This window comes from Melospiza melodia, chromosome 1, assembly GCF_035770615.1.
Source record: "Melospiza melodia melodia isolate bMelMel2 chromosome 1, bMelMel2.pri, whole genome shotgun sequence".
In the NCBI taxonomy this organism is placed as follows: Eukaryota; Metazoa; Chordata; class Aves; order Passeriformes; family Passerellidae; genus Melospiza; species Melospiza melodia.
This window is the reverse complement of record NC_086194.1, coordinates 149,580,123-149,702,018: the sequence shown is the minus strand read 5'-3', so window position 1 is coordinate 149,702,018 and position 121,896 is coordinate 149,580,123. Positions and strand designations below refer to the sequence as shown.

The following is a 121,896-nucleotide window of genomic DNA, read 5'->3' as shown; positions in this document are numbered from 1 at the left end:
GGAGCACCCAGCCGGCTGCAGTGTGCCCGTGCCCAGCTCCAGCCCTGGCTGAGCCCTCCAGACTGACTTGCACAGCTCTGACTCTGTGCCCACAGCAGTGAGCAGGACAGGAGGGCAGTGAAGGCAGCAGGCAAAGGCTTCTCTGGGGTTTTCTCCCCAGACCAAGGAGCTACGTGAGGCTTTAGGGCTCCACCATGAAGGGAGTAAAGCACACGGCACATCATCACTAGCTGCAGCAGAATGTTTATTAGTAGGAAAGAACATTTAGGGGATTTCAGTAGGTGAATTTTTTTGAACTGTTGGTATCCACCACACATTGGTTTTCATCAAGATTGTTCAAGGTCACATATTTATATAAGAAAGCAATAATTAATATTTAGGTGCAATCAGTAATTCCAGTATGAAAAAGCACCGTGTCACAAAACAATTTACAATACAAAAGTCTTCAAAATCTAACATTTAAAAACAATATATTTGTTCAACAGTAATAACAATACAGTAAAAAAATTTTTATTTCCCTTCAAACAATACTGCTTATATATTTTGGCACTCAGAAAGAAACTGTCACAAATGTGCCTTTTTAGCCACACAATGCTGTTTTGTGAGTGTCTATATAACAAGGAAAAACATGCTTTTGAAGTCAGTCATTTTGCCAGGTGCAGTTTGAACTGCTTTCTCCATTAAAAAGGAAAAAAAAAATAACCTGAAAGAAAAATAACTCCTAAGCTGCAGCATGTCTTGCCTTTTGGCCCACGACACAACCTGGAGAAGCATCTCAGACTCAGTCTATCCAGTAAGTCAACCCTGCCTGAAAGACTGGATCTGAGCCCCACTTCATTCTCCAAACCTGACAAGAAATGTAGACCTAAGCCATTCAAATGGTCCTACCTTTTAGGGACTGGCCCCAAATTCTTCTTATATTAAGCACCCCAATAAGATTCTGACCCTAAAATTGCTGCTCAGGCTCTTCTTTTCCTTCATTCCCCTCAATTTTAGTTAATTCATTTTAAAGTCACTTGCACAAATTGTCTTGCAATGTGAGCCCACTGTTGTTGTGCTGGCACAGCCAGCAGTTCCAAGGAAAACCACGTTCCTAGGAGAATGCATTGGCTGAGCCGCGGGGTGAGGGAGCCCGATGCCAGCGGGGTGCCCGGGACAGGGGACATTCCTCCCAGGTCTCCTCTGGGGCCAGGGCTGGCACACAGCGTGGGAGGGAATCACACAGCTTGAACTGAGAGAGGGAAAGACAAAACTAGACTTTTCAGGAAGAATTCATCTCCACTCCAAACTGACCCCTATTAAGAGAGGAACGCAGGTGCTACATGCCAGGTGAAACACCGGTGCCTGCGTGCAGCTATGGCAGCCCCTGGAAAGGGCTGATTCTAGTGAACATGCAGTCCTTGGTGCTATCTCTAAAAGCTGAACAATAACAAAAAAATTTAAATAGTTTTTACATCTTACATCAAAGATGCCACTACAAAAACACAATAGTATCACACATTAATTAGTACAGTCTTAAAAATGCAAACCCAATGCTGGTAAGACTCCCATACATTCTGCATATCATATGTACAGAGGAGAAGAGCTTCTCGAGAGGAGAGGACAGTCATAGAGAGATAATTTTCTGTTTTTTGAGTACGTTGCATAATACAAATACATTATCAGCAGAAGAAAACTTTATTCTAACACTAAGAGCTCAGGAAAGGTCCTAACTGGAAGTTAATAGCTGGGGGAACCGTGCACGTGCTGGGGGGCACAAAACATACACAACCCTCCGCCAAATTCTCCGTCTTCTTTGGTGGCCTGATCATCTACTTTCCTTTTATCAGGCAGGTTTGACACGTTGCTCTGTAGGTACAGACTCCCAAAGCATGGAGCAGCATAGGGCCACGTCCCCAAAAGCTGCCCCTGGTGTGCCTGGAAGCCACTCGCCTCCACGTGTCCTTCCCATGGGCTTTGCCTGGCAGAGAACCAGCTGGAGACCCAGGATACCACCAGATGAGCTTACAACAGAACCAGGGGGGGAAAATTAACACATCACAACAGCCAGAGGCAACAACACACAGGACACTTGCAATACTAGACAGCTGTAAGAAAAATATGTGGACCAAATTAATTTAATTCATAGTTGTCTCTCTCCTTTCTGAATAGTAAAAGTCTTCCTTAGGATATGTAGGTTTGCTTACAAAGCATTCATCTAGATCTAGAGAGGTATCTAATTTTGCCAAGACACAGGATATACTGAACTCCATGCTGCTGCAGTGAGTCGGCTCGTAGTAGATCATTACAAGTTCGATTTGTTGTGTCTGTTCTGTGCTGCAATGAGGCAACAGCCTGAGGGAACAGGGAAAGCTCTCCCCGTGGAATGGTCATGGACCTAAATAGGAACTGGGCACTTTGATCCATTCAGCTCTTGGTCATGTTTTATCTCAATTTATTAGTTTCTGCAGCATCAAAAATACCTGCCCAAATTTAAACAAATTGTTGTGATTTAATCCCAACCAGCAACTAAGTCCCACAAAGCCACTCATTCACTCCCTTCTAGTGGGATGTGAAAGAGAATTGGAAGGGCAAAAGTGAGAAACCCATGGGTTGAGATAAAGACAGTTTAATAGGGAACACAAAAGCCCCATGCACAAGCAAAGCAAGGCATTCATTCACCAGTTCTCAGGGGCAGCCAGGTGTTCAGCCATCCGCAGAAAAACAGGGCTCCATCACAGGTAGTGTGACTTGGGAAGACAAATGACATCACTCTGAACTTGTCACCCTCTTCCTCCTTCTTTCCCCTACCTCTTTACATGCTGAGCATGACACCATGGTCAGGGGTATCCCTGGGGTCAGCTGCCCTGGCTGTGTCCCATCCCATCTCCCTTGTGCAGCCCGAGCTCCCTTGCTGATGGGGTGGGAAGCTGGAAAGTCCTTGACACCATGTGAGCACTGCTCAGCAATAATGATAACATCCCTCTGTTATCAACACTGTTTCCAGCACAAATCCAAAACTGACCCTCATTCTAGCTACTGTGAGGAAAATTAACTATATCACAGCCAAAGCCAGCACACAAATGTGTAACTACTTTTGCATCCATCACATCACTCAGCAATATTTAAAATCAGAAGGTATTAAGTACTCCTGTCAGAGGAAGACAATATTGGTCACTTCAGGTTCAAGAGAAAAATAATGCTGAATACACAAATATTAACTACAAGACTGCTTGGAATTGAAGTGAGCAAGTGGAAGAGATAAACATATCGCAATGCAGCTCAATTTGTCTCCTTGAAGCAAGTGTGCACACAAATAGAATCCCTAAGGTAATTAAGCTCTTCATTTTTACCAGGCACCATGTGCCCAACTCACTGTAATTGCTCAGTCAGTTCTGCTCCCGGGGTCTTTGGGACTTCTGCATAAGAGCTGAAGGACCAGCAGGGCTAATCTAAGAGGATCCAAAATAATGAAATAAATCACAAACATGTCTGCCACATGAATAAGAAAATTAAACACAAAATACCAAAGAAACATTAGTTTGTATGACTAACATTGAGCATGATGTCTTTAGTAACCTTCCTTAGATCCTTATTGGATTGAAACTCTGGATGTGATTTTTCTTTTTCTTTGGATACTAATAAAAACTATTTGGTTGCCTTGGAAATGGGAATAATGACAGGAAATAAAAAGGTGCTGGTGGCAAGGAACTGCAAGTTCTCCCCCAAACTACCACACTGGACCCTTAATTAATGTTCCCTCTGAGTGCAGCCAATGAGCAGCACAAATGAAGTTTAGAATCGAAGAGGATTTTCTCAGGGGGGTTTACTGATCACTATCATCCTGCCATCCCATTTGGTGGGGAACATGAGGCCAGCCCTGAGCACTGCTGGAACCCCTGTCCCCAGGCAGGAGAAAACCAGAGGCCACACTCCCAACACTCGTTTTTGACAGATGCAGGAAGAGTTTCTGTCTGATATAACTTAGCCAAAATTGTCTCTTGGTCCACAGCACCTGGGTGCTCCTGCAGGCCTGGGGCACCTGCCCACTGCCTGGGGAAGCTTGGGGAGGAGCTGCTGCTGGAAGAAACCAGCTCTCTGTGGAGCAAACAGGGCAGGGGAGAGCAGCCCAGGCACGCTCAGTCTGCAGTGCCTCAACAAACACGTACACTACCATGAAAACCAAGCTGTTTCAGAGGTTCAGTGTGCCCTTAAAATGTTTAATACTGCCATTACTTAATGATAAGAGATAAATAGTGTGGTACTCACAGGTGGGCCAAAGATGGGAAACCAAATCAGAAGCTGCTCCATTTAAGCGCATTAAGCTTGGCTCCTCCACATGTCAAGGGCTGGTGTTTGTTATTTGCTCACACAGAGGCTGGGAATGGCAACTGGGAGGTGGCTGCAGAGACTTGGAGAGCTGGACACCCTGAGCACATGCCCTGGGAAGGTGAGAATATCTTTGGTATAAGGTCAGGGCAAGAGGGGAAGATCTGAAACATCTCAGGTGCACGGTGAGTGAATACTGTGCAGAGGGTGGGTGGGAGGCTGGTGTGTGCCTCCAGGTCAAGGGAGCTCTCAGCCTGCCTGATAATGTCAGATGGCCATGTCTGTGGCAGGACCCAGAGTCCCCAGCCTCCCCACACAGGGCTGAAGCAGCCCAGGAGGTACCATTGACTGGGCTGGAGTAGAGGAGCTTTTCTGTGCTGGCTACTGCTAAGAGGGTTTCACTGTGCAAATTCAGACCCTGGGCTACAGGCAGGGATGTCCTCACAGTTTTTCATTTCTCTAGTCTTTTCACATTGTTCACTACAACTCAAGCTCTTTGTTTTTCTTATTAGACAGCATTTTACAGGTGATAGCTTAATCCCAGCTACACATTGAAAAAACACGATCTGTGGGAAACAATGAGAAGCTCCTTGCATCTGGCCTTTCCAGCTTGTTAAGATATGGACAGTACAGCTGGAAAGCTTTCTACCTTATCCTCTGAAAATCCTCACCCTGGAAACAACTTCTTAGTATGGATAATTTGGAAACAACAGTAGCAAAAGTCAGGATGGAATAAGGGATACTGTTTAGATTCCCATAGAATGCAGACATATTTTCTGCAACGGGTAAGGAGATTGACTGTGCATCCAACTCATGGCTCTACTGCTCTGAAGGCCAGAGACACCTATTGGCTTTTGCAGTCCCTCAGCAGTGGTTCTGGTTTCTAATGTCACTGATTTCCATGCCAGTTTACAGTCCCTGCTGTCTTTTCTACGTATTTAAAACACAGATGTTCATTTCACCATCCCTAGCCTGCAAAATGACACCTGGTCTTTGAGAGTCAATGGAGATTTCCCTTCTTCTGTTTTCCACCATGACCAGGAATGAACTCCCATAGGCAATGGTTTGTCCTCAGCTGCACTTAGGGAAAACCTTATGCTCATCCTGGGAGCTGTTTGTTCAATACCTGCCAGGGTATGGTGAACAGCTCTGCTCCTTAATTTTGGAGTGTATTTTGCCAGCACCTCTGACAGAATATGCAGCAGACAGAGCTGCTCACATAGAAGGTGCCATTTCTAGTCAAGCCCTATCTCGAAACCCATCGCACCACGTGCCTGACGTATCACTGCTGTTTATCTTATCTGCCTCCTGCACAATCACTGGAAAACTCTGCATGCAGCTCTGAGCACTGCTCAGCCCTCTGGCACTTGACAAGTTTCTCTGCATTTCCAAGTGCAGGTTCTGCCTGTGATGCCAAGAAAACCAACTTTCCCCACTTTCCGACTCCTACATGACATCCCGCTTAGTGAGACACAGAGCAAAGAATGCATCCAAGTACTTCTGCAGAGGGCAGGTGAAATATTCTTCTCCACCAGTCTTGCACCAGGCACCTGACATCAGGCTGCCATGCCTGGAAACCGAGGGAGCACCGTGGGGAAGATGAAAGGAGGTGCTGGTGTACTGGGTGCTCAGGAAGACTTGTCCAGCCAACAATCAGACCAGTCTGACTGTCTCACTTGGCACTTGTAGGCTAAACTGCGAAAGGAAACTCCTGAAGGATGCTTCCTCCATCCTCACCTGCTATATTGCTATCATGTTGCATCTTACACCGGTGGTGCTGAAAAAAGGGAGAGTTTTAAAAGGAGGAGGCAGCTGAGCTCAGGGCATTGTTCTGGGGCAGGAGATTCCCTCCTCACTGCCACACGTCCCCAGGGACCTGCCAGTTGTCACCGTGTTCTCTGGTTCACATGTACTGAGACGTGTGGCCAAGGCCATCTTCTCATCTTAGCTTAGTCTGCAGATTAGGGCTCAGCACCAAGATACCACAGTTCACCAAGTTTCCATGAGTCAGCTGAGACAAGGTTCTGCCCACAGCAATGCAAGGTAATGTGACTTAACCTGACCTGCAGTGAAAGAAAATCAAGCTAAGCAGCATTATTGCACTTTTGCCACCAGCAAAGAGAGAAGCCCTGGGCTCATCCCCCAGGGGCAGTGCTCAAACCACAGCGCCTTGGGCATGTGCGACTGCTTCCTGTGCTGGTGTGCAATATTTCTGCACACAGACCTCCTCCAGCTACAAAGTTTACATACTTCTGGCTTACTGTTTTAAGCAGCAGAAAATGTGGAGGTCATGACTTATAACACAGAACAAAAAAGAATGCCTCAGGAAGAAGATAGAAATCCTACAAGCTCCTAAGAACTGCAAGGGAACAGCATAGCTCTGGGTACCTCAGGAACATCATTGAATTGTGAACTGACAGGGCTTCAAATAATGTTGAAACATAAATATTTCTTCAGTCCCTCTCAAACTCTAAGCGCTCACAAGAACATGTGTGTTGATTTTAAAAGGGTTGTGTTCCCTTTTCCCCTCCCAAAGCACCCTAAAACAAGGAGAGTATTGCAAAACTCACAAGTCATAGTCCTCACTCCTCATCTTCTGGCCCAGAGTTTGACAAGCTGGCTGGGAATGTCAGCTAAATGAGACTGGCATTTTCCATGAGTTCAGTCTACATGTGACATATGCTCATTAATCCCTTTGGACAATACATAGTGAAGAATGCCTTGTGCATATGTGAGAAAAACTAGAGAATGCATATACAAAATTGAGAAGTCATACACAATAGCATGCGCTGTCTGCCATCCTTCCTGTGTGGAGATATTGCTAATGAATCACTCAAAAGTCTGACTTACTGTGCTATTCACTTTGACTTCAAAAGCTTTATGAAGGCAATAATGATTACAAATGCAAATGACAGCAAAGCAGAAAAATTCAGTCTGAGGCACAGCACATCACTGCTGTCCTGCTGATTTGAGGTCTGCAAATGTACCTATCACAATTTCAGCTACAAATCACTCTTTAAGTAGATGCAGAGGCAGAGAAAGAAAGGGGATAGTTAATAATTTAAAATAATACCAATCATCAGTGGCAGTCAGGTAAAAGAATAACCCTAGCTCACTCTGTAAATGTTTCTACAATAGCCTTATCTGCAGCTATGTCCTCTGCAGCTGTAAGCTAATTCTTATTACTCCAAATGTTGTGAGCTGTGGGAGCATTACATCTCTGCTGGGGTCACAGCACAGGCTGTGCTTTCAGACCTGTGTTGTACAGGAGTAGCACAGGAGGCGAGCCTGGCCCCAACACCCCAAAACTACTGAGCAAAAACAAACCGAGAGATTAGGTTCTGGGCCAGAAGTGCCTTGTAAAATGAAAAACAGGTGGAATGCAGTCACTTAAAGAAAAGGCAACATTTTAAAAGCTTCAGTCACATGCAGCTGCTTTCACAGCACTAAGAAGAAGATGGAACCGTAGAAGGTATCCGAGTTCACCTCCAGTAGATGCCAGCTTCCACAGGTCTGGGCTGCTTTGGACGTGGGTGCCTGCCCTGAGCCAGGAGGTTGGAAATTCAGCAGGGATCCTGTGGTGCCACCTTGTCCTGCCCACGCAGGGGTGGTGATGGAGCAACCCCAGAGAGGCTGGGGGGGCAGCACGGTCCTTCCCATCTGGCAGAGGGTGTGCTGATCACTGCATGCCCACTGACCTTCCTTTGCAATCCCCAGAGTCTGGCCAGGCATCTTCTGCTGAAAAACAACCCTCAAGTACATGACTTTCAAAATCCACGAGGTGATGGACATGAAGAGAGGGCCAGAACATGTCCAGGTAAAGCAGAAAATTACCTTGTAGAAGGTAGGCACAGACTGTCCTTCGAAGGGGATTTGTGCACATGGTGTCTAATTAAGATTTGGGAGAAGGAGATAGAGAATATTTTCATCAGCCAGAAAAACTGGTGCAAAACTTGCCAGTGTTGCTCATAACACCTGAAAGTGCTGGGTATTAAAATCTGTTTGTGTCTGTGGCTGGGCCCCCTTTGCTTTCTTATTTTCCCACACTCAGCTTGGCTTAGCTCAATATTTTGATGAATGTAATGGGAACATATCATCAACTGGATTTTTGTGATTGTTTGAGACAAAAATGTGTGCTTGAAGATATTTATTGAGTGTCATTAGCCACTCATAAAAATTTTAGTACAATTGATTGACAATGTTATTTTCAATTTACTTTTATTTTCTCTTAAAATGCTTTGCCCTTAACACCCAGCAAAGCAAATGGTATGGGAAAATTAAGTATAGGATTGCTTCTGTCAGTTATTGTACATGCTAGCTAGTGTTCCACAGAAGATTATTTATGCTCAACTACTTATTCGTGACTTCTAATTAGTACTCAGCTAATCATCATCTGCAAAGCAGACTTCTTTTACTTGGTTTATTTTAAATTAAGGCTACTGGGGATTAGCATTTACAAGGTCACTTGACAAAATGCCAGCTTTGCCTGTCAGACAAAGGTTACTCTAACGAGCTCATGCGTTCCCAACACCGTGCCTGCCTGCATGGGTAGCTCTGCAGCAGGATCACAAAGCAGACTTCAGCTAATGACTGATTAATGCCAATTTAGTCAGCATAATGCCTCCTGTTGCTAAAGCTTTTCCAGCTTTTCTCTTGCAACAGCGCTTGTGAAGTCCCTAAGAAATCCCACATGTGTATACTAGCTTTGCATACAGCAACTTTGACCAAAGGATAAAATTTTGCAGCAGCAAATTTCAGATACTCCTGCACCTAGGCGGAAAGATAAACATTCAACATTTCTCTCAAGAGCTGTTCTTTTTTTGTTTTAATTTTTATATATATAAATATATCATAAAGCGTACCATTTCCTCATTTCAGTACAGATTTTTTTGAACTTTACTAAAATAAATGAAATATAAATGCTACAATTTTATGTTTAAAACAAGTTTTGATGACAGCCTTCCCCTAAGAGCAGGCCCAGAAACTCTGTTAGCTACATGGAGAGAGACAGAAACACCCCCAAAACTTCCTGCTATGCAAGAGCATTGAGAACAGCAGATGTGCCTTAGCTGGAGCTGCTTGCAGGTGTCTGTGAGTTCCTCACATGAATGCCCACTCTCCCTAGTAGCAACTGCTTTATTACTAACCTGAAAATTTCACATTCAACATGTATCTCACTTAAATTCATTGTCAAGACCCAGCTTTTCATATCTGTGTCTGCTTTTGCTGATCCCAAACGGCAAGAGGTATTGTCAGCTGTGGATTTGGAGATCAGGATTGCAAATTGCTGAATTTTCAGATAAAGCCATACGACTTCAACCACTGTAAACCTAGTAAAAAAAGTCAACCTTCATTTTGTCCCTTCTTCACAACCTGGAAAGTGTTCACAGCATTGAAACAACGAGGCAGAGGAGTGGATGATACACCCCACACGTGTTTTGCACTTTCATACTTCTTCCCAGTCCTGTCTTTGATCTTAATTGGTGCCTCCTGGACAGGAGAGGAGGTTCCAGGTGAATCCTACCCCACCCATCACAACCCCTTTGGTTCAGCCTTACTACACTTTCAGGTCCTGCAGGTGAATACTTAACAACTAAAGCAGCAATCTAAAATCTGTCAGTGTGTCTTGCTGCCAAGGGGTTTGTTGTTGGTTTACTCCTCCTCAACATGTTACTTTCCAAAACACATACAAACTAACAAACAAACAAAAAACAAAATGAAATTTTAAAAACAATGATAACACCACAATATCTGTTTAGAACAGTACTGCCCATGCTCTGGACAAATTGTTAAGAGCAATTCAGCATTCTTATAATTAATCCACAACAAAATAAGCTATAAGATGCCACAAATGAAGGCATAATTGGCCATACAGAGGCAACACTACCATGAATGTTGTTTGGCAAGGAAATAAAAAAAAAAAGCAGATAGTTAATTCATCCAAAGTACGGGTTCAGAACTGCCCGGCACTGCTGGGATCGCACTGCAGGAGTCGGACTATGGACGGGTCACTCTTGGCGCCGCGGATGAACTCTTCCAGAGAGAGCTTGCCTGGAAAAGAAACACGCTAACTTGGAGCACCTGGGGGCTGCAGCACACCTGGCAAGCCTCTGGGCAGGCACGATGGAAGGCAGCTGGGGAAGCCAGGGAAATCCCTGGGAGAGCAGCCCTGGCGGGTGCAGAGCTGCCTGCCCGGCCCTGCTGGCCCCGCAGGCTGTGCCCCTGGGGGCGCCTACCGTCACGGTTGGTGTCCATCTGCCGGAAGATCTTCTCGGTCCTCTTCTCCGGGGTTGACTCATCTTCTGGCATCTTCATCACGGAAGAAACCATCTTGTAGATTGCCTGTGTGATAGACAGTAGCAAAAAGCTGGTGAGAAGCACATTATCATCTTGATGCAAGGGTACAATGATCCTCTCGTGACAGAACCAGGCAGAAATGTCCTCGGAGCACCAGCAAGACCTGCTCTTTGACGCTGGAGGGTGTTGGGTGGCAACAGTAGGTGCAGCTTCCCTCTTCAGTGGCACACGTGTTTGTGGAATACTGTGTTTCTTTATTTAGTCATGGGCAAACACCATGCGGGTTTTCACTAGGGTGTGGACATCTTTCCTTATTAAAACAGCCTTTGGACAAATTTATCACCTGTACAGCATGTTGGGCAATGGCAGCTCCAGAGCCTGGAGGAACAGACATACCACCAAGGTCTTGTCCCATGCTGTGATGAATCTCTATGCTTTGGGCACACAGCTTCATCCTCACCACACCTGTCTCCCCACCCTGCCTTTGCTTCTCCCCCATCTCCATTCTCTCCCTCCCTGTCTATGCATCCTGTCTATGGGGAGAGCAGTGACTCCTTGCATTTTCAGCATCTCACAGATAACAAAGACTGGACCATCAGGGAGGTGGCCTTTTCACTGGGGGTTGATGTGCGTGCACAGCTCAAAATCCCTTCCACAATTTTCTCCACAGAGACCAGATGTTCTGGTCCTACAGAGCACCACTACCATCCACAGCTATTCTCTGCACAGACAAATGCATTAGCCACCTTTGGTACCAGCTGCCCCTGAAAGAGGGGTAAGGTTAATTTTAAAACAAGGATGAGGATCTGTCTCTGCACTGGTTATCCAGACCTTGCTGGCAAACATAAGCATGCAGCACCAGAAACACCAGGGCTTTGTGTCAGGTGTCTCTGCAGTGCCACACCTCGGAGCAGCAGCACTCAGAGGGCTGCAGGGTGGTGGCCATGTGGAGGGGCAGCACATCCCAGCCCAAGGCAGCATTGCCCTGGTCCAACTGGCCCCTTGTGCTGCCCTCACTGTAACTCACTGGCTGTCACCTGGCTGCTTTAGAGATTTGTTCTTCCTTTCCTCCTGTTTTGGGAGGGGGGTCCTTTGTGCAAGCCAAGATTTCTCATTGGGTTACCCCTCTCCCCTCTTTCCCTTCATGAAGTCAGTCTGCCTAGCAGCTCAGATCATCTGGCTCAGGATCCCCAAGGACTGGCTCCAGGAATGCAACAGCACAGATGGAGGATGCCACCAAGCAGCACAGACATTTTACACTCAGACTGGGGAGCAGCCCCTTCCTTGGCCATCCTGCTGGCTTCTCCTCTGCCAACAGCTCACCCTTGACATCTCCCAGGAGAATTAGTGTTCCAGAGTACTGGGCAGAGCCTCAGGAGAGGCGGGGATGCTGTCCACACCACCATGACATTCATACCAGGAGCACAGAAGAAAGGATGAACATGCAAGCATGTAAACACAGGGATGAGGGAACTGACGGAAGGAAGAAATGGAGAGGGTGGACAGTAAGAATTTAGACCTTGCTCATCCTCATCAGCATGCAAGGCTTGCAAGGGTCAGAGCAGAGATGAGGCTTATAAATCTGCCAGTGTTTAAGCATTTGAAGCTGTCTGGCTTTTGTCTGGGGTAGGAAGAGAGGTGGAGGGGTCACTCCCTCTCTCTGGGTGAGAGGACAGCAAAGCAGAGAATCTGCATTGAAAGTGTGGGAGGAATGCCCCAGACTGGGAGTGAGGGCATGTTTACCCTGATCAAAGTAACCATAGTAAGAATATGCAGATTTTTAGGACAAAAAAAGCACTTCAGGATGACTTCATCCTACAGGGTCCTTTTCACAGAGGCGTGTGAAGGGAATAACAGATGAGATATTCTAGGAAAGCCAGATGGGAATAACATAGTGAGCGTTCTTTTCATGCTGAAAATGGTTACTCTGGACAAATTCTTATGTCCTTACTCAGAAGTTCATTGGGAAGTTTTCCCAAAGTAAAAGCCAGCTAAAGCTGATTAAGAACCTTGAGACTTGCCCCATATTAATTCAGTGCAGCTACACAAAACTCTTTATTGTATGTTTGAAAGAGCAAGCTCTGAAGGGAATTTGGTTTCATGCAACAATTACATAGAGCTGGGCTGTGCTAACCCTGGCCTAGGACCTGGCCCTGACAGGCTGCAGGGGCTCCACTCCACATGGAGTGCAACTCTTGGCCTCCCAGAACCTGGGCTGAAAACCACCAGTGGCATTCTGCACTGGAAGCTGATGCCTGCCAGCACTCTCCTGAGTCAGGGCAGCTTCAGTAAGTGAAGTTCTGTCAGGAGAGCTCCTTACAGCTCCCCGGCACCCTGAATGCCACCAGGAATTGTGCCTCCAGAGCCCTGGGCATGTCACCTGAGCAAGCACAGGCTCCAGCTTCATCTGCTGCCCTACTGATCTCCTTTGATTTTCCAGCTCCACGTGGATGAACAGCAGTGGGTGATTTCAGGGCAGTCTCACTCCTTTGCCCATTCACACAGGTTTTGCTCCTCGTTGCTGGCTCCCACTGCTGCACTTGGGCCAGAAGCTTTGGTGAGCTGCATTTTCCTGGTACACTTGGCAAACTGGCAAAAAGCTCATTTTGGTGATGGCAGCAGCAATGACAGCACACATTTTCAGTTGATCCTTTTTACTCTTTTGAAATAAATTCTAATGGCCAGAAGTCTCATGAAGTGAATGACTTGTCTGAAAAAAATTGTTTTCCTCTCAATGTCATCGAGAATTTTGACACTGCCTTTACAGAGCCATATCAGCTTCTGCTCCTTCCCATACCAGATTTTGTTTCTTCCTGGCTTGTAAATAAGCTATCCCAGCACGTGAAACGTGTGTGCCCTGTTTTTATTAAACTGAAAGTGTTATTCTTGTCTCTGCTCAGTATTCTTAACATGCCTTTTGAGTCCATATAGTGCAAAAATGTATCCTTAGAGCGAGGTTTCCATCTCCCATTTGAACTCTTATTTTAAGAGACTAGCCAAATATGTCCTGCTTCAGCAAGGGGAACAAATCTTGTAACTGGTTTGCAGCTATTTTTGAGTGGACTGGGCTATTTAGATTATAGGTAAACATATGGGAGACATGAAAAGCTTGAGACATGAATCTGAGAGAATCTGTGACAAGGTCTGTCAAGTGGGCAGGCTATGAAGCCTCTTCCCACAGCAGTCTGCAGATGTGCTGTGCCTGGTGAGTGTAGCAGTGTCCTGTGGACCTTCTTTTTTGAGGCTCTACAACTGTCAGCACACCACTGAAGTCCTTCATCTTCCAAACTGTGCAGTTGGCTCCATGTGGATCTCTAAGCAGGGATTTTTGGAGCCTGGCCTGGGGATGCTCATGGACAGGCATGGGGAGTGCCCTGGGCTGGCTGAGGGCATGATGGGGTACAGAGCTTAAAGGAATGCAGGTGCTTTGCCATCTAGCAAGGAAACCAGGCCTGAGAAAGCTGTCATGGACCACTCGCCTTCCTCTCCTTGGCAGCTGGCCAGTCACAGGGGCTCCTGTGGGACATCCTAACCAGCAGCTCTGCTGTGCCAGAGCTGCTGCTGCCACTGCTACCTCAACCTCCTTAATGCAGTGCAGGAGTGCAGTGCCTGCAGGGCTGTCAGATTAGGCCAGAACAATGGAAAGATAATGCAAGGAAGCATCAGCACAACAGTGAAAATCACTGCAGAAAGAGGGATTTCAAAGCACAAAAAAGCAGACTGAAAAAGAAGGAAACTGCCTTGTCCCTATGCTATTTAAAATACAGTAATCCCACAGTAACAGGGACAGTATTTTTCTGTTAAACTAAGACTTTTAGACTAAAGGTGTTTCTTTCAGCATTCATTTTGATGTATTGTCTCAGGAAAAATCCCAATGAAAACATAATCCCATTCTATCAATTTCAAAATGTATGCTAGATAAGGGACTTGCAATGGGTTCCTTTGAGACATAGAGATATGTCAGAGTTCTGATTTTTACACTCAGAAAAACTGTGATGGCTGAGGGCCCCCAGGAAGCCATTTGATACAGAATCTTGTCATTCCATATGAAAAAAATTAAAATCTTTCATAAATTAAAGTGATAGTTGTTTGCTGGCTTTTTGTATCTAATCATTCTACATCAAAGGAACTTCTCAACAAAGCTAGAAAATATGCTCATCTACTTCAGTTTCAGATATCAGCTGAACATGCTTCCAGAGACTACACAACAAATCCCATCCCACTGGGAGGAACTCCTGGTGACCAGTGCAATACAGGGAGACCAATGCATTCAGGAAAAATCAAAAAAAAGAAGAGAACAGGGTGAGATCTACAGGCACACTGCCTTATTGCTCCATCACAGAAAGGGTTTGTGGTTTAAAAATTGCTGATAGTCCATGGCACAGAAATAGCCGCTTTTCAGGCTGTTCATTTCCATAATTGCTTTTCGTGTGGTCCCCAAAGTTGCGTCCCTCAAAATGAGGTGAGATTATGAGCATCACGCAGTTGAGTTTCACATTCAGTCTGAAGGGAGAGAGAGCCAAACATCCCAAGAAGGGCAGAGGGACTGCTGGAGTGCCAGGCTGGGGGCTGTGCCCAGCCCAAGTGCTGCTTGGCACTGGGTGCACACATTGACAGGATGATGCTCTACACTGACCCCAAAGCTGCAATTCTGTTTGGTGATGGCACTATGGCTGTAAAGGACAATGCTGTGATTTGGTACTGACATAAATACGAAGAGGAGGCAGAGCATTTCAGCCTCTAGACTTGCTGGCAAGCAGATCTGGCAAAAGCTTCCAGCTTTGCTGGTCCTTGTTTGGCCCACTACAGAAAATCCAGCCACTGATATTTTCATTTCATTTGACATGGACAAATTTGTGGCCAAGTTCTGCCTGTTTGTAGCTCCCTTGCCCAGGGGTTTGTGCTGCCTGTGAGCACAGTGCCTTCCTGGGCTCCTGGACAGCAGTGAGGGGTCCTGAGCCCCGGGGGTGTCTCCTCCTCCAGAGGAGTGGGCGGTCACCCAGCTCTGGTTCCTGTGTTTCCCATGTACTACGTTAGCTCTTTTGGGAATCTTTTTGTTTTTTCATGAGGAGAAATACAGCCAGAAAAACAATAATTGACAGTCTGTTTACCCTGCCTGGGGGAGAGGAAGATTTGTAAGGACCAGAGGATCTTCCAATGCAAATATTCCATGGGGTTTGTCACGGCGCAGACAGGGAGGTCCTGCTCCTCAACTCAGACATGGGAGCACAAAACAGACCAAGTGAAAGACAACAAACTCTAGATTTGCAGCTGAGCTCTGGACCTGTCTTGCTGAAGCAGTGCAAGTGCTGCTATTGGCCACTGTTTGAAGGATTTGAGAAGGGCTCTGGTAGAAAGACAGGAGCACCACCCGTCAGGCTCTCTCCCTACATGCAGCTGGCCATCACAGACTGTAATTTGTGTGCATTACTTCCCTTGGTTTTCAGTGCAAATACAAGTCTGAATAATACAGTACATTGTTAGCACTTCAAAATTTCCAGGGAAAGGAAAGGATCTTGATAACAGGCGCTTTTTTTTTTTAACAGTGCTGCATTATACAGATTCAAGCTGTGTAAATACACTGCCATATAAAAAATGTTTGAAATCTTTCAGTAGATTGATGTGCCTCAAGGGCAAAAACATGTTGGAGAAAGCAACGTGGGACTCTTACCAACACCACAAGCAAACACAACCAAAGAAGCTGTGTATGGAATCATCATCTACTCAGATAAGGTTTATCTATACTGTCAACTTAGAATGAAGACAGCTAGTATGATTCTAATAAAGCAGACCTCACTGGAATTAGGCAGACAAAACATCTTTATAGTATGTGACCTGAGCTGCTTCTTCATAATAACATGATTTCAAAGTAGATTTGCTTCTTATTGTGGAGGGAGCCTGCGTTCCTTACAAGTACACTGCTTGGTTGCTCCAGTATACCTACTTGGTTCAACTGCAATTAATCATAATTAATTGACAGGGTTAGAGAATCACATTTATTAGTAGGTTAGTTACTGTGCTCGAGCCCAACAGAGCTCCCAGGGAGGAAATATCCATGCAGCCTGTTGCTCAGGAAGAACTTGCAGTGGATATTAAGCTGTAGTTAGAATTGTCACACAATCTTTGCCAAATGAAATAGCATTTTATATCCAAGCAGTTATAGAAGACCGTAAACCAGCATTGTCAGTTTTTCATTCCGTGTAACATTGCTTCACAATCTGCTCTCAGGGAGGGAGCAGCACATACCTGCACGATTTCCAGCATCTCTGCCTTGCTGATGTAGCCATTCCCATCCAGGTCGTACATGCTGAATGCCCACTTCAGCTTTTGCTCCAGTTTTCCTCTCGACGTGACGCTCAGGGCTATGATGAATTCTCTGAAATCTATTGTTCCGTCTCCGTTGGCGTCGAAAGTGCGGAATACGTGCTCTGCAAACTTAGAAGCGTCCCCGTAAGGAAAAAAGTTTCCATATATTTTTTTAAACTCCTCCATAGATAAATGTCCACTTGGACAGTCTCTCAAGAAGCCTTTGTACCACTCCTGGATTTCATGTTCTGTAAAGTCTGTACTTTCTAGCAAATCCTGCATGACTTCAGGGCGTAGTTTGCTGTTTTGCTTTCCCATATTGGAGTTAAAGTATTACCTGCAAAGCAAAAACAAACACATATGAATTTATTATTAATTATTGATACTGATTAGCTTGGAGGCTGTAGAAGAACAGTATGCTGTATATTGAGCTTTCTGATGATAGTTCACTCTTGGGTATCAACCAAAACCTTGGACAATGTCCAGAACTACGGGTATACTCTGGAAAAATTAATAAACGTAATCTACATCTTGATTAAACTGTCTTTTGACAGTCTGGAGAACAGTAATTACACAGAATTCACTGCCATCCTATTTTGCCCTTGAAATCCTGAGGCAAGCAATGGCTGTGGCAAGGTACAGCTAACAGCAGCTGTGTGCTGCAGCACACCCTCCATCCCAGTCATCCTGAGGACCTGCCCTAATGAGACACAATTTTTGTATCTCTGGTGGAAGCCAGACTGGTACTAAGGTCTGTGTTCCCTTGGTCTTGTTCCAAAATGGGATCAAGGTGCAACTGCAGGGTATGCTGAAACCAGTAGCTCCAAAGCCGTTCTACATATATCTTTATAACCAGAAAGCAATGCAGAAACTGTTTGGCACAGATAAATTCCCATTTTATTTCAAAATTAAGATAAAATCTGAAGAGATTTTATCAACAGTGGATTCCCCCACTCAAACTATTACTGTGTTTTGTACCCAGGCAATGAAATTGAAAATTCATTTCCCTTAAATTAACCATTAAGAAGTATTATTGGATACAGTCTCTGTTAAATCACCTTAATTATATTCATTTGAGGCAAGTTGGTACATATCACATTGTGCAGCACATTTACTAATGATGGATGCCTTTGGGTTTTAAGTTTTGGAGCCTGAGTGTGTTGGCTCCAAAAGGCAACATCAGTTTTACTGGAAGCTTAACATCATGCTGATTTGTGGGAAGCCCTTCTCTACTGACAGAGACCTGCCTGAGAATTTGCCACGCAAATGACAGTCACAACTAAGATATGATGTATGGATAACTAAAGTAGAATTGCAAAATAATTTATACATGATTCACACTGTTGTCAGAATGGAGTCTCTGGCCCAGAGATGGGTTTAATAATGATGACTGGAATGGCTAATGAGCATTTAATAAAATGTCCTTTCTTAACCATTACTTTAAAAGACAAAGAATAATACAATATTGATGCATCACAGAAGCAGCTACTGAGAAATGTGCCACCATTTGAAGCTAATCTACTGTCTCTTCTGTTTGACACTGTGAAGAAACTGAGGTTCCCCTAGGCTGATGCTACTTTTTTTCTTGTGTCCTTTTCTCCCCAAGGACTTTGAATTCCCCAAGGCAGCTAGAGGATTGATTCCTTAATTTCCTGTGTTCTTGGACCAGAATGACCAAAAAGCTGTACTTCTCAAGTGGAAAACTACAGCATCCATCCTAGATCCATCTGTGCCTCCAGGATTCACTGATGGCTGTCTGGTAGCATACAGTTGTTGCCTTTTTCCCAACCTGGGAATGAAACTCAACATAATTTTAGTAAGGAGGTAATATAAGAGCGGATATTTATTTGAAGGCCTTCAGGGGCAGTTATGGAAACATGTCCACAAAAGTCTACCCCCTCTAGGGGTGAATACATTTTAGGGGTTTTAGGAAATTACCATAATTGATAAAAAGCATCAGTTAGGAGGACATGCAAGTGGTGATGCAGTTTTCCTTCAGGTGAAGCCCTTTCTTTGAAGTTTTCTCCTCAGCACTCTCAGCTTTGGTTCCCAGGAATAACCAAGACAGCATTGGGGCCTTGTGCCCCAGGGACTTGGAGTTCTGGAATTTTGTCTTTTTGCCTAGGGAAAAGCCATGGAAAAGTACTGGGAAAACTAGTCACTAATACAATAGGTGACAGAGTTACAAATATATGTGTGAAGAATACAGAGAACATATAAGAGAAAAAAGGCAAAAAACAAATGGAATCATAGTTTGGTAGCTACATGTCCTGTTTAAACACATTGCCTACATGGTTCATGGAGAACAGGCTTCCCTGTTCACAGGCAGGAGGATGGGAAGGGTGAAGAATCCTGCCCCATGGGGGTCTATCCATCTCCTGACAATTTCAGGGGCTTGGTTGACTACATTGACCAAACAATATATTTTCCTCCAAAGTGTCTCCAAAACACTTGAAAAGTGGAAGATGCCATCTCAAAGGTAATTTTTTCTACTGCCTTTTGTCTTTTCATCCTGATCAAAACATGCTGTACAGTTTTTAAGTTATCCAAGCTCTTCATGCCGTGAAAATAGCAAAAAAGTCCTTGTTTCATAGGCCCAATCCAACAGCTGCCAAGGCAGCTGAACGTTGTGTTGCCTTCCATGGGTGTTGGATGGGGCCCATAATAAACAACCTGGGAATTAGCTGAGGGAATGGATTACATTAGAGCAGCCAGAGGGCTTTATGTCAGGCAAAACAACATGATCCGGGTCTTCCAGTGGGATGGAAGAGCAACTGGAAGTGGCCAGGGTCAGTTTATAGTGGCACCAGTTTAACGCAAACCCCCCCAGTAACATCCCCAGCATAGACAGCAGCTCCTCTCCATGCCAGGGGCAGCACACTTTGCAGACCAGAGAGCAGGGAGGGAAGATTGCTGACTAAGGTGCAAGCCAGCTGTGGTGGGAATGAGCTAGAATTAGCCATATAACCCCTCCTGCTTTTTAATAATGCAAACATTTGAAAATGGAAAACTCAGCTTGCACATTTCTAGTTGCGAGTCTTCTGAAAAATGAAATTCTGGGGTAAGATGAAGGCAGGGTCCTTCAAGAGGTGGTCAATAAGACTCTATTTCACTCTAAAAATGAATGCCCTTATAGCTGCACAGTGTTGTAGGTGCAATATATTTTCACCAAATATTAAAACCCACAGAAGAGTAGAATGCAGTGCCCTGCAGAGCATCACAACCAGAAAAAACTGTGCTCCCCAGGCAGAAAGGGAGAGCTAACCATATGTGACTTGCTGTACAAGGCTGAAATCCACAGCTGTTGTGATGCCAGGTGACGCAGTCAAAACTAGTAGCATTATTCCTCAGTCCACTTGTGATGAATTTTTATCATGTTCTTTGCCTTCCAGACTGTTCCTTTTTAATAGGTGGTGTTCTAGGAACCACCACAATGGGATTTATTATGCCTATTCTATCTATCAACAACAAAACGCTTTTGCAGTCCTAGTACAGAAAATCATTGAAGACATTTGAAGATCCTTACAATTACTTCATAGATTGCTGTCTGACTCTTCAAGATAGATTAGATTGTGGACAGAGTGCAGTAAGCTAAGAGGATGTCTGCTAACAATGACAGCAATACATGCACAGAACAAAATGAAATTGAAACTGATTGACATCTTCTCACACTTTATCATTCCTGTAGATCTTTCAAATTTCTAATAACTGATTAAAAGTTCTAAATACAGCAAGTAAATAGTGAACAGTGATCACAATGGCAAAGTAAAATATTGACAATACTGAGAAATGAATGTTGTAGGAGTACAAAAAGAAAGAAAAATTCAGTGTTTAGTTAATATGTTTAATTGCATTTCTGCAATTTCTTCCTCTGATACAATGGTGTTAGATATTATATATATTAATGACTTGCTACGTAGAACATACCAAAATACCAAGGTCTTAATTCTTAAGGCAATATTTTTTGGTAAAAGAATGTGATGTGTTTATGGCTTGAAAGGCTGGTATAATTTCAGCCAACAACTACAGAATACCAGGAAGTAAAGCATCCCTGCTGTGTGGCTGCTATGGAAGGAATCCCTGCTCACTGGTTATGGGAGGAAAGGTCACAGGAGATGCTCCTGAAAGGAAATACTGCAGGTTCCTCTATTCAGGTCCATGTGAGGAGATTTTAAGGTGAAGATGACAGAGTTGTTTGACAGACAGCACAAGCCAAGAGTGACCCTGCACTGATGGCTTTCCTGCAGTGCAGCAGAGCTGGTGTGTGCAGGTTCAGCCTCCTCTGCACACAGGGAGCTCTGACTGGGCACCAGGGCAGTGAACACCTCTGCTACCACGTGTCTCTTTGTCAGCAGCTTGCTGCTGCTCACACACACTTGTTACCTCAATCTGAAACCTCAGAGTAAGGCAAACACTGCCTGCTTAAGCAACAACCTTGCAGGAGCTGGAAAGATGCAGCATGCAGCCAACCCACTGCAACGAGTGCAGTGCGATGCAAAAATGCAATGCAAACATCTAAACATATTTCCTCAAAAACAAAAAGGTTTTATTTTTCCTCTTGAAGGTTTGCTTAAGAAGACAACAAGTCTTCTTAATTTTCATTTAGGCTTAAATCTGAGGGGAAGTCCCCTGCTGGGAAAAAGTATTATGAGAAGGGGGTATTTGTGCAGGGAAGCCTTGTTTTAAAAATGGAAGTTTTAGGCTATTGGGTACTTCAGAGCTAACAGGGCACAAAGCACCTCAAAGGTCTAAAGAACCACTTTGAAAACAAGTCCTGCCTGATCTGTTTCTGGTGGGAACAGCAAGGTGAGTCACACCACAGGCTTGGCTACAGACACTTATTCTGTAAAATTGAAAGCAGAAAACTTTTCAGAAAGAAGCAATGAAAGTTCCATTTTGTGATTTTTGTCTTCAGAAACTTCTGTTTCTTGGTTTCTAACACACAGTTTGACCTGTTTCCAAGAAATAATCCACTTATGGGTGCAATGCTGTCTTTAATATATTTCTAACACATAATTTGAGAATTTTCCTGAGACAAGAAATCGTGGGACTTCAATCTCTGCCAAGCAGCTGCACAAGCTCCTGATGGCTGTTGGAATGAACTAAAGGCTGAAAAGGACAACAGCATCACCCTGAGCCAGCTCTGCTACCTGACAATGGTGAGAAAGCAATGCTCCAGCATGAGTCAGTCCGCTGTGGCAATGGCACTCTGAGGCACGAGTGTGATTCTCCACTCACCATACCTGCTGTGCTTTTTCCTCCGGTCAGATCATTACTGAAAACTTGGATGTGTGACAAGTGGACTCATATACACCATCTATCTCTTTAGTTGTCTGCACATCTGGAAATGGCAGGGATCTCGCCTTCCTTCATGTTCTACCCACCAGCAGTCTTCTCCTGTCACTGCACACCAGCCTCCACAGCACAGCAGACAGGGCTCTGGCAAGATAAATTCCTCTGCCATCCCTTTCTGGCACCCCTACCAGTTCTTTCTCTGCTGCCACTGTGCAACTCAGCTCTGTCACAGGCTCAGAGGAGGGGTGCTGCTCTGTCCTGGTTGACCAAACCTTGCAGTACAGCATCCCTGCAATAAGTGCAGGGATATCAAGGGGAGACTGAGGTGCATCTCAGAGCATGAGACATTGTCTGGGGATGCATCCCCAGAGCTTTCTGGCCAAAATTTTGCCCTATTATTAAACTTCACTGCATTAGAACGACTCTCTTCCTTCCCCTCTGCCAGGTGCTCTCATTGCTTGGTAAAGCTTCAGATAATACCAAGTACCAGTTCACCACAATGCATCAATGTCTGCAAACTCTGTTGTTGTTTGTACACATACAGTGTACACATGCTTCCAAATGCAGCACTGGTTCATCTATGTCCATGCCCTTACAGAAAGGGGGAAGTTATGTGCATTTACAAAAGTCAAGGCTTGGTGAACACAATCTGATGGAAAAGCTAAGTTTCTTTCATAAGGTCAGTTATTCCTTTGGGCTGTAATACTGCTAACTGCTGTACAAGCCACGTAATGAGACGGTTCAGAGCAAGAGCTATCCTAAATGGTACATTCCCTCCCCATCTGTGAGTGCTGCTTCCCTGTGGCTGGAACACCAGTGTGGCCATGGCCTCATCATGCAAACCCAACAGTAAATGTGGGCAAGGCACTGTCTTGTGATCTTGGGGCTCTGCAGTGAGGCTTGAGCAAGGCAGGGATGCACTCATTGATCTCTGGTGTGCTCCAGCCCAGGAGAACTCTGTGAGCAGTCCCTGAGCTCCCCATTCACAGCCTCAGAGCCACCACTCTCCACTGTCCCACTGGAAATCCCAGTGCAGGATCCCGCTGGTGGGACACTGTGCATCGTGACAGCAGCAGCAGCAGCTGTGCTGGGAAGAACAACTCCTCTGGTTTCAGTCATCTGCTGTCACGTGTAAGCACTACCTGGTCAAGAGATTTCTATTTCCATCCTACAGAAAGGAACCCCTCAGGCTCTTGGAAGCAGCCACTTTGCTTCCTTCTGGCCATTTCTAGTTTGTTTTCACACGTTCATTTGAGTAACCAGTGTGGAGATGCTTGCCAAGAAAGGCTTTTGCTTAATTTTTTTTAATGGCATCTTGGAACATATTTTTGAAAGAAAACCAAATTTATTAAAAACCACACAGGGACTTAACAAAAAAATAAATAAATACATGCAGAAAAAAAATTTGAGCCTTGCCACCCTCCATTTATCTCTTTCTATTGGCAAAGAGCAAAAACTGAATGAAATTAATGAGCAAGATTAAAAAAAAAAGTCTGACACTCTCTTACAATTTTCAGAAGAAACAGCAGTAAACAGATTTGCAGTGGAGTAAAACAAGTACAAATACATCTGGCTAAAACTATAGCTGACATCAAAGAAGAGGAATGAAGACTGATGAAGAAATTAAGAGGAAAAAAACCAAGGCAGAGGTGTGGATAGGATCATCATTCAGTATTTATGCTTTATTTATCAATAGAAGGAAGAGTGGTCATGTGCTACCCAGTTGCCCACTAGTACTTCCAAACATGTTCATCACAGTATTCACTCATCTTTTTGTATTAGGATCTTAGTTCGATTTCAGGATCCTGACATTTTCACTGCTCTAAGTTCCTGTTTTGTTCAGTGCCACCTTCCTGTTTCTTTAGCCCCTTATTGGGAATCCTTCCCTTACCAAAGGTGCCCCTAACTTCTCCTTTGACTCTATTTGTTCTTTCCTGACAGAATTTGTTCTTTCCTGACACCCCAGGAGAAACTCAAGACAAGAAATAAAAGCAAATCCTTTATAGCTCTGTGTCTGGGTTGAGGCAGGAATCCAAGCAGGAGCAGCTGCACGGAGTTCCCACGTTTCAGACTTGGAGGTGCTCATGGGTGACATCAAAAGCCCAGGCTCTTCTCCCTTCAGACTTGCTCTGGCAGAGAAATGCTACAGCTGCTGCACTTTGTCTCCTGTTTCTCTTTATCATAATTCCTTTGTGCATTTTTGCAGTGAGGGCTGGTGGGAGGGTGGCTATAGGAAGGGGATGCAGTGTCCCCTCAATAAATGCTGGGGTCTTCAGCACCACTGGGTTAACTAAACACCAAACACCAGCCTAGTGCTTGTCATGGTGCTCTCAGCAATGCTCCAGTCTTGGCTGGAGGTGTTTAGACACCAATGCACAGTGCCTCAGTCTCAAGCAGTGAAAGGGCTGATTGCACATCCCTCACTCTGCATCACCTTCAGCATCCCTGGGGCTTCCAGAAAAGGTCTCTGTTTCCAAAGCATTTCCTGAAAGGGGGAGTGTGTGGCACAAGAAGGATGACTAGGCACATGAGCATTTCCAATATTGGGAGCTGGGGAAAAGAGCATATTATGTGCATTTGTACAGCATGTCACACTGCACAGTGATTCCACTCTCATTCATGGCTGATCACTCTTTACACCTTAAAGCCCTGCATTTAGGACTCAGAGCTTGTTTCTGAAGCTGCTCCTGGCTGAAATTTGGTGTACATCTATCCACCAAAGAGGAGTGTCTGTAATGGGCTACCTCTACCCGTATTAGATTTTGATTGATGGGGCAGTCAGGTCTGTCATTATCCTTTTGGAGTCAGGTTCTTGCTGCTGCTGCATCAGCAGCCTGGCTATCACACAGGGGGATGAAGCTCTCTCACTTCATACAAAATCTCTGCTGCTTGGACAGAGCACACCCAGGGATCTGTAGGAAAATTGTCTGCTCAGCTACCATCAGGCAGTGAAGACACATGGAAAAGGGGCTGCTGGAGATACAAATAAAGCAATCCATGTTCCCAGATCCTACAGTGACCCTCCAAAGTGTAAGAGGGTGTAAATGTGGGCTCCTCTGAGCACACACTGAGGCATCCAGCACTTCAGCCTTTCTCAGTGTCCTGGCTTTGTCTGGAGTCCCTTTGGGAAGTGCTGCCATCACTCTATGAGCAGGGCAAAAAATGATGCAGTAAGTGTGGACAGTCATTCCCCAGGGCCAGCAAAGGCTTCACCCATCCAGAAAGGCTCGATAGTAACCTTTTCTTCCTTAATGAGAAATGAGCAAAAAAAAAAAAAAAAAAAAAAAAAAGAAACCACACAAAAGAGGAAGAACTCATACAGATTTGTTTACCCCTTCTCTTACACTCAGAAAAGATCTCGCTACTATTTAATTTCATTTCTTCCTAATTCTTTTAGAACTCACAGCAATAAAAATCATGCCAATAAATATTCACATGCTTTTTTGGTTCATAATCATTCATTTGTGAAGCTGAGAAACAACACTTTACCATATGGTGTATAAGAAAAAACCACAACATTGTTTTAACCCTGGGTAGAACGATCTAAGGTCTTTAAAATAACTACCCTTTGTCTTGGCAGACTTCAGATGACTCGTTTGGGAATTAGATATATATATTTATGTATTTGATTTCTTAAAACTCTAAGGAAATAGTATTTTTGTAAAAGTATGTTTGCCTTTGCCTAATTTTGTATGGCAAAGGGCAAGAGAGACTTTGCTAACAGCGCATTAGAACATCCACCCTCAGGAGGCTGCCCTTCCAGATTTTACTGCATTCAGCTGTTTCACTAAGCACAGGACATCTGCAGTATTTATAAACATGAGTGTTAAGCCGACAGCAGGGGAGTTGGCAAAATCTCTCACCTGTTCCATCTGGAGGTGACTTTATCTATCAACATTCTTTCAGAACACCATACATCAAGATCCAAATGACGGAAATTTTCTGCAGTTACTGTATTTCCTGTTAAGCAACTTGTGAGCCTAAAGTCTCTTTGGTTAACAAGAACCTTTCTGGGCCACATTTCCTAAAATGCTCAAGGTCACATTTTTCCAAGTTCCCAGTACCCACAATTCAACTTGGGCTTCTCAAACAAAACACACCTTCCCTTTGGGCACCTGTGCAATGGGTAGCTTCTCAAAAAGCATCTGTATCCAGTAAACTAGACCTGTCAGAAAGCAGCACCACTGATTTTGGTACCTGCTGGGGCCTGAGTGCTTTAGAAAAGCCACCCTTCCTACACACCTGCGTCACTCTGTCTGTCCTTATCCTGGTGCTCACATGTCCAGCCACGTCAAACCCACTGCACTCTCCTTTCTTCCACAGGGCTTCTCTCTGTGCAGGGCACTCACCAGCAGTAACATGATCTTCCCCAGTGCACCTGAGCACACCAGTCACCAAACTCAGCCAGCAGCTCCTTCATCAGGTGTCTAATCTGTCCTACATCTTGTTTGGTCCCTTTATGTAATCTTATATGCAATACCTCGGTGGAGGGTAGTGGAAACTAAAGCAGAAAGCTACTGTTGCACAAAGTAAGAGGAGAAGCTGATGTGAATTCATTGATTTTTTTTTATCTTTGTAAATAAATAGCATGTGACTCCCAAAGACTGACATTTGTGCTTACACTCCCCTTAAAAAAATTGTTACCAGATGGTCTCCTATCCCACAGCAGAGACTTGGTGTTGACAGAAAAAAATAGAAATCGTGATACTGGAAAAAATGGAGCCATTAGCTGGCAAACTAGATATTTTTTAAGATGTTCTTATGATAGGGAAAGGAATGATTGTGAACGTTCCTACCTGGACAGTAACTGTGAGTTTTTGTTCCATATTGAAGAGAGTTATTGGAACTTTTTCCAGGAAAGTAGGCAACTGGAGATTGGGAGTGGGAGGATCTGGCAGTCAGGACCAGAATTTTGCTAAGGAGATGGAAACAAGACTCACTAAGATAATGTCACAGTTTACAAGTCCATAAATATGAAGGTCCATGCCAGGGATGATTTGTCCAGCATTTAACACTCTCAAGTGTGCCTGAACAAAAGAGAGCTAATGTAAGAGACATCTAGATGACTAAAGCAATTTTGTGGGAGTTGTAGGAATTTTTAAGGCAGTCTTCAAAGGTGTTCCCAAACTGCATATATTGTGTTAATTTTCTCTTTGTGCATGTCTTACTTCTCGGAATTTTTACATCCTTGGACTTGCGAGATGATCCTGTACATTACTGGCCCTGGACAAACAGCACTGGGTGAACATTTTTTCAGCAGAGCTCATTTCCATTAGGGTAATGCAGCTTAGCTGAAATCAAAATGTTTTGTCACATTCAAGAAAACAAATTTTGTAAAAATGTCAGAATTTATGATTTCAATTTAATATTTTTCTTTTAACATGGAAAAATGTCTTAGTGTTACTTTATGTGTTTATTAATTTTGTTCTGGCATTTATATTTGATTAATTTTAGAAATACACTGGTTTGGTATTATTGAGAAAACAATCCAATACCAATGAAGTGAAATAACTTGGTATTTCCAGAGCAGTTTTAATATCCATCCCACTGGGAAATTTTGATGTTTTGTTCCAATATGCAGTGAAAATAAATACAAATGTCAGAATTTCCTTTGGAATGGGAATTTCAGATCCTAACCAGCTCTAATCAACAACAAAGCCATCTGCTTTGTATTAATGACTTAGGGCAGTATTTAATGCTGCAAGAGAGGGTGATATTCCACTGCTCAGCATTGCTCATGGAAGTCAATGACATATGGCAAGTTTCTAGCTTCTGGTTGTCTAGGGGAGTTTGAGGCTAGCCACTTCTATTTTATTCCTCATGTTCTACTGCCAAGTTCACGGATTCATCTTGCAAATCCAAGATTTTCCTGTGAATATATGAGAAAACATCCTCCCAGTGACATATGGCACAGCCTACAGCTCCTACATTCGAAAGGAACTTGTAATTCCCAAACTGCAGTGCAGCAAGCTATTTCCATTTTACAAAGGTTTTAAACTGATATTTTAAATAGAATATTTGCTCTGTGATAAATGCCCATTTTTGAAGATTAACAGTTAAATAAATATATTTTATTTCAAAAGTTAACCTCATTCAGATGAGTCTTAATATGAATTCTATTTGAGAAGATATGTTGATGTGAAGGATTTTAGCACAAATGAAAGTATTTTGTTTTAAAACAATGTCTTTGCTGTTTTTTCCTAAGACCTCTTCTCTGTCTCCACATACAACCTCTGCACTGCAGATAAGGTACAGGAAAACCATAGAATATACTATAATTGCCCTGAGCTGGTCCAGCAATGCAGTCAGCTTGCAGAGCTCAGCCATGGGCCCCCGTTCAGCTGCTCTGCTGTGCCCCCTGAAAAGTTTCCATGGGCAAGGATGTGGTCACCATTGGTGATGACAGTATCTCTTCTCTTTCCTGACAATCTGATGGTTAACCCAGCCACCTTACAGCACCTCCTCCTCCACACTCCACGTGGACAGCTGACCTGGGAGGGATGGATGGATCTGGGGGTGTACAGCAGGCATTTAATGTGGAGATTCCGCTCCGTGTGAGCACCATTTGTACACAAACCTGAAAAAAACCTCAGCTTAGGGAACTCAGGTTGGATAAAATCTATAAAGTTACTGGAAGAAGACTTTGATTTGTATTCACTTTGAAACTCAGAATGACATCCAGTCTTGACAGCCTGCTGTGAAAAACCCAGAGCTGTGTCCTACCCAACTGCTGTTTCATGCATAACACAGTGTGCTGCCTGATTTTAGAAATTACTCAACAGGAATGAATTTGGGAGTTTGAACAACATGGTAAAGGTCGGTAAGCAAACTCCCTTAAGAGGCATAGAAAAACATTTGACAAATTAAGTGCAAAAATAATTTGCCATGCTTCTCTGTCTGTCACACACATGTAAACAAATGCTTGTATAATCTTGGTGTTGTTACTATTGTTTGTTATCAGTAAACAAAACCACAGCAGTTCCCAATATTAAGTTAGGTAGTAGACACTTATATACAGTACTGGTTTAAAAAGGAACTTTTGAAATGTCGTGTCATACAGTCATTAAACAGAGTGTAGCAAAAAATTGTTTGCATGAATTCAAGAAATTTTTTTACAAGTTTCTATCATTGTACAAACTGCAACATGAAATAATGTATAAAACCCAGGACAAAATCTAGACAGAAAAATATGAATTATGAGATGGAAAACTTTTCTGCCATCACTGAAAATTTTCAGTAAATTCAACTAAGATGAACTCCTTCACAAAAGAAAGGGTTAACAGCACTTCTGCCTTCACTACTAACATTCTTTGAGGAAGTAAACAAAGTCCATCAGATAACTGTCTTCAAACAAACGAACTGTTTTTTCTCTTGTGAACAACAAACAATGTGTGTCACTCTTGTAGAAAAGAAGGAGTGCCAGTAGAAAGCTTCTTTCCAAAGTTTAACTTTAGGAAAACCAGATTCTATCCAACATGAAACAAAATGTCACTATTCACCACTTCCTAGTGACTGTAAATAAACAGAAATGCTGATCCTGTTACATTTTTAGGCCAGTGTACTTTTGCCTCTTTGCTGTTCTCAAGATGTCAGTTTCTCTGAGATTTCTTGTATGTGAGTTTTAGTGCCTTTCCCCATTTTTCATTTTCTAGGGTTTTTATTTATTGTGTTAGTATATAAAACCTTGTCCTTTCTCTCTTTTCCATCTATCTCTTACTTTCCACTACTATTTCTTAGCTCCCTAAAACAAACACAATCTTTTTTATTTTTCCTACTGTCTTTGAAAAAGTCTGTCACATAACTTCTCTTAAGTTTTTCTGCATTTCCCATGCATGTCCATTCCTACTACTAGCATTTACAAATAATGGCATTTTTGATGCCATGCACCATCAAAACAATATCCTAACAATGAAATATATAATCTCTGAAGCAGCAGGGGTTGGAAACCTTGGAAGAAGACCATCTATGGCTTAATCTCTGTCTCTCTCTGGTTAAATCATCCAAAAGAAATATGTAGCAAAGATGTATTTGGTATCTAATTAATAGAAAACTGTTACTATTTCATCTACCATGATTTGCCTTGCTGCTTTGGCCTTAATGGTAGAGTACTGGTACTGCTGTTTTTAAGAGCAGTTTCTGAACATCATCATCACCAATGTCAGCTACAAATTCAGATTCTGATGATCTGATTCCTTTGCCTGTGAAGCATTACTTTTCAGACAGGGAGAGGAGTGAAAATGTACATAAGCATGAGAGATGCTGACTCTAATGAGAATATTTTGCCTGTGGCTAATGAAAGATTTACCAGTTACCTGATGGCCAATATTTCAGATCCTTTCAGTGACAGATGCTCTTACACAATCATAATCTCACCAATGGAGCTCTGTCTCTGACATTTGTTCCAGTTTCTTTTCTTGCTCTGTATGCCCATATGACCCATTCTTACTACAGAAATAACCTCTTGCACTCTGTGTCATGCCTTATAAAAATAAAGGTCTTGTATTTTAAATGTCTCTCTCCTCTTGCTTGCTCCATACAGCTTTTAAGATGTCCTTAAATTATCTTCAACTGACAATTCTCCCTTCCACATCACTTCCACCAATAATTTCTGTCCCAACCCACTCCTCAGACATTCCATGCTTCCTCTCACTTCATGCATCAAGTATTTCCTAATTCTCTCCTCTGCTACCCATGTTATGAAAACCAGTGAAGCTCCACTGCCTAGAGACAGGATGAACACTGAAGAATCAGCCCACTGTTTGCAAAGTGCCATGTAAAATCACCGTATAAATCACTTATTCAATAAAGAAAGCACATCCTGTTCCACCAAGTAAGTCTCAGATCTTGATCTTCTAATGAATTCACTGGAAAGTCACTTAAGCCAGTGAGCAACACAGGGATCCTCCTGTGAATTACCAAAGGAATCCTCCAAAAAAGATTTAAAGATTGATAACTATGCAAATATATACCAAAAACTTCTGATTTTCTACTTGTTTTTTCTTTATTAAAAGAAGGATGCACCCTATGAGGATCACTGCTTCTAAATGAATGTGCTAGGAAAGGGAGCCACAATAAGCAACAGGATCCATTTCATTGAGAGGTGCTTTAAAATCTATCTCTCAGTTACATTAAACCCAGGATGTTTTCAAATTAGTCTCCACAGGATGATAAAACAGTGACTTATCAGCAGTTTACCACCCAGGACTTGGTAGGAGTCATTTGATCTCAATCTGAATGAAAGGTGGAGCTATCATCATATCATGGACACAGTTCAAACCCACACATTGTTCATTCATGTGTGATCAGATGGGAACTGGTTTCAGTGATCTCATACTGATTTGTGAAACCTCCTATTAGCATATATTGTCATTACTTCTTTTAAAAGGTTGGCAGTAAAGTTGGCTTTGGAGTTGGCTTTCAGGCACTCAAAACAAACAAACAAACAAAAAAAAAAACAAAAAAAAAAAAAAAAAAAGGAGAAAAGAAAAATCCCACACAACTTTGGAAGAAAATTAAAATTTTCTTGGAAGTTTCCTTGATGAAGTAGTATGAGTGGGATAGAGCAATATCCTTGATTTTGGCAGCAAACCTTTCTTCTGGAACTTCGTTAAAAAGCCATTCCACTTTAGGAGTTATCAGCAAAGAGCTGGTATTTTTGAGTGTGACTGATGGTCCTCCCTCTTCTGACAAATTTAGAAACATCAATAATTCTTAGATTAATTGCTTAGAAAATTTCCAAGAGGCAAACATTTCCTTATTTTTAGACCCTTGTTTTCTTCTGTAGTCAAAGCAGTGGAGGCCAAAGTTCGACTACATGTACTTCACTTACATGATGGGATCTCCCTGCTCTCAATTTTACATGTGCACAGAAACAAGTGTGCACCACTGCTGTGTGGGCAAGGGTGTCCCACGCTGAGCCCTCCATTCCCAGTCCCTGAATAAATCCTGGTTTATCTCACAGAGACCCGGCAGCAGTCCTCATGCCACATATCCATAGATCCTTCCAAAGGAGGTGAGGACATGGACATGCTAGGATCCCTAGCAGGGACTTCTGGCATGAGAGAGGCTGACTAATGAGAATGTTTTGCCTGTGGCTAATGAAAGATTTACCCATTACCTGATGGCCAATATTTCAGATCCTTTCAGTGACAGATGCTCTTACATAATCATAATCTCACCAATGGAGCTCTGTCTCTGACATTTGTTCCAGTTTCTTTTCTTGCTCTGTATGCCCCATATGACCCATTCTTACTACAGCAATAACCTCGTGCACTCTCTGTGTCATGCCTTATAAAAATAAAGGTCTTGTATTTTAAATGTCTCTCTCCTCCTGCTTGTCAGGAGGACAAGACTTGCTCCATGATGCTGGCCAGCCATAACAGAGTGCTGTGTGTGGCCAGCAAGGGGTAACAAACCTGTATGGGCCAGCGGCTGAGGAGGTGTGCTGGCAGTGACATGGTCTGATGGAGTCCTGGCACAGCAGTTGTGGCTACCTCAAGCACAAAGTGGAAAGCTGTAGTGAAATAATGCACATCTCACCACTTAGATTTTTTCTGTTCCTTACTTAGGGAAAAAAAAAAAAGGTCTTTCTAAACAAGTTCTGTGTACCCTCTCTACTCACTGCTTAGTTATGCACCTGGGAATCCAATAATGGGGTTGTCTTCTGGCCAAAGATCTGCATTAGTGCTCCTGAGAGGCTGCATGTGCTGCTCCTGGGCAGAGTACCAGGAGACAATCCTCACCTGCACAAGCTTGGGTGCTCTCACTAGCACAGAGCTTGGGTGTCCTCACCAACTTCTGCATGTGAAAAGGCTAAATACTGCATGAGATGGGTTAAATACTGCTGCTGAGAAGCTGTGTTTGTGAAGGAGGGTTGTAACAAATCTTTTATTTGACCCCCTAATGAGGTAAAATTAAATGGACTCTCTCAAGTGCCTTAGCAGGTCAAACAGAGCAGTAAGCCCTGAGATAAACATAGGAGAGAAACAGGTGGCCTGCAAATTTATCATTGTTAATGCACTATAAGCACGACTGAAAAGGGTAATTAGCACATTTGGAGCAGAGAGGGACACAGGTGGAGAAGGAGGTTGTCACTAACCTCTGTGGAACAGCCCCGCCTTCATTTTAAAGGAGGCAGATGGTGCATTAGAAGATCTGTATCATATCTGGTCACAAATAGATCTGGAATCCACTGGTTTTGAAGATTGTGGGGGCTTTGGTAAGGCCTGATCCCACCTGACACTTCTTGGTTCTTGGGACAATTGAACTCAGATGATGAACTGGGAAAGAAGGGGGGCTACTTGAAACCAAGTGACAGACGTCAGGAAAAAACTCATTTCCAGGTGTGACCTCATTCCAGCTCAGACAGAAATTCTTAAATGATCTCTTCATGTAGATGTCAGTCTGCAACACTCAACAGTGTATGCCAAAGGTAGGTTCTGCTTTTTCACAGCTTATAAACTCATGTAATAAAAATATATCATCTCCCTTACAAGTCTCTTTTCTGTTAAACCATCCTGATGACAGCACCTGTTTCACACTGAATGAGCACGAATGTCCATGCACCATGTGATCACTTCTCTAATTCCTGACTGATGACAATGAAATATAGCATGAATAAAAGGCAGAAGGCAGCCCTGAATGGGAACACTCATCTTGCAGACAAGCAGATTTTGCCATCATCTTAACAACTAGGAGGTGTAAGTCAGAGAATGACAGAATAAACTGAGTTGGAAGGGATCCACCAATGAAACTCCAGGCCCAGCTCAGCACCATCCCCAGGAGTCACACCATGTGCCCAAGAGCAGTGTCCAAATGCTTCTTTAACTCTGTCAGCCTTGGTGCTGTGACCACTGCCCTGGGGAGCTGTTCCAGTGCCCAACCACCCTCTGGGTGAAAACCTTTTTCTAATAATCCAGCCTAAACCTCCCCTGATTGACTTCAGGCCATTCCCTCAGGGCCTGTCACAGGGACCACAGAACAGGGATCAGTGTCTGCCCCTCCTCTTCCCTTCATGAGGAAGTTGAAGCGTCTCCTCAGTATTCTCTTCTCCATGTTGAACACAAGTGATCTCATCTGCTCCTCATACAGCTTCCCCTCAAGGCCCTTCTCTGTCTCTGTTGCCATCATTTGGGTGCCCTCTAATGCCTTTATAACTTTCTTATTTTGTGGTGCCCAAAACTGCCCCCAGCACTTGAGGTGAGGCTGCCCCAGAGCAGAGCAGGACAATCCCCTCCCTTGCCCGGCTGGTGATGCTGTGCCTGATGCCCCTCAGGACACACTTGGCCCTCCTGGCTGCCAGGGCACTCCTGAACCCTGTTCAACTTTATGTTGTTCATCTATGAACACATGCAGGGGATTTATTTCCTTCTGCCCCAAGGCAGAACTCACCTGCCTAGTCCAAACATCTTCCAAAAACTTGGGGACAAACCTCTGCACGCCTTCTGCACCAGGCAGCATGTGGGGCATACAGTGAACACAGAATGTGCTGTCCAGCTCCCCTTGCACAGTCACAAGCATGGACATCCCAGTTTTTTACACATTTCACCTAGAAGCTAGTTTTACTCTTTGTTAAAAAATTACCAGATCTTTTAAGCATAGCTTTGAAGTGGGCCCAAAGCAAACAAGAGTGCTCAGGGAAGATTAGACAGCTCAGGTTTATCATTAAAATATTCTTTCTTCAGAATATGTGTGAGATGTTCAAAGAAAGGAAAGGAGCCTCTGTATGTGAACTTTGAAAGCAGTTACAAACAAAAAAGCATTCTTCTGTTGATTTTTATTCCTGCAGGAGTCTATCTCAGCAGATTATCACTTCTGCATCTATTGAATGGCCATTTGAGACATCAACTTTTTCATCTGGGACCTCTGAATCTTTTATATATTCTGATCCCTTTCATTTACAAAGCTAGCTGATAGCAGAAGCATATTTAACTAAAATTTGACCAAAAATGTCTAGAATAGCATATTCACAGAAGAAACTACAGGTCCTTGATGAGATGATCTAGAAACACAGAGACAGCACTGAAAGGGGCATTGTAATGACTAAGGAACATGGATGTGTCTTCTTCATTCTGAGAAAGACACATAGGACTGTTCAAAATGGAAAACTCTCCAGATACTTTTTGAGATAGTGATAGGACTCGAGCAAATGGGCAAAGTTCCACTTTTAAGGACAGTAATGCATGTAAGCCCCTTGTACACTCAAGTTATCTGCAGGGAGAGTTGTGGTATGATGCTGAAAAGATTCCACTGATCTGCAGGACCATTTCTGCTTGAGGATAAAAGACTCTGGGGTGTGCAGTTGTTGAATTGTAAGTAAATTCCCCCTGGCTGAAGCCATCTTCCTTATTCACAAGAGAGCTGTATTGTTGCCATCAGACAGCCTGAGCTGCCTAGGACAGGTACAAAGAAGTTGCACAGGTGTCCCTTGCATGGGGCAGTTGGGAATGGGAAAGCTTGGTGCTTAGGGGGTGCAGCATGGCAACACCTGACCTCCAATCCAGTTACAAGAAAGCAGTCTCCACTGATAAATGGCAAAGAAGAGCTGACTGACAGACTTTGGGAGGGGCCAGGGCTGGCTGATGCAACTCCAGGAGTATAAAAGACTGAGCATCCATTTTGAACACGAACTGGCCACGTGGTATGCATGAGGGGCAGTTCCCAGCACTGCATGCTGGGAAAAAAAAGATTTTTTGTTGTATTCTTGTTAAGGTTTCATAAACCTTTTTAAATTTTCAAAGTGAGCAGTTGCCTCTCACAGACCCCACTCTTGGATTTCTGCAACCAATTTCCAAGGGGTGTCAAAAAAATGAAGCATATTAGAAAGCATATTGGAAACTGCACTAATATATATATGTTCCTATTAGAAGAAAGAGATGCATACTAGAAGAGTTGAGAGAGAAAGCACAGATCACCCAAATTTCAACTTTTCCAACTACTTGAATTTGAAAATTCACCTTTATCTTTTAATGTAATATATGCATATGTACATATATGAACTATATATGTAACACATGTGAATATGTACAGCATTAACTAGAGAGACACACTTGAAAGAGGAGAAGACAAGACACCGCCTGGTTAGGTTACCATGCAGGCTAGTACAACCCAGAGTGGGGAGCAGGGTGCAGAGGTGGATGCCACACGGAATTGTGAGTGCCCTGAAGACAGAGCCAAATGGGTCCTTCAGAGCTGGAGGATGGGACAGATCTGAGGTCAGCTGTCCCAGCTGCTCAGCACAGAAGCCCCTGCACCTCCACATGACCTTGGCACCACAGCTCTGCTGAGCTGCTGCAGTGGGGGATGTGATCACTCATGCATGGAGCATGAAGCAGATGTTGTAAGCAAGGCACTTACTTCTCTTCCACACTGCAAACTAAAAACATGCCTTAAGTAAGGGATTGCCTAAAAATGTGCTGTCCTCCTTGTGGATGCTCTCCTGTCTCCTTTCCTGCTCAAGGGTGATTATGCCTCTGTGTAGGCACAAGGCTGTTTCTGTCCTGCACTGGCTCAGCCACACTAGGGAGCTGGATTACTTAGGGTAAGTCTGCAGCATTACGTTACTATTCTAGAAGGAATGAGTTCCTAAAGCCCAAAGATCAACCTTCTATTGCTGAACTCTCTGCAACCATGGAAATGACACTGACAAGTCTGAGAAACAAGTGAACGTGAAAAAGTGTCAGGAACTGAGAGTTTTGGGTAGTGCATGGTGTACTGTAAGCACAACATGAGAGGGGTCATATTTAATTACAGACTCTGCACAGGCAAGAGCAGCTTTTACAGCAACACAAGAGATTGCAACTTAGCAAAATAACTGCATAACCAAAAATAAAGGCAAAAACATGACAGCCAAGCTTCACGTGGTCAGAGGAGAAGGGACTGTTGGGCAGTGGCTGAGAGGCACGTCCATTGTTGGCCAGCTCTCCCCTGCTGCCCAGCAGCAGCTGTGTGTGGGCATTCTGGGAGCATCCCATGGCAGCAGGGATGCTGAGAAGCTGCTGGACACTGAATGCATTTCCTACCATGGGATTTTCTGCAGCCATTGACCCTGAACTAAACTCCCTCTTTTGGCATCTCTGCTTCTATGTGGGATTCCAGTCCCATTCTGGGTCTCCCTCCATAGTGTGAGCTCTGCTTTTGAGGGGGAGATAGCACTGTCTTTTTCTCCAGTTTGCAAAATCTTTAAATCAGTGTTCAACAGCATAATTGTTGATGAAATTATGATCCTCTAATAGCTTCAAGTTACTAGCAGTACTAGTTAGAGCAAACTCCACCACCAAGAGGGGCTATGCAAAAACAGCTGAACAATGAGATCTCATAACACATTAGGAAGCTGATACATAGGAGCTCTGATTCAAGAAAACTTAGGAGGGTGTTTAACAGCATTGGTCTAGAACACCTATCTGTAGAAGGGAACAGGAGAGCAGCCTGAAAATGGAGATATGAACTCACATCTTTCATTTCTTTAGTGCATTCACCTTCCCAACACTTCAGTACATCAAGGAAGTCAGCTTTGGTGAAGAGTTCAGGCACAGAGCAACAAAACACAGAGCCAAATAAGTTTAGACACTGAAGGTAAGAGTGGGATTAGAAGTAGGGTTGCTCTATCCCAACATGCTCAAGCCAAACACCCCAAAGTCCCTGCTCAGCAGCCCTGGAAGGGGGCTGACATCAGAGGCCGCCTTTTTGTGACATTTCTCAGTATAAACCAAGTTACATACCAGTCTCAGCGTGATTCAGGACCTACCTCATACTTGATCTTTCTTATAATCAAGTTGTTCTTTTGGCCTGAGAAGAATCTAGTGGGGAGGGGTGTGCACAGGAAGATGACAAAGCTTTCATCACATACTGGAGTCACCAACATCACAGACAAAATGCTAAACTTAGACAACCCTGAGTACAGGAAGCTTTAATGAACAAATCTTCTGTTCTGTGACACAAGTGGTAATGTTGTCTAAGTAAAGAGGAACATACATGAACAATCCATGACACATCCAGGGGACCACGTTCCCTGCAGTCCTGTTGGCTGAGCAATCTCTTGAGCAATTATTGTCTCTATCCACAAACCAGGAATGCCACAATGTGGTGGAGAAGAACTCTTGTGTTTTGATAAATCCCAGAGGATTGCACACACAGTGGGGATAGTGACAGTCACAATACCTGGGCAGTGGGGACTGTGAAGGACTCTGCTGGTGATGTACAAATACATGGCTCTGGCTTAACATTGCTTCTTCGGGTAGAAACCAGAGCGTTCAAAGGACATTCTCAATCCTTTGGGGTTGTCAGTGACCAGGACAACAACAGGTGTACTTTCTACAGCATGGTTCTCACTTACCTCTGATTACTGCTAATAACAATCTAATACCCAGTCCTTAAGATGTCAGGAAACTGCTTTCCTCACCTCTACTTAAAAGTTGTAGACAAAGTGCATATTGGCATATATTAATTAACTTCTGCTATTTTTCTCTAGGAAAATGATAAACAATAAAAAAGGACTTATTTTTTTTACTGAGGACTTCTAAAATGTCAGCTATACCTAATGAATGGAATAAGAAGAATGTAATTAAACATCTGCTCTTTCACTCCTAGTAATGACTTCAAAACAGTCAGAAAATTCTGAAGGTTGTGGCCATGGTAACAGACACCAGCTTAGGAAAAAGGAAATATCTGCAGTTATAATTGAACATTGAGATTGCTCATCTCCTTCTCTGAGCTGGAAGTTTACAATCAAAGCTTTGATGTGTGTGCTGGTTCCTCTAATACAATTTCATCCTATGCCATGTGGCACATTTATTGTGAGAAAATACCAAGTATAAAAATATGTATATGTAGTTCCAATGCTCCATTCACTCTTGTTTGAAGGAAGAAAAACTGTTCTTTTTTTGGCAAGTGGCTGGAGCAACTGCTGGTAAATACTTTTGTGGAAAATGACAATGCAGCATGATGGAAATGGGCCAGACTTCCCTAACACGCAGCTGTCTCCCTCCCTCACATCAGCAAAGTAATCTCTGCTTACATCAGAGTGATGTCCAGCAGCATTTCAGGAACATCCTGCAGAACTGAGCCTAGAGACCTCCTTGGCCTGGCTGAGAGAGAACTGACAGAACTGATTAGATCCCTCAAAAACCTGACCTTGTCACACCCTACTACCTGCCCTACTGCCTCTGGTGCCTCCCAAACTCTGTCCTGTCTGTGGCCACAGCCCATCCCACCCTGCACCCCACCAGGCACTGCAGCTCCTCAGACACAGGCAAGTGGAGGAGAACAAGGCCATTAGCCAAAGAAAGTCCAATAAAATAAGGATGGCAGCAGAGACAGAGAAGACAAGCTGAGACAGAGGTGGAGGTGGGTAACATGGCTGCGCTGTGCACAGAGATGAAGAGCAGCTCCTGGAGCTCTGCACGATGACTGGAACTGCTTGCAGCAAGAGCCAGCAGTGGAGGAAAGGGTTTCCAGAGTGTTTTGCACACCTGTGTGACAACTGCTTCAAATGGGAACTTGGGAGCAATGTGCACATTGGTCAAAGAATCCAAGCAAAAAGCATTTGTCCATTTTAGTGTATAATATCAACCTTGGTTCATAAAAAAACTGCAAACACTTCTCTTTGAAATGCAGATGGTAAAATATGATATGAAAATAAGCAGGCAAAGGAAGGCCTGGGGAGCTGGTGCTGCTGAGACCTACTGAAACCACCAACTTGTATTTTCTGAAGGCTTCCTGTAAGCCTTGTCTGAGGTTCACATCTAGAACTGGGGTGAACCTCAGCTGCTGGCTGGAGGCCAGCTGTGAGGCTGGTGCAAGTAAATAGGTTGTCACAGTCTTCTGTGCCGGCAATAATTATGGGCAGGGTATGAGTACCTGAAAATGTTACATTTTTTTGGTGTGACTTTCCTTTTGAACTGCACTTTAAGAACTCAAACAGCACAAAAAGTACCAATTTATTTGGATTTTGTTAATATAGAAGCCAAGAATATTTTTTTCCAGGAGTTTCCAAGTGAACACTGTCTCCTTATTGCAGATGATTTTAGCACACTGTTTGGAGCATCAAACATTTTGGTCTTCAAAAAGGAAGACATACCAGCACAAGTATTCCTTTATGCCCTGATAAACAGCTTAAAATTATATTAAACTAGCACATATCAAGCACATTGCTGGAGCTGCAATGTAAGTGCTGCCTTTTCAAACGTGAAGACAACCAATTTCTCAGACAAGCCTGGTGGAACTTGATAACTCTAGCATGGCCAAGAGAAATAAAGCTACTGCCACCAGCATTACATGGGCTTCATGCCTGTGGTTTCTAACAATACCATCCTAGCAGCCTGGCCAGAAGAAAATTTAATTCAGTCAAGTTCCAAGAGACTCTGGTCTCACTAGCAGCGCAAGGCAGCTCAATCGTGAATGGAAATCAATGACCTGTTAAGATATGGGGGCTGGACTAGATGACCTTTAAGGGTCCTTCCCAACCTCAACTATTCACTGATTCTGACTTGTGATGCCTTGAGGGGCACCTGTCTACCTCTGCACAGCTGCTCCATGCACACGCAGCCACCTCACTCCCTGGGGCTTGACCACGCTGTGGCAGAGCCATTCCCATCTCTGGGGCTGCAGAGATGGGAGAGTTCAGCAGCCGCACTGCTGAGCTGTAAGCTGCCATCCAGCCTAAGATGCTCAGCTCTTGGGCTTTCCTCACTGGTGCAATGCCTGTCCCTCAGCTGCTGCCACAGGAGGCCTGTGGGTACTGAGCAATCCCCTGACACCATCAGACCTTGGGCAATGCCCAGTGCATTCAGCCCTCCCTGAGCCCAAAGAACGAACAAAGGCCCGAGATGTCTACCCAGCATCACTGTGCCACAGGCTGGAATCAGCATCTCATGTGCCACCAGTACTCAGAAGCCACTCCTGTTCCCAGATCAAAGGTGCAGTGGGCTGGCAGTGCTTGTGGCTCTCTGAAACTCCTTGGCAGAGCAGGGTGGTCAGGAGCTGCTGCACAGGAGGGGAGGAAGCAGACAAAGGGCCAGAGAGCATGCCCTGTTTTACTTGGAGGGCTTCTCAGAGCCTGCTCCACATGACCTTTCACGTGAGCTGCAGAGTGACAGCAGATGCTGGTAGCCAGAGGGAGGGAGATTTAGTGCTGCTCCATTTCCTTCCCTGGAAAATTTGGTTTTGTAGGAGGAGGTCAGAGACACAGAGCAGTAACCTGAGGGAGGGTGTTCTTGCCTGCTCTCCTGAAGGACTGGAAATTGAATGGAGTGGAGTGTGCCATGAAGCCTCACTTCACTGGAGCTTTTATCTTTTAAAATTAGGTTAGGAAATTTATTGCTACAGTAGCTTAATCCCACAGTGCATTATCTGTACATATGATGGACTGGAACATGAACTAATTCTGTCAATAAAGTGACTGCCTTCATCTTGATCATCAGATACAAGGAATTCAGCCTTCCTTTTGAGATGCTAAGCAGCTGCAGACTGGCAGACTCCCCTGCCTATGCTTCTGGTTTGGATGCTTCCCACATTCAAGCCTGTCAGCAAGAGATGATGCCGTGGGAAGGGAGAAAAGGGGGGAGGAATTTGGTTCCAGGGACCTGGCTGCACACTGTGACTCTGCACTGGCCCGTGGGGTGGCACAGGGGTGCAGCCCCCAGGGACTTCTGTGAGCGATACCATGAGCTCTGCACATGCTGGGGACCCAGCTGTCCAGCTGTGCTCTACTTCAGTCTGTGCCCTGTACTGAGAGGAGAGGCAGACACCAGCCTGTCTGTGTTCCCTCTGAAGGCTCAGAGCAGCAGGGAGCTTCCCTGGCAGAGGGGATTCACCGCTGGGCACCCACAGCCCCAGTCCTGCCTGAACAGAGCAAGGGAGCTGGGCTGGCTCAGAGAGTGTGTGCAGGGACACACTGAGGGCTCTGAATCTAGAATCAACCTTTTACAAGATACATCCTCCAACAACAGCTCAGGAGGGGATTGTTTTAATGTCAAACTCTCCACATTACTTACCTACAGAAAACTCCAGATTCAGAAATCTAAATTTCACTGTCTCTATACAAGCTAGAGAAATTCAGTCAATACCATCTCTAAATGGAATCTAGAGAGTGAGTGAGCAAATTCCAAGTTTATGGTTGGCAGAAACAGAAATATGGGAGTCTAGTTTCACAGAATTGCTTGAGCAGACCACGGTCTCAGTTTGCTCAACATGGAGTGTCAGATTGAGTTATATAATTCCTTCTTGATGCAAAGTTCTTTGATTTTAACACGAACAGCTGGAAAATGAAACCTCATGACAAAACAGACTTTTCTACCTGATTGCTCAGCTGACAAATCCTCAAATCAATTATTCTTTGAGCAGTCTCCAGGATAACTGGTCCACCAAACAAGTAAGATGTAGTCTGGAATGTTACAGGAGCATCTGGGCTTTGGCTTTACAACATCTCAGATGTAGGCACGAGGCAAAGGCTTTTCAGCCAGCCCACAATATGCAAAGGTGAAAGCTTATTGCTCAGATCAGAGAATGCTCTAATGTTCAAATAAAATAGTTAAATTATAAGCAGGGAACAAACTTAACTGGACTGACTTGCTATTTCTGCAGGGCCTTTCTTCTTCTTTTTCCTCTTCTTTTTAAAGGAACTAGTTCTCATTCAGTTCATTCAGTTCTCATTTATATAATATGTTCAGAAGTAGCTGATAACATTGAGAGAGATACAAAACCTGAACTACTCATGGGAAGGAGGACAAGGACTAATTTCCTGTCATCAAAAGGGCAGCTAAATATTCTGTAATTTCTCCTCTCTTGGTCTATTGAGCCCAAAAGAGAAGTAGCTGTGTTATTTGATTTGTGAGATGCCACCACCAACTCCTCCAGAAGTCTCTAAGCCCTTTGGCACAAAGAAGAAGACAGTCAGATGTCTGTCAGACTTCACAGGGAGATGTGTGGGGAGAAGTCTCACAGGTTACATCTCTTAATTGAAGAACAAGCAGGAATGTTTTACAACTACAAGATATTTATAATCTCACACATTTTGAATGTAAAGGGTACAAATATAATTTCTGCTCTTCCTCTGCAGGCCAAGATATGAGGGACACTTGCCAGAACACAAAAGAATTTTTACCCCATTCCAAGCTCCCATTAAAAAAAAAGTGTACTAAGTCTGAAAAATAAGTGTAGTCATTTGAATCACGAATTTGGCTTTGTAACCCACTGGGAGACTGAAGCAGAGCAAAACACATCTGCTAACACCCCAACTTGAGCACCACAGTTGGCAAGTGCTGCTGAAGAGAGATCTCAGACTGAAGCTGTAGAAATGTTAGAGGTTAAAACTGAAGTTTCTTGGCAGGACTGACCTTATATGGAAGCTCTGTAGGAAGTCTGCCTGTGCTGGCTTTCCAACCAGTCCATACATTCATTTCTAACAGATACATGGATGTATACAGAAAGGCTGATTCGAATCCACTTGGGTAAAATCAAAGCAAATTACTCCTCTGGGGATGTGCTGGACAGAGTAAGGCAGATGTTTCCTCTTTCAGGATCATGAATTGAAATCAGAAGAGAAACCTCAGGTGGAAGGTGGTTGCAGTAGGGTTCTTCCAAGCTGAATCTTGGGATGGTTGTACATTTTAATTAATAGCCAGGATGCATAATCTCAAAGCAGCGATGACACCAAGGTGACAGGCACCATTAGGTGCACACCAGGCCGCCCCACAAGAAGAATGGGACAATCTTAGCACTGGAATAGTGCAAAGGGATGAAATTCCTTATTGCAAAATGCAGCATGTGAGGGACAAGTGACAACAACTGATGTTCTTAACTAGAAATGATGGAGCAGGAGGAAGAGCTGAAGGACTTATATAGTCACAAGATAACAGGAAAGCACCAATATGATGTGTCCTGCAGGACACAAGTGATGCTTTCTAATGAGCCTGCTGAGACCAAGCTGTTGAGTTCAGGGAGGGTGAAATACCAATGCTCTTAATGAGTAGGTTTTGGAAATATGAGGGCTCACCTGGATTACTGTAGCACATGGCCAGGAAAACACGCTGAGGAAAAGGGATTTTGGCCTGCAGTGGCTGCAGAGCAGGGCTATTAAGCCAAATAAGGGAATGGAAAGCCTGTGCTCTCAGAGGAGACCAGAGGCACTTGGATGTTTAGCCTTGCTAAAGAAAGGCCAAGAGGGGATATGGTTGAAGTCTATAAATACATCAGAGGGGGTAAACACCAGGGAAGGAGAAAAGCTGTTTAAACTGAAGGACAATGCTGGCAAAAGAACAAATGGGTATAAACTAGCCATAATAAATTTTGGCTGGGAATGAGAAGCAAATCTCAAACCACTAGAGCAGCAAAGTCTGTGGAACAGCCTTCTGCAAAGATCACAAGACAAAGAGCCAAAGTCATGGGAAAATGCAATTTTAAAACTCCACAAATAGGGTCTATATGACATGGATACCTGCAGTGGACTGGGGGAAGTCAGTCTGTCCTGACTTCTGGAAGGAAAACAGCATCCAAAAAACCAAGCATGCTTCTTCCAGCAGGCAGTTTTTGTGGCACAGAAGATCACCACGAGGAGAGCCAAAGGCAGTGATGTTAAGTAAACAAGTTTGTGATATCTTTATCTTCCTCTGCACTATGCAATCACCCCCCACCACTCGTCAGCGATGGGGAGTGGCAGGAATGTGAGGGGAGGTTTGGGCAAGCAGAGGAACAAGTGCCAGGATGCAACAGACAGGTCAGGAAAGCTGGCCAGCTCCGTCACTTCAGGCATCAGACAGCACTGAGAGCAGCAATACATTATCGCAAAAAATTTAAATGAAATTAAGATTTACAAGTAACCTCAATAAAAGTCACAGCTGGTTGGGCTTAACCTCGGAGTCAAGAGGATTAGCAGGCTGTAGTCCAAATCATGAAATAGTAAGTTTTATATTTTCTTCGAAAGTGAATTACAGACGTGCCTGGTTTCTATTCAGTATTGAGTAATTCAAGCTTTCTACAAAATTTCACCTCTTTATTGTCATCCTTTTGTCTCCTCTAAGGAACACAATAATTTATTAATACTATTCTTTTCTTCTGAAGAGTTCTGATGACTTCACTGAAATTACTGGGTGACAGCTGCACTACAGTGTTGACTGAACAGAGGCACAGGAAGAGGAGAGAAAGGATTTTTTCATCTGTATGACTTTTATATCAGTTGGTCATGTGCTCCTGGGCTAGCTGGGGTCAGTTTTCCAGATTCCTGGGTTGGCAGAGACTCACAGGAGGATGGCACAGAACAGACTCTCATCAGGCATTTCTTGACCCTAGCTGGGCTCAGAGGCACCTAAACCTCCTGGCAGCCATCCTTCTGCCTCAGGGCATGCCCAGCACTGTCTCAGTTGTGACACTGGGAAGGCACCATGTTGCCTCATGCTCCCTCCCAAGCCACACCATGACAGATTTGGAGGAATTCCTCTGCTTATCAGACCTTCACTCAGTTTTCAAACGTCCACCTAACAGGAAGAACACAGGCAGCAGGGAGCTCTTGTTCTAGGACACCACCTTGGACTGACCTCTTCCTTCGTCTCCTCTGAAAATTGTTTGCTTGGGGTTTGAAATAGTACTAAAGTACAAAACAGTGAATGGCACCAGGCACCTCCCCCTGCACAACAAAAACCAGCCATGCATGTGTCTGCAAGCACAGAGGGCCACCAGAGTTCTCTGCCATCCACTGATCTTCCAGAGGGCAGCGCCCAGTGCAGTGAAACTGGCTGGAGATGAGATGGGGAGATCAGCAGCTCATCATCTGAACCCTCTGCCTGCATTATGGCTGTGTCATGAATTTCCCCAGGGCAAGAAAAAATAGCTGAGAACAGATACCACAAAGCCTAACAAACCCACCTGATGTCATTGTCTCTTGGGGGCTCTGTAATGCAGTTCACTGCTGTTCCCAGGAGAACTACCAAACCTAATTACTGGTCATGACTGCATTTGATGAAGAAGGTGCATGTTGCTGATAGTTGCCTAGTGGGAACATAGAGTAGATCTTTCTTTTGTCCATTTATAATTAAAGCAATCTTCTTTGTATATTAGATTCAGTAGTTTATAATGAAATGCAATAAAGATTCCTTGAGGAAATCTCTTACTTTTCTTAATATGTTTATCCAGTTTAATGGAGTTTCTAATTGATTGGAGGAGGAGCAGTTTCAGAAATAGTGTGCTTAAACAGACATGACAAACCATGCAATCAATAATCTGGGGTTTTTCAAGGCTAATGCCTGAATAACAAGCATGCCCCACAACGGTGCCACTTTCATTCATGCCAGACACCTGAGAAGCAGCAATCATAAACCTCTGCAACGCCTGGGAAAAAAACCTGTCATTCTATCATCTGTGCAGACAAATTGAGCACTCTGTGAAATCTTTATCAAAATTACCCACCAGCAGAATTAGGTAACCAACTCCAAAGAGCAAGGAACAGGGAGTTATGTCCAGTTGAGCAGCGGCAATTTGGACAACACTTGATTCTTCAGTGGCAAGGTTGGAGAAAAACACAAAATATGGTAAGGAACAAGAAAAGCAAACACTGATGAAACACATGAATGGTTGAATAGACTTTTATTATCAGATGAAATAACAGTGCCTTAAAATAGGATCCCATTTGAGTTAAAAAATGAACAAAGTCACGGAACTGCAGATTAGAGCCAGGTGCTTAGTGGAACTAGAAATTTAAGAACATTTTTGCTTTTATCTGATGATTCTTGGAAGAAACACTTGTGTTCATATTTCTGAAAGAAATATTTCCTGTTGTTGAGCTTTCCTTTGAAAGACATATTTCTATTTTACTGCTGAGAGCAGTTGCAGAGCTATAAATGCACAGCAGGCCACGCAAGACAGATCTTTAATCATACCTCTCCTTCTGTGAGTTCACTGGGAGCCAATTGCTCAAGCCTAATAAGGATTAAAACATATTCAATGACTCTGAAAAACTGTCTTAATGCTAATCTTCCCAAATCCCCTGTATTATTTGGAGCAATACAAGCACAGCAACTCCTGTTTGCAAGTGAAAAGGGAAAACTTCACACTTTCACACAGTCACACCCAAGTCCTGCTTTACTAAACCCCACTGCTCAAAAGTTTTCAGCCAGTATCCTCATGCTTTGCAGGACTTTGATGTAAATCTGCAGATAATATCAGAGTTCCATATGATGGCTTCTATGTAGCACTAAGTGATCTGCGACCAGACATGAAATTCAGGGAAAGTGGAAGACACTCCATGTCTAACAGAGGAAGTAATTAATATAATCAAACCTACCTGAAAAGCTGCAGGCAAAGAGATAGGCAAATGTTCCCCTGGCTCTCTCAAACTCTTCTGATATTATATTCCAAGGTCAAAAACATAAAGGTTGAATTCAACAAAACAGAAGTACTGGGAGAAAACTGCATTCAGAAGTGTCCCTTGCTTTTGACCTCTTTCAGCCCTGAAGTTTTATGAGGACAACACCTGGACATCACTTTTTTCTTTGCAGAGAGAAGTGTGAAATTCCCGACAGTGCTGTGTGGCAAAGGCAGTGCTGTACGTGGGGCTGGGCAGTCCCTAGGGAGCTGGAGAGTGCATTGTGCAGTGCACAGTGCTCACTTCAGGCAAAAGAGGATTTGGGAAACAGATTTTAGGCATGAGACAGCATTAGAAAAGTGGAACTTGTTGGTCTCTTGCTGAGAAGGCTAATACAGATAATAACAATTTACTTATTCTGGAGGAATGGTAGAACAGTAGTGGATATTGACCTATGCATTTTTCATATCTTAAAAATAAATGGATTGTAAACTAGAAAATAATTAAAACTGAGCCTCACAGGGGAAAGAGTATATACTGAGAAACAACATGAAATCAGCATCAAACCCACACTCTGTAAAGAGTCAGGTCAGCAGCGTACACGATAATGTTCCTCTGTACAAACAGAGGAGTAAAGAGCCTGGTGCTCTGTGGACCAAAGACTTTTCTTTATTCTTTCTTCCAGCCATGTTCCTCATTCCCTCCACTTTGGTCCTATTAGAACCCCACTGATGTTTTTGACAGACTGGAGTTGCCAGCCTTTTTGTCATGCTCCAATGGGCTGATTTCCTGGCTGGGGCAAGAGCCTGCAGCTCGTGAGATCTACCTAGACCTGGGCTTCAGAACAAACACTTTTCTATTTTTAAGGCTCTTTTTCTCCCCCCCCAAGGATTCTCACCCAGTTATGCACGATGACATTGACCACATCACCTGTGACTATGGAGCAAAGGCATGTGGGTGCGTTCCCCACCTTGGGGCCAGCTGGCACAGAAGTTCCCTTGTCTGTGCTATTGAACTCTGCACCCTCCTGAAAAGTGACTCTGTGCCATTTGCCCCCTGGAACAGGCCAGTGGGCAGGCTGGGAACACAGGAACTGACTGGGAGCTGGACTGGGATAGGGACTGCTCTGCAGAGAGAGATTTTGGCTTCTGAGCTCTGGTGCTGGCGTTGCCCCCTATTTCATTTATTATGGACACAGCCAGTGGCCATAGTACAGACACAATATCTCAGGAAGCTGGATAGCCTGACATCTACCTGAATGTTAGTGTCAAAACAAGAAATATCAAGGCTTGGGGAAGTAAATGCTTACCTAGGGTGGGATATTAGGAGGGGATTATGAACTAGACCCAAAGTTCAAATCATTTGGGACATGCTCTGCAAGCGGCCTTGGGCTCAGTGATGAATTTGCTGGGGCTCTGAAGGGGTCTCAGGGTATGTGCACACCAAGGAGCTGGACTGGATGCCAAGGAGGGCCAAATGTCCCCATGGAGCTCAGCCCTTCTACCTCCAAATGCCAGCCTTGGTTGGCTTGACCCTTGCAGCCCAAATGCCAGTCTGTGGGCTCAGCCCCCACCTGCACTAAGCCCACCTGTTGCTGGGTTATTGCAGACTCCAGACCACAGGGAGGGCTGTGGTATGGCCAGTTCATCTCCTCAGCACCCCACACTTGGACAGCTGCACCTGTTCAGAGGCATCTGACTCTGGCCACCTCTGGGTGTGACGCCTTCAGCAGGGCTCAGGGGAGAGGCCCATGCTGCCTGTTCTGGTCAGTTCTGCGAGCATGCAGCAGTGAAGCAGCTCCTCCTCATCCTCCCACGAGGGCCACAGGAGAGCTGGCTGATCTCCAGGGAAGGCAGTGAGAATGGGATGCTCCTCTCTCTGCTCCTGCTCAGGGCTTGGGCAGCCAGCCAGCCACAGTGAAGGTGAACTGCTGAGATGTGGTGACAGGAACTCACTGCCACGAGCATTTAATTTTTAATTCCTCTCAGGGCTTCTTTGCTCCCATCCCTCCCTGCAGCCCTAGGGGAAGGCTGCTGGCACCTGTTTCTGGAGCTCACCTTGTTTGTGCTTGGCTGCATGCCTGACTGTGAGGGGTAAGGGGGCCCTGGTGGTGCTGTCAGGGAGCCCCTGCAGAGCAGCTGCTTTCCTGGGCCAGCAGTCAAGGGTGGGACACACAAGGTGCTTTGAGGGCTGGAATTGCCTCCCAGGTCAGTGGGACCTGCCTGCATCACTAGTCCTTGGGGTTATTTTTCCAAAAGCATCCTTTCCTTCTTCAAAGGAGCATCCACCAGCAAGAGATGCTTCTTTTCAAGCTGGGCTATAAAAACAGTGGACAGCATGAGCACGCTGCCCAATACTTGCCCCTGAGAAGCAAGGACTGTCAGGGTGGAATTACTGGGCTTGCCAGGGAGGAACTAAAATTGCCTGAATACTGAAATATGCCTCACTGCAGACACAGGGGCATGCAGCTGTCCCACTCGGCCTGAAGATCCCCTCTTCTCCCCACTCAAGTAATTCTTCTGTTTAAAAATGTTATTTTGGGAAAGAAATGAATAATGGGAATAGCACTGTAAAAGCATGGGGAATTCAGCAAACAAAAGAAAAGCTGCTATTTTTGAGAATGTCTCAAATTAGCAATTGTGGCCTGTTTTAACTCCTTCTCTCCCAGCTGCCTCCCCAACACCCCGTTTGGGGTGCCATCTGCCAGCCTGGTGGGAGTGGCATGCAGGAAGGGTGTGCCTTACTACAGGCTCTTGGAGCAACACCACAGCCTACTAATAACTGGCACATGGTGAACTAATAGTGAAATACTCTTCAATTTCTAATCAGATTCCTTGAATTGAGGCAGGGGTTTCTACAAAAGTCCCAGTGTCTAACAAAAAGAATGAAAATCAGGCAAGCAGTCACCCTGCTAGTGATTCTGCCACCTTCTGCCATCTCTGAAAGAATTGTATTTTTCTAATTGAAGCATCACAAACATGATGTGTCCATGGTGAGTGGAGGGGTCTGACTCTGCACAGCAGCAGAGAACCCTGCCCCAGGCTCTCAGCAAAAACACCATCACTGCAAGACAAGAAACTGAATCTGCCAAGGCTGCAGATCCAGTTAAGCACTGTAAACTCATCTTTAACAAATTCACCAAGACCCCCATGGAGCAGATGTGGAGCATGTTATACTGCTGTTTCATCAGCTCTCACTTTTTCTTGCCACTGGCGTGGCCAAATCAGCCAGGTCTCCTTGCAGCCCTGGTCAGGGCTGGCACAGCTCTCCTGCCTGCAGCACCCTGTGCCAAGGGAAGGCACAGGTGACATCTGGACCTCTACTGCAGATGGCCCTGCAGTTCCTCCTGACAGAAGCAGCCCTTCTGGGCTAAAACCTAGCAGAAGAGAGGCAAAATAGGAAACAAATGTGGGGGAACCACTGCCCTGATGATACTGGAGGAAGAACTACCAAAGTCTGAGCTCATGTTTTCAGTTCCTAAAGCAATATTATTCTGCCCAAGTGCTGCTGTGCATGTTGGCCATGACTCCCATGCATGCCATGGAGGTAGCAGTGGGGACAGGGGTGCTCTCTCACAGGAAATCTCATTTCTGAATTGTCAGAAAGAATTCTCTTTGTTTCATAAAGATGACTACAAACACTGCTCCCTGGATTTTCCTTTCCAAGAGCAGTATGAGAAAATAAATATCTATTTTTTGTTCAGAAAGAGTTCCTCTTTGTATTCCCTCTGACCTTCCCAAGTCCCAACACTTCTGCCTTTCACTGAGTTCTACTTTTCAGCTTCTACCTTAGTGGTGACAAAGGGGACTTCCTTAGCAGGATTCACTCAGCTCCTTCATCAGGCCCTGTCAGGAGAGGCAAAGCAAAACACAAGTGGTCTTTCTGCAGAAGTTCCCACTACCCAGTAACTCAGAGACCGGAGAGTCCCCACAGACATCAGAGCTCTAAGTGGTTTAATATCATGTGCCATCAAACATTACATGCCTTGCAGTTCACATTGGGGATTTTGATTAAGGAAACCCTTGAATGTGGCAAGGAAGAACTGTGAATTCTGATAATGTCCTCAATTTTTAGCAGTAAAGTAATTGAAAGTGAAGGGTGAAGTGAAGTAGTTGAACGTGAAAGCTGTGTACTGTGTCAAACCAGCAATAATATTCAAGTGAGAGGAGAACGTGGTTAGACTGAAAGATGAATCCTTGGCCAGCCATAATTTTGCACACTTCTCAACCACATCAGCCTGTGAAATAAAAACACAGGCCACCCTTCTGGTGGGACTGTTTCAACAGGGTCAGAACGACTTTATATGAAAAGCCTCATACATGATAAACAGTGATGAATAGGATGCTTGACAGACAGGTCCAGAGGACAACAGACAGTGCTTCTGTTGGGATATAATTGCTCTAATTGGACCTGGGCTTGTGAAGATGGTAAAGCTAAAAAGGACTCTGCAATCTTGCTGCCATTCTGCACAAAAGAATACTGTTGAGATAGGAAGCACACAGCAGTTGTGGAAATAATCAACAGCTTTGTGCTCACGTCCCCCTGGCATCTTGGATTTGCGAGCACAACGTGAGCAGAATATTTCTTTAGAAGTTCTCGGGCTGAATTGCTTAATGAAATCTCTTTAAGTGTTATTCAGCTGAAGTTAGACACTTCATATGTGGATCCACTGTGGTTTTGCAGTCCTGAGGAGACGCAGAAAGATTGTGTGAGGCATGATCAGGAAACCTTGCTGCTCGAGGAGTGAGGGAATTTGCTAAGGAAAGAAGCCAACTTTGACCTCCTTCAGCTTTAATTTGTCTTCTCTTGGGTGATAGCCTGTAAACCACCACCTGATCTGCTTGTCTAATAAAACCTCTCTACAAGTAATGTTGGATGTCTCCAAAATCTGATCTCTTCTATTTTTAATAGTAGAACAAGCGTGAAATTATTGCTCTCAAGTAGCAGGCACTGCACAGGGGGTGAGTGTGCAGTGTTCCTCCAGCCCTACTTTGAACCCAGTGCCCAGAAGAGAGAGCAGCCCTGTTAGCCACAGCTACCTCACATGGCAGCTAAACAACATCACTGCAGCACTGCTAACACAGGCAGAGTATTTCACTCTCCTGACTCCTTCAGACAGCTCCATTTCATGGAGCAAAAAGTCTTGTGTGGCCTCTTCTGCAGATGCCAGAGCTCCCTGCATGGGCAGATGCAGCAGTGCAAGAACATCAGCCTGCCCTGGACACATCCTGCCAGCACACACTCAGTCAGGGCTCTCCTTCCCCCTCATCCCATCCCTCCTGGTCCACTATGCCCCTGTGGCTGGACAGCCTGGTCCTGGCCTGCTCCCAAAGCCCATTCTCTTGACAATGAAACTCAGCACACAGCTAAGAGGCTTTGTGGCACACGTGGCAGGTATAAACCTGTCTCAAAGCCTTTCAGCTCCCATGTGCAGACACAGTCAGTTGAAATGCTGCCTCCTGCTCCTTTGCAGTTCCTAAGTAAATGTACAAAAATGCAGCTGTGATGTTCAGGGACTGCTCATGTCCCACCTGTAAACCAGCACTTGCACTTCAAGCAAGGCCACTTGTCCCTAAAGAGCCAACCTGGCTTACTGCACCCTCTTTTACAGAAATGGCCATCTGCAGTGACACCCTGGAGCTCCTGTCCTATGCTCATATTGCAAATACCAGACACAGGGGGCAGGATGTGCATCACCCAAAATGTGAGTGATGGGACAGACACCTTCCCCAGCACCCGGGCAAAGTGACAGGGCTGGGTGCAGGAAGGTGGCCCTGGGCAGCCATGGGAAATGGTCTTAATCCTCAGCTTCTGTCTCCTCCACTGCCATCCCTGCTTTGTGCACCACAGGCATGGTTTCACATAAGGACCTGACCAATGTCCCAACAAGGTGGTGAGAAAAAAATTGGCCATGGAGATGTTCTCCTAAAAAGTGCATGTCTCAAACAAAAGCACATGGGATTTGTCAAATGAAGCCCAGATAAAAAACACAAGACATGTTTGTTTCCAGGCAGTATGTCTAAGATAAGCCATAGATTATCACAAGAATAAAAAACACAAGGATTGACATCAGTGGGCTTTATACAGCTAAAACTTTGCACAACCCTGTGAACACATACTGCAAAAAAGAGTGAACTACAAAAGAAGATAAACAGAGCTAAACCAAGACCCACCCTCAGCTGTCTCCTGTGAAAGGAGGCGTGGCTGGGAATTTCAGGTGCTGGGCAAATTGAAACCAGCATTTCAGACTAAACTACAAGCTTCTTGGTTTTTCTGCATGTAAATCAGATCCTTACATTGTCTCAGTGTCATTTTGTGGCTGAAAGCAATTCAGCAGCTATCAGCACAGCCAGTCTGAAATTCAGCAGAACAGGATCTGAGCCCTTCAGCTCGTAATGATTAGATGATTCTGTGGAAATGAATCTTATGAAAAAATGAAGTTAAGCAGAGAACTGACAGTATGTGAAGACCACAGAAGGGAGAGGAACTTTACAACTCAGCCTTCACATTTTCCACCTATAGGATTTCAACATTTTCTAAAGTTGTAGTAAGGGCAGCTTCTTCACAGTGCTCCCTCTGGGAAATATCACATTCAGCAATTCCTGAATTACAGTTTCTAATTATATTTTCATACTGTAATGCTGTCTGAAATGCAAATTTGATGACAGAATAATTCAATCCATATAAAATAATTACAAAATTACTGTTTCTCAACCCTCAACTCATACTCCCTGCTATTTAAGAAGATAAATTTAACAGCTGAAAAAGTACAGCCAAAACATAGTCTATTTTTTAAACTGTTATCTGACTATAGCTGGCTGTACAGATTTTGGCTCACCATAGAAGATTACTTCTAAAATATGACTACCAAAAACATTCCAGAGTTAGGATTTTTGTTGCTTTAGCTTGGAACCAACAGCCAGGTCAGCTTTTATTTTGCATTCAGAGTACCCTACGTATGGCATCTGTATTTAATTGGAAAAACAACTGCTGGTTAAAATGCCAAATCTCTACTGCAGATCAGCTATCATTTAAACCAGTTGTTCCTAATGTTGATGCAGACATTAAATTAGCACAATGTAATGATTTTTAGCAGAGTGGGAACCAACTTCTGCAATAAGTAATTTAAGATCCTGAAACTCCATACTGAAGCATCAGTTCCCACTGACAACTGCCACCCTCTACAGAGGATTTTATTCCCCCCCATGAATATTGCCTCAGCAGTAGCTAGGACCTTTACAAAGACAGCAGAAATCGCATTCTGTTTGAAAAAATTCAAGGAGTAATGCCCTGCACTGCAAGGGGCTTTTAGGTTTTATTATGATTCTGGCCTAAATTTAGATTGTCATTGCCCATCAACTCACCCAGATCAAGGTAGAGCACACTGAGTGCGTTATTATTATGAGGCTAGAGGCATCAACAGCTCACATCTGGTTTTGATTTCCCTGCTGTATGCAGTTGTGTGAGAAGTGACTTGAGGAGATCTCAGATGTGACTTTAGCCAAGCTCTTTCCTAAGGTGCAGTGCTCCAGTTCCTTGGGAATTGCTGCTCTGCTCTCCCTTTGCCATGGACAAGGAGTCTGGAGGAAGAGATCGTCCCTCCCTCGAGGGTGTGCAAAGGGGGTGACATTTGCAAATGACACGAAGGCTGATGGGAAGTTGGAGGGTCAGTCTAGACTCCCTAAAAGGAGGTGGAGTGCTGCCAAGCCCACGTGCATCTCACATTTTTTCTCTTTAAGTCAGGGGATTTCAAGCCCAGGGAAGCTGGCAGTGTCAGCTGTGGCGTCGGGCAGAAGGGGAAGGATGCAGCCCCCTTCCCCTCTCGGTGGTGGGAAGGAGCCTACAGGCTGTTTGCTCTTTTCTCCTGCTGGGTGCAAGCATGGCAGCTCAGAGAGGGAGAGATGCTTAGCATGATCTTCCCTGGCAGCTTCACACACTGCCAAGGTAACCCCGAGAGCTTGTCCAAAGGGTTTGCTACAGAGCTGACCAGTGACAACAAGAGCATGACATCATCAAGCAGAGACACATAGCCCCAGGATGACTCTCACACACCATTCCCTTCTCTCCTGAGCAGGGATCTGTGTCACCTCCAGCTGCAGACTCCGGCACTGCCTGTGAGCTGCCTGCCCGCAGCTCATTCCCATCTTGGGGGCAAAATGGGTAGAGCCTGGTGATGGGATGCCAAAACCCCCCAAAGACTCATCAAGAGGGGACAGAGCTGTCACTCTGCCAGGCAGGACGCATCCAACCTCAGTGGCACTTACCTGCTTCCCCTATGACATTGCCTCTCAGACCTCTTGCAACAGCACGTACAGGACCCTCCTGCTAAAATGTGAAGCAGTTTACCATCCTTCACTCTAAGGTCAAGTTAGAGCTTTTCAACACTACCTCAGTATCACTAAAGAAAAGTATCCCTATTCCATATTTTTAAGACATTTCTAATGAATAGCTCTTGAGCAAAAGTTGCATCAATTATTTTTCTCCTTACAGGTGGTTTCAAGGCATCAAATGCTACAGAACACTGTATTCAAGCCTAAATGAATGAACATGAGCCTCAGCCCACACTGAGCCTCATCACTCAAGTTCAGTCTGGGAGGTGACAGCAGCTACACATGGAGTCAAATCCTGCAGATGTGAGGGTGAATGACTTCTCTTGAATGGCAGGTGCCACTCAGCTCAAATCTGTCCCCACACTCCACACCTTGGTCCCTCTGCAGACTTATCCCAGCAGTATAAGCTGATAAACAAGCAGACCTCAGAGGGTGGTGGGCTCTATAAACCACCTCCCTGTCCTCCCCTGCTAGCCCATCTCTGCCCTCTGGGAGCTCACATGCAGAGGGAGGAGGATGAATGCCCCGGGCTGGCACACAGCCCCCCACAGCAGCTCAGCCCTGGGCTGGCACACAGCTCCCCACAGCAGCTCAGCCTTGGGCTGGCACACAGCTCCCCACAGCAGCTCAGCCCCAGGCTGGCACACAGCCCCCCACAGCAGCTCAGCCCTGGGCTGGCACACATCTCCCCACAGCAGCTCAGCCCAGGCTGGCACACAGCTCCCCACAGCAGCTCAGCCCAGGCTGGCACACAGCTCCCTACAGCAGCTCAGCCTTGGGCTGGAACACAGCTCCCTACAGCAGCTCAGCCTTGGGCTGGAACACAGCTCCCTACAGCAGCTCAGCCCAGGCTGGCACACATCTCCCCACAGCAGCTCAGCCCAGGCTGGCACACAGCTCCCCACAGCAGCTCAGCCCAGGCTGGCACACAGCCCCCCACAGCAGCTCAGCCCCAGGCTGGCACACAGCTCCCCACAGCAGCTCAGCCCCAGGCTGGCACACAGCTCCCTACAGCAGCTCAGCCCAGGCAGGTCACCGGGCAGGGACACCCAGAGCCCGCTCACTGCCCGAGGCAAGGCTGCACATAGGGTGCCAGGCTCCTGCAAACCTGGGTAAAACTCACCTGTGAGGAGCCAGGAGAGATTCCCCATGCACGGTGCAGTGGCATCAGGTGAAGAATTTAATAAAGACCATTTGAAATATTTCAGCCCCCCCAACAATAATGTCTTAGGGCATCAGTAGAATTGGAAAGGACTGATGAGATAACACCAAATGAAATGGTTTAGACATTTCAGATGTTTCAGCATTTATACTTGTTCTCTGCTAAGAATGCCAAATGCAGTGAAATCCAGAGCACTAAGCCATAACTTCCTTAGAGAAGTGCCTTCAGTTTTAATATCTGTCTTGCCTCTCTTTCTGAAACAATTACTTATGCTGCATTTGATAACATGAGAATAATTGTTATAGATTTTTTTTAAATCTTTTACTGCTCTGTGTTTTAAATTGTCTGGTAGCTCCACACTGTTTTAGACCAGCAGCTGCTTTAGAGAATCATTACCATTATCGATAAACCCTTTGAACTTTGGGAGGAAGGGAATAGGAGTGTATAATTAGAGAAGATAAGAAAGATCTAACATACTTTTCCAGGAAACAACGCACATGATGCTTCAGCTGTAATCTGTTCTTAAAACAAATCTATATGTTCCCACACAAACAAACTCAGCCTGTGGCACTAAACTTCAGGAGCTCTGGGATATCCTTCCCCACAACAGCCACCTCGGAGTAAGTGCAATACAGAAACAGACACAAACTCCCTCTTGTTTGTACAAAAAGACCCAAATAGCATTTCGTTTTTCAGTCACTGTGGTGATTGAAAAATCATGCTGCTCATGCTGCAGTTCTTTTTTTAGCTATTCTAACTGATCTCAATGCACAACAGAAAAAAAAAAAAAAAAAAAAAAAAAAGAGAGAGAGAGAGAATAAACAAGCCCTGTGTGTGTGTGCTTGTGAGAAAATGGGTAAAAGCCTGTGTTGCAGCAACGCCGCTCTCTCGGCGTATTTCAGGCAATTTTTCAGGAAGGTTTTGATTCTCTCCTCTGTAAGACCATGCAGGCAGGAGTGCCCCGGGAGAGGGCAGAGAGCCCGGGCAGCGCGCAGGGACCCCGCGCGAACAAAGATGATTTCAATGCTGAACTCTGAGAGTTGGATTTTAAGCTGTTCCTGGCTGCAGTGACTGCTGGCTTCCCCCTCACTGGACACACTGGTACAAACCCGCCTGAACCGGGCAGAATTAAAAAACAACAAATTCCAGGAGAGGTATAAGAAACATAGCGCCTAAACACCATTTCTTTTAACTCCCGAATGCATTAGTCTAGGATTACTCACGTTCATTTATATTCCTAAAGTGTCAAACGAGAGCGATAGCATTTTATTCTCCTTTCGTGGATCATTAATCTATATTTAACTCCGTTTTGCCGTCTACACACAGAATTAGTAACTGGAAGCCGCTTTGCATTTATCTGATAGCGCTGGATTTGTTCATCAAGGCAAACTTCCAGCCAAAACAAACAAGTAAAAAAAAAAAATATCAGTCACTGATACAAGCTTCTTTCTATTCTAATTTTTTTTTTAAGGAAAATAACCCAAACCTGATGAGAACACAAAGCAAACGGTTACCTCACGCTGCAGAAATGCAAGTTTTCAGCAGTCCATGCTCCGGCAGCCCCCGGGATTCAGCAGCGGCAGCGGCGGCGGCGGCGGCGGTGGCGGTGGCGGCTGCAGCATCCAGCGGGCTCGGTCTCTCCCGGTCTGCCGGCGCGGCCGGGGCCGCAGGCTCGGCCCCCCTGACGTCAGGCGCCCGTCACACGGCCCGGCCCGGCCCGGCCCGGCCCGGCCCGGGGAGCCGCCGTTGTCCTGGCAACGCCAGCCCTGCTCCGCAATGATTTCCACGGGTCATCCGTCACGCTGCGCGCACGCCGCGGCAGCGCGGGCGCCCGGACAAGGCAAACACCGCGGGCTCGCTGGGGCTGCCCGCGCCGGCTGCTCCCTTAGCCCTGTCCCTGTGGGAAACGCGCTCCTCCTCTTCCTCCCGCACCCCCGGCCTCCCGCAGGAAAACACACATTATACACCTGGTATGGTGGGGCACAAAAGCTGCGCTGCCAGCGAGCCGGGGCACCTCAGTGACACGCTGGCTAGCTAAAATTAGGGTCTTTCTAAGTGACACACAGCTGAAGTTTTATTCATAGCCACAGTGACACATGCTTGGTCACCCACACTGTGCCCAGATTCGGGCGAGGCAGCAGCGGTCCTGCTGGAGCGGTGAGGGCAGCAGCCGTGCGGGGCTGGCCCCAGAGCTGCCTGGCCTCAGTAGCTGGTCCCTCTGCTAGCCTGCATGTGATGCTTCTCCAGCTGCTCCCAAAAAACATCATGGGAAAGGGACAAAGCAGTGCATGCCTCCATCTGATTCTGACTCACCTGTGCAGCCTTCTCCTGCAGGAAGAGACACAACACCAGTGTCTCAAATTTCCTTGTAATTCTAGCTAAAATCCACTCCTTCCTCCTAATTTCCTTTTTTCCTCTCTCTCTCTCTCCTCCTTACCAGAGCCCCATCACACAGGCACATGCCAGGAGTAGGACACAGAAGATGCTGGAGAAGGAAAAGACTTTCACCTGTGGGAAGCAGGGAGGAAAGACAAAGTGTCAGCAACAAGAAAATGCTTCTGAGCTCATCAGGTCTGCATGAGTGGATAGTGAGGTGGAAAGAAAACTGATCAGCAGATCTCAGAAGGTTGTGGTCAGTGACACAAGGTCCAGTTGGAGGCCTGTAGCTCATGGTGTTCCCCAAGGCTCAATACTGTGTCCAGTATCATCTAACTGATCCATCAATAACTGGGACAAGGGGCAGGTGCCTCCTCAGCAAGTTCACTGATGGCACAAAGCTGGGAGGAGCAGCCAATACCCCAGAGGGCTGTGCAGCCCTTCAGAAGGACCTGGGCAGGCTGGAGAGATGGGCAGAGAACCATCTGAAACTCTAACAGAGGTGAATGCAGATCCTGCACCTGGTGAGGAACCCCAGGGACCACCAGTCCAGGATGGGGGCTGATCTGCTGGGAAGCAGCTCTGCAGGGAAGGTCCTGGCGGACAACAAAATGTCCATGAGCCAGCAGGGTGACCAAGAAGGCCAAAGGCATCCTGGGGTGATAGGAAGAGTGTGGTCAGCAGGTCCAGTGAGGTGATCCTGCCCCTCTACTCAGCCCAGGTGAAACACATGTGGAGTTTTGGGTTCCTCAGTGCAAGAGAGACAAGGAACTCCTGGAATAGGTCCAACGAAGGGACACAAAGATGATTAGGGGACTGGAACATCTCAGTTTTGAGGAAAGGCTGTGGAATCTGGGCCTGTATAGCCTGGAGAAGGGACCTTATCAATGTCTATCAGTATCTGAAGGGAGGGCACCAAAAGGATGCAGCCAGGCTCCTCCTGGTGTTGCCAGGTGATAGGACAAGAGGCAATGGCAGAAACTGGTGCATGGAAAGTTTCACCTGAACATGAGGAAAAGCTTCTTTACTCTGAGAGTGACAGAGCACCGCAACAGGCTGCCCAGAAAGATTGTGGAGTCTCCTTCTCTGCAGCTATTCAAAAGCTTTTTGGATACAATCCTGAGTAGTGTGCTCTGGAGAACCCTGCTTGAGCAGGGAAGTTGAACTAGATGACCTCCAGTGGTCCCTTCTAATCATTTTGTGAGCCTGGGATCAACAACAGCCAACACTGGTTTACACAGCATTTAGTGAGTAGGGCACCTCCAGCACAACTCACCAACAACCTCTCCAGCACCAGCACTGCCCTGGAGCTTTCCTGGGCACCTGGTATCAGGGGGCAAAGCCCTCTGAGATCCTGAGCTGCCCCCTGGGCCTCGGGGCAAAGCAGTGAAGAGAGCTCAAAGAGTTATTACAATAGAATAAGGCAGCCCCCACTGTCTAAAACTCATGCCATAAAAAGAAGATATTCACAATTAGCTAGGAAACCTGTGACTGTTTAACAAAACAAGAATAATGTGATGAATTTTAAAAACCCACTGATTACTACATGTGTTGCACATAATCCCACATATTAATCCAATATAGAAGGCTGACACTTCATGTCAACACCCACCAATAAAATTGTATCATAACTTACAGATGTATTCTTTCACTTAATGGCAATGTTTGTACAATACTACATAAAATTTGGGTTTGCAGTTTAAAAAGATATATCTCAACACTGTGTAGTGCATTTCTTTCTCTTGGTCTGACAAAAATGCATGCACTTGAGAGATTTTAATGGTTCTTAATTCTTCTAAAAGCGTTTTCAGAAAAGGGGACAATACAGCACATGCATTTTGATGGTCACAATACATTAAAAAAACGCATTTTGCTGGTTCCCTAAAGAGCTGGCAGAGACAACCGGGCAGGATTATAGAATCAGAATGGTTCTGGTTCAAAGGGACCTTAAAGATCACCTACTTTCAATCCCTCTGCCAAGGGCAGGGACACCTTTCACTAGAGCAGGTTGCCCAAAGCCCCATCCAGCCTGACCTTGAACACTTCCAGGAATGGGACACCCACCGCTTCTTCTTCACAGGGCAACCTGTTTCAGTGTCTCACCACCTTCACAGAGAATAATTTCTTCCTAATATCAAATCTCAGCCAGCACTCCTTCAGTTTAAAGCCTCTACCCCTAGTCCTGTCACTACATGCCCTTGTAAAAAGTCCCTCTCCACCTTTCTTGTAAACCCCTTTGTGTGCTGGATGGCTGTTCTACAGTCCCCCAGATCCTTCTCTTCTCCAGGCTGAAGAATCCCAACTCTCACAGTCCCTCAAGGACCTGCACCTGCTCTGCTCCTCCACAACTGCAGACAAGCGTGCATGCAGAGCACCTTCATCTTCCAGTATAAAAATAGCCCTTTCACTCACCTTTACAGGATATTTCTGCTGCAGTACAAGAGCTTGGAGGAGTTTTTAAACCATGCATAGTGTTTATAAGGGGGTACTAATTATATGTTGAGAGGGTTATAATTTTCAGCCAGCTGAAAGATACTAAGTGAAAAAAAGAAAAGACCAATGCTCTGAAGAGCATATGATAATGGCAGTGTAGGTTTGGATGTTTCCAGTTCCCAAGGCTTGGCTGAGGTTTTCCTGCATCTCCCCAGTGGTGTGGCTCCTCCACAGGGATAGTTTCTGAATTGCTGACCGAATCCCTACTTTTCAGTGTAATTGTCAAAGCTTTCCAGGAGTAGGGTCAAGGGAGTCTTATGCCATGCATAGAGATGCAGAAATGAAAGCAACAGCATCTGTCCCTCAGAGAGCTGAAATATCCTGCAAGAAGTGGCAGAAAAACCTATATTCCCTTAATTAACTTAACTTTTCCATTACAAAGCCCCCAACATAAAACCAGCTTCCTCTACAATTTCAATCAACCAAATAAGCTCAAAGCAATGAGACATGGACGCTGACGGGAAAAATACAAACCAGATATTTTATACAGGGGAGAACTTGTGAGTGATGGCTGATGAAGAACTCAACATGAGCTGATGAAGAACTCAACATGAGTCTAGAAAGCTTAGAGCAGTTTAGTTTAGTTTACTTTAGTATAGTTTACTTTAGTTTAGTTAAGTTCAGAAAGCTTAGGGTATTTTGAATTTTTTTTTTTAGTTTAGTTTAGTTTAGCAAGTTTGGTTGTAGCTGGCTGCCCAGAAAGCCAACTGAATCCTGGGCTGCATCAAAAGGAGCAAATGTGAAGAGAAATAAGGGGATTGGACAATCACCAACTTGAAGTGTAACAAGGGAAAGTTTAAGATTTTTCACCTGAGGTGGGGCAACCCAGGATGTAGAGACAGACTGGGGAATGAGAGGCTGGAAAACAGCCCCACAGAAAGGGACCTGGGAGTCCTGGTTGATGGAAGGTTGAATATGAGCAAGCACTGGATGGTCTTTGGGGTTCCTTCCTACCCTTAACATTCTACAATTTAACATCTGAAGCCTGCTGAGGAACAAATGCATTGCATCCATCTGGGACTCCTCCTGCGGCAAGAACAGGATGCCTCCTGGGGAGAGGTTTCTGTCGTGCGTTTGGGAGCACCTCCATCCTCCCACCCCTCAAGTCTGGGGCCCATGGAGGGCAGAACAAGGGAGCAGGGGCTGGCTCCTCCATCCTTAGATGATGGACAGTCTGCCAGAACTCCACTGGCTGCAGCAAGGTGTGTTCTGTGTATCATAACACACACATTGGTATCTCAAACACCTACACCCAGAACACACATGTATCAGGACTTGTGTAGTAGCTTACACACAAATGCAGTACTACAGGTTAGGGCACCATCCAGCTTTCCCCCTGCACTTCTTTTGTCTCTGCAGAGCTAACAATAGATAACATTTGTTTGCCCATTAAGTGGAAGACATGCAGGGAGCAGAAACTCTATATGGGTTGCTCTTTGAACCCAAAAGACTGGATCTTCCCTGGCATCAGTCCCTGCTCTCAGGAAGGAGCCACATCCATGCAAGCAGCTGAGAATCTACTCTTGGCTTTCCTCTTATCAAAACAGAAAGTGTTTCATCCTGGAATCTTCCCTCAAACATCCACTACATTTTATTGTTTTTAAAAATAAAAGGAAGGAAAAAGGCAAGTAGGCATGATTTTGATGTAATAAATATAAAGAACAAACCACATGTGTTTTGCTGGCCTCTGCAGCTTGCTGTTTGAAAGAGTGGCTAATGTTTCCATTGGCATTGGTTACATAGATAAAAAAGAGACAGAAACAGGGCTCAGCAAACTTGTCATGTTGACTTTTGCTCTTGCAGAAAAACAACATGGAAAAAAACCCACAGGAAAAGGACATTTTAGTTTTGATACAACTGTCATGGCACTACTAGCACAGGGGGTTTTGAAACAAAAACAAGAAGAGAAAGTGGTTCAGCCCACTCTGTTCACTGATGGTGGCTCAGTGAAAGAGTTATTGTTTGAGTCAAATCAGGTGGAAGATGGTTTCCCAGGAATGCAACACTGTAAGAAGATCCTACACTCTCCATAGATCTGTCATGACTCTTTACTGCCACTGATTCCTGTTCCCAGGGAGGTGAAAGATTCTTCTTTCCAGAGCAGTAATTTTTGTTTCCTGTACTGCAGCAGTGGCTTTGGGGCGGCCCCAGGATCCTTCCTAATGGTGAGGAGAGCCCCCAGACTGAAGGGAGACTCTGTGAGGGTGTAAGCATCAGCAGTGAGGAGCTGGTCCCAGCCAAGGCCTCTGATGGCTGCTGCTGAGGGGTGGGAAAAGCTCCTGCAGTGTGATTTGCCTTTTTGTGACATATTCTGTAGAAAGGATCACTTGGTCTGCAACAACTTTTCTGGCATTTGAGCCTAAATGGTGCCATCATCTATCCTTAGGCAGTATTGCACTGATTGTTTCTACTGCTGAGATATGCAACAGCTTCTTTTTAAAGTTTTGCTTGTACCTGCTTCCTTGTGGGAACTGATAACTTTTGGGGCTTGTGTATCCCTCCTGCATCTCCTCCCCCGTGCCAGTGTCTCTACATCCTCTCCTTTCTTGACTTATTCTCCTGCATTTCCCCTGCAATGCCCTCACCTCCACTCTAGGAAACTCCCTCAGTTTCACTGTAGATGGGAAAAGCATCTTGAACCATGACAAGCTCACTTTTGGCCACCTTGCACATCTTCCAGGACAACTCCAGCAGCTAAAAGGAACCAGGACCCATTTCCTGGCCCAGAGATCAGATGTCATAACACCACTGGAGCCTGCAGTGACAAACCTCTCCCCAAGAGGGTGGCCTCATCCCTTTCCTCCTGTAGTGAACGACCTCAAGCCTCTGCTCTTCCCTAATCCACAGCCAGGAGAGTGAGAGGAGTTGAGGTTGGTTACCCCAACAGTCATTTAGCCTCTGGGCAGTAGCAGGTGTGCCAGAGTGGAATCACCCTTGTAGGAATCCCATCTCACTGGCACAGAAACACCAGGAGACCTGCTGAAAAACTTAAGAGACTAAATAAAAAATGAAATATTCTTAGCTGGAAAAAAAAATCCCATCATCTAGCAATCACAGTCAGTGCCTCCTAAGGGACCAGCCAGAAGACTGATTTTGCTGCTGAATGTGGATGCTTTCCATTAATTGATGCACTTGGGTTGTGTGTCCTTATCCAGGGGCCAAACTGAAAGAAAACAAGGAAAAGTAATTTGATTAATCAAGAATTGATTACTTGGCAACATGCAGGGAAAAAATGCACTTTGGATCAAAGAAAGCATTTAGGGCATTTCAAAACAAGCCGAGGATATTTGGAAACAAAGGTCTTCATCTGCACTGGCCCCTCAGCAAAGACCTGTGTGGGCAGGAGGGGCCGCCATTGCTTGTCCTGGTGGTGGTCACCCTCCCTCACCCTTGAGGCCTGTTTGGCTGGGACAGACCACCCCTCTCCTCTCGGTCTCTGGTATTTGTATGGTCTAACCTAGCCTGGATCATTTGGGCTGAATTTGCTGATTGTTTGCAATTCCTGAAAGCAGCACTGTCTGGAGAACAATTGATTTACCAATTTTTCATCCAGACTGAAATAATATTTCAGGTAGCAAATTACGCCCTGAGCCCTCTTGCTAGGAGCTCTGTGGTCTCAGAAAACATTTTCTAATTGTCTGGCTCTTCTGCATCTCCTCCTTACTGTGTCACAGTCACATCTGAGCTGCAGAGAAATTAAGATCCTGACCCCAAGTCATCCAAGCACATGGATAACCTTACACTGGCTGGGATGTTACACATGTGCTTAAGCATTTGCTGGCTGAGAGCCCAAGTGCCTGACAGCATCATGGAAACCAATGGTGCACAGAGATAGCGGGGCAGAAAAACAAAGAAACAAGATAGAAATACCCTTTTCCTCCCAAAGAAATCTTTCACCAATAGGGAGAATGGGAGAGAAATCACTAACAGGAATTCAGTCATCTGTATTTTAGTCCTACATATATTGAAGGAACCTTTCAGTTTTTAAAAAATGCTTTGCAGTGTTAATCACATCTGGCAAATTTCAAATGTTTTTGGTTTTTTCTTTTCCTGTGCTTTCACTCCCTCTCTTTCTTCCCCTTTCACTGAGTTGCTGCTGTCCATTTCTGTGTAGTTAATCTTATCTGAGTAGCTGCTACTATTTAATTTGTAAGAGCAAATCACCAGCCACCAGCCTGCAGTTCTACGTGGAAATACTCTGTCACACTTCTGTTAAATATACCAGTTTGTGAACAGCCCAGTTTATAAACCAGTGAGTTTCAGGACACCTTTGACATCATGTTTCACTGCCCACCCTCAGGAATGAGAGCAGGATGTTATCCTTCCTTCATGGAGACACAGCAGTACCAGCACTTCCCGTGGCTCTGAAGCCTTCAAGGTCATACCAGCCCTTGGCACTGGAAACCTGTTTTCCTCTCCAGAGGATGGTGGTGTTTTGCAGCCCACTCCCAGGATGGTGCCTGTGTGCATCCTTGAAAGAAGACTCCTGCCCACACATCTTCCCCAGAATAACCTGGGGCACATGGGGCCTTTGGGCTGTGCTGGTCACTGCCAGCCTCCTCCTCACCCAGCTCCAGATTGCCACCCAGACGCTATCTAGCCAGAGGAGAATCTCCCCTGGGCTGAATTGGGACACAATAAACAGCTCATTCTGCTTCTGTTTTCTGCCAGTCCCAACCTGGACATTTCTGATTTCCCAGCACCTCCCCAGCAGCTAATCTCTACTCACTGCTAGATGGGTAAAGTCTAAATTGCCAGCTTTGCTTGGCTTTTTATCAGTGGGCAGGCAGGGGCCAGAATGGAACAAAAGGTTGGGTCAGAATGGAACAGAAGGTCAGTTCAGCTTGCTCTGGAGTTCTGCTCTTCAGAATGCAGCTCGCTGTCCTTGTACATGTTGTTATACAGCGTCTCTGGCAGGCGCTTCCTCGACTTCTTCCTCCACAGATAACGTGGAAAGGTTTCCTAGTGTCACTAGCTGCTGAGGAGATAGGAATGAAAGCATTTTTGGCATCTGTTTTCTGGCTTACACTAAGTGTTTTTGCCCTTTCCTTGATCACATACACTCTTCCCCTTTCTCCCCTTGATATCCAAAAGGTAAGTGGTGATAAATCTGTCATACATTTCCTAAACACAGCGGTAGGAGCCAGAGGAGCTGTCATGCTGGGACACAGACCATCCCTACTGCCTCAGCACCTACTTTGTCCAAGCTGAGAGGAAGGATCTGGCCATGCCTGATCAGCTGCTCTAACAGCAGTGGCCAACTCCATCCCTGTGACATCCCATTTCTCACATTTGCCTTTTCCAGCACCTGCTGCTGGTGCCTGCCCATGGCCCTGCTGTGAGCAGGATGGATGTGTGTGCCCAACTCACCAGCTGGGCACATACCTGCAGTACAAGCTCACAGCAATTACCCAAAGGCATGAATGTAGGCTCTGCAGCCTGTCAGGGCAGCAAGAGGAAGGCACAGAGCAGCAGGAGTGATTACTGCATGGCCAGGCATCTGTGGCAGCACCAAAACCAAAAGCTGTCAGTCTCTGGGCAGACAATAGCAGAATACCCTCTCTCTAATCATCATCCACTCCTTCCTCACAGGTGATGACAAACATGGAGTCTGCTAGGCCTCTGGACACTAGGCCAAATGTTTGAGACCTTTCCAGTCTCCAGTTGGTGTTTTGTGTCTCTCCTGAAACCAGACCTGATGCTATGGCGTTCTGTCTCCACATAAAAGCAATGTTGTGTGTAGGGCAGCTCCATGGCTGGACCCACAGATGAACAGGCAGATGTGCTCTGGGCCCAACAGTGCTTCATGTGACCTGGAATGTAAAGGCAGATTCCCACAAGGCAACTCAATCAGTCTTTCCATTGACTTAGTTGCCTCCATGGGCATGCATGCACACATGGTTTTTTGCCGGCAGGTGTGAGGTCACTGTGCCCTGGTTTCAACTGGCTGGAAACCACATGAGTGTGGTTTACACGGAAAAAATCCACCAAAACTGAGCAAAGAAGGCAGCCACACTTGGATAATATTTGCTTGCTGCAGAGCACAAGTAAGACGGAGCTGACAGCTGCCTGCCAGAAACATGTAGAAATACCGCAAGAATAAAATAAAACCACCTAGGAACAGCCAAATTCTGTAAGATCCAGTTACTAATACTGCTGCATTTATGGCTCCTATCTGTCTTTAACAGGACTAAGAACTATGTTGTCCTTTGAGTGAAAGGCCTCATTGCATGCAGTACCTTCCTGCTCCTGGTGGAGATGACCCTGTGCAGGCACAACAGATGGCCCTGGACTCCTCCTCAGAGAGTGACAACCGTGGCTGCTTTCCCACATTATCTCTGAGTGGGACAGTCGCCCAGTTGTGTTAAATCCCAGCAACTAAACTCATCAAAACAAAACAAACCAGAGCAAGAGTGAGGCTGTCACTGACACGAGAGGGACGTAACTCCAGTCAGCCAGATGACAAGCCACGGCTGGACACTGCTGAGCCAGGCCTCGCCTTCATCCCCTCATCACTGTTGTCAAGAGCAGCATTTTCCAGCTCCTATACCCTGGTTTTTTCTTCAGGAGGTAAATGCCACCCCAGTTTGAGGATGGCTTCTAGGCTACAAATGCATTAACTTTTTAAGAAGGTGCAAAGACAAGACAAATACAGGTAGGTGCAAGAATCTCTGTTCCTGACTCACTGAGTCTGAGCACTGCTGCCACCCAGTCCTGCTCAGCCTCCTCTCCCAGGTGGTCACAGACCCTCCCAGGGGTTCAGTGGCACCTGTTTGCCCCTTCACAGTCCTTTCCTTCCCTGCCCTGGTCCCTGGAGACTCATCATGGGGCTGGAGAGCAGAGCCCTGTGCTCTCCAGGGCTGCGCAAGGTGTTACAGCTGCATGTTTTATCTGCTTCAGGAAGATTCAAACAGGAGAGTGACATTTTATTAATGCTGAATTTGATGAAATGTTACCCAAAACTGGTGAAAAATACATTTTTGAAATGTTTGAAACGTATTGAATAAGGACTGTTCCAAAACAATGTTAATTTTGCAAATGAAACTCACCCAAGTACTTAAGTGCCTCAAGCCAGCCCAGCAAGACAAGAACAAAGACAGAGAGGAGTTACTGTGTAGAGAAAGGGTGACATCAAAGTTAAAGATGATCTGGGTATAGTCCCAAAACAAATTTAATCCTTCATCTCAATCAGTGGTACAACAGGACAATGAACAGAGGGGCAAAGATAGGGTAGCTCATCAGACTCAGAGTATGGGGATATTACCAGTGGAATAACTTTTGAAGACTTCTATTCTGTTTGAATCAAAAGACCAAATGATCTGTATCTGAGAATCAAAGAATAATGAAAGAGCTGGCAAATTAAACAGTAAGTCTGGCAGCAAGTGTTTCTAACAAATATTTCTAGTTCAGGCTGTCTGTAATCAAAGGACTGCTTACAAATATGAGTTCCTTTATCTGGTCTATGTAGCATAAAAAGCATAAAGTCAGATTTTAAGAGGGGAACAAAGAAGAAGACAATACAAGCACATATCTTTATGAAACAGGTGCATTCAGCTTACGCAATATCTGCTTTTGATAAAAGGATTTTACTGGCCAAAGGAAATGTTTTTTACCTAGACTCTGCTAAACCACCCAACATGGTACAGTATGGGTAAGCATTAGAGGAAACAGATTATGCAAGCTGCAAGAACTGTGAGGTTCTGGAGGAGAAACTGGCCAGTGGACAACAACTTGCTGAAACCTGGAGCAGGCTGGCAGGTGGGTGATGGCAGAGCTCCTCAAGGGTGGAGCCTGGGAGTGCTCTAATTTATAATGGCTTAAAAAAGCAACGTTTTGCTGGTGAAATATGGTGGTGAAGATGTTGCCTACATGCAAGGTGATCACAGTGCCAGAAGATGGGCAGACAAACTCAAACTAGGAAGGGGCAGAGATGCTTGAGGAATGGCAAGCTGCCTGGCTGGAGGAAACAAAGCTAGTTCTGAGCTCTGTTCCCTTCAGCTCTGGTCAGACTGGATGAGCTAAAAAACATTTTGCAAGAAGGTATGGCGGCTATGGAGCAGTGGCCATCACTGTTTCCAAGCACATCCTGCTTGTCCCACAGACACTTCCCTGAGGACACAAGGGAGGCAATGACAGATTTCCCCTTTTACCCTACTGCTGGGCTGGTTAGACTTGACTCAAAACTTTCCTTTTCAAGATTTGTGTTTGGCAAAGAGCAGTGGCTCCTTCAAACTACAGTCCACAATAAAAGGGAGACACAGTTGAAGCATTTTATTTCTTTTAACTGTCTGCATATTTGTCTGCATCTCTTTTGAATTGTTTTACCAAAAGGTACGTCTGTTCTGAAAAAAAGGCACGAGTCATTCCTAAAAGGCAAAAAAAAAAGAGCAAGTTCCACTGTGCTGGGAGTTAGTCACCGTTTTGAACTGTTGTCATGCAACTTTTCATAACTAGGCAATGCAAAAACAAAAACAATATAAAATAAGCCTGGATTTATCTCTTGGAAATCCTCTGTTGGAAAATGAATTGGATGAAGGAGATTTTCACATTGCTAAAGGGTAATTTTCAGAGGATTTTAAGGTCTTTGGTGGGTTAGCAACAATGAAAATAAAGCAGTTAAACTGTGGGTACACAGTAAATGGCATTTACACAACAGAGGAAGTGCCACCATGACACTGAGAGGACAGGACCAGATCAAGGTAGCTGACCAAAAGAAAGGGAGCAGGCCAAAATGAAGGGGAAAAGTTATTGCCTTGTCTTATCATGAGCATTGCCTTTCCTTTTTGAAACAGCAAGCATAATAAGCCAGTAGAAATACATCTAAAATTAAAATAATGCCAGGAAAGGCAACAGTGGAAGCTCCTAGGATAGGCAGGAACTGATTCCTACTACTGGTCAAAACAAATGTATTTTGCTGTGAAAGGGGGCAAAGGCAATACCTAATTTCCTCTAGAGTTGTGTTTATGACTCCTGTACTCCCTACCACAGTGACCCCAGACCTGCTCCATGTCCCCTATGATTCTTCACTAAAAGGCCCCCAAGCCTCCTTCACATCTGCAGACAGCTCCAAAACCCTTCCAGTTCTTCTGTTTTGTTTCTGAACTGCCTCTGTGAGTGCCCAGCTCACCCCCAGGGTCCACAGGCCAGCCATGCTCTGCCTCAGCCTCCTGCTGCTCCACATTGGTGGGGTTGGACGTGGACATGGATAATGGTAGCATCATGTGCTGCATGGCTGAACTGATTCAACTGCATAAAGAAGGCCTGAAATGTCTCTGGATATCATTGGGTGCAATATTGTTAATTTTGATTTATTTTAATAAGCTATTAGTTTTCACAAAATAAGAGGAACTTGTATTTTCAGGGCAGATTTCCCCAGAAGAGACTTCAGGCAGTCTGGCTGGATTTGGGCAGTGGTTTCAAAAGCTGTTTGGGGGCACAGTGAGACAAGAGATGAAGACATCTGGAAGAGATGGTTCAGAGCACAGACCCTGATTTCAGTAAATGAATTACATCAGAGGTTAGTTGTAAAGTCTCAGTGATATTTATGAGACACTTCTTTACATGAACAAGCCTGAAACATTTGGAAACTATTTGTTTTTTTCAGACACATACTGCTTAGTTCATCCTATTAGAGACAGATTTTGGACCCAGAAGCGTGGAAATGTATCCAGAGTGAGACTGTTGCAAATGTTTCAGGCCAACTCCACTGTGCTGATACACTTGACAAGATCAGGGGGCTGGGAGTTGTTTTCAGCAGGTGTGTGACCAGCACTGCAGACACCACAGGCATCCTGGACAGGCAGGTCTGGCATCCCCCTCCAGTGGCCTTGAGCCTACTGAAAGTTTACCTACACTGCAAAGCATTGGATACCTATATATCTATATCTATATCTATATCTATATCTATATCTATATCTATATCTATATCTATATCTATATCTATATCTATATCTATATCTATATCTATATCATCTATATCTATACATATTTCTTTCTATTTTTTCTATTTTTAATCCTCCCACCGTACCTTTTGAAACCCAGCCTTGCTATTGTTTTGAGTGCTAATCAGAAGTGGGCCTGCATCCTTTCCAACAAGAAGCAAGCCCTGAGCAATAGATCCCAGGAAGAAAAGGTGCCAGCCGCTGTCACAGGAGCAGGAGGGCAGGAAGGATGACAAATAACCCACACCCCTGCAGCCTGTGCAGCAAAGGGGCTGTGGGACACGAGTGCCCAGCACCAACAGCATTGCATCAGTGATGGGAAATGAGTGGGGCCCCCTACCCAGACCTCTGACCAGGCCATTCCTTCACCCAGAAGCCAGTACTCCAGTACAAAGAATGGCCTACAGCACCCTGGGGAGGTCCCATGTCCTGGATCAGCCTCTGTGAGAAGGGGTCCTGCACAGCCTTTAGTTGCCTTGCAGTACAGAGTTTCCTCTTTAAATATGAAGTGTCAAGATTTAGGTTAAGTTCTAGGAATATTTTATAAATTGATGTCAGATTAATACCTGTCAGGAGCAACTGCCAATACCAGCTGACTGTGAGGATGAGGATGGAGGGCTGGGCTGTGGCTGTAACTGGGAGGTGGGATGCCCAGGGTGAGTAGCCAGGAGAAGCAGGAGGAGGAAAAAGCAGGGTAGGAGGGTGATCCGAGTTTGCTAATGAAAGTCCTGCTCCAGCAGGGATCATGGTGTCAGAGAGAGTGCTGGTTGAGGGTGATTTTCAAAAGCTGGTTCAAGATGTGGAGGCACTTTTCTTCTCACTCAGCCTGTGTTGGCACACAACAGCACTTCTGGTGCACTCAGGCACTGACACCATGATTTGAGAGCCTGGTTTCACATATTTGCAGCCCTTCAGGAGACACATCCCGCTCCTTGTGCCTGTTCACACTTCTTCTGGTGCTGCCAGTGCAGCTCAGAGGAGCTGTCCCCAGCAGCCTCCCGTAATCTGCTGTCTGAGCACTTAATCGCTGACTTACAGCAGAGCTTGGGATGGGAATGGCAGGGGCCTTTACAAAGGTTTTCCAGCCTCTGCCAGCTGCCCTGCAAGATGCCTGGCCTCATGTCTGATTATTTTATACCATTTAGAAGGCTGGGAACAGCCCCTACTTGAGCAATGAGGACCAAACCTCTTAATTACGATAAAGAGAGAAGCTGGGGAACTGGATGGCAATGGGGAACACAGTGCCAGGGCTCCCCCCAGAGCTCCCCCTCCCCCTTATCCATGGAGCTGGGAACACAACCAGCCTCACACCTCACAACAATATGAGTAAAAACAGCTTTAAAATCTTGCAAGTGTCAGAACTATTGCACAGCAATGCCTAAGCCAGCAGTCCCTGCAGCCAGCGTCAGTCTTTCCAGTGATATTAAAAGTTGTTGGACAAGGGCCTAAGTGACTAACAAGTACAATATTTGAAATAGAGGCGTGGGGCATATTTGCAGCAATATGAAAAGAACCCCTATTCAATCTCTATTCAGTAATTAACTTTAAAATATGTCTATTGTCACTGAGTGTTTTGCAAATATGCTGAGTAGAAAAGCAAAACTGTCCCATTTATGAGCCAGAAAATTTTATCTGAATGCAGGTGAGGCATGCAGAGGAAAGGAAAGAAGTATTTCTGCAAATACATTTGAATAAAAAAAAGTCAAATTTCGTGAACATAGGAGAGGCTGTACAAAGTCAGAGAATATGTAATGAGAAATCCTATTAAAAATCCTGAATTTGACATTCCTTCAGTCTAGAACCACCATAACTTAATTTTTTTTTTGAGATCTTCAAGTGTCAGAGCTCCCCAATAATAGTCTGAAATTAGTTTTAATTATATGAGTATATAACCTTATAACTATATACAATATGTTTAAACACAGCTAAGTGAGGTGCCTCAGCCCCTGGTATAGTCACAGAGGAGAGAAAGGTGCCTGCAGGGAGTGGTTTGTCCCTTTCCAGTGAAGTTAAAAGTATTTTGACATATTTGGTGTACATGTATGCCACAAGACACACAGAAACCAGTGTGAGGTCACCAGGGCCTCCAGAGTGAGCCCCTGTCCCCTGGAATGAGCACAGCCACAGCCACAGCCACTGCTGGGGAGCCACTTCAGGGGGCTGGGGCTGCAGGGGACACAGTGGCTGTGACAAAGGAGATGTCAGGATTCCCAAGATGCAGGGTCTCCCAGGAGACAGAGATGTCCTCCCCAATGGCAGGGCAGTGGCTGGACCAGCAGAAGCTGAGGTCTCCTGTTGTTGCTGCAGAGGCTGTGGGGGCTCCAGGCTTGGCAGAGGGACGCCTGCTCTAGCAGGATGCCACAGCACCACGTGAAGGAGCAGCAGACTGCATGTGTTTGCACTGGACTTCATGCTCTGTAAGGAAACGGCAGTTTTTCTAATCAATGTGTTTCCATAAAACATCACAGAACATGGCTGTGTGTTCACTGAGTCCTTATGATTGAACAGGCACCACATCTGTATTTGAGAGAATGCCTGCTTTGTTTCTGCACTGGCTACAGTTTGAAAGCCTCTGGAGACAATTTTTAGGGCTCTGACTTACACTGTGGGCACTCCTGCAGTATCAGGTTACCAGCAGTGTCTCACAGGCAGCAGAGACCTATGAGCCCTCCCAAGAAAATGAGATTACAGTAACACTGTGAAGCTGCACGAGGACATCAGGAACAGGATCTATAGCTCTCATCTATGAACTGTCATATAGTTTTCAAATCCTAAACTTGTTCTTTTGTATTTCCTAGAAGCTGGCATCCCTGTTCTTCTTCTGAGCAGACAAGGACAGGAGGGAGATGAATACAAATTTCTTCCTGTTTTTTTTTTAATAAGCTCAGTGGCAAAATTAAACAAAGAATTTTAATGTGCTGGTCAACCAACAGTCAGATCTCTGCAAATAGCCAATTCTAAGGATTTCTATGACCTTGGAGTATTTGAAGATCAACTGGGCATAAAATGCATAAATTATCTATATAGTTTAGTCAATATATATTTTATTCATTTCCTCGGATTGGTGCTGAGGGTTCATAATCCCCACACACCAGTTTTCCCAGGCCTTTGAGCTGCTCCTGTACCAGCAGAGCTCTGAGAGAGCCAGGCAAAGTGGAGCAGGCCCAGAGGAGAAGAAGGGTTTGTGTGACAGCTCCTGAGCCAGGAGGTCTCATAGCTGTGTGCCCTCAGACAGTGATGGACCAAACTGGGAGACAGAATTCCAGGACCTCCACTTTTCTGCACTCAGCCTCTGCCCACCTCGATGAAGTGGCTGTGAGGACAAGAACAGGACTGAAGATGTCCATGGAGATGAGCCCAAGTTCTCTGAGCACCAGATGCCCAGTGGGACCCACAGGGGTCTGTGAGACAATGCACATTCCCCTGGCACAATTGGCACTGCAAAGGCAAAATCTCAGGTGCTGGGGTACCTCCAGCATCTTCCAGACTGGGGCAGCCCAAGAGCAGTCTGGAGAACCTAAACTGTGGATTCAGGTGCCCACTTCCCAGCTAGGGACTACTTCAAATGTCTGATTATTTTCACGGGTTTGGACCTTGGTTTTAATAAAAGAAAATCTTCCCTAGAGAGAGTGTAAGGAAGATAAAGCTAGTGAGGCAGGGACTGAGGCTGCCTGCTCTATGCTCCAAGGATCTCCCTGTTCCCAGAGAGAATCCACCAGTCCTCAGTTTGTCACTCCTGCATGTCCCTAGAGCACACAAACCCAAACCTTGGCCTCACACTGTAGGTATTTCCATATCCAGAAAGTCATCTTTCTTCCTCCACCCGGGTTCATTCTGGTCTCTTGCAAGAACTCCACAATTACTCCTCACCTCTTGCCTTCTCATGAGTCTCCTGGTTGCAGGCATCCAACAGATGTGAAAAGTACTAAAGAAAGGTGTCTCTGGAAGAGCTAGAGCAGTGCTGTCATCCTGAAGGACCGACCAGAGTGTTTATATTTGTTCTTCAGTCTTACTCTGCTTGGAAACACAATTCTTCTGACCAGAGCTATTCCTGTGGCAGCTGAAGAACAGGATGTCACTCGTAGGAGTCACCTCCTAGGAGGTAAGGGATGTCATCTGCCACCATCATGTGAGAAGCTGTGGGCTCAGTACTGATCTGAGGTCTGTGACACTGTCCTGTGTGAGTGGCACAAGAGAGTTCCCCCATCACGGATCTGAGGTCTGTGACACTGTCCTGTCTGGCCTGTCTGGCACAAGAGAGTTCTCCCATCAGATTTTCATAGTTTCGTTAATCAGCTGTGTTACAGAGGAAAAGGCTCACATGGGATCAATACTTTGCTATCCCCCGTGGTGTTAAAGGCATGTGCACACAATTTGTAGGACAGATGCACATCCAGCTGAATGACTATTTGAGTGCATGTAACACATACACAGCTCTTGTGTATCTGATTATATAAAAACACAAAAGTAGGCAAGAGGTCACAAGTTTTTAATTGTCACATCTCAGCACCCACCTGTAAGAGCCATAAAAATGTCATGGATTTTCTTCCAGAGGAGTCGCAGTGTATTCATCTGTGGTGCTGCAAACCTCACAAAGCCCCTCCTCAGCACCACTTCAGGGCTTGCTCTGAAGAGTCTGCAATGCCCTCAAGTGACCAGGCTGGATTTCCCACCATCAGAGCTCCAGTGAACCTGGTAAGGGCTGCTGTAAAAAGGCAGGAATGGTGCCAGAGAGGGACCATGGAGCAAAGCCCACACATTGGACAAGAGGCCAAGAACCCAAAACTTCTAAAGAAAGAGAGGCAAAGCAGCTGCCAGCAAAGCAGTGACAGGAGCTTGCTGCAGAAAGAAATTAGAGAAAAGGAGTGAGCTCATCCACAAGTGAAGGGTGAGTGAATGTTATTCCCTGTCTCCTGGAAACTTCAGCTGTGGTTTTTGGTAAGAGAGACAATGTAAGTGAGAGCTTGGTTAGTGTGTAGCACATCCTCATTCTGCCTTTTTAGCTGGCACAGAGGGGGTAACCTCACGTACAAGGTATTCAGTGGCTTCCTTCCCTCTGAAGAAATAGTTAAGCTCCACCTACCTAACTTCACGGGCTGGACAGGAAAGATCTGATTTGTCAGCTTTTCCACCACCTCAGCACAGACCAGTGGAAAAACTGCAGCTGGGCTTGTGCAGACACGGCCCAGGGGGATGTGAAGCTCCTGCTGAGCCCAGGTCCCTCTGCAAGGAGGAAGAGGCAGAAAGGCCTTTTGCACTGGTGTAATTCAGATGCCTTGCATGTGAAGAATGTCACATCTGTCCTCCTGTGATGCACTGAGAGGTGGAGGTGGCCACACTCTGAAGTATTTTGAAGCATGAATATGCTTTGTCAAAGCTGACTCAGTGAGGAGCCCAAGTGCTGGTGAGTGGAAAGTGGGCTGAGAGCAAAAGGAGCCTTTAATTGCTGGCCATGACCAGTGGCTTGTCCAAAGTGGGGGCTGAGTGGAAGGGGGGAGGAGGAATGCCAAGTCCCAGCAAAGCAAATATCAACATATGTGCTCTCCATGTAAAAACAGAAATGTAAACAGAACCCTATCGAAAGTAAACACCTGTAAAATAAACACAGAAAGGCAACATATCAAGCAAAAATGAGCATCAAAGTATAGAAGAATGTCTCAGCAGGCAACCACCAGCCCAATGCTACCAGAAATGCTCATCTTCCTCCTTTCTGCATCTCCTCCTATAAATAAAGCTGCTCTGGAGAACACACATTGAGTGGAGGGGCACAGTGTCCTTTCTCAGCCCTGTGGGCACCTGCCCCATCCTGGTGGGAGGGCTGCTGGCCAGGGATGCAGCTGCTGCTGGGTCAGGCTGCCACTGCAGAGCTGCAGTGCCTGGCAGGCAGCAGCAGGCACGGGGAGGAATGCTGCTCCAGCAGGGAACAAAGCTCTCACAATGGAAGGGACAAGTTGGACAGATGTGAATAGTCCCTCACAACCTACACAAAAATTGAGAAAACCAGAAGCTCTCTTCCCTGGATGTCTGCCCTACTGTCCTGGTTGCCCTGCCATGCTCCTTGGGGCACACTGGCATGGCCATCACCCTGAGTGAATGGGAAAGTTCTTGTCCTCTCCAGGATGATCAGGATCTGAAGAAAGGCTATGCAGGGGCATGCTGGGCCTGGGCAGCAGCCCAGCTCCCACTCCCTCTCCATGCTCTGCAGAGGCAGACAAACAGGGGTTTATTATATTTTGTCCTCCAGCACAATATCAGCCCTTTTCTGTAGGCTTTGTCACAGCAATGATCCAAACCAGACCCCTTCTTGCTGCTCGAAATTTTTTCCAGCATGTACTTCATGCTGCACTGGAGATGGACCCTGCCCTCTCCAATGAGAGACAGTGATGTGCAGCCCTCTGCCCTGCCTCTTACAGCACTGTGTGCCAATCCTAATTCAGAGATGTGGCTCAGTCTCTGCATTGTCCTCCATCCCTCCTCCTCCATGCCCCCTGCTCTTCAGAGGTACATCACGGGCTGAGAAGCTGTCTCCCTGGCCCCTGAGTGTTTTGGGTTTGCATGGCAATGCTTTGGTAGTGGAGCTGCTGTGGGGCTGGCTTCTGTGAGAAGCTGCTGGAAGCTTCACCTGTGTCTGACAGAGCCAGTGCCAGATGGCTTCAAGATGGACCCACCCCTGGCCAAGGCTGAGCCCGTCAGTGACAGTGGTAGTGCCTTTGGGATAATGTATCTAAGAAAGGGAAAAGTGGTGGTGCAACAGTAGCCAGAAGAAAGGAGTGAGAATATGTGAGCAAAAAACGGATCCTTGCAGGAGGTTGTGACCCATGGGAAGGCCTTGCTGGAGCAGGTGGATCCTTGCAGGAGGTTGTGACCCTTGGGAAGGCCCTGCTGGAGCAGGTGGATCCTTGCAGGAGGTTGTGACCCTTGGGAAGGCCCTGCTGGAGCAGGTGGATCCTTGCAGGAGGTTGTGTCCCATGGGAAGGCCCTGCTGGAGCAGGTGGATGCTTGCAGGAGGTTGTGACCCATGGGAAGACCCTGCTGGAGCAGGTGTCTGTCAGACCTATGGAGCCATGGAGATTGGAGCCCACACTGAGGCAGGTTTGCTGGCAGGACTTGTCACCCATGGGAGACCCACACTGGAGCAGCCTGTGTCTGCAGGATGCACCCCATGGAAGGGACCCACACTGGAGCAGTTTGTGAAGGACCGTGGGAAGGACCGTGGGAAGGACTCACACTGGAGAACTGGGAGCTGTTTCCCATGAGAGGGACCCCACACTGGAGCAAGGGAAGGAATGACAGAGACAACCTGAGGGGAAGGAATGACAGAGACAGCCTATGATGAACTGGCCACAGACTCCATGCCATGTGATGCTGTTTCAAAATTTCGGGCTTTTTATTTTCTCATTACCCTACTCTGATTTTGAGTGCCAATAAAATATTTTTCTCAAATAGATTTTGTTTTGCCTATGACAATATTTGCTGAGTGACATCTCCCTGTCCTTATCTCAACCCATGAGCCTTTTCTTATATTTTCTCTCCCTTATCCAGTTAAGGAAGGGAGTAACTGAGCAGCTTGGGTTGGCACCTGCTCCAGCCAGGGTCCACTGACCACACTGACCCACAAGCTAGCATCCAAAACTTGTGCCTGAAGGATACCACATTTGCTACAATGGTGGGACTGGTGTCCTCATTTTTGCATTTCAACTCAAATATCAGCTGGTGATTGTATGATCCAGACCCATTTATCTGCCATCCTAGGGATCCTCACAGCACCTACAAAGATAGGAATACCAAGTAATTGAGTCTGCAAGTTTAATTTACTGAGCTGCCATTAACACTAATTATTTTTCCACCATTTCCCTCCATGGTGACATCTGTTAGGGATATAATTTCAGCAGTGGAGCTGAGCCCAGCCCAGCACTGGCAACACAATGTACACATCCCTTTGTTTTCCCTTTCTTAGCAGTCACCTTGTATTTTACATTTACCAGGTCTGCTGAGTTCTTTGGAACAAAGCAGTCCTGTCCTGCACATGTCTGAGCAATGCCTTCCTTGCCCAGGAGAGCCTGGTCACCAGAGGGGATATCTCTGCTTGCAGCTATATCCCAAATATGATAAGCAATTCAGCTCTTGCTTCTTGTACATTGGGGTTCTCTAATGAAAGGGCAGAAACTTTGTGATGAAATCAGCTGAACCGGAAGAGCAGGAGTGTCTGGGTTTTCATTTTTCCACAAAATCAGCTGAGAATGAAGCACTGTAACTATTTGTATTTTTGGGCAAACCTGAGGCTGAAGAAGAGACTGTTTTCCATTATAGTTTCTATTGTAAATCTTACATCTCAGGCATAGTCTGTGTGAATACTTGTGAGATTAGCCACAGACATCAGGACTAGGGACTACAGCTGCAGTAGCTTTTAGGAAGCTGAGCTCTTCATGTCTTGTATCTGCTGAGTATCTAATGGACTGACCTCTTTAAAAAGCAGCTTTTACAGGAGATGCTATTAAAAAGGAAGAATTTATTTAATCATCACAAAAATACATATTAAATCACAGTATTTCCTAACCCCTAAAGTATTTCTGGTTTATGCTGAGGCACTTGCACTGTAAATCACTACGCAAGAAGTTTTCTTTTCATGGCAACCTCTTCAATTCCATACTCATTTGGCACATGAACCACAAGGGCCTGCCAACTTGCTGCTTCTTTCCATATCTCCTGGCTATTTAACAACAGTAACTCAAGTTAATGAGGTTGTACATTGGCTTTTTCCCTTAAAAAGTAGCACACAGCCCTTTCAGATAGGGCCGTCTTTGCTATGCACATTCTTCAAAGTCCAAATGCAGAATGAATGAGTTTGTATTGACAGCTTTGAAACCTCTGAAATATGCTTGTCTTTTGGTGGTTTGCCTTCCTCTCTGCACTAGAAAAGAAGAAAACTTCTGTTCTTAACAAAAACTGAATTAATATCAACCAAGAAACACAAAAGAAAATTGTCACACTTTAGTAAGTAGTCTGTATTATAACAAAATATCACATTAATATTCAATAAAAGATAGTCTTTAAAATCCCCTCATTTGTTTAACTATTTGAGGTATAGATTACTTACTTGAAATCATTGCCAAAACTGGTGCCATATTAAGGTAATTTATATGCAGGGAGTGCCCCCCATGACTCTGATGTAGATGAAGTTCATATAATGTTATTTGCAAATTAGTATGTTCTTGAAGCTTAAGATTAGTTTGTTAAATAAAACATTGCGATCAAATTCCCTTCAATGGCTCATCTCTTTTCAGTCTACACAAACCAAAGCTTTGTATACCTGGAAATAAATATTAACCATGCTTGCTGCTCCAGCCAGATGGAGTTATTGGCATTAACACGGTTGAATAAACTTAGCATAATTAAAATCAACATTTTGCCAAATCTACACTGCTTACTGCAGGTGCACTTCTTGATTTATTATGTAAAATTATTGAATTTAATTAAAAACAGAGAAGTGCTATACAGAAGTAACAACAGCATTCCTTCGATAAAGTAAGAGGGATTTTCTCTTTCTGAGGCAAAAGCCATATGCCATGGTCCTATCCCAGCCAGGGACTTGTTTGCTTTCTCAGTGCCTTGCTCTTCTGGAGCTGTGCTCACCAGCATTATCCTGTGTGGCTCACAGACCCTCCTGGGGCACTGGCAGCATTTGCATCCTGGGACAAGGCTTGGGCTGCCACTCAGACTCAGCAGCATTGCAGGGACTGCAGTTAAAACCAGGATGCAGCACAGATTTGGAAATCCTCCCGTATCCTCCTTGCTTTTAAAGTGCAGCCAAAATTCCCTGAAGGGGGAGGTTTTGTCTGGGGCTGCTACCAAAGGCCTTTCCTGTGCAGAAGGTTGGCAGGCCAATGCACAGCTCATGTGCAATGGCATCACGAAGTGTTGTCGATCACTGCCTGCCAACAGAGACAAAGAGAAATACTGCAAAAACAATATGAAGCAAAGTGAAAGGCATGGCCAGTACCATACTCTAGTAAAAAAAGAAAAATCTCAAACACGTTCATCAAAAGACATTCACCTGGGTAATTCAGTGCCCAGGGATCGTGGAGCCAGAGACATGCAGGATTCAGGTAGGGCCAGGCACTGATATAAACACTTAAATAAAGGGATATTTTCTCATTCTCCAATCAACTGAGATTCAAAAATGCAGTGTTCCTCATCCTCTGTCACATACCAAGTTTTTCAGTAAAGAAAATTTGATTTAGGGGCCAGCCTCAATACTATCATTCCTTACAGAAATCTTTCTCCTGAAGCATCTGGAAGTTGTCACTGTGTGAGTTAAAAATACTGAGAATCTGAGCCCAGCAAGCAATGCCTATCTCCTAGCAGTGCTCATGCTCTACATACATATGAACTGCACATTATCTATAAATAATGGACAAAGAAAAAGGCACTGGAAGGAAGCTAATTTCAACATCTTTTTCATTTGTGGGTTTCTGCTGCAAAGAGTTTCTGCTTTTCATTTCCTTGGGGTTTTTGAACAGTAATATCATATCATATGTCATCTGTTTACTGAGATGGGAACAGAGTGTAAATATTGAGAAATCTAATAAACAATTCTGTAAATTCAGAGCTCAGCAAATAGGCTGAACACAGCCCAGCAGCTTCCCGTTGCTCCTTAGGAAAGGCTGATACTCACCCATGGAAATTACCTTATTCAGACTCAGGCTTAATCTGGCCACGCAGCTTAATCAAGGAGGAGAGGGAAGAAACAACTTTTGTGTCTGAATTTATGGGTTGAATACTCAGTGAGGAATAACAGTGAGATGTAACAAGAGCAGGCAGCTGCAGAAGGGACTGAAAGTGTTTGAATTCTTGTGGTGCCCTTTGGCCTCATGTTTGGGCTCTTTGAGTGTGTGTGTGACTGTAATGGGATAAAAACGTCAGTGTGAGCTTCTGGATAAAACTGCTTGAGCTTCTTTCTTGCTCACTACATCCAAAAATCTGCAGGGGCAGTAGGCACAGTTTGGGGTTTGGCTCTGCCAGGTGATTTGCAGCCCAGCAAGAGGAGTTTGACTTTTACCACCATGGCAGCACTGGTGTGAACTTGATGTCCACACTGAGCATTTAACCAGAAAAACTGCTGTGCCACAGCAAGTCTGCTGACACTTCCCAAGCAGAAGAGATCCATTCTATTTTGTCAGGGCATGCCCTGTGTTCACAGCACGTTTTGAGGAGACAGTTTCGCATGGCCCCTGTTTTGACATTGTTCTTCACTTTTCTGTTTCTGTTCAACACCCCAAAGCAGCACCTTTTTTCACTGATTCATCAACCCCAGACTACCTCAACTTTTTGTCATGTTCATCCCCCTCCACCTCTCCCACAGCCCACACTGGACCTGCAGGATCACGTGTGCCTCTGCTCTCCAGCTCCCTGGTTTCCTGCTCTGAAACTGCTGCTGGCCAGTGTCTCACTTGTTTCCACATTACAGGGTTTGGTTTGCAAAACAGCTAGGTCCCTTCCTTGCTGTTTGCAAGTTTTTCTTCAAAGCCAAAGATTTTCTGGGTTGTCCAGTGTCTTCCAGGCTTGGCAGTGAGGAATGGAGTGTGGGAACTGTGCTCTCCAATTTGTATATGGATTGATGCCTTGCAGCCCTGTATGGCTGATCTCTAGGACAAGCACTCCAGCAGGGAAGCTTAGTTTTACTGATGGCCTAACTCTGCCTTCCCTTGTAAACAAGGAAAGTATTGCTAAGATTTCCTTCATCCCAAGTACTTCCATTGGGCTAATGGGCTTAAACTGAAAAAGGATAGGTTTACATGGGATATTAGTACAAAATTCTTCACTATGAGAGTGGTGAGGTGCTGGAACAGGTTGCCCAGAGAAGCTGTGCATACTCCAGTCCTGAAAGTGTTCAAAGCTCTTTGGATGAAGCTTTGACCAGCCAAGTCTAGTGGAAGATGTTCCTGCCCATGGAAGCAGGTTGGAATTAGATGGTTTCTCCCTTTCAATCCGAACCACTCTATGATTCTACCTTTGATATACCTGTCTGGGAAAACAGGGAAGTTTGTCACTCTCACCAGTTGTGGAAGCCTACAGTTGGAGCATCTCTGTCTGTGACACATGGGAAAACCAGGAGAGGCAGGCAGAGTTCCACACCTGAGTGCCCATTGTTGTTTACTGGGAAGCATCCAGAAGAAAAATACACATGTTTCCCTTGTTCTTCCTTGACAGGTAAAGGCTTAGTGGCATGCCTGGATAAAAGCACAAAAAAGCCATATGGAAATGTGGCTTTACATCAAGGCCATTTAATTACACTTTCCAAAGGAAGAAAATATTTCCTCTTTTTGGGATTTACTGGTGGGTAACCTAATGAAGAATAGTGTGTGTGTCATGGGGCAGAAAGGAGAAGCATTTCATGAACCAGAATTTGGGACAAGTGAAAGAGGCCATTTCTAGATAAGAACCTTGAGTCAGTGGGCAGAAAGTGGGTCTTCTTTGTCCCTAATTAATTTGTCTTTGCTTTTGTCTCTACCCTGCTCATCTGACAGACAGTGACTGCCAGGTGCAGGTACTCCAGAGCATACCATGGCCTGCAGAGAGCATGAGCTCCATCTTGAAGTCCTTCACTGTAGCATTGTGATGTTTTTATTATGGTTGCTGCAAGCTTCTGTTTTGCATAAACAGCCTTAAAACTGTGAGCACCAAATGTACCAGCAGCAGGCTCGGGGCTGAGCATCCCCATGGTGGGGGAATCCATAAATAGAATTTCATGGGCTAAACAAGATGGTCTGTAGGGCAGAGAGCAACATGCAGGGTCAGAAAAAATTACCCAAAAGGCTCAGAATTTTTTAGTTTTATCAGAAAAGCTGAAATTCATGCAAGCAAGATGCCATCATTGTTCTGACACTATTCTATTGAGCTGGCACTTTAATGATAGAGCTGGCAGTGCATTGTATGTTCTTGAATGATGACAAATGCACCATGGAAATTAAAAGTGAAAAGCAAAATAATAGCTTAAAAAACATCCTGCTTTTAGAGTTTTGGTAGCAGAAATCATGAACTACACTGCTTATTCAAACCTGAAGTCAGTTGCAGGCTAAAAGAATTAATCAACATGCAAAGTAGTGTAATTCTGTCCTAATTCTAGAAGAAAGTATCAAACACACATTTAAATGTCATTCTCCAGCCATTAATTATACCCACTTAGGAAAGCTCTCACAAGGAGCTGTACAGGGAGGTGTCACTGCCCACTGGCTGGGATGCTGTGGCCGATGGAGCTGCAGGAAGGTCCAGCCCAAGCACTGAGCTGCTGTTTGGGGACACAGCAGCTGTTTGGCAGCCTGTCTGTGTCAGCAGACATCCTGGGATGTGTGAACAACTACAAAGGAATGAGAATTAAATGATGAAGAAGATGAAGGCTCCAGCCTCTTCTGTGGCCCGTCCCTGCAGTGCTGGTGGTGGCACCTGCTCCCTGACAGCAGCTCACGGTTGAGTGCAAGACAAACTGCAGCTTGGATTCAGCTGGGGACCTGAATCTCTTTTTGTTTGCAAAACCCAGTGGTTGTAGCAATGTCTGGGAATACCCTAAGCTGGGCTGGTTTTCTCCAGGATTTGCAGATTCACAGGGTGCTGCTGCTGTCTTGCATGCAGTATGTGGAAAGAAATGGGTGGGAGAAGCAGATCCAGCTGCAGCCAGCTCCAGAGGGCTGCCCACAACTGCAGTATTCCCTGCCCTCCAACCTTTCTGAAGAGTCCTTGGAAAGAGACTGAATTGTTGGCTGGTGTTTCAGAGGACCAAGAGCCTGTCATGGAGCCAGTGGTGATGGCAGGGAGTCTATAAACACCTCTCTCTCCTTATTTTAAAGTAACTTACCCTGAGAAAACAAGATTGCCCAGAGCCACTTCCATTTTCTCCTGACTGATTTGCTATGTTTTAGGAGTGAAATGCTCTCCGTTCTTGAGACTGAGCTTTTCAATACTACCAAAAATCTTTGTAGATTTTGTACCAAGTCAAGTTAGCTTACTGAGCAGTGCTGGGTGTGAATGCATTTGGAGAAGAATGGAAAGAATCAGATTGTGCCTTGACTGGCTATTTCAGCAGAGTAAAGGGTTAAGGAACATGTGTCCACACTGTTGGAAGGCACTGAATTTGCCAGTGGGTGGGAGATATAATTACTGGGGTTTGCTCTGGAATAGTAAACTCCATCCCTAATGCATATATATAAAACTCCATCCCATATAAGCAATTTTTCTGCTTCCTACTTAGTCAGAATAGATGTTTTTAAATACATCACAGTTAGAGCTTTTATAGATTCTCAAAATTACATTACACTTTTTACTCAGCTGAATTAGAGCCTTGTGTTACACAAAAGAGATCTGAGCCATATTGATTACAAAAAGTAGAAAAGGTTTTATCAAAGACATGAAGGGGGGTTTTTGTTGGGTTGCTTCACTCTGGCAAAGAGGGATTGAAATTATTCCATTTCTACAGCTCTACAGCACTTACCCATCTCAGCAGGTGTGTCTGTACACCCCAGTCAGTATTTGAGAGGTTATTTGGCAGTTTAGCACAGATACAAACGCTACAGCTCAGATCTCTGAGGGGATATGAATTGTCACTGTGCTGAAATCTGGCTTCCCTTTCAGAGTTTATAAGGAGCTGCAGGGTTCATCCTTCTCTTCCACTGGAAGCCATCCAGGCTTCTCTTGGTGGGTGGGTGGTTTTGTGATCCTCCTCAGAGGTCAGGTGGAGATGGTCAGGGTGATCCATGGCTCCACATGGAAAGTCCTGATTGCATCTTTCTGTCTCAGGCAGTGGAGCCTCCCACAAGGAAGGAAGGAAGTGTCGGAAGGAAGGAAGGAAGTGTCGGAAGGAAGTGTCGGAAGGAAGTGTCGGAAGGAAGTGTCGGAAGGAAGTGTCGGAAGGAAGTGTCGGAAGGAAGTGTCGGAAGGAAGTGTCGGAAGGAAGTGTCGGAAGGAAGTGTCGGAAGGAAGGAAGGAAGGAAGGAAGGAAGGAAGGAAGGAAGGAAGGAAGGAAGGAAGGAAGGAAGGAAGGAAGGAAGGAAGGAAGGAAGGAAGGAAGGAAGGAAGGAAGGAAGGAAGGAAGGAAGGAAGGAAGGAAGGAAGGAAGGAAGGAAGGAAGGAAGGAAGGAAGGAAGGAAGGAAGGAAGGAAGGAAGGAAGGAAGGAAGGAAGGAAGGAAGGAAGGGAAGGAAGGAAGGGAAGGAAGGAAGGAAGGGAAGGAAGGGAAGGAAGGGAAGGAAGGGAAGGTTGGTTCTCTGTGAGGACTGTTGGAGATATTTTCCTAGGGTAAATTTCTGCTGCCCATGGACCACACACCAGCTTTAAGCTATCCCCCTAAGCCTGAGCCTTCAGGACCAGGCATAATAAGGATTGGTCTGTCAGTTGGAGATAGGGGTAGAAAAGGCTCAGAGAGAGAGCAGCCACAAAGCTCGAGAGAAGGCTTAAGTTAATGAAGATGTTGCTATTTAAAGTCGGCAGTGAAGACAATCCCTGGCAGAGGATTTATTTGAACCAGGTCAAGCTAAGATTGGGGTGAGGCAGACCAGGTACTCTCCAGCTGATGGGAATCCTCAGCATGTGCAGGGGTCACCTCTCCTTAGCAGCAGCCACCAGCAGGCTGGTGTCCACCTACCACCACCTTCACCTTCATGCTTGATCACACACCTTGCACTGAACAGCTCCTGCAACTGGGCACTCATAGTGTTAAAATAAAGCCATTGTCCTCTGGCCTTGCATTACGAGGAAAATGCCTCTGCTGCCTTGAAGCTCTCCAGCAGAGGTGTCAGGCACCTGCACTGTGTTAGACAGGATGTCTATCTTGCCCTCCATCCAGGGCTGGCAGTGCTGCCCAGGTTGCAAAATCACAACCAGCCATAACACCTAGAATAGCATAGCAAAGCATAGAATAAAATAACCCAATAATGACATTAAAAAAATATTATTAAAATGACAGAGCTCTAAGCAGTCAGGTCAAGATCCAGACTGTACACACAGATTTGAACCCACAGATAGGCTTCCCATGCCAAGTGACAAACTGTTAATAGCAATTAGGAAAATCTACCTCCTGTTCAGATGAGGCAGTGGAAGGGATCATTTTAAAGTCTCTTAAGTCTTTGCTGTAACTCACCAGGAGCTAAGTAAGCCTTTCTCTCCACAGGAGTTTCACCTTGGAGGGAGGTTTAAGGAGAGGGCTGTCAGAGGGACAGCTTTTCCCTGCCTACCCCTCAGCAGAAGCTAAGCCTGAGGCTGGTGCTCAGCAGGTTCCTCCTTCCTGCTCCAAGGAGCTGAACAAATGGCACCTCCTACCTGCAAACCAGATCATACAGGGCAGCCCGAACTTGGAAGGTGTAGCTCTTCCTTTTTGCACAGATTTACCTCACACAAATAAAATACTGTAAAATCCCCCAAATACCTAATAGATTATAAAAGCTCACTCATTAAGTGCAGGTGGGGTTGCTAAGCCCTTCTCAGGGGTGAAAACACCATTTGCTCCAGGAGCCAGGAGAGCAGCAGAGCCACTGGAAGGAGAACAGTTACAAACCACACATTGACTTTTGCAGCAGGAGAACCCCAAACCCACCCTGTTCATGGGTGAGATCTGTGATCCTCCAGAGCATGGCACATGGCAAATGAGGGGCTCAGTGCTAATGATTAGTATTTAAACAGGCTGCTGAGCAGGTTTAGTACAAGGGACAGGTGAATGGAGGAAGGGACTTCTGCTGCCCCCATGTCTTCATGGAGCTCAGCAGCAAGGTGCAGCTCATGAGTCCACATTCCGGGGTGCTGTGTGGAATCAGGTTAGGATCAGGCTCCTTCCATCTGCCAGTCATGGTTGTAAATGGCTGTATTATCTCATGCCCCTGGATTGCCATATCCTGCACCCCAGAGATTTCCAGGAGATGATCAGGATGTCAAGCAGAACTGAGTTTTTAAGAAATATTAATTCCCTGCATGTAGCATTAGAAGCACCAGCACCATTACAAGGGGAGCTCAAGGAAAGCTTAATTATGAATTGTTTTTTTAAAAAAATCTTTGCTAGTGGGCCACTGGGGAACTCTCACTAGAGTTTATAGCCATGATGGTCCCCCAGGCTTTCTGTAAGGAGAGCTCATAAAATACTCCCAACTTCTCCTCTATCTCCAACTCCCCAGCAGAACGCATGTAACATTGCCAGCTAACACACAGCCTCTATGCTAAGAACTTGAGAGGTGACTAAATCAATTTGCAAACAAAAAGAGCTATCCTGGATGTCATCCCAAATGCTGAAGAATTCCTAGAGGTAAGTGTAAGGCTGAACATAAATTTAAATGTAGGAGAGGCAGAAAAACAAAAAGAATTGAGTTAAAATCAGGGCAGGGAAGAGACAAAGAGCTCAGCAATGACTTTGTGTGATGGATGTCCAGAAAAGCCACGACTCCATCTGCCTTTGAACCCTTCAGTTCTGCTCATGAGGAGCCCTTTTTCCCCATCACCCCCAAGCTGAGGACCAGCTGTGCCTTCCTCCTTCCTCTTACAGCAGGGTGGTTTAATTTTACACCGAGCAGTCAGGTATGGATGATGAGGTTCTGGCTGAGCATTTCTCCATGGAGCCAAGCTGAGCAGCTGGTCCAGAGGAGGGGGAAGTGCTGTGGGTGGACGTCTGAGGTGCGGCTGTCATCGCTTGACACGGCTCATAATAAGAGGAGTCCTCCCCTTCTGATTCTCCCAGCAAATTTTGGTTCTCCCAGGTCTCCCACACACGTCTGACAGACCCAGCAGCCACAGCTCAGGGTGCCCCAGGGCAGTGCTGCCTGCCACCCCTGAGCCAGACCAGGGACCACAGCCTGCAGGAGCTGCTGTCATGGTGAGCTGGTTCACGAGCCTGCACAGCACTCCCATCATGGAGAGACAAAAATGAGGAGCAGGCTATGATATTGCATGGCCAAACTGTTGTGAGGCTGAAGGAAACTCAGTTTCAGGTCCCTGTGGTACCTGTACCAGAGCAAGTATTGAAGCCCAGCATTCCGCCCGTCAGGCTTGTCCTGCCCACCCAATGCAGTAGCTCTGCTCTCCTGAAGCAGGGACACAGGCAGAAGTCTGACATCTCCCCAGGCAGAACTTCAATCCATCCCTGGTGTTAAAATGCCAGCTGGATGGAAAGGCTGAAAGCTCATTTCCCAAGAAAATGCCCAGCACCAGCTTATGGACAAGCAAGGTAGAGGAAATGTGTTCTGATGCCCCAACTGAAGCTGTGTCCTGTGCTGAAGAAACCCACACAAGGGTTTCCTTCCCTCATTACTGGATTGCACTTCCTCCTGGACTCCTGTAAGCCTTGCCTCCACCTTGCTGAGAGGCAGGTCCTGCCCTGGAGAGGGATAATGTGCTCCCTCCCTCTGCGCCCCCGTGCCACTGATGGGGCTGAAGGTGTGCGGGAATAAAAGGTGGGTGTGCATGAAAATGGCTGCAGCTGCTGGCCAGGAGATGAGACAAGCTGCTGGGGTGGGAGGGCAAGAGAAAGAAGGAGAATGCACAAATGGCTGGTCTGTCCCAAGGAAGAGCAAAGGTTGGTATCATTGAAGTCAAAGCCCAAGGCTGCTGCCTATGGAGTCATTCAGGGTCACACCAGCACCCAGCCAAACCCTGTGGGAAGCAGGGTGGGACCCACCAGTGTCTGGGTGGGAGGAACAGTACTTCTCACTGCATGATTCACTGGGTTTTGTGCCAAAATATCACCCCTGCGCCACACATTCCTTCTCCTAGCCCCCCAGCACTCACACTGCATTGCAACCTCCTTCAAATGTGTGTGCAATGGGAGCAATGGGCCCAGCACAGGGCAGGTGTAAAATGCAGCTCCAAGACCTGCTCCTCGTTTTTGGGAAGGGGAGGAGTGTGTGGGACAGAAACCAGAGGAGCAGCAGGACAGGTGCCTCACTTCCAGCAGTATCAGCATGGAACAGGGGCAGGAAAGCCAAATGTGTGTGCTCATTTCTCTCTCCCCTGGCTGCATTTCACCACAGCCTATATTTGAAAATAACCAATGTAATGTCAAAAATAAAATGTGCTCAAAAAGAGAAACTTAAGCTATATAAAGCAATTTTTACATTGGTATTAGGCTGTGTTCTCTGTCCTTTGTATATCAATTGCCAAGAAGCACCAATATGAGGCTGAAATTTATATAGCAACATATTCAATGTTCATGCATCTGTTACTGCTAAGGGAGGCCCAAAAACTCAGGACCAACTTCTACTACCTTTAAACTGGAAGAGAGATTCATTCCAGAAACAAGTGTCCATTACAAGACAAACCCATCAAAACCTACTGTGTATCTGATTTCTTGAAGTAGCAGAAAGCAGGTAGGCCACCACAGCAATGGAGACTCCTCTGCTCTAAGAGAAAAAAATTTCTCTGTATGCATATCAAAAATACACTGATATTCCAACACAGGCCATATATCCTCTCTTGTTTTATCAAGCTTCACCGTCTTCAGAAATATTCCCTAAAAAACAGACTTCACTTGTGTTTCTGGGTTATATTTTTGAAGGTAAAAGGAGAAATCCCCACTTAAGTCATTCAGTCCAGCCTGCAGGATGAAAACAGGAGGGAAAATTCAAGGCATGAGATCCCATAGCACACCCAAATTCAGTATCAAATATCTGATCATTTAGTATCTAAATGATCAGATATTTGATGTTCTTTGTTGTTTAAACATTACCAAAGCAGGAGTTGTTCACCAGAGGCTCATGAGGCACTGTACACTCCCCTGTCACCACATTTTCAAACTGACAAGCCAAATCAGCTCAGTCTGTCCTCCCAGAGATGCCCCCAACACAACTCTGACTCTACATCTGATACAAACTCATTCACAGAGCAGAGGCTTGGGACACTCCTAGTGTGAAGGTCAGCCCTTACACCCTTTCCCTGCCATCTGATCTGGACCTGCCCCACTGCACTGCCAGGCACTCCAGTTGTGCTTGTGGGTGGGTCTAAGCAAGATAATGAAGCCATTTATGTAATTAGTGTGCCCCTTGCTAATTGATTTCATCTTTCTCACACAGCATTAAAGAGCACTGCAGGACACCAGGAAGACCCAATGTCTGAGCTGGGTGCTCAGGCCAGCTCTGAAGCCTCATGTTGGCAGAGCTGTGGCTCCAGACACCACTCAGCCATGGGAGCCATGACCATGATGACTCAGAGGAGTCAGGCATGCTGCTTTGTCCCAAGGGTGTCACTTTCCCCAGCAGTGCTGAAAATAGGGACTGCTTACACCATGGGGAAAGAGGTGGCTTAGAACAGTTACTGTGAGACACAGAGTGGGCTGCTCTGCATAGCTCTGTGCAGGGGTTCACATGGACCTGCAGAGCACTAGTACAGAGTGACATTGGCTGGTGCTTTCCGTAGGCTTGTGACAGCCAGGAGATGACCCAGATGTGATAATATACTGCAAACTATGCAGACACAAACAACTGAAGTATTTAAAATGTTTTGCAATGAAGGTTTAGAGTAATGTTCTTAGAGGCACTTTATTTAAGAATTCAACACTTGGCCATTTTTAATTCATACTATCAGTATTAACAAACATTAAGTTTCAGAAGGATGAATTTTTAAAAGAAAATGATAATTTTTTTTTAATCTAGTCATGATTTTTTTATTTACACAGCCAAAGTATTTTAGTCCTTGTTTCATAAAACACAAAGGTCTTCTAACCAATTTTAAACTGTGAGATCATCATCCCTGCAAGTGTTCAAAAGGCTCATGGATGTGGCTTGTAGGGATACATGGTGACATGGTGGTGTGAGGTTAATGGCTGAACTTAGAGGTCTTTTCTGACCTCAGTGGTTCTATGTGTGCCTTTAACAATTCCCAGCACTGCTATATCCCCACTTGATGCCAGGCTGGGGAAGCTATGGATGAGCAAGGGAGCTGGGAGGGGGCTGTCCTGCTTGGGGGCTGCACTCCCACTGCCCCAGTGGGTGACACAGGAGCAGGACACGTTGTGCTGGTGCCAGCAGAGGAGGAGAAGGGCAGCTGCCTTGCAGCATGACATGCACACCTCTCTTTCACACTGCCTTCTGCATCTCTGCTGAGCCAGTACATCTGCACTGCTGAGCAGCCAAAACCCCAAGTGAAGCCTTCCTGAGCCAAAGGATGCTGCCTCACAAAGCAGGGGAAAGGCCAGCCTGTGGCTGAGGGCTGCAGGGAAGCAATGGGCAGCTCACAAAATGTGTGAGGGAAGGGGTGTGTTTGGAGAGCTATCTGCTGTCCTCATTGGTATTAGCACAGTGCCTAGGGGGATTAAGCATTGTTTTAAGTGATCTATTGGCACAAAAAGCCAGTTCATGTGGACCTTAGCCATTAGGCATCACATGTGCTCTAACATCTGCCCTTAAATGTAGAAAAAAAGATAAATTCAAGTAAGCAGTCCAAAAGTGTAGGTCAATACAACAGGCAATGCTCTCTTCTGTCCATATCCCAACTGCCTTCCTCTCCTAAGCTGGTTACAGGTGTCAGAACAAAACAGATTGCTCAGAAAGTTTTCAGGGCTGAGAAAGAAGCATTTTGGATGACTGTGAGGAGCTTCTTCCAGCACAAACAACACGTAAGTGCTCATAACAAAACGGAACCAGCGAGTGATGGTGGGAGAAAGGGTGGGAGGCAATCCTGCTGGGGCAGGCATGGATGTTTTGACAGCATGTGAGAGATGATGCCAGGGAAAGGAATGGAATAGCACTGTAGGAGAGGAGGGAAGCTGATGGTAGGCTGGATAGAGAGAGCTGGCATGTTCAAAACAGCAAGCTAGGAAAACAATCTTAGCAGGATCTGGATGGATATATTGGTAGGGCAAAAACCTTGCAACAACTGAAAATCTGGATAAGACTATTAGGGTGGAGAATAGTCAGACAGAAATTAGGAAAAATTGCACTGAAATAATCTGCAAGATGTGGGTATTGTCTGCATATGAGGACCTTTAGAGACATTCAACCTGAGGATGCTGCCCATCCTCAGGTGAAAGTACAAGGTGAAGATGTATGCCCAATATCTGAGGAAGATGCAGTTTAATGGGAAGACCAAAATCTCTGGTTTAGGCATCCTGAACTTGTGTTGATGGCAAGAGTAGAGATACTGCTACTATTAGAGCAAGTAGATTTGAAACAGAAATGCAGCTTTGTACATATCAGCTGTGGAAAAAACTTCCTGGGGTCAAATTCATACAAGAGATATCACTGAGCACTGGTTTCTGGAGTCACTGTATCTCCACCAACCACAGAGGTAAAAGGCCACCTTCAAAAGCAGACTGCCCCTGGCAGATAGCAGCCAGACTCACCCAACCCTGAGTACCCAAATGCACCATGCCAAGGAAGCCAGTCTGCATCAGTCACATGTCAGGAGCAAGGACACAACCATTTCTGTAATTTCCAGGGACACTCTTCTAAATACCACAGATGGACCTGTGAGTAGCAGGAAGAGAGAAGCTCAGGAAGGCAATGTTGGTGTTATGTAATCATCAGCAGGAAATTCCTTTTCCAAAGAAATGAAGGCTCTGTTCCACCTCCATAAGAACAAAAGGGAATGGGAGTTGAATCTAATGGTACAGCCAATTCAGAAAATTCTGATGTCGGGAAAAACCTACCGTAGAATCAGAGGCAGTGACAAGAGCTGAGTCTGCAGAAAATAAGTCTTCTGCACTCTCTTCACTTCCCATTGAGATGCATTTCTTTCTAGTCTAGGCTCTGGCCACATTTTTGATTCACAAAATGTGATACAGACTGCATGCATTATTTCTTGGGATTGCAAGGCAACTGTCCCCATGCACCACAAATGAAAGGAGGCATTTTTTGTCACTTTCCAACCACTATCCCATATTCTCACTGGCTAATGAAAATAACCTTAATAACATACTCTGATGTACCAATAACTGACTTACTGAGACTTGGGGGCTGGGTTGGTTCTAGCCCTGCATGTTCTCTAGTAGTACCCGCAAGACAGCACACTGCATTCCTCCATTTACATGTAAGCTTCACACAGGTTGGTGTGGATGGTTCTTCTCACCAAGGGCAGGCAAGGGAGCACAGGAGAGTCAATGAAGGAACCTCAGCAGGCCCATCTGGAGAGCTGCATAGGGAAAGGTTTTGGGAGGATGGCTAGAAGCGTACACAGGTCCAGAGCAAGACAGAAATCTCTTTGCAGGTGAGATTTCTACACCTTCTGTCTTCCAAATTCAGACACTGCAGGATAAAGCCAGGCAGACCTAACAGATGTAACTCTGTTTGCCAAGAGAAAGTGGTGATATGGCCTCAGGACTGATGGCTGGTTTTACACAGAAACACTTGGTGACACATCTGGTATTCGTAGCAGGAACCACCTACTTTCAAGCCTGCCAAAAAAAGTATGATTGCTTCACTCTGTATCAGCTGTTCTCCTATACACAACCATTCACATGGTTCCCTGGAAGATGAACAAGCCTGTCTCCCTTCCATGTAGCTCTGGGACTATTTGAGTTTCAAAGAAACCAGATAAAATGCACTAAAACCAAAGACCATGAGAGCATTTGGAGCACAAACCTCTTTTGTTGTGGCTTCAATGGCTTATCTGTGTGCTGACATACCGAGTGCACAGCCCTCTGGTTGTGCCCACGCCAGGCACAGACTGATGGGCACACGCTGGATAGTTGTGACAGACTGATGGGCACACTCTGGAGAGCTGTGACAGACTGATGGGCGCACTCTGGAGAGCTGTGGTGTGCTCTTCTCCCAACTCACTAAGCTGAAAAACCTGGAATGACTGGTGTAGCAAGCACAAGTCATTCAGAGCATCACCTTAAACACTTCAGTCCCACATGTGAAGAGCCAAGATCAGTTTGCTGTATTCCCACCAAAGCTGCTCAGAAAAGTGGAGTAGCATGTGATACAAAATAATTAACCTAGTCAGCAGAAATTCATAAAACTCCCCTCAAAACCTGTATTACAAGGGTTATCCTTCAAACCTAGACAAGCTGCAGAGTGTTTTCCTAGGTGCTCTCATACTAATATATTACAACTCCTATTTATCGTGAAGTTTGCATAATTGTTCAAGAAAAATATCAAATTATAGCACAAGAGGCAAAGAATGATAGACAAAAATAATTACAAAGTGTCATTCAGCAGAATTCAAACTGACAGGCATTTTAGCTGAGAGTATTTTAGTACATCTGACCATCCCATAGAATTGTTGAGCCACATTTTAATCTATTTGTCCCTCACTTTGGCATTTTGGTAATTTTACAGGACACACAAAAAGGTCTTTAAGACATTTATTAATACCAAATAGTGGCCAATTTCTTCGTAATAACCAAGTACTGCAGGGGTGTTGCACTGTGTCTTTGGAGTGGTGATGCCTGTGATTGCTTTCTGAATACATGCTACATTTCAAAGGAGTTCTACATTTCCAGAACATCTCCAATCAGGATGACAAGGCCACCAACTGGGACAGGACAGTGACAAGCAGCTCTCTGCTGCAGCAGGAGGAGGTCATACAGGCTGCAGAAATGTAACCAAGTTTTAATTTCAGAATTTTAAAACCTTTTTGTAACAGTTCCAGTTTCCCCAGTCACATGCACGGCCTCTGCCACACCCATACATATCCCTGCCAGCTGCCTCCCTCCTATTCAGTGGTAAAGAAAATACTTTTGTTTACTGAAGTATTTTGTTTCTGGTCTTACAGAGACATTTTTAAAATGGTCCCACACATAGTTCAATATTTTATCAGCAATGTTTTATCTGGCACAGGAAATTCAGTCAAATGTCTTTGGAGGCATCATGGAGCCTCAATAATTGATATTGGATAGCTGAAGTTGGGAGAAGAATGCTATTATTGAGTAGGAAACCCTCTCGTATCATCTCATGTGCCTGACTCAGCTTGAATATTCACAATAGATTTCTCTTTTCTAAGTAATTGTACATTTTATCAGCCTTCACCATGATTGCACAATTATGTACATTTTGAAGAATTAACTGAGTGTCACAGCATTTTTCCAGCTATTTAGACATATTCCTGAGACTTCTCCTGAAGGCCCCCAATTAGGCTGGAGAGGTGACACCAGATCCCTCTGAAAGATTGCTGGAGTACATTTGATGTTAACCCTGCCCAGAATTCTCATTGTGAGGTGACACAGTGAGATGTTTAGAAGAATGCCAGCACTTGTCCATTTGGGCTACAGATTGCCTTTCCAGATATTACAGGCTGAATTTGGGGTTTTTTGGGGGGGAAAATAAACCCAAGCTATTCTTGCTGTTTTGATATAAACAAGTAAAAGACAAAACTGTTTTCCAGCATTAAACGTTCAAATATTTTCTCCCATCAGACTATTACCCCTCCTGCCCTTCTGCTGGAGATGTAACCCATCTGGAGCTGCCAGCCCCACAAACTCTGGGCTGTGTCCCACCTATGCAGAGCCCCAAATCCAGGCTGCCTGAAAAACGACACTTGCACATTCTTAGGAAAAGCTGCAAGGTCTCAACAGCTAAAGCTTTTCTGGGAGCCTGTCCCAGCTGGGTGGATGCCTGCTCCTGTCTGCTTCCTGTCCCATCCTGGTGAAGATGCTGGTGACCTCTCTGGGAGCATTTCCGCAAGTACAGAGAAAACCAGGCACTTCAGGAACAGCTGAGCTCTTTGGAATCAAGCCCTGAAAATGGGAGCTAGGAGTCTCTTTGCCAGGTCTTTTCCCTGACCAGAAAGCTCCTGGAGGATGGACCTGTCCTGCTGCAGCTGAGGAGGAGCCAGGCCAGGGCTGGTCAATGAGTGCCAGACAGAGGGAGGGGCAGCAGGGGCAGTGAGACATTGGTAGCAGGGGATGGAAGGGGATCCTGGAACCTCTGGGCAGAGGGATGCAGGAAAATGGATGGAGGTGGAGACCATAAAGGAGATGGTCTGGCTGAAGAGGAAGTCTGGGAGTCAGAGGGGTGTGGGGAGGAGGGGCAGGTTGAGGAGAAAGGACCACTGTGGGGAAAGCAGGCTTGGATGCAAGAGTGGAATGTGGTGGGTGGGAAGGGGTGGACATGATGTGAGGTCTCACTGAAGCTGGTGGAAAGATTCCCCTTTAAAAAAGAGTAAAGGAACAAATGGTCTGAGTGGAGTAACGCAGAATCCCCAAGATAATTAAGTACAAGCAAGAAGCCTATCTAAAACCATGTCTCCTGACAAAGAATCATCCAAATATATAGTGAAAGAGAAGGAGATAAAGGAATTAAAGCTCCTGAAATGCAACTCCTGGATTTTTCCCTGTGTCATTAAAGAGCAATTTCCCCTGCCAAGCACAGGAAAGGAGGGCACTGACTGCACTGATCCAGAGCTCCTCACCTGCCTGGCCAAGAGATAGGGAGCAGACACCATTTGAGAGAGGGTGTTGTGAGCATAACTGCAGAGGCACTGAGGCACACTTAGTGGAGGGAGGGTGGTGGGAGTGTGGCACATGCCCTGAGACAGGCAGGAGGTCTGAGCCAGAACCCAACCAGGCAGAGCTCCTCCTGTGCCCCAGCTGGCTCCCTCCAGGAGACCTCCAATGATTCAGGCTTCCTGGGTTTCCATGGGCATCCCCAGTACAGGGGAGGCTCCTGCCAAAGTTAGCCCTTTCCTGGTTACCAAAATCAGGTTTGCAAGGCCCTACATCCCCAAAACCCAGGCTTGGATAGCCCCAGTGCCACTGGATCTGTGTGGGTTAAGACAGATTTCCCCACATGAAGCACGTCATGCATGGGAGAGCTGCACAGCTGTAAATGGAAACCGTGGTTCCCAGAACTTCTGCTCTTGAGTCCTGCTTCTTCCCACTCTGCCAGTTCAAAACTGAGTGCTAGATATTTCAAACATGAACAAGATGAAGTGCTTATTTTTAAAAAAATGCTTTCTGAGGACACAGCGCAATTTCTTCATGCTTGGTATACCAACACTCAGCTATGGTTTATTCAACTGTATTTGGTTGTTGTAATAAAGTTATTTGATAAATGAACATCTGGCTCTTGTTAACTCTTCCCCAAACTCTCCAAAAGGAGGGATGGTATTACTTTTCCAAGATATCACAGATCTGATATTACTTCCCAGTCCCCTGAACAATATCCATGCCTAGCAGCTCCACCTGATACAGTGTGCTGTGTCCAGTTTGTCGCTGGGCTGTTTGTGTTCTTTCCCATCAGCTTATTCTCCAAGACGATTATAAAATGTCAGAGCTCCTCTCACAATACTGCTCTCTCAGCCTCTCACTATCCCTCCTCTTTGCTGATGGTTTAAAGCCTGCTTACAGTTCCCACATACTAAATTATTTCCTAGGAGTTAAAGCTTTCTCTAAGCAATGGTCAGAAAATCCTATTAATCGTGTCTGTGGCAATCAAAATTCCAGTCAGGGAAAGTGAAACATAATTACTCAGTCTCATCAGGCAAACTGCTGCCCTGCACCTGAGTTTATTAACCAGGCAGCATATCTCAGCGGGGAACAAAAAACTGCTACCAGATGTCAAAGGGGAGAAAGTGGAAATGTGCCCAGCTGGTCCTCAACTTTCTAAAACTCTGCCTTGTCCCTGCTCAGCCTTTCACAACCAATTTAACACATGCTACTTCAAAGGGCAGCATGAGATGCAGGTTGCCTGTGCAGCTAGACAAGTGTTTTTAGCAATACACAACAGGCCTCAGAAGGGGCTGGCAGTGCTGTGCTCTTCATCAGACAAAGCCCCTCCCTGGTGCAGGTAAGGCAGAGGGGCAGGAGCCTGACCTGTGATACCACAGGGCCCTTTGGAAACTGTGTACAGCCCTGCATTTAGCATCATCCTTGTCTGTTGTTGTTAGGAATTAAAAAGAAACATAAAGCAAAAGATTCAGGGCAAAAACATGGCCATTTAGGTCACCATTTTACCTCAGGTACATGGTTAGCTGCCTTTTTTTTTTTTTTAGCATTTGCTTTTTTGCCTTTTTTTTTTTTTTTTTTGCTTTTTTCTTTTTAAAAGAGCTTCTTCCTTATAAATATTCATATTTTCTTCAATACTAGACATGATCCTGAGGCTCAAACTTAGCATCTTATTAGCTGAAGCTTATTAGTCTTAGTGTAGTTAATGAGCATAACTGGGCTAATGGAGCATGTACCTAAAATAGTTACTCTAGGAACTGAATAGGCCATTTTGGAAGTATAAATGTTTTTTGATTTTTCAGGAAAGGCTTCTCAGAGCATTTCCTGGATAACGGCTGGCTGCAGAGGAGACTCAAACTGCCCACACAAATGTGTTTTGATGCCAGAATCCAGACTGAGAGAGAGAGAGAGAACACAAAAATTAACTGGTAAATGTCTTTAAGATGACTGGCACACTGTTATGAGCTTATGAGAAATAAATCAGAACATTTAAAATAATCAAACAGAATTCAAGCACTTCTTAGCAAAACAGAGGCACACTTTGAGGCTCAGATATTCACTCACCCAGCCACTACATCATTTAAATGACTGTAAGGATTTTTGGATTTCATTTTTGTTACTGCTAATGTGACATAATTACCCACTGAAATTCACTTATCTGAGGCCTTTGTTTATCGTGGATCCAGAGTGATTTTCTTCTTTAGAAACAGAAACTATCAACCAGTCAGAAAATGGCAGAGATAAAAAGCATATGACCAAAGAAGTGAAGCACAAAAAAAAAAAAAACAGCAACAAAAGCCCTCCTACCTGCCAAAAGCCTTCCTACCTGCTGTTATCAAAACCCTAAGATTTTGTTTAGCAGCACAATGCACTAATTACAAATGGCTTTGGTAGCACAAACATTGTTCACATTATTTGGCATAGGGTAAGAATTTAAAAAACACTGCTAAATTAATTTCCTTCCCAAGATGAAATGAGAAGTTGCTCAAGGGATCAGGTGATACAGAGAATTAACAGAGCTTTGAACAAAGGAGAAAACAGAGCAGGGAAATAGAAAAATCAAAGGGGTCTAAGTATTCATCAGCTATCTCAATTTAAGCATGAAACCAAAGAGCTGTGACAGCAGACACACAGAGCACTGCACAGGGCTCACTGTGTCTATTTAACACAGAGACAGTTCATGGTTGGAAATGGTTCCTCTGGGCAAAATCAGGTTTGTTCCATAACCAGGGATGGTGCTGGCTGGGATGGGGAGATGAACAGGCATGTCTGCATTAACTTGTGCTTGTTTTAAGCTGCAGCCTTCCCCACATTCCCTAGTGCTGCCATCCATGGGAAGCCAAGCAGAAGGGGTCACTTCCATCCCCCAGAGCACATCTCATCCCACCAGGCTGATGTCCATTCCATAGGGGGCTCCCGGGGTGGGTGAAAGCCACTGCTAGAAGACCAGTCTGGTAAGTCAGAGGCAGTGGAGATCCCATGGATCTCTTACCAGATCCATAAGAGTCAAAGGTGTTGGTGTGAAGCCCATGATGACAAGGCAAGGCAAGGCAAGTCCTTGCTCTTTCCCACCTTATATCCAGCTGCAAGGCTGTCACCTGGAAAATGTAAATACTCCTTGTGCTTATGGGGTCTCTCAAAGGAGCTGGCTTTTCTTAGAAGGGGGGAAGCCATTCATGTCAGGTGCAAAGGGAGAAGCAAACTTTAGCTTTGGCATGCAGAGCCACCTTTTACCAACACACCTCCCTGAAGTGAGAGCACATCTGAGAACCTTGCAAGCATGATAATGTCCTTACTTTCTGTGTTCCTCCTGCAGGAGCCTCTGTGTGGCCTCTTGCCCTCTTTTTTGACTACATTTTGAACACAAGATGCATCATTTGATCTGATGTCCTGGTGGTTTCTGGTGATACCAAGCACAACCACAGAGAGATTGGGGAACCTTCACCCCCAAGACTGGGAGCCTACAGTTCCCTTTCACACACATGGTGGCTGTCTTATTACATTCTGTATTTTCAATTATTCCTGTATGTTGTGGGATAGGGAATGCACATGCCCTCAGGGAAATTGGAAATCCCCTGTGACCCTCAGCACAGGACAGGTTCCCAACATTTTGTTTTGTCTCCTGGGTACCCCAGACAGGAATCCCATTTTCTGAGCACTCCTGCTCACCTCCCTCCTGGAATGGTTGGAGGGAATTTGCCTTCTGGAGGCAAAGCCCAGGAGAAGCTGACTTGGTGGGAGTGCCAGAACCTCTGGGAGAGCAGGACCTGCTCTTTGCCTATCAAGCAAACTGGGAAAAAAGGATGTGAAGGATGGAGCCATTTGCAATTAGAGAATTCGGGGAGGGGGCAAGAACTAACATTCCCACCATACTGATTTCCCACAGACATTACAAGCCAGAAATTACTCTCTCTTCTAGATTTTTGGCTTCTTTGGCCCATTCTGCTGCTTTCAGTCTATAGCTTAGGCTCTGTGTTCACATAAGTAGGGGGAAACAAGCCCCAGGCAAGGGAACAGAGGGAATGGTAGTCAGAAGTTCCATGTTTCCTACCTCAAAGGCACCCTTAAGAATTTCAAAATTAATATCCACACCATTTTTTTTGCCCCCTGCATCCCTCATTGTGTCTTGGGTATTTATTTATGTAAGAAGGATGACAGCACTTTAAAAAAGGGTTAATTGGCTTAGACACAACTGGATTCTGCATGAGGAAGAGCACTCAACTTGATAGGTCAAAATATTTCTGCTTTCTGTTGCATAAAACTCACACAAAATTGATCAGAAAAGATGTATGAGCTTACAAACATCTCAAGAAGTTGCCAGAGTCACAAAGACTGAGTATTTAATGATTTGTTATTTATGCAAGAGGTGAGCACAAACCCCAGTTCCACTCACCTGAGAAGGAATGCACTGAGGTGTACTGCTGATGCCAGATGACACGTGGCATGGAGACTTGCCCAGCTGCCACCCATGGCTCAGGGTAACCCAGCTTTCACCCCAGCCTGCAAGAAAATGAATGATCTACTTTTAAAAGGAAAAATTCAGAAGTCTTTAAATGTTACTGAAAGACTTTTTTTTTAACACCGCCCACATTGCCTTCATTTCTTGGTAAGTCTCAGAGTAAGAGCCACACCAAACCAAAGTTTAACAATCCAAATTTAGATTTTCTAAAGCCTATTCCCTCACTGCAGTATTTGTGGGCCCTTTGGTGAAGTGTATTTGCTTCAAAATGTGCTTCAGTTGTTCCTTAAGGGGGTAAGAGCCCTCACTCAAATGCTGAACCATCACAAAAGCCTGCAGTTTTCTATTTAAAAAACCATCTGATGTAGCTGGAGAGTTTGTTGGGTGAGAAAAATCAAGGTTGGTCACAGCTGGCCCTTGGCTGGAGGCTGCAGCCCTGCTCCAAACCTTCCAGTGCCCTGGAAGCACAAGGGGCTCCATTCACTGCCCACGTAACGTCCCTGGTGTCAGAGAAATCAGCTCAGCTTCTTCTCAGAGGAGCACAAACCATTTTTCACATTGCAATTCCAAGAGAAAGAGAGGAAAAAAATGTATTGGGCTCCAGACACCACACACAACTGAGTCTCACTTTGTCTGGAAACAATACAAAATTCACATGCAAAGCATAAGGAGGACAAAAAGGGCCCTGTCAACCCCCATGAACTCACAACAGAGGGTTCCCCTCTGAGCCCATATAAACACCATACACACTGCTGGCTCTGAGGAATCCTGGGACAGCTATGGCTGGATGAGAGCTGCTGGGTCAGAAGATAATCCAGGAGAGAGTGAGACAAGCTGGTGTGTTAGACAAAGGGCAGCACAGTCCTTGCAACCATCCACCACACGGCACAGCGTGCACTGCAAGGAGCTTTGCTGAGCTGCTGAAGGCAAAACCTGGACAAAAGATGAATTGAGCCCTAAATAATAGCTCCCAGTGTAGTGCTGAGTCTCTGTGCCTTGAAGAGCAATGCACTTGAGTGTGTCAGATGCCTGACAAATGCCAGTAATGCCCAAAGAGGCAGGAGGTGAGCTGAATTTGCTAGCCTTTAGGAGAAAAAAATAGGTATTTAAATGGTATGGTTTAGAAGGTAAATACTCAAGAAAAGAGATGGTACCTATGATGTGCAATGAGTATGTATGTGTTGTACTTACCTGTAACAGCAGAGCCCAAACCCCAACAGAGCTATCCCTGGAGGCTCTGAGCTGGTCCCTGTCAGGTGTAGCTTTGCCAAGACGCTGTGCAGAACCTGGAGATGCCTGTGTGAGAGCCTCTCCCCACCAGAAGTGTGCCTGGTGCTTAACATCCCATAGCTCATGGGCTGCAAAGGTGGAAGGAATCATTTCTACTGCTGGAGAGACATTATTTCAGACCTCTCCATGGGCCTGGCACTTTGTCTTGAAGAGCTACACAAAAAAGACTCCAAGACTGTGATCTAATTCCTGAATGTATTAAAAACAGGACTATTCTGTGGCATGGACGAATAGGAGGGAAAACTCTAAGGAAAGGCTGGATTGAGACCCTCCTGCCTATAGCATCTCCTACCCAAACTCTTCATCTTTGTTGTGGGACACAGAATGAAAAAACTAACCCATGAACACCCTGTCTTTCTGGACAATTTGCCATTTACTTCATCTGAATTGGCAAGCTTTGCCACCAATGTTTCCCAGCCTGTGTGGTCAGCAGAGGTCCCTTCTGTGTCTGCGTGTCACAACTCCTCACTCCCCCAGACCTTTTCACTCCAGCTAGCCCTGTTAGAAGCACGAGATTTACATTTTGGTAAGGACCTGCTGTGTTTACACTTTCCAAGTGGCTTATATGTGTACAGTGGGTTATTGGGAACCTCAAGTGTCAGACAGATTTAAGAGCTAAATATCACAGCGGGCAGTGGAGAGAACTTTGAAGTCAACCAGTGCTGACCAAAGCCTTCTCTCTGAAGATTATACATTTTGCTTTTGGGGTTGGTCCCATATGAAGTACTGAACTTCAACCTTCTAAACTGAGAATTTTGGAACTTCCGATCTTCTCCTACAAACACGGGTTGCTTTATAAGTGTGACCGAGATAAAAAAGATAAAGATTTTTAATCTTGCATTGGCAGTTTTATTGCTAAGAAAGTCTCCAAAAATGCAGTTTCCTCAGCTGAAGAATTCTCAGCTGATTTTGATGAAATTTACTAAGTTATTCAGCATGAATTTAACACATGCCCCCTCCCCCCCAAAAAAGCCAATAAAATATTTTAAACATTTCTGCTGTGACCAGACAATGAAAATAAATAATCTTATGATGTTTGTTGGTCAAATTATACAGACTTTGTAGTGGCAGAATTTCTTAAATTTGAGGATAACTTTTTTCAAGCTTATATTGAGAAAACTTAAGACTGAGAGTAGACCTACAAATATATCCATGCTAAAATGAGATCCCAGAGACTTTGCAGTGCCTTTTCCATAAATCTGAGTCACAATGAGCAAACCTCTGACACTGCTTTCTTTGAAGTATTGTTTTACTAAAATAAAAAATGAAAATCCATGTGCTTCCTTCTATGATGAATTATTCAGCTCCTACAGAAAAAGGGACAAAAGAAGGAAAGAAGAAAAAAGCTGGGAAGCACATAAATATCACTCACGAAATGCAAGAATAAATCTAATAGCTTTTGGAATTTCGATGGAAATATATTTTAATGTTCTTTTCAACACAGGAAGCGTGGCCTCCATTCACATGAAATGAATGTGCATCAAAAAGATACGGAAGTTTTTGTGCAGCTGCAGTGCAGCGAGCTGCAGCCATCCATCATGCAGTTGCTGCCCAGGGGGAACTGCCCTTTTATCCTAATTGTGTGCAGGGTTGTTCAGCTGTCACATGTGACTCTGGTAGCTGCTTCTGCAGTTTTGGTCACATTTTATATACAGATTTCTGCAAATGGAACTCTGTTCTTCGTTTCTCTGAGCTGCTCTCTTTTAACCAGGTACAGTGTATCTGCAAGAGGGGAACTGTGCTCTCAAAATTCAACCAGGCATGGTTCATCTTGTGCACTATCAGAAGTAAAAAATCTAAACCAATATTAAATCCTGTGAAGTTACGAATCTTTTGTTTTAAGTAGTTGATATATGAAACAGACACATTTATATTTTACAGTGATGATACAGATGACTTGGATCCTTTTCTCCTCAGCTGCAATGTCCCAAATAGTTATTTCTAATGATCATCATTTTAAAGTACAGCATTATACACCTCCCTGGGTACAAACAGACATCATGTTGTGAGCTCCCAAGGGCAGAGGGCTGCTGCCCTTCTGGGCTGCTGAGTGCTTGGCACCATCACATGCAATACACCTGCAACCTGTTCCTCCATTTCCAGAGTAAAAATTTAAACTTGATCAGACACGAAATTCAAATTTTAGTGGCTTCACAAACAATATTTTTCCAGTTTGTTAGAATTCCTTGGTCCTGACTAAAATCCACCAAAAAAATTCTCCAAAAATCATGTGTCTTTGTGTGATACAGGAGGAGTTCAGACAGAGAGGAGCCTCCCAGTTCTTGCCCGAAGCTGGCCTGGCCTCTGACACTGTGGACTGAAAACACGGCAAGAGGCCAAATGATATTTTGTGAAAATATGCAAGTCCTTGGGAGATGAGATAAACAACCTTTTATAATAGATTCAAAAACAGCTTCCCTGGAGAAGTGACAAAGAGAGCTCTCATTTTGAAGAGTGGGGTATAAAAGATAACTTCTTGGAGGTCCATGTCAGTCACATTGATGAGAGGAAGATAAATATAGCTGCAGAAATAGCTGCTGTACTCCAGCCCATCAGATTGGCTGTGGAAACTGCACAGCCTCCCTTACGTCGTCTCAGAGATGATGTTTACAAGGAATTAAATACATAATTAGGCAAGCAGTTGGCAAAAGACATAATTTATCATATTAAGCAATTAAGCAGCACTGGACAGATCTGGCTGCAGCTCTGAAAAATCCACATAATGAAACAGTGGCACTTGACATTAAAGTTGAACTTTCCTTAGGTCTAATTTTGACTGCCATTCATAGAGACAAAGTTTTTTGGACCAATTGAGTCGGGAATGTGGCAGCACAGATGCAGACCCTGTTTGTCTCCACAAGCTGCCATGGCTGCAGCAGGGCTGTGCCAGCCTGGAGCAAGCGCCAGGGCACAGCGAGGGCACAGCAGCAGCCAAGCAGCCCCTCCCTGTGCTGTGCTTGGAGAGATGTGCCCCCAGCAGGACTGGGATTTCTGGGGACTGCAGGGGCCCCTGTGCAATCACCACTTCCCTGCCATGGGGTGTTCCCATCCCAGAGTCGCTCCCTGCAGGTGTGCCTCCCACTCAGGGTGATGGTGTGACACTCCTGGCGTTTGACTTGGGGCAGTGCAGAGGACAGGGGAGGGGAGACCATGATCTCTGCTGGCCCAGCAGCTCTAGCTTAGCAACAGCCACCCCAAAACTGCACAGACATTGCTGCACACCACTGCAAACCCATCATGTTTATATCTACTGAGGCAAACTGATCCCACCTGAAATGGGCCTGAAACCATCTTCTCCTAGTTTAGGGAGAGAGAAGGACGCTAGCTAGGACAATGAAGCACCCAAAGCATCATAGCAATGCAGTTGTTGTTTGCTTTCTATTTTTGTTCTTTCAGTGAACATCAGCATTTAACTCTAATGGAGCCATTTTACATCTCTCAATGATCCTTCATGATTTTGGAGCAGAGAGAAGGAAATCAAAGTACAGCCACAAAGCTGCATGCCCATCATTCATGCACTCAGGTGTGCTGCCAACAATTTGTCTTTTAAAAGATACCAGTTTTGATGTCCAATATCCTCTAGTTAAAAAGTGATTCATTAAATGTAACTTTCTTATTGCTTATGCTGTTTAATTCCACCCAGTTTAGTTGACTGAAGCAGGTGAGTTAGTTCTGCTCTCTGCCTCCCTTATATCAACACAAAAGTTATTTGTTTTGTAGTCTCCAGTGTTGCAAGATAAATGTTCAAATAAACTGTTCATGCCTGGAATTGTTAAATGTTTGAGAAGTCTTCTGTACACAAGAGAGCTTGAAAACCTTTATGAAAACAAAATCATTATTTTAATCAATAACCAGCTAGTAATGGCAGGAATTTTTAAAAGTTAGTGGTTATTTCAAGGGTCTGACTTGAGATGTTGAGTGGGCTTTCAATTACAGGAGCTCTGTATTAGGTTTACCTCCACAATCACTGTTCACATTCCCTGGTCATTACTCCTGAGATGAAGTGCTGAGGAGATGGGGGATCCCCTGTGTTTTGCCTGCAGCAGGTACCCATTATCAATACTGCTATTATCCCTACGTACACAGCCAGAAAGGATTTTTTGTGCTGTCAGCAATCTGCACATCAAAACATGCTCAGTGCAGAGTGAGAGTTAATGAGCTGACTCCTGTGTGCAATTTTATCAGAGATCAACAGACCTGGGTATATGAAAGGCCTTTATGTAACTGAAGGCAGCAATGGAACAACGCAGATTTTGTGAAATGTCATGAAATTGGTTTTTTAAGCAACACTTCTGCTGTTTGGGTTTTTTCTTCCAGCCCTTTAAAGGCTGCTTGGCCAACATAAAACCTCTATTTTTATCTTCATTTCTACTTTTTTCCCCTTAGAAGAAGGAATGGGATGAAGGCCACTCCAGGAAAACATAACCTGCAGCTATCATATTTGCCTGAAAATTCCTTCTCAAAGCTTGTCTTGCTGAGATGTTTCCAAAACATGGCATATCTAGTCACTGATGCACCTAAGTAATCTTGCTAAATGCTGTTCCTAGTGTTTTGAACCTGTTGTCACCACTATTTCCAGGATAGATATAGCTCTGCTGCCCAGCATGCCAGAAGTCTGACCAGCAGGCTGTTTCTCAGGGTGGAAGTGCCCTTGCTCATGGAAATGCAGTGTGAGCTAAGCACCCTGGGTCTGCTTAACCCATATCTTAAAGTCACATCTTGCACTACTTCGTTTTCTGTGCACCCAGGTATGTCACTCATGTGTCCCTTTCCTTGGGTGCTCAAGGACAGGAAAAGGAGGGATGGATGGATGGATGGATGGATGGATGGATGGATGGATGGATGGATGGATGGATGGATGGATGGATGGATGGATGGAGGGTGCGAGGATGCTCCCAGTGATGCTGGGTGCTTGACAGGGCTTCTGGGAGCAATCAGACCCAAAGTTGTGTTTGCACTGTAGGACGATGCTGGAAAAAGCCATGAAAGGGAGAATCATGTCCCGCTGGCATTCCAAAATTCAACTGATTTTGTTGCAGCAAATGGTTTTTTTTTTCTTTTTATATTTTTCTTATTTTTTAAATAAAAAAATAAAATAATGATTCTGAAATATTTGTATAGCTCTGAGACCGCTCAAAGGCTCTTCTCAGAACAAATCTGATGCAGTGCTCACAAAAATGCTGATTTATAGGCTAAAAGGTTATGTAATTTAGTTTGGAGCACTTAGACCTCCATGCACGCACTTATTCCAGGAAATAGAAGTCAAGGCTCAACCTGAGAAGAAACAATCATGTTTCTGCACTTACTTGATCATAAAAGACTTGAAAAACATCTCTTCTTTGGAAAAATATGACCTCATTTTGTTCCTCATGTCTTACAAATCGACTCCTCCTTACAGCAGGCCTGGAAGCTGATGAACACCATCTTGTAACTATGAGAAACCCTTTCCTCCATGTGTCTTCTTGCAGAAGGCAAATCTGTTCCCTCAGATGTGAGACTAAATAACAGCTCTAGGCTGGTGCCACTGGAAGGACGTGCAGTTTACAGCATGGATGTTTTTCTGCCTTGACTTTCTGTGCCAGCTTCTGGGGTGTAAGATGCACCAAAAGGAGGAATGTGTCCTCTAGCAGAGAGTCCCAAAAGGCAGGCACAAAGCCTTCAGACATCCTGATGCTTGCTGCATCCAGTCAACACAGTGAGATCTATCTCTACACATCAATCTCCCTGTCATTTCCTGAACATATGTAACCCTGCAGGCAAACCACAGCAGGCTGTGGCCGGAAGAGGAGGTTATCTGCAAAACCATGCTCTGCAAGAGCTCTGGTCTCTCAGAGACACCCAGGCAAATGCCTACTGCTTGCAACTAAAGTTATTTTCCTCGACCATCTCCAAAAACTTATCCCTGAAATAAAACGCCAACTCATCCACCAGTAAATGCCTCCTAAGCCCAAACAGTTCTTTCATGCATGCTGGTGAGGCTGGTGTAGTTACAGGGATTTATGCAGGGTAAACCACAGATCTGAATCAACTCCCCTCTGTCTCAGCAAGCTCTCATTCCTACCAGGACTAACCTGCCTTTCACTGCACACACAGCCAGTGCCTCTGCTCCTCTGTGCTGTCAAGTCCACACTTCACTGGAGTTTATTCTGGCACTCTGATCACCGCCCTGCTGCCCCATGGTGTTGTACTGGGACCCCCTGGCCTGCCCTCCATGACCTGCCCACAGTTCCACCTCCTTTTTCTCCATTGTCATAACCTTTGCCTCTGTTTTGCTCTTTCTTAAGGCATTTCCACCCTTTCCATTGAAGCCATACACATTTTCTGCCCTGACCAGCCTGAATGTCACTGCTTCTTTCCCACCCATCCTAGTGTGTATGCTGGAGATGTGGTTTAAGGATCTTATTTGGGAAAACACTCACCTGAACCTGTGCGTTGTTTCCACACTCATGGGAGCCCCTTTCATCCCAATGCATCACCAGCATGAACAGTTAATTAGGACCTCTGTGTATCTGAAAGGTGGAAATCTCTTTTTCTTGCAGAGTGGCAGAACACGTGCCCACGTTCCCTGCCGTGGTCCTTGTCCATTTGCAGATTTTTGGCTCTGTGCTCCCCACGAGTTAGTGATTAGCTCTGCTCTTACACCCAAGCTCACAATTTCACTGTTAAGGCTGAGATCTCGTGGGTTTGAGCAGTGAACCAGGGTGCACCAGTAAATACATTTGCTAACCAAGCTTCTCTCGGGACTTTTGCTGGTCAGAGTGACCCCGGGATGCATTAGAAAGTCTCTTTTCCCAGCCTGGTAGTCGAAGAAGGAGTCAAAGCTCTTCATTTCTTGGTCTCAGGGTTGTTTATTGTTTCTTATCTGTAAAATCCTTTCTCCTGTCCTGCCAAGGTCCGCTCAGCGAGACAGTCCAGGCACTCTGCCTGCCCCCGGGTGGTGTTATCTTTTTATACTAAAAACTACGTGTACAGTATTTACAATTATTCCAATACATATCACCTAGGTTAGACAGAGAGCTTCTACTCTAAACCAATCAAAAAGTGCCACCATCAAAGCAGAAGATGGTGGCCAAAAAGAAGAAGAAGAAGGAGAAAGGCTGGACATGCCCAGATCCCTCCATCTTGCCCCCTGAACCTCCATTCTAAAAATTCCAAAAAATCTATTTTTCACCCTGTGACAAACTGATTATTATTCTACTTATACTTTTGTGGCTTGCAGATCCTCATATAAGATTGGTAACTTTTTCCATGGGTCATAATCAAAGTCACAGGTGTCTTGGGCTCTGTGCCAGGGTCTCTGAGCCCCCTGGCAGGGTCCTTGGCAATCCAGGACAGCCAGAGGGATGTCCTGAATTCTGACAAGCTTTCTTAGTTATTTGTTTAAAACCAGAAAATCAGACATGTAATGAAGTAGTTAATTAACATTTGAAACATATTTTTACCTCCATCTGGCCTGAGGATTAGCCAATAAGTGGGGTCTTGCCAGGTTGTTTCCAGTACAATACAAGGGATGATACGTCATGCATATCCTTGGTGCAGCAATGTTTATTTATTGTATGAGACATACAGAGTCTTGTTTCCCTGAGCACAGAGGGCAAACAAACAGGAGCAGGTTCCTTGCTCAGCAGCCCAAGCCTGCCTTTCCAGGGAGGGCTGTGTCCAGAAGAAGCTCTGTCTCTTGGCTTGCTCCCACAGGCTGCTCCTGGATCTCTTACTACAGCCTTTCAGTGACTCCATAACAAATACATTCCTCTGGAAAGCTGCAGAGCTATTTTTAGCCCCCCTCACACACAGCTGTAATCAATCCATGGCCTGGCCCTGCGTTTGCCAGACCTCTGGGGAAACCCTCCACCCACACAGCCTGGCTTCAGCTCAAGCCTCATGGGCATGGCCAGGTACTGCTCTCTGATTCCACAGAAGTGTGTTGATTGTGGCTCTTACTCAGACCACATGGGGCTTTCAGCAGTGCCAGAGATGAAGGGTGTGATGAGCACCTTGCAGGATGAGGTGCAGACAAGGCACCGGACATCACACACTCAGGTGGAGTGATAAGGAGCACCTGAGGACAGCTCAGGAATTCTCAGCTGATCTCCTGAAGTACATATCCATATCCAGTTCTTTGGCACCTGGGCCATCACTCTGGTAGCCCAGCAGCTGCAGACAGCCAAGCAGGGCTTGCTTTCTGCCCCTCCTGTTGTACGTACTGCCTTGATCCCTAGCCCTACCCTTACTTGCACTGCTCTGCAGACCCAGTGCATCACCCTTCAGGGCTGTCCAGCCAGGAACACATCTCTTGAGATCCAGATGAGCCCATGCTTGGTTTTATTTCTGTCAGCTACACAATGAGAGTCAACTGCAGCCTTTTCTTTGCTCTTTCTAATGTTTAGAAAATTAATACTTTGGAACAACTTCATAGTCAAAAGTCCTGAAGGTCCCTGAGAACACAAAGCCTTCAAGAAAATAACAAAGATTTTGGAGTCAGGATAAGTCATTAAGGAGGCACTAAGAGACCACTGTAGACCTGCCTGGGAAAACTGTGCATCTCTCACACAGAGAAGGTGGAAGGAGGTATGCAGGGGCTGGAGCACTCCTCCATCTGCATTCCAGAGGAAAGCATTAAAGTCACTGACCTTTCCACTCACTGCAGCAGTAATATCTGAATGGAAACACTTAAGGAAAGAAATCACATCTGCAAGAAAGGAGGAGTTGTGGTCCTTTGGGATGGACCACGGCTAAAAGAGAACTCAGCCCAGAGCAGGCAATAACACAGCTGCTCAAGGTGCTCATCCATGGTATATTAAACCAGGAGTCCAAAACTCATTTTAAGCTCTCCTTCAGAAGGAAATCCTTGTGTCTACATCAGAGAGGGCAAAAAATTGGCACCATGTCTGCAACAAGGCAGATGCCATCTTCCCTCCTGCCCCACCACGTCTTATTCCTGCCCCACAGTGCAGCAGGGCTGCCCCTGCAGGGCTGTCCCTGTGCACAGCCTAGTGCAGAGCCAGCCTGAGCAGAGCCCTTGGGGGGCTGCAGCAGTGTAGGAAAGAGGAAGGCACAGAATGAGGCCACTGTCCCCTCCTGTGAAGCTTTCATAAGCAATTGGTGCCTGTGTGGGCACACCACAGGCTGAACTGGCAGCACCAGAGGCCCAGCTACACCAAACTAAAATAAAGGCAAATTCTTTTCCTTTAGCCCCCAGGAGAACTGAAATCATACTGTCCCACCACCAGCCCGCACAGGGGAGCTCCTGCTCCCCTCCAGACAGTCCTGCTGGTCCCCCAGGCCTGCAATGGGAGCTGTGAAGGGGCTGCTGGAGGAAAGGCAACTTGCACACGCTCCTGGAGATAATCTACCTCTCTTTCCAAGCAGAAATCCCCCTGACATGCAGAGGGTTGGCTGCTCACTGAGTTACTCCTAGAGTATTATTTCTAGCCCCAAAACACACACAGTGCCTTTAGAATGGGGGAAGAGGATGGTGGACTCCCTAGTGCTCTATGACAGGGCAGGCTGTGCTTCCCCTCAGCACCAGCTGCACTCAGGCAGGCTATTAATTAATTTTATAGGCCTTTAAAATTTGTTATGAAGAAAAAATGGTTTTCAGGGAAAAGCAAACACACCCTGTGCTTTCTCTCCAATTAAAGCTGATGAGCTACACTGGCTCAGCCAAGACATAACAAAACCATGAAAACAAGGCATAAGGTTTCAAAGTGCAAGTGGTCGAATCAACAAAGAAGCGTTTTCCCACGTAACAGAAGAAAAATAATTAAATAAAGGGTTGCTCTTCCGAGCTATAGAAGGAAATGAATGTCTAAAGATGAAGATGTGGCAATGGTAAAACACAAACCCACAAGCAACAGAACATCCAGGTCTGAGAGAAGGCTGCATTGACTACTAAATCAGTGGTCAGAAAACTTCTCTGCAGCAAAGACCATTATGAGGCAATTGCCAAAAATAGCCAAAGTCCATATTTTAATACTAAACAGGTATGTTCAGAGGCAACGGAAATTTTTCTAGTGCAGTATCTGTACACATAAGAATAATTATTGCCTGCAGTAGCAGGAAGCTTCATGAAGGATTTGATAAACAAAACTGCACAAAACTAAAGCCAAAGGAAAACATCAGTGAAAAGATCCCAGCGCAAGAGACCCAGATAATACAACTTCATGTCAAGTGCAAGTCATGAGACTGAGTGATTCAAAGTCAAAAATACCCCTAAGGACAGATCCCAGGGCAATGTGAGGTTTGAGGGTCTTGCTGGGTTCTAGGACAGGAACTGAAATATCAGCAGAGATAAGGCTGGCCTGTGCAATGTCCAGCCCTGGAATAACCCAAGGTTTCCATTCAAAATTGCCAAAACCCCAGAGAGGAAGATGTTTTCACCACTGTATGCTGTGGTGTTTCACAGTCCTCCCTCTGATTTTGCACAGACTGAAGCTGGAGGGAAGCATGGGGAGTAGCAGCAAAAGGAGAAGAGTGACCATTTCCCTCATCTCCCCTGACCAGAATCGCTGCTCTTACCAATGCTCCGTTTCTTCCAGTGCAAAATGACAAGAAAATCCTTTCTAATTCAAGATCCAACAGGGAATAAAGAGTGTAGGTGGCCAGAGCTGAGGACTGAAATCACCCTCTAAGAAATGCAAGCATTCAAGTGCTCCTGTTTTGGGCAGCCACCTACAAAAAGCAATTGGAGTGTGCTGCCGAGCTTTCAGACCCAAGTGCACAGGAGGGAAGGGAGCGATGTCTGAGGGACAGCTACAGCAAAGGAGTACCAGGAGCCTGCTCACATCCAGCATGGTGTCTTCTACAGACACAGAGAGAAAAGAATTGCCAAGGCTGATTTTGAAAAGAGGGAACTGGTGCTTCATAAATGTCATGTTTCACAGCAGCACAAGATTCCTTAGCACCAGAGCCTTGCCTTGCCAGCCTTGGGCTGGAGCTTTGGGAGCACAGAGTGAGCAGAAACTGGAGCTCTGTAGGAGGAACATCTTGTGCATAAAGACCAGCTGTGAGGAAATGCAAATCCAGACAGGCTCTCTGCAGGGAAAACTTAAGAGTATTGACTTTTAAATTGATTTTTTATTATGTGGTATTCCTAGAGATGTGACTTTTATCCTGGCCCAGCAAGTTAAGGAGACTATTTTTGGGTGATTCAACCACCAAACCCATGTGGCTCTAATACCTCCCATGCTTTTAAACATTCAGTCTTTGGTTTCTCACCAACATTTACTCCAATAATACAATGAGGAAAACTCAAAGTGCTCCTGTGCCTTCCTCTGCCAAAGCAGACAAGCAAGCCCTATTCCTCCAGCCACAGAGGTGATGGGAGGAAGGCAGGTGAGGATGAGGAACAGGCAGATGCCAAGATGAATATCAGCAGTGGTATTCCCAGGAGCACAGCGTGGAGTTGGACATGGTTGAGTCAGGCACAGGCAGAGCCCTTTAACACCCAGTTCAAATTCTGTGTGGACGCTGTCAGGGGTAGGTCACAGGTACCTGCTGGGAAAAGCTACAGTCTCTGCAAGATTTGCAAGTGACTGTGTGTGAATAGTCATGGAGAGGCAACAGACCATCCCTACAGCTCCAGCACATAATGTTGCCAAAGAGAAAATGCATCTTTTTAATTAACCCTCCCCCTAGAACATTGATCTGCACTGCACAGATTCCCCTAGACCTCCATCAGTAACTGCTAATGCTTAGAATATGATGAATAAAACCCAAGAGGCTGTTTATCCTCTTCCCTTTATCTTTTAGGGGTCATCCCTTCTTTCCATCCCCCCCAGCTGCTTTTTCCCACGTATGAAATCATTTTGCCATGCTGCAGTTGTTTCAGTGCAGATGCTTTGCCTCCCGCTGCCGTGAGCCCATCCCGCAGCTCTGCGACCGCGGCCACCGCAGGGAGCGCGGCCTCGGTGCAGCTCAGCCAAGGAGCGTGTGGAAGCTTTTAAAGAGCAGCAGTGCCTGTGGCAGAGCAGGTTTTCCCACTGCCACTGACAGATGGAGATGGAATAGGCTTTCCTAGTCTCTTCTTAGAGAACTGATGTAATGGCAACAACCATCTGCAGATCAAATTGCAAGAGTCTCCCCCAGTTTATGTCTCAGCTCCCATCAGGCAAACCCCTCCTGCAGGTCCAGCCCCAAACACCCTCATGCAGGTGCCCTGCTGAGATATATTTTCTGCCATCCTTACAATTTGGCTCATTTCCCACACTGATCCAGTCACTCCTTCATGGCATCTTATCCCAGCAACAGCCCTGGCCAGTGCATTTTTCTAGGCAAATTTATCCCTGCCAACATCCTTCCCTTGAATGTCAACTCTAACCCCTTCTGAAAGGATGAGTGGAAGCCTTGAAAACAAAGACCAGAGAAGGAACTGTGACACAGCCACATACAAAGAAAAGTGACTTCTTTCTTCTCCATTTCAAAGTCGGAGTTACTGTCTATGGTAGCAGGAGACATTTCAGGCAAAAATGGGATTTGTTAAAATTTACTAACATCTCTATGTGTCCTTTTATATCCACCAATAGCTCATCTTCCTTGCAACCTTACAATTCTTTTGAAGTTTGCTGTATCTGCAGACAATTCTTCATTGAGTAAGCCAAAAGTGTTTGCTGGCTGTGAATATACAAACTCTTAGTTTCCCCAAATATTTTCTCGTATCCTGATACAAAGTGAACACAAACTTTTTTACATATATGTACATGGTGTTATTCCCAGAGGAGTGCTGTGCAGTGCTGGGAGTTGCACTGTGATAGCCCACTGTGGGTCCCTTCCAACTCAGTATATTCTATGATTCTATGATTATTTTATATAAGTTTATTATCTTTGATTCAAGACATATATATAAAATTTGTTTTACAATTTTTTTTTTACTGTTCCCCTTTGTAAAAGAATAGCTTAAAACTCCCCCTGGGCTGACTGTTGCCCATAATTTATTTACATCCTTTTCAGAAAGAGCTGAGCAGACTTGAGCACTGTCAGGTAACTGCAGCACACTTCCAAATGACTGCCACCTTCCTCCTTTTCTTTTTGCAAAAGTGCTGGTTGCCTTTTAAATTGCTGCTGCATTGTGAAGCAAAGCTTGTCCTGAGCCACACAGAGGGATGGCCAGAGATTTGTCCTCCCAAGCACACCTCTCCCCAGCAGCACCTATAATTTAGACTTTAGAAATGGATGCAAGTATTTCACATTTATTCCCTAAATAGGGCAAGCAGGGATTGTCTGTCCCTTCTTCAACTCAGCAGTAAGCCACTTTAGTACATTTACTGACAGCTAAAAATAGACTGCCCGTGCCTCTGCTTCCTCTACTGAGTCACCAGCAGTTTTCTGACCAATCCACAGTTGTGCAGCAGATGGCTGGGCTCCAGTTCAGAAGGTGCAGGGCGTTTAACTCCCAGCCCTGGCACACTCACAGACCTCATCCATTGCCTTACAAGGGTGTGCAACTTGGAAAGTGATGGGCAACACCCTTACTAACAGAGGTGCTGGGCATCAGGGAGCGCCAGCACGGGCTCTGCATTACCTGCAGGGCAGGTAAAAGCAACTCCTCTAGCCCTCAGGATCTGTGCAATGAAGTGGGAGCAGTCCCAAAGAAGGGGGGAATTCCCCGGGAGCAGAGAGGGCACATCCTGGCTGAGCTCGGGCACTCCTGCTGGAATGCAGCCAGGTTTTGCACAAGGCAGCCATAAGCAAACACAGCCAGTGCTCTCCAGAGAGCTGAGCAAACAGAGCACTGGGCAAGACCTTGCCCCAGTGCTGCGAGAAGCCAGAAATGTGGCCAAACTCCCTCCCCTAAGTGGCTCTGTGTCTGCAGCCAGCAGCCCTAGGGATGGTGATGGTGCCTACAGGGATAGGTGCTGTGGAAATCATCCAAATCTCTAACCTGCCGCCCCTCAGCTGCCCTTAGCTTTGGTGACTTCATGGTACACCTGGGTTTGGTAAAGTGAGGTGCTGGCATGGCTCAGTGACCCAGCAGCAGCTCCTGGTGCCCTGCACAGCCCTTCACCAGCTCCAGGGATTCCCATGGGATGTGCAAGACCCGGGGAGGCCCAAGGCAGCCCTCTGCTTTCTCTCAAGCAGCTGCAAGCCAAAACAATGCCCCTTGTCCACCCACTGCCCCAGCACAGGCTGAATGCTGGCACCTCTTCTGGGAAACTGAGGTAGGGACTGCCTGGGGCAGTGGGAGGGTGACAAGCCCTGATGCCATGCACACATCCCTAACACATTAGTCACAGATGTCTAACGAGCTCCTTTAAAACAAAATGTTAATTAGATTTCTCTGATGAGACAGCAAGTTTTACTGGCTTCCTTTTCAGGATTACCCAAAATGAGTAATTTTTCCAACTTTCTCTTGGCTTGAGAATAATTATTAGTATATTTGTTTGTTTAAAGTCTCTTCAGATTTTTGTTGTTGTTTAGCCTCTCTGGCTTGTGTTTTTCATTAAAAGTAATTCAGTATACTTTCATATTTTTTTTAAAAATCCCACTTTAAATATTCCAGGCTGGTCTCAGTTTGACAGAAAGAAGGTGGGTGTGGGGATGTCAGAAAAGTTATTTATATTGCATAACTTTGTTGCTAACTGTTTCTTTTGGGAGTTTCAATAAACCAGTTAGCCATAGGTTGCTATTTTTATATGGCATTACCTTATTTAACAGAGGGATGAGCTCAGAAAAGTGAGACCTGGGCTGCCACTGCCTTGAAAGAGGAGTGGAAACACCCCCTGGGTCCAGCATTTCCTGCAGGCTGGAGCAGAGAGGTGCCCCCAAGTGACCAGGCTGTGTCCAGGACATGACAGGGCATGCTGACCCCACAGGATCACCACCAGAAAGCTGCCCAGTTTCACCATGGTACAAATGGGTTGTGTTTCAGGGCCACAGGATGAGGGAGCATGGAGGAAGTCCTGTCCTCAGGGCAGAAAGCATGTAAGGTAATTACTTGCCTCACATGATGCTGGAAAATCTGGAATAAGTGAGTACCAAAAAAATTTTCTTCCATAGGATGGAGCAGGGGGTCAGATCACCAGCCTTGCTCCAGCCTGTGCAATAAACCTGATTCCCCAGACACTCACTTTGATTTTTTTCCACCACCTGCAGCCTGGCAGGGAGAAGCAGATGCTGAGAAGACACAGCATTTCAGAAGGAAATTTGATTTCCCTTGAGTTTACCACTTCTCCCTCCTGGCTCTGCTTGTCTTTTTGGCAGCCATCAGCAGCTCCCATACATGCAGTACACCCCTCCCATTTCCTAGCTGTACCAGGAGCTGTCATAGTAGGAGGTTCAAATAATTGTTTTTGCAAGAGCTGCTTTCCACAGATCCTTTTGAAGGTCGTGCTGATTATTTCCTCCCAAGCAAATAAAGCACCATGTAATTATTGCAAATGTCACCTGGTGAAAAATCACTTCCAGTCAATCATCTCAGCCTGAAGATAACTGCTGCAGCTCTTTGCTACTGCAACAAGTCAACCAGAAGTGATGAGGGGTCTCACATCTCTCCTGTCAAGGCTTGTATTTCCATGAAAACACAATAAATCAGTTTAATAATATTCATGAGAAGCCAGTCCATAGACTCAGTGCTCAGTAGGGTTTGCCTGCTGGTGGATCATGCAGGGTCCTGCTCTTGCTATGGCTGTTCACACGAGACAGAGCAGGTTGTGGCTTTCTAATTCAAAGTGCAAACAGGTCCTGTAAACCTACTGCCTCACAGCTGCTGCAGAGCAGGTGCCTCAGTGACAGGACACCAGTTTGGCTCTGCCAGGACCATCAGGCACAGGAATACCACTGATCCCAGCCTTTTCTGCACTATTAGAGTCCTAAGCCAAAAGGAGGTAGTACATGGCATTATATAATGATGGTGTGGAACATTTTCTGCTATAGAGCTCTGGTTCTATTTAAACTTAATTTGTGATGATCACTGTTTGGGACAAAATATTCCACATTTAGTTAATGCTTAAAGACGTGATTGCTCTTTTTAAAAGACAAAGCTTAACAGTAAAGGTGATTCATTAACATCAACTGCAATAAATGTGTTTAAAAAACATGGAGGCCTCAAATATACATGTGTATATATATATGTATGATGTATATGTATATATATATATATATATGTATATCTGCTTATCTGTTTCAAGCATCTTGGAAAAACGGCATCTTGTTTTATCTTCAACAATCAATTGTTGTTATTGAAAAAGAATTACTGAAAATGAGCCCTTAGCACACCACAATTATGAGCACTGATCTAAACCTCTCAGCAGGTAAACTCCTGGTTCTGAGAGCAGCTGTTTAGATGTGCCTGAGACAAGATATTTAACCAAGCAGAGAGGACACCAAACTCCATACACAGGCAACTGTCAAGCATCTATCAGGGATGAAATGCAGAGCAGAAAATACATGAAGCAAATTTACCTGCTTGTAAGTGTGCCTTGTCAGAATTACTGGCAGAAGTAAAAAGGACACACCTGACTAGAGAAAAAAATATTAATGGCATCTTAATTTACTAAAAGTTTGAAGAAAAAACTTTTAAGGGCCTCACAGGGATGAAATAGAGGAAAGAGCATGGGTGCTGTAATGCGCCATTCAGCTAAGGGTATATACTCATAAATGGGCTACTGCCATAACATCCATGGACCAAAGTAGCAAATACAGCACATATTTTTATATATATCTATTTATAAGATTTTGTTTTGGCATTAGCAGCTGCAATCTAAGAAACAATAGTGAAGTTCTCTCTTACCAGAGCTTTGAATAAAGCTCACATGAAGAGGAAGGATTGTTCTGCAGAAATACTGGAGGAAAATTTGTTTGTACAGATTTTGTCTCCCTAAGTCCAAGCAGTGTTCTTGTCCACTTACTGGACTTGTCAAGGAAAACAACATCCACAGATGTTAGAAAATACAGCCCCAAGCACCAATCTCACACAGCAGGACAACCTCAGAAATAAATGTCCTGGCACCCACATGCTGACTCACGGCCAGGCTGGTGTTCTCTGCAAATTGCTTTAATGTAAATTACATCTTCATCAACAACTTAAATAGGGATGAGAACAAATTCAGATGGGTTAGAAAAAGCACAGTCCAGTGGAAAACTCAATGACCATGGAAATTTTCTTGCCAGAACAAGGAAATTGCATATACTTCCATATACTGGAGATCAATACGGGTATTTTACCTACAGGAAAAAAATACAGGACTTGTGATCCAGCTGCTGTGAAGTCACAGATTTGTGATCTGGTTTAAAACTGATCTGTCACAAAATGTAGAATAACCAAAGAAATCATTAAGAAAGTTCTCTGGTATTTTCTGGCTGGCAAAGAATAGGCAATGGAGCAAAATTTCAGCACAGGGTTAAACCCAGCCTTGCCCAGAAGCCATCTCACTCAGAGATCATTATGTACATCACTTGGAACAGGCAGGGTTCCCAAAGGCATGGGGCTGGGATGCAGTGGGAGCCCTTGCTCTGGCTCCAGGCATCCATGAGAAGTATTTCTCATGTCCTGTTGTAGCTCCCCCTTGTTCCTATTCCCAGGGCCCAGAAGAGGACAGAGTCACCTCTGTGGCACCTGGAGCTGTGGGTGCACAGCCTGGCTGGGACACAGGCATTCCCAGGGGATGCTCAGGGACCCTTGCAGGGAGAAAGCTCACCCTCAGCCCCTTCTGTTCATGTCAGAGAACCATTTCAGAGGGCTCCATCCTTCTGTTCTGACCCAAGGACTCTTTGGTGAGTGACTGTTCACGATGCACAGCTGGCATCCTGCAGTACCACACAAAACTCCTTCTGACAGCAGCTCCTGGTGTGCCCAGAAGCTGGAGCTGGGATTCCCTGTGCAGGGCAGAAGGGCTGGGCTGCAGGGTGCTGCTCTGTGCCTGCCAGCTGGAACAGGGCTCCCCTCTCCCCCAGCCCTGATGTGCCTCTCTCCCTTCAGCATCTGCCTGTCTCAGGAGATGAAGAACGTGGTGATGGGTGCCTGAGGCTCAGACAGGCTATTTTTAGATCAAAGGAAGCCAGATGCT

General features: G+C 45.3%; 1 protein-coding gene across 1 annotated transcript; it reads right to left on the bottom strand.

Annotated features, from left to right (window-relative positions):
* Positions 1 to 227: 227 nt before the first annotated feature.
* On the bottom strand, positions 228 to 58,613 carry NCALD (neurocalcin delta). Its single transcript, XM_063171578.1, has 4 exons — positions 58,504 to 58,613; positions 16,852 to 17,248; positions 10,545 to 10,650; positions 228 to 10,359 (listed from the first exon to the last, which is right to left on the bottom strand). Exons 2-4 carry the CDS (start codon positions 17,227 to 17,229, stop codon positions 10,262 to 10,264), a joined length of 582 nt encoding a protein of 193 aa, XP_063027648.1. The 5' UTR covers positions 17,230 to 17,248; positions 58,504 to 58,613; the 3' UTR covers positions 228 to 10,261.
* Positions 58,614 to 121,896: the final 63,283 nt, after the last annotated feature.

Bases quoted from the DNA above. Each gene is read 5' to 3' on its own strand.
- NCALD (XM_063171578.1), bottom strand. From the start codon at position 17,229: ATGGGAAAGCAAAACAGCAAACTACGCCCTGAAGTCATGCAGGATTTG. The intron at 10,651-16,851 runs GTATGTGCTGCT...TCTATCACACAG, and splicing joins AGATGCTGGAAATCGTGCAG to GCAATCTACAAGATGGTTTC. The intron at 10,360-10,544 runs GTAGGCGCCCCC...TTTCTTTTCCAG, and splicing joins GATGGACACCAACCGTGACG to GCAAGCTCTCTCTGGAAGAG.